This window comes from Carex rostrata, chromosome 34 (assembly GCF_964058835.1).
Source record: "Carex rostrata chromosome 34, lpCarRost1.2, whole genome shotgun sequence".
NCBI classification, from domain to species: Eukaryota; Viridiplantae; Streptophyta; class Magnoliopsida; order Poales; family Cyperaceae; genus Carex; species Carex rostrata.
Window position 1 is genome coordinate 1,344,485 of NC_135951.1, and position 124,840 is coordinate 1,469,324.

At 32.4% G+C, this 124,840-nt stretch overlaps 8 protein-coding genes and 1 pseudogene across 12 annotated transcripts; 6 read left to right on the forward strand and 3 right to left on the reverse strand.

The window, feature by feature from the left end:
- Nucleotides 1-3,260: 3,260 nt before the first annotated feature.
- Nucleotides 3,261-9,065, forward strand: LOC144549017 (putative trehalase). Its single transcript, XM_078297768.1, has 11 exons — nt 3,261-3,850; nt 4,245-4,364; nt 4,433-4,548; nt 4,626-4,726; nt 5,330-5,439; nt 5,713-5,785; nt 6,721-6,888; nt 7,166-7,253; nt 7,417-7,525; nt 7,601-7,814; nt 8,819-9,065. The coding sequence occupies exons 1-11, from the start codon at nt 3,291-3,293 to the stop codon at nt 8,900-8,902; spliced, it is 1,743 nt and encodes a 580-aa protein (XP_078153894.1). The 5' UTR covers nt 3,261-3,290; the 3' UTR covers nt 8,903-9,065.
- Nucleotides 9,066-21,364: 12,299 nt separating this feature from the next.
- Nucleotides 21,365-97,337, forward strand: LOC144548938 (Protein phosphatase 2C family protein). Of its 4 annotated transcripts, none has more exons than XM_078297676.1 (10): nt 21,365-21,555; nt 23,107-23,216; nt 94,392-94,428; nt 94,527-94,571; nt 94,683-94,735; nt 95,302-95,445; nt 95,761-95,844; nt 96,361-96,450; nt 96,546-96,593; nt 97,072-97,337. In XM_078297676.1, exons 1-10 carry the CDS (start codon nt 21,498-21,500, stop codon nt 97,177-97,179), a joined length of 777 nt encoding a protein of 258 aa, XP_078153802.1. In that variant the 5' UTR covers nt 21,365-21,497; the 3' UTR covers nt 97,180-97,337. The 4 variants fall into 4 exon arrangements, with proteins under 4 accessions (XP_078153802.1, XP_078153801.1, XP_078153800.1 ...); XM_078297675.1 differs by lacking the exons at nt 21,365-21,555; nt 23,107-23,216 and adding exons at nt 76,176-76,415; nt 93,614-93,722; XM_078297673.1 differs by lacking the exons at nt 21,365-21,555; nt 23,107-23,216 and adding exons at nt 92,445-92,742; nt 93,614-93,722.
- On the forward strand, nt 30,445-31,973 carry LOC144548769 (UDP-glycosyltransferase 72B1 pseudogene; annotated as a pseudogene).
- On the reverse strand, nt 44,926-51,146 carry LOC144549153 (disease resistance protein RPP13-like). Its single transcript, XM_078297890.1, has 4 exons — nt 50,455-51,146; nt 49,868-50,155; nt 48,578-49,072; nt 44,926-46,394 (listed from the first exon to the last, which is right to left on the reverse strand). Exons 1-4 carry the CDS (start codon nt 51,078-51,080, stop codon nt 45,065-45,067), a joined length of 2,739 nt encoding a protein of 912 aa, XP_078154016.1. The 5' UTR covers nt 51,081-51,146; the 3' UTR covers nt 44,926-45,064.
- On the reverse strand, nt 58,929-60,260 carry LOC144549154 (uncharacterized). The gene is made up of 2 exons (XM_078297891.1): nt 59,553-60,260; nt 58,929-59,275 (listed from the first exon to the last, which is right to left on the reverse strand). Exons 1-2 carry the CDS (start codon nt 60,198-60,200, stop codon nt 59,183-59,185), a joined length of 741 nt encoding a protein of 246 aa, XP_078154017.1. The 5' UTR covers nt 60,201-60,260; the 3' UTR covers nt 58,929-59,182.
- On the forward strand, nt 63,042-65,525 carry LOC144548939 (disease resistance protein RPP13-like). Its single transcript, XM_078297677.1, has 3 exons — nt 63,042-64,042; nt 64,645-64,927; nt 65,387-65,525. The coding sequence occupies exons 1-2, from the start codon at nt 63,417-63,419 to the stop codon at nt 64,838-64,840; spliced, it is 822 nt and encodes a 273-aa protein (XP_078153803.1). The 5' UTR covers nt 63,042-63,416; the 3' UTR covers nt 64,841-64,927; nt 65,387-65,525.
- LOC144548937 (disease resistance protein RPP8-like) lies at nt 79,583-87,846 on the forward strand. The gene is made up of 4 exons (XM_078297672.1): nt 79,583-80,062; nt 80,300-80,572; nt 80,831-81,325; nt 86,462-87,846. The coding sequence occupies exons 2-4, from the start codon at nt 80,376-80,378 to the stop codon at nt 87,768-87,770; spliced, it is 2,001 nt and encodes a 666-aa protein (XP_078153798.1). The 5' UTR covers nt 79,583-80,062; nt 80,300-80,375; the 3' UTR covers nt 87,771-87,846.
- A 2,384-nt stretch (nt 97,338-99,721) lies between the features above and the next one.
- LOC144548946 (mediator of RNA polymerase II transcription subunit 9-like) lies at nt 99,722-102,147 on the forward strand. The gene is made up of 5 exons (XM_078297682.1): nt 99,722-99,952; nt 100,535-100,597; nt 100,988-101,068; nt 101,658-101,716; nt 101,834-102,147. The coding sequence occupies exons 1-5, from the start codon at nt 99,767-99,769 to the stop codon at nt 101,892-101,894; spliced, it is 450 nt and encodes a 149-aa protein (XP_078153808.1). The 5' UTR covers nt 99,722-99,766; the 3' UTR covers nt 101,895-102,147.
- Nucleotides 102,148-102,976: 829 nt separating this feature from the next.
- LOC144549034 (peroxisome biogenesis protein 3-1-like) lies at nt 102,977-108,301 on the reverse strand. 2 transcript variants are annotated; one of them, XM_078297794.1, is made up of 8 exons: nt 108,032-108,301; nt 107,857-107,952; nt 107,109-107,276; nt 105,948-106,147; nt 104,583-104,710; nt 104,364-104,494; nt 103,801-104,046; nt 102,977-103,399 (listed from the first exon to the last, which is right to left on the reverse strand). In XM_078297794.1, the coding sequence occupies exons 1-8, from the start codon at nt 108,199-108,201 to the stop codon at nt 103,156-103,158; spliced, it is 1,383 nt and encodes a 460-aa protein (XP_078153920.1). In that variant the 5' UTR covers nt 108,202-108,301; the 3' UTR covers nt 102,977-103,155. The 2 variants fall into 2 exon arrangements, with proteins under 2 accessions (XP_078153920.1, XP_078153921.1); XM_078297795.1 differs by lacking the exon at nt 107,857-107,952 and having other exon boundaries at nt 108,032-108,298.
- Nucleotides 108,302-124,840: the final 16,539 nt, after the last annotated feature.

A 124,840-nucleotide genomic window follows, 5' to 3' on the forward strand; every position in this document is an offset into this window, starting at 1 on the left:
CCGTACCCGTACCCTTATACCCGACCCAATAATTCAAACCCCAAATTCAAATTCCGCCCCCCCCCCCAAATTCAATTTAATTTCTGTTTTTAAAATTCTGTTTTTTAATTTCTGTTTTTAAAATTCTGTTTTTATTTCTATTTTTTAATTTCTGTTTTTTAATTTCTGTTTTTAAAATTCTGTTTTTATTTCTGTTTTTTAATTTTTATTTTTTAATTTCTGTGTTTTAATTTCTGTTTTTTAATTTCTGTTTATAAAATTCTGTTTTTATTTCTGTTTTTAAAATTCTGTTTTTAATTTCTGTTTTGTAATTTCTGTTTTTAAAATTCTGTTTTAATTTCTGTTTTTTAATTTCTGTTTTTTTATTTATATTTATATTTTATTGTTTTAAAGTTAAAAAAAAAAAAGGAAAAAAAACGGAAAAAAAAACGAAAACAAAAAAATAGCAAAAATAAATAAAAAATAAATACCCGTACCCGGACCGCCCTACCCGTCAAGGGTACACGGGTACGGGTATAGGACGGGTAGGGTATGGTTTTTGAAAAAAATACCCGACATACCCGTACCCGTCATACCCGTACCCGAGACGTACCCGTACCCGTGTCCGGGTATACCCGGGGTACCCGTACCCGCCCGACCATTAATTCACTAACCTCAGGTATCGAATAGGACCAAGTTGAATACCATTTCAAACGCACAGGCCCTTTTATATTCATGTTAAAGCAGTTTAGATGTCCGAATTAAAACTCAAAAATTGAGTTACTTTTGACTGTGCTTCAGAACCAGAGGTTGCAGAGAAAGGAGAAGGGACGGGAGGAAGAGAAACAAATAAACTTTTTCTCCGAACAATAAATCCTATACCTTAATTCAAGAGTGACAGATTTCATTAAAAATTAACACGACGCTTCTCTCCTCCCCTTCTCATCAAACAATATTCATTCTCCTCCGCTTCCTCTCTGTTTCCTCCCTTTCTGGTGCAGGTGAAGTTGCCTTGACCGTGTGGCCACTGTCACAACCCAATCGGATCTTTTGAGCACTTCGTGTAATTTTGAGTAATTAAGCAAAACTAGAGACAAAATTAGAAGAAGAGGAAGAAATGAAAAAGAAAATGAAACAACTTGAGTAATTAAGCAAAACTCTGACGAATTGTTTGATTTCAAATAGCTCAAATTCCTAGACTCAATTTGAATTCTAATGCACACGGTTCCCAAATAAAAGAAGAAGAAAAATTAAATATTCAAATTCAATATATCTTTGAAGTAGAGGCACAAATTAAAAAACAAAAAAATTAATATGAAGAGGATTCAAATGCCTCCATTTTTGTGTCTCCATCATGTCTTCATTTTTAAAAACATAAATAATTCAAAGTTTAAAACTTAAACGTCAAACTAAAACCATTAGATGTGATCTATGTTATTTTCTCTATGTATCCATAAAAAAATTATCACACTTTGATTTTGTTTTTATAAGAATCAATAAGTTAAAAAATCAACGTCTAGAAATTATCCACATTAGTATACATTTTTATAAGCTTAAGATGACAACGAAAACAAAGTTGAAATGCCATAATTTTTTACACGTGCATAGATAAAATGATATAGTTCATATCCAACAGTTTTATTTTGAATTTTAAAATTTAAATTTTGAGTTATTAAAGTTTTTAAAAATGGAGGTATGATGGAGGCATTTGAACCCTCCTCATTTAATATACATTTTTCAGAATACGAATTTGGTTCTTCTCATAGGTACAATTTTTTTTAAAAAAAAAGTGGGGCTGTAGATTTAATCTACAAACTCCAGTATAATTAAGGCTATGAACTAGCTGTATGGTCTCCAATATTTGAGTCTGCAGATCAATCTGCGGCCTAAGTAAAACTCGAATTCTCCTAAATCGAAGGTGTTTTGATTTTTTTTTTTTTTGAATTATGCTAATTAAAAAAATTCCGAAAACAACTGTTCTATCCTTTCTATTTGTATGATACGCTGGCTGGACCACTCTAACAAATGCCTTTAGTAAAAAATACATGGAACAAAGTAAAAGCTAAAGTAACTAGTAAATGGTAAAACTCAGTAGCAATTTACCGAATTTTTTATAATTAATATCAAAAAAATTAATAAATTTCAAATTCTACCCACTTTTTTTTGCAGAGTTTCAAAAATTGCCAAACCGGTCAAAAACTTCACTGGTTTTCCAAATTAGGACCGGTGAGATTTTGACTGGTTTCAAGAAAAGAAACCGGTGAGATTCTCACCGGTTTTGTGTTTTTTTTTAAAACAATATTTTTTTAATTTATTATTTTTTGTATTGAAATATTAGAAATGTTTAATATATTTATTTGAAAATAGATGTAATACAATATACTTTGATTTATTAGAAAAATTGCGACAAATAACCCGGATCAATATTTTTTAGGCTGGATTTTTCGCGATTGTAAGAAAAATTAATATATTTTTTGATGTGTTATTGAAAAAAAAAAAAATGCTTTCAATTTTTGTTATTGATCGCGGTATAAAAGTCACTTCCAGATAATACATAAAATATTGTGATCCTTCTATTACATTTAATTTCTAAAAAGTTGTATTTATTTTGAAATTTCTTTTTGAATAACAATCATTAAATAATTTAAAGTTTTTATTTTTTCAAGAATAGATACAACTTTTTAGAAATTAAATGTACTAGAAGGATCACAATATTTTTTGTATTTACTTAGAAGTGACTTTTGAACCGGAATCAATAACTCAGTATCAAAGTATTTTTATTTTTTCTAATAACACATAAATAAATATATTAATTTTTCTTACAATCACGAAAAATTCGGCCTGAAAAAAGTTATTCTTTGTCGCAGTCTTTCCAATAAATCAAATTATATTATATTCCATCTATTTTCAAAGAAATATATTAAACATTTCTAATATTTCAATCAAAAAATAAATAAATTAAAAATTTTCTGTTTTGTAAAAACAAAAAACACATGCACAAAACCAGTGAGAATCTCACAGATTTCTTTTCTTGAAACCAGTCAAAATTTCACCGGTCTCAATTCTTAAATCGGTGAGAAAATAACAAGAAAGAAGTTGAAAAGTCGGTGAGATTTTGACTGATTTGGACAATTTTCGAAATGCAGTGCAAAAGTGAATCGGGTAGAACGTGATTTTTGTTTTTTTTGGATATTAATCAAAATTTCGGAGCAATTTATGTAATGCGTTGGCCCATCAATAATTCTTCTCAATGCCATTTCTCTCTCATTTAATCCTTATTTACTCCCTTCGTCAGAGCTGTGACAGGACATATGGCGTTGCTGCCTTCTTCGTTTCTCACTCTCTCTGTCCTCTCCGTTTTTCTCTTTCTCCCTGTTTCCATGGCAACAGACGACCCTCTCCTCTCCTTCCTTCAGCGCGTTCAATCCGCCGCACTCCGTTCAATGGGCCTCAATGCCACCGACTTCGACCCCAAGCTCTACGTCGACCTCCCTCTCAAAACCGACCTCCCCGCTGCCATCTCCGCCTTCAATTCCCTCCCTCGCCAATCACAATCAGGCACCATCTCCATCTCTGATTTCAATCAATTCCTCAAAAAGTTCTTTGACGAAGCCGGTTCCGATTTGGTATATGCCAAACCGGTCGATTTTAAACCTGAGCCTGAGGGGTTTTTGGTGAAAGTGGAGAATGAGGTGATGAGGGGATGGGCTTTAGAGGTGCATGGTATTTGGAAGAACTTGTCGAAACGGGTTTCGGATGCAGTTAAGACACGGCCCGAAAGGCATACATTACTGTACTTACCTGGTACTGTTATTGTGCCAGGGTCGCGGTTTCGTGAGGTTTATTACTGGGACTCCTATTGGGTTATCAGGTGACTATTGTTAAAGATATACCTATACTGGTAAAAGTGTGCTTGCTTTTATTGCACGGAACTGATTAGTTTATACCAATACTGGTAAAACTGTAAAAGTGTGCTCGTTCTTATTGCACGGAACTGATTAGTTTATACCAATACTGGTAAAACTGTAAAAGTGTGCTCGCTCTTATTGCACGGAACTGATTAGTTTATACCTATACTGGTAAAACTGTAAAAGTGTGCTCGAGCTTACTACCTGATCTAAAAAAATCAATTGCTGTCTCACAACTCCAAAATGAACTCAATAAAAAAAATACAGGCATTTAACAAAAGCACTATTAGTATGTACTATTGTTGTTTATGCTGTAATAATGGAATACTAACCTTCAAATCTACTACTATATTGCAGGGGCTTGTTGACCAGCAAAATGTATGACACAGCAAAGGGAATAGTATTTAACCTTGTATCTTTACTTGAAACCTATGGGCATGTACTAAATGGTGCGAGAACCTACTATATTAACAGGAGGTGAGGACATTGATGTCATTTCAATTATGTATTTATATTGGCAAAACTAACTGATCGCTTTCATGTAGTCAGCCGCCTCTACTAAGTTCTATGGTTATGGAAATATATAAGAGAACAGGAGACGTAGAGCTTGTTAAAAGGGTACTTCCTGCCCTGCTGAAAGAACACAGCTTTTGGGTCTCAGGTTTTTATTACTATATTTTCTAGTTTTATTATCTAGTTTTATCTTGATGCGTCATTATATCTAAAGACATTGTGTAGATATTCATCAAGTGACAATTCAAGACCAAGGAGGACGTAAGCATTGTTTGAGCCGGTACCAAGCCAGGTGGTACCAACCTCGGCCAGAAAGTGGAACCACTGTAAATATCTCATCCCCTAAAATAAAATAAAGAAGCAGAATTTCATGGATAATATTGCAAACTTCAATATATTTGTCCTTCAGAAAAAAAAAAAAAAATCATGATTACCCTTGCAAACTCAGAAGCTCTCACATTTACCCAATTTGAATGCTTTTTACTTTTTACTCTGACATCCAATGGATGAACATATAGAGCTCCTGAGTTTTGGATGGGTAAATATGATATTTTCAATTTTTTGGAATGGTAACTATGTAATTTTGGAATCACGGAGGGGTATAAATGTAATGATGTTGGTGGACCAATGTCGTAACTATAAGAACCCAGATGGACATAAAGTTTGTTAATTGATTGAAAGAAAATCAACAGGACATCTTACCCGTCTAGACCGTTACAAGTCTCAAAATAACTCTTGTTATGTACTGCGTACATACTGGCACCTGACCTGACTTTACCATTATAGAGATTGAAATATATTGTTGCATAGGTTGGAGTGCCATGTTATCCTGACAAAATAAGTCTGACACTGAATGGATTTTGCACTACTGGATCTGATCAGTCGATTCCAAAAAACACAATTTTTATATTGTATTTTTTTTGTACTAGGATGAGGAGTCGAGTCTCAAGCTTAAAACCCCTTCTGAGAAGGCTGCTTTTTACCATGAGATTGCATCAACAGCAGAATCTGGTTGGGATTTTAGTTCTCGTTGGATGAGGTTCTAAATTTTTTATCAAAATATAGAAGTTTGCATTAGAGATGCTATCGCCATATTCCTTTTAAATTACATAGAAGTACCTCTTTTATTTTAAAACATTTGAAAAATGAAGCCTCCTACAATAGTTGCAAACAATACCTAGAGTCCAAGGTATTATTCTAAAATGACAAAAAGTTAAAAGATTTAAAATATTACCTTTTGTTCTACTCTAGAAAAGTTACCTTTGGTGTGGTACTAATTTATGTTCTTCTAAATTTGTTTATATAATAATAGGAATTCATCTGATCTGACAACAACGGCTACTACGTCGATCATCCCTGTTGATTTGAACACATTCATATTCAAGGTATATTTTAAAATTTGAACGATACCATAACCAATACTTAGCAACTGCCTAGAGGTGACAATTCCTGATCTTACTCGACCCAATAATTTTGAAAAAGTCAAATTGACCCGAACCCGACATCAAAATGACCCAAATCGGTGGCTATTCAAAAATGAAAGATCTAAAATTCAACCCTAGCTGAACCGAACAACCTAGAATTTGAAAATAATCCAAAATTGGATGATCCCAGACTATAAAGGATTTTGAGAAAGAGATAGAAATGGAATTGTATTTCCTTGATTATGTTTAGTACAAATTACCTATACTTATAAGCTAGCTTTACAACCATAACCACCTAACTAACATCCATTGATTTGCACTAACAACCTAACTAACTTTCTATCATCCTCTACTACAAACCTGACTCAATGCCAAATGACCTGTAACTCAACCCGACCGGATGAACCAGATTGCTACCTCTAGGTATTCTGTAGGTGGCAGATCTTAATAGAATTTGAGGAACCTGTCTTGGCCCATGCCTAAATCCGATATGACCCAATCTGATAAAGTTTGATGTGTCAAACTGGCTAGATCTGAGATGGCTTAAAACTTGTGTATCCAAATTTGGATGACCCAAAACCCAACTAGGCCCAAACACAATGAACCTGAAACCCAGAAATGATACAAAGACAGTTGACCCTAAATTCTACCTCAGACCCACCTCAGCATGACCAAATCCCGACCCTCCTGACCCAAACCAAGTTGACCTGCCCGATTGCCAATGCTATCAACTGGTATCCAATTTTATATAAGTATGATCATTAGATTTTCTATCAACTGGTATCCAATTTTATATAAGTATGATCATTAGATTTTCTATCGGCAGCATCTATGCATAAACATCAATTATGAGTGATAGTACTAACACAATGATGGGCGTTCTTTATGTACTGCAGCTGGAGCTAGACATATCAACATTTGCAAAAATCATTGGAGATAATACAACAACACAGAAATTCATTGAGGTTTCTAAATCTAGAAAAGAGGCAATCAGATCCCTTTTATGGAACCCTAATCTAGGCCAGTGGGTCGATTATTGGCTTAACAAACATGATGCTTATCAGGTACTTGTTTTAATGTTTGCTTATATTTCTATATTCTCTACTGGTACCAAGGTTTTTATTTTCAGATATGGCTACAATACCAGACAAACATTTATTATGGGTTCCTTGCCCCAGTCATTCACCAATGAGGCATTTTATCTATGTAATGTAACTCGATGTGCCCATATGATACTGGTATAGTCTGGCCGTTATATTAAGCCTTGATAGCAAATTTAATGCAAATCAACCCTTTTTTTTTCACATGGCTTTTCTATCTGTTACTATCTGATTATGCTAGGGTGTTTATAGATGGAATCCTGGCTCTCAAAATTGCAAAATATTCGCATCAAATTTTGTGCCTCTGTGGCTTTTGGCACATTATCCAGGTTTTGCCCTCAGTTCATAATATTATTTCAAAGATATCCAAATGCCAGAAAATCTTTTAGCACGATCAACTGAACCATTCTTGTTGTCAAGGATTTATTGCTCATGTTGAAATGTTATACAATTTTCTGAATTCTTACTAAAATCATGCTTTCGTATATTCAGATCAACTTACAGAGTACAATGAAGAGGTGATTATAAACAGCCTAAAGAAATCAGGGTTAATTCGTCAATACGGGATTGCTACTTCCCTGTCAAATACTGGGCAACAATGGTTGGTCATTCCTTTATTATAAAAAGAATAAAATACTATAAACTGATAATTGCAATGCTAACATCTTTTCTACAGGGATTTCCCAAATGGATGGGCCCCGTTACAGCACATGATAATTGAAGGGCTGGTCAGTGCCCATTCGAAAGAAGCAATACAATTGGCAGAGAGTATCACCATAAATTGGATCAAAACAAACTTTGCTGCTTATAAGAAGACAGGTGCACTCCATGAGAAGTGCAATGTAGAGTTGTGTGGAGAATTTGGGGGTGGCGGCGAATATAAGCCTCAGGTGAGTGTAACAATTAATCCTCATTTCCTTGTGCTACAGCTGTACCAGTTGACATTCATTTATTAAGAAATAACAGGCCTGTTCCGACCCAATGCACAGATCAACAAAAAACTGATTTAGCGAGAAACCAACAATTTTGCATTGCAGAATTTGTTTTCTTTTTATATAACATATACATATATTGCTTTTTGAGTAAAGCTAGGTGTGATGTGCTCACCAAGTGAGTTTGGTGAGCACAACTCTAAAAGTATATCGAATCGGCTTCAAACGACAAATCTAAACCGTTGAAATCCACGTACTTCATGAGTGATGCATGTACATGTAAAATTTTGAAAGTTTCGAATTCATTTGCTACAAGGTCAAGCGGTCAAAAAAATTAATCTTATAAGTTATTTTATAAGTTGTTTTATATATTCATTTTTTTCCATTTCTCTGACCGCTTGACCTTGTAGCAAATAAATTCGAAACTTTCAAAATTTTGCATGTACATGCATCACTCATGAAATACATGGATTTTAACGGTTTGAATTCGTCGTTTGAAGCCGATTTGATATATTTTTGGAGTTGTGCTCACCAAATTCTCTTGGTGAGCACATCACACCCTAGCTTTGCTCTTGGTTTTTTTTTTTTTTTAATTTACTTTTGTCACTACATATTGGGTTAATTGGAAGGTCAGCCTTGTAGAGTCCGTATCGTCTCAGGTGCTGCTTAGGTGGGGCCCGCAACTTTGCGGTCCACTTTAAGATTTGTGCCAGGTTAAAAGAACGGTCTAAATAAGTCCAAGCGGGTCCCAAGACTGCTGGTCTTAAAAGTCAGGTTGGTACCTACCAGTTGCACTAGTACTAGTAATCAGTGTGTGCTTGTAGGTAGTTCATTCAAAAAAGCGCGAAATTTTATATGATTGATGCAAAACTTTAGTTTTTTTTTTAATTTTGATATTCAAGTTTATCGATTAATTTTCCTTGTTTAGTCCCTCACAGTTGAAATTTTTTTTTTTGGTGCAGACTGGTTTTGGATGGACAAATGGTGTGATTTTGGCATTATTGGAAGAGTTTGGATGGCCTCGTGATAGAAATATAACCTGCTAAATTAAATTGTCATTTTTAATTCAAATATATATTTATATACAATTAATGTATAATCCGTCTAAGAAAATAAAAAGACTATTATCTCTGGTCTGTATCTATGTACAAGGAGGATGCAATCAATCATCTTAATTATTTATCACATTATAGAAAATTCAAGAAGCAATTAAGTAGTTTATATGTTTCCAGCTATAATTCATGACATCAAAAGTTTGTTAGAAATATCGGTTGTGGCTAGGCCTGTAAATTGAATTCGGATCCCCTAAAATAACCCAAATTTTAAGTTTTTTTAATTTACCCCCAGATTTTTTTTATAAAAAACATGAAGAATATATAAGTCAGTTCATATTCAATGATTATAATAAACGAAGACAATTAATTAGAACGTAATATACTTATCAACTAAGTGAAATTGAAGTTTTAACAATATATTATAAAGATCTGGACATATATAACTAGTAGTTTAGTATCATGAGTTTATACCATAGAAGAAAAATTAGAATTAGGATCGGTCTTTTGATCGTGGAATCAGAATTGGGTGAATTGGTTGGAATTGGTCGAATCAGATTGGAAACTCGAATTTTTTTGCTAGAAACTTGTTTTATACTAAAAAAGAGAATATATTTTAGCAACAAAAGATAGCATGCTGTAGTTATGAGTTAGGCTAATATGACATTGGTGTTATTTGAAACTAAATAACACCATATCTTAAACCCTTAGATCTGTTTTAAGATTCGTACAAAATAAAGTGCTTGAACAGTAAAAGCGGATATTACGAATCTTAAAGCAAATCTAAGAGTTTAAGATGTGGTGTTATTTGGTTTCAAATAACACCAATGTCATATTAGCCTAACTCTGTAGTGATAGTTGGTTTGGTTGATAATCAAGAGGTTCTTGGTTTGATTCACGTTGGAGGGGAAAATTTTTGGAGATTGATATTTGTGTTTCGACAGAAATTTGACTAGAATATGACCATTTCATCCGAAATTTGAATGCAATTGGACCATTTTAGTCAAAATTGAACGAAAAATTCACATACTGTGTATCTCATTTTGAAATCGAATAAGTACAGCTCGATTCCGATCTGAATCGGCTGATTCCTGTCCGGAACAGCGGATTTTTCCTTCTATGGTTTACACTAGAGGAAGTTGGAATATTATTTTGGATCAGGACTTTTCCACAGTTACTTTTATTATGACAATGAACTAAAAACATAATATCGACTTCGATTACTTTGTCAACAAAATACCAGGACAAATTGCTACAAGTGTTGAAATGATTTAAAACACAAATGCACGGTAGAGACTTCAAGAGGCAAAGAAACATATTGAGAATATATTTGAATTAAACGGTCAACTTAGAACAAAACAAGGTCCAGTGCTACATTTATTGATCGACTCTAGCTCCAATTGTGACCCAAAACACACTTTAGAAGACGCAAAAGCATAAACAGAATATATATATATATATAGAGAGAGAGAGAAGTTGGTCAAGAAATTTTCATTTGGTTCAAAAGAAAATTAGGACTTAGTTGTAATTGAAAGACTGAATATTTTTTTAAGTATGTAACACATTTTTTTTTTAACAAAGGATACAATGGGTACTTCAGAAATTTAAAATGAAATTCTAATAAAAAAGTAATAAATTAAGTAAATCTGTCAGTTTTTTTTTTTAATTTTGAGGGACAAATATGATATTCTGAATATTTTAGGGGGAATACGTGATTTCGAGATTTTTTAGAAACAAATGTTCACTCTAAAAGTTTGTAATCATAAAAGAAAGAAAATATTCTATCATAAAAAAGGAGTATCAGAAAAGCTCTGACGATCCGAGCAGTGCATTTAACATAGCAGCCACCCCTACATTTGCTCTTTTCCAAATAGTCCAGCTGCTCTAGCGGAAACTTTTAATCCGTAGAAATTAAGTAAAAGAAAGATAGAGAAACAGAAAGAGTACATCATATTTTTTTATTGGTAAAAAGATTAGTAGATTTTTTTACTGATTTTAAAAATAAAAAAGTTTAGATCGGTAGGAATTTTAATGATCAAAACTTAGAAATTCTTATATTAGATCTCTAGTAAAATGTAAAAAGTTTTTCAAAAAATGGATGAAATATTTCTAATATATATATATATATATATATACATTTTAAGATACTCTATCTATTGTAAAAAAATTTATATTTTACTAGAAAAATTTAAAGGAAAAAAAAATACAAAGTGGTTTAGATTGGTAGAATTCCTACCGATTCAAACTTTTTTATTTTTAGAATAGGTAGAAATCTTATCGATCTTTCTACCAATCAAAAATATGTACTCTTTATGTTTCTCTCTCTCTTTTTATTTCTACAAATAAAAAATTTCCTGCTATAGCGGAAGAAAAGTTTTCACTTTTACCAAAAAAGTAATTCAATGAAAAAAATTGTGATCGACGAAATTTTATATTTTCGCTTTTGATCTCTGCCATGCATTTGCTATTTTCGAATTGTTATCATGAAGTATGAACAAACTAAAATTCGAATTGTTAGAGCTAATTATAATATTGTCCTACTTAATCAATTGTTAGAGCCGAATTGGGCCTTACATGGGCCTTATTCGCAGGTTGGATCCATTTGCAACCTCTAGAGATTCCAAAAGTACCAAAACTAATCATCCCATGGAATGGAAATTCAGCCCTTTTCTTTTCCAAATTGAACATTAATTAACAAATTTAAAACTTGAATATTGATTTAAATAATCCGATGGAATAAAAAAATTTCTCCCATGGTATGGTTCTTCATAAAGAAACTACTATTGTATAATTAAATTTATCATATCAAAGAAGTACACTTGTTAATTTTGATATTGATTAAATCAATTCTTACCATAAAATTTTAGTTATTGTGGTCTTTTAAGAATGATGAGAACAAAAAAATTAATTAGTAATGAAATTTATTATTCTTTAACCATAATAATACAAAGTTATTTTGCATCTCCCTAATAAACATTGTCGGCAAACTAATTATGCAATTTTTTTTTAAAAAAAAAAGGCAAAAGTCCATTTCATTGCCATGAAACTTAAAAAGCAACTAATTATGCAAATATATAGAAGGATTTGTAATCTTAAAAACCGTGCGTGGCAGCTCAGAGCACATGATGTGGGGACTTGAGCATTTCTTTTCTTTTGATATATATGTCATCATTAAAGATGAGTCCATATTCTCTTTTTGAGGAGATTTCGTTGGTATTACTTGCAAATAATTGTTATAGGTACCTTGCAAATAATTGTTCAGAAGCTCGTTTGTGGAAGGCCTTTTGGCTTGTAACAATTTTGGTTGACATGAAATACCAGTTTAGCTGGGTATGCATTCCAATTAAATCTAAAATCATGATATCAACTTTATATTTATTGGCATTAAACAAATGTCTAAACGCAGGCGTTGGAACAAATGCATTATATATGTATCTTACATTTAGATTGTTTATTTTGATATTTCGAAAAAAGAATTCAGCATTTTTTAGCAGGATGACCGCATGAAGACACTAATATTATTCCATCATAGCTGCCAGATTAATCTATTTATGGGCTCTTATTCAAAATAAAATCTAATAATATTACATGATGAATCACTCTGGAATAAAGTAAAGTAGGTAAAAGGAAATTGTGATATGTGGCACTAAAATTCTCCTTTTTTCAAATGTAGGCCTTTTAGTTTGCAATAATTATTAAAGCAGAAACAAATGGTCGTATACATCGTCACCAATAATTGTGTGTTTCCCACTATTTCCTCAAATCTTACAAGTTTTTTGAAGCATTCAGTCAAATCTGAAGAAGTTATTAAATCCCCAAGTACATACACATTGAATCAAATTATACAACTACTACAAAAGAATATGAATAAGACAAGGCTATTAAATTTTGAATCAATGTTTTATTATAAAAAAAGAAAGAAAAGGAATAGATGCTGTTCACTGGATTATCCAATTGTCATAATCAAAGTAATTGCAATAATAGTTTGGATCTAGTATTGATAGCAAATTCAATCATTTTTCATTTGTTGGTCAACAGTAGAAAAATTATTTGGGGAAAAGAGACTATGCAAATAAAAGACTAGGAAAGCACAGTCTCACGCGACAGGTGCCTGGTGGTAGGGTATCCAGTATCCTTCTTTCCTAAAGAAAATATCTATTAGAGAAATGAATCTTTCACCCAATTGCTAATTTAGTGTAATATATTTTGACAATAACCCAAACTCATCCTTCCCTGTAATTTTAAATCTTTCATTTCCTCCATTCACTTAGCATACAATTTAAATTCTACATTAGCCTTTTTTCATTTCTTTTCATTCTTTTATGTTCTATGTGTTTTTTTTTTCATTTATTCAAAATTGCACTTGATGAAGATTTATCTTCAACTTATTTTAAGATATACATTCAGCAAAACTTGTGACAAGTGTTGTTTCTATTAAGAAACTCTAATGTAAATTCAAATTCAATAAATCAAGTCATGGTATGTGGATATTAAGTATGCCTTGTTTTTTTATATTCATGGCGTGTGGTGTGTTTTAGATATTCATGAAAAGTTGATACTTTGTTTAAGGTGTTGCAAACACTAGTGAACGAAAAGATTGATATTCTTTTTTTTAGGTTGTTGTTGATGCCTTACTTCCTACTTTATTTATTTATTTTTATATTCATCTCTCTTTTATCTTTGTTTTCATATTCCCTCTCAACCTTTACACCCTAAACATACTTCTCCACCACTTCTGCATCCAAAAAAAAAAAGAAAAAGAAAAAAAAAAACATTGCGTATAAGATTGAGAGGGGAATATAAAAAGACTGATTAAGATGAGAGGAATATATAAAGATTAAGGAGAAAGCTGGGCATTCTCCTATCAACCTTTAGTCAACCCTAGTACTGTTTTAAATACATACATTTCAATAAAACTTGTGACAAGTGATGTTTTTGTTAAAAACTCGAATGTCAATTCAAATTCAATTGATCAAGTTCATGACGTGTAGAAATTAAGCATACGTTGCTTCCTTCTCTAGAAGGTTGATTCTTTTTTTAATGTGTTGGAAACACTATTCCATGAAAGATTGATTCTTTAATTAACCAACACAAAAGGTTGATTTTCCAACAGTTCTGCGCCAAAAAAAATTAAAGAAAATATTAGACATGGGGTATAAAGGTTGATAGGAGAATAAATAAAAAGAAAAGAAGAAGGAGAGCTGGGGACTCAAAAAGAGATATCAAGATAGAACCACCTAAGAAAAGAATCTATCTCTTTAATTTGTATAAAAGCATACTGAGTAATGTACGATAATTACTCATTCTTTTGTTCTCATACCTGTTCCATTGTCATTCTCATACTGGTCAAAATTAGAAGGTTAATAAATTAATTTTAATGCATTCATTTTTTGAACTTTTTTTGACTGCTTGACTTTATACTAAATTAATTCGAATGTTTAAAATTTTCACGGGTAGACGCATCACTCATAAGGTAGACGGGCTTCAATGGTTTGGATTCGTCATTTAAAACCGATTTGATGAGTTTTAGACTTGAGTTCACCAAGTAGTTTAGTGAACTTAAGAACACCCTAGTTCTACTCCTATCTCTATATTACTTTTGATAAATTATAAATTTTGCAACCAAAGCAACATGCAAATACAATAACCTCTTATTTATAATAATGGTTTGAAAAGCATATCAATAACTTCGTGAATTAGTTAATCACAGTAATGTCAAATAAAAATTCTATAGATATATATATCATCCTTTATTTTTCTTTTTTTCTCATGTCACCAATGATACAAGAATATTAATATATTTCAATGAACATATTCATCCTCCACAATTTTTTTATGTTTGTGAAACGATCAAATTTCTTTCATTTTGCAATTAATCACAATAATTACAAGGTCTTAAATTAAATTCCTTTTACCAAATCAAAATTTGATATTACCGCTCTCCAAAACAAGATTCCCTTGTTACTAATGATTTCTATATTCCTTTTATTTTTTATATTTCAAGCTTTTTTTTATTTTCTATGTTCAAGCAGTCTAATTCATTATCCAATTGCTTTCTGTCTATATGACTCAAATTCAAATTTTTTTTGTGATTCGTGTTTTTTTTTTCTCGTAATCTTACTAACCTAGTTTTAATAATTCTTTGAGTTTTTTTTTTGTAAGTATATCAAACGATACAATTAATTGATAACATAGTAAATTCAAACTTATTTTCTTGTTTTGACATAAGTCATATCTAAACTATTATCACAAACTTCAATTAGTATTTTTTATTTATTTATCTCTGTACAGGGCCAAGTCCAAAATTTTCTTTTAGAAACTTTCTAATGTATCATTGAGATTAGTTTGATTTCACATTTAATTTCGAAGGCATTGATTTTAACCCTTTGCAAATAAAGATATTAATAAATCCAATATTAATATTTATTAAGGATTACATAAAATTTAAAACACAATATTCAAACGATACTATATATAAATACTAGATATATACCAGTACCATTTTTTGTAATTCAGTTCACTGGGTAAAATTTGAGAATTGATATTAATTATTATCTCAGCTTTAAATATATACTAACATTTGATGATCAGGATTGTAAAATTTAAATTGAGTATTGCATGGAATATATTTTGACTTAACAATGTGAATGGACGCCTTGCAAAAAAAAAAATGTGAATGGACTGTTTTGGTCAATTTCAATTTTAATTATCATATTAGTTAGTTAAAAGAAAATAGAAAGAACGAATTGAATGAAATTAAAATAATGTTTCGATATTTAATAAGCTTGATAATAGTTCAAGAACCAATAGCTTGATCATAGTAGATTTTTTTAATTTCTTATGTATTAATTTTTCTAGACTATTTTGATAATAGTTCAAGAACAAATATCTCCTAATGGATGTAGCTGCTGGTTAATTAATCTTAATCATCAATCTTTATTAAAATAATTCCACATCTTAAAATTGCAGATTAAATTTTAAATTGCATAATGATGGAATAGTAATTTCTAATTCAATTTTAATTAATTAATCTGGAATAATCATTTAGAAATCAGATTCCAATTTTTCTTTAAAGAAATCATTAAAATCTAAAATCAATTAAATACCAAAATACTATTGCATTATTTTTCTTTCTCAGTGATAAAAAGGAAGTAATCATTATTTTTCTTTCTCGGCCATTAATGGAGTTTGTTTGATTTTTATGCTTTCATAAATTATACTAGCTTATTTAATGGTTATTTTTGCCCGAAGATCCTAGGAATTTTTTGCTAATAGTCCAAATTTTTTTTTATTAGAAAGAAGTCCAATTACTAAATTACTAGTATTTTCATTCTTCTTTTCCATCAATGAAATCCTTTAAACTGATGAAGTTAAAAATAAATTTATAACCTTTAAATAAAATATAGCTTACTAGGTAATAATTGAGTAATTTATTTACACAATGCTTCCCATGTTATATTAATTTGCAATTCGTGCTGAAATTTTTTGTTTGACTTGCTCATTGTGAAAACCAATGGCAACTTCAACACTATATTGTTGGAATTAATTTCAATTAATTACAACATATGTGGGCTTATATGTAATATAAATATATATTCAATAATAGACTGTCAAAACTAGACCCGTTATGAAGTGATCAAATTAAGTATTATTTATCGGGTTCAATATGTGTTATGAAAAGTGGGGCCTTTAATGTGTAGAATGCTTATTAATAACTTTATGATTTAGTGATGGTCTAAATTATATAAAGTTTGGTAATAATACAATTATGTTATTGGTCCCTGGAGAACACAATCAAATATGACAATGTTCCGTAAATAAGGAAATACCCAATAAGACAAGTTTTGAATTCAGACACACTAAGGATCCAATAAGAAAACAAGATTAATTAATTAATTAATTAAAAGGAGAAGGCACCTATTCAAAGGGCCGATTTACTCCCTGATAGATACAGAATATGCATCATCTTTGATGATTAATTAAAGGTGCTTATATGGATCTGTACCAATTTTGATAAGATACGGTTCTTGATATCTCAGTTTTTCTGATTCTCTCTCTACCAAAAATAAAAGAGAATAGAGATTGATAAATTGTAATTAAGAAGGAGATTTTTGGTAAAGAACTTGTGATTCGGGTATCTCTCCTTGTGAAGAACGGAGTGTTGCCGTTACCGCCTCTCTCGCTCTCTACATCGGATTTGAGAGGGATTACTTGAAAATTTAAAGGCTTCCGGTAATCAACGGTGCTTGTGTCTCTTTGGAAGACCATGGCTATGGATCAAGGTAAATTTATATTTCAGATTAGGGTTCACTGGAGGATCATGGCAATCTAGGGTTTATATATGCAATACGGTTCTGTATAAAATAAATCCAACACATATATCATTAAAATAATAATTATTAGCTAATTATTATTACAATATTATGTACTCTTGTATTCCTAGAATTAATTTGGTCATATATATATTTCTTTCTTAGTTCCGCATTGAATATATTAATAATTAATATCCAACTTTTGTGAAAACTAACAGGTGCATGGTGCAAGTCTCAGAGAGATATTGCATACGTAAAATTAAGTACTGTCATATCCATGATCTCCTATGGGATCTAGCCGTTCAAAAAGCCAAGGAGTCTAATTTTCTAACGGTAGTCTCAAAGAATGACACCAACTTGAGTTGTAGCACTTGTGCACGTCGTTGCACTTCACGGTTATGGCGATAAGATGATAGAACATGCTTGCAAAAAAAATATTCCTTCATTGATAAATTATGAAGATGTACCAAATTTCAATAGGTTTGGAATGCTACGAGTTTTACACATGAGTACAGTGCCGCCCGAATATTTATATGGGACAAACTGTTTGAAGGGCTTGAACGCCTTGACGGCCTTGAAGTACTTCGGGCTTGAAGGTCATTTTTATGGATATTGCAGCTTTCTCAATGTTAAGTTTTTTAAGAGATCTCCTTTAACTTATATGAAGAATCTTCAAACAGTGCATACTTGGTTTTGTAAAAGTTACGGTGAGTTGCCCACATCCTTTTGGGGTAACAAACAGTTGAGGCATATCAACCTCTTCAGTTATTGGCAGTGTAAAGCAACTCCAGAGGGACCACCATCAGCAGCAGACTTGCAAAGTTTACTGACCTTGAAAAGGGTGAGAGCTAGGCAAGACTGGGTGACAGAACTGCCTAAGTTTCCCTATCTTCGTAAGTTGGGGATTGATATACCTGAAGATGTTGCAGGGGAACCATTGATGAATTCGTTAAGCAACCTAAATCATCTGGGTTCTCTGTATTTATTTTTGGAAGGCGGCAATTGCCGAATGGCATTTCCGGATTGCATCTCAGCCTTTAGAAACCACAACCATTTGTACTCATTCAGCCTGGTGGAGGGCAGATGGCCTAGGAAAGAAATTGGTGACTGTACCCTGTTCCCACCCCATCTCGTTAAACTAAAACTTTTGATGTTTAGCTTTGAGGAAGACCCGATGCCCCAACTAGAGAAGTTGCCAAACCTCAGGGTACTCCCAACTACTTTGGTCAAAGATGGAAGCAGCTGGTGGAAAACAGATGATCTGCTCCAGGGGAGGGTTTGGTCGCTTGCAACGATTGGAACTTGAGGTAGAGTATTGGGAGGAATGAAAATCTTGTAGGTGCTTGTATTAATTGAACATAAGATCTATTCTTTAGATTACATTTTAATACAAGAATTTAAAGCCGTAAACTACTTATATCCCATCCCTTCATCTATAGCTAGCCTAATTAAATGCCTCTTGGGTAGGGGTGTCAATGACACTCGTTTACCCTACTTGTATCGTATTCGATAAGACGAGTATGGATAATATATTTTTTTTCATTAACATATTGGGTATATATGGGTATGTGTAAGAATTTTTTTTCGTTAGATAAACGGATATGGGTATGAGTAAAGGTTATTTCGTACCCGTTGGGTAACAGGTAATTATATAAAATAAATTATATCATAAGAAGAATATTATGTTAAATATTTTACTTTTTTATTTGAATGTTTTATTATTTAGTTAAGGAATTGAATTTGTTAGAAGAGATATCTGTGATTTTGATTTTTTTTGCTAAGTAAAAAACTATTACTTAGAATTAATTGCATATTTATATTTTAATTTTATATTAGTAATTGTGATTGCATATGTATGACATGATAAGTTTTGATGGTTTATTTCAAAAATTAATAAAATTATTATATTTGTATTATTTGTTAGTCGCCCACTACTGTTTCGTTATCCACCAATCTTAACGGGTATGGATAGGGTAGGATAAAGCAAATTCTTAATAAGTATGAGTAGGGTATGGATAATAATTAAGGTCAATTCTTAGTGGGTATGGGTGTGAAAATGGTTCCACCCTACCCGTATCGTACCCATTGACACCCCTACTCTTAGGTTCTGCCCCTTTTATTTTGTAAATACTGAACAGATCAGGGTTCTAACTGAAACTTTCCATCTCTCGTGTGACAACTCTCCTCCACCTTACTAGTATCCGCGAAAATGGCTAGAAATCACTGGTACGGGGCTGCTCTTCTACCCGTCTCCCTTCGCTCCACCTATTGCATTGTTCTTCAATCAGAAATACCTCCTTGCTCAGCCTTTCCTCAAGCCTCCATATGGTCCAAGTCACCCTACAACATCAAAGCCAGCTGAGACTCGGTCGAGGTTAGTGGGAATCTGTCATTTCTTCTTTCAATCAGCTCAACTTGGAGTAAAACTCGGTTGACTCGGCTTGACTCGGTGTAACTCGACTTGACTCGGCCGGAAAATCGGATAACTCGGCCGAGTCAAGCACTGTTCATCCGAGTTTTGCTGAAAAACTTGCACGGGCACGAGACTCGAGTGAAACTCAGCCCGGTCCCGTCCGATACCGAGTTGACTCCAAACTTTTCAAGCGAGTGCCCTGAAATTTCATAAATATTATAAAATTAATAAGAGAGGAAAAGAGAAAGAGTGCCCTGAAATTTCGATTGGGAAAATTTTTGGCTCCAAACTTTTCAGGCGAAATGTACCACCTTAGCAAACAGCATGAAAGGCTACATCGAAATGTACCACCTTAGCAAAAAATTAAACCATGATTTGAAATTGGTCAACTAATGAATGAAGAAGTTTTTTTTAGGGAGAAGAAGAATTTGGTTTTGGCGGAACCGCTGAAGGAAGAAGAGAGGACCGAGGAAGAGATACAAGGACGGCGAGTTGGCGGCTTGGCCGGCGCTGTATTTAAAAAAAAAAAAAAAATTGAATCTGCGAAATTTAACTGGCTTCAAAGTATTGGATTGCAAACGAAATTGTTTGTGGTCTGCATCCTGTGAATTTGTTTGCATCAGTAAAAAAATAAAACTTTGGGTTAGGAAATTTTGTTCAGCTCCAAGGTTTAAAACTGAAATAAAAAGTTCTGATCCATTTACACCTACACCATCAAAATTTCAGAGCACTCTTTATCTTTTTTCTCTCTTATTTTATAGGCCTAAGCAAAGGCCCATAAAAAGGGAATCAAGCCCAAATTCCTTACAAGGTCCACAACCAAGGACTCCTAAATCCATTTTTGAGATGGGCAGCAGATGGCAACTGAAATTGGATCCGCATCCCACAGAACAATTCTAGCTTCATACAGTGATGAACTGTACGCACCTCTGTTTTAAGTCTATCCTCAGTGCGCTGCATGAAGCCAAACATGTTCCGTTAAAATCTCAACCCTACCTTTATTTCTCTCTCCGATCGTGAACCAATCAGGTGAGAAAAAGAACTGCCCTTTTGCGCAATTATGACTCCTCTTAAATGCGAAGCTGAAGCAACCCATGATTTTGTTTCTTTTTCTTAGTTTAAGAACTTGTAGCTAAGAAAAAAAAAATCAATATTATTTTGGGCCGGTGCAATACAACACTTGCCGTATGAATCAAGCCCAAATTCTTATAAGGCCCACGACAAGGGACTAAAGCCCAAATTCCTTACAAGGCCCACAACATAGTAAATTATTTAAACAAAGCAAGTTTAGCTTCATACAGCGCACGAACAATACATACGTCTGCTTTAATTCTATACTCAGTGCACTGCATGAAGCCAAACCTACTCTGTTAAATTCTCAACCCTACCAATATCTGAAAATATATCCTCTCCAATACCTGATAAGGGAATCTTTTACAATTACTAGATCTGAACCGTACTTTTTAACTTGGCACGAATCTCAAAGCCCAAAAATGGAGCCCCCTACAGTGACCCGAATCCCAAGCCGGTTGAGATTTAATCTCAAACCGTTAAGTAAGTCATCCTCTGCAATAATTGTGCAATACCTGAGAGGATACGGGTTCACCAATATCTTCCCCCCACCCCCCCGATCATAAAGCAATCGGGTGAGAAAAAGAACTCACCTTTTGTGCTATTTCTAGTGCGACTCCTCGTAAGCGCGAACTGAAGTAACCCATGAAAAGTTGAAAACCCATCTCCCAAAAGGTCAAAATTGGATGTAACTGGAGTGTCAAGCAAATCAGAAGAGGCTGTAGGTGGGGATGCGAGTAAAGTGACATGCTTTGAAGCTGATGCGAGTGAAGATAAATGATTTAGGCAGAAAATGGAGGATACCTGGGTTTTGCTTCCTGATGCCAGTTTCGAACATTCTAGAAATTTAGGTACCTTTTTGTAGAAATTTCAAGCAAATCATGGGGAAATTTCATGTATACCCCTCAAAAACCTTAAAAAATTATGGGGATATATTTTTTTTAATAAAGCGTAAATTGGGTGTTTTATAAATTTAAAATTAGTTTTAATAGAAAAGACAATAAATTGGGTAAATTTGTGAGTTTTTGAAATTTAGAGGGGTAAATATGATGTAATGACTTTAAGAAGAGATGTAATTTTAAGGTTTTTGAGGGGCATTTATGAAATCACCCCTGAAATCCGAAAAAAGTACTTCATGAAACCACAAAATCATAGGGATATTTTTTAATAAATGGTACGATTGGTTGCTTTATGAAGTTAAAATTAGTTTTAATAGAAAAGACAATAAATTGGATAAATTTGTGAGTTTATGAAATATAGAGGGGTTAATATAATATGGCAAAGGCTTCTATGGACACAAGGATCTATTTGTAAAATGAACATATTTTTATTTTCAAAGTTCAAACAGTTGATCTGAACCGTTCATCTTGTTCTCCATATTAATATGTGCTTGGAGACCAAATTTTACATTTTTCTGAATTTTTTTACTATTTATTAAGATGGATACAAAAAATATCAAATTCAGACCATTGAATTTTGTACCCATCTTAATAAATAGTAAAAAAATTCAGAAAAATATAAAATTTGGTCTCCAAGCACATATTAATATGGAGAACAAGATGAACGGTTCGGATCGACTGTTTGAACTTTGAAAATAAAAATATATTCATTTGACAAATAGGTCCTTATGTCCATAGAAGCATCACTCTTGGTTGGTCTATTAAGATGTCCACATTTTTGTAAATGGTTCAAATAAAACCAATTAATAAACCAATAGAAAACTAAAATTGGTTGAATGTTTTTATGGGAAGTACATAATTTTGAGATTTTTGAGGGGCATATATGAAATCTGCCCTAAAATCGTAATAAAAGGTACTTACATAAATAATAGAACTGTAAACAATAGTAGTTTGATACCTTTTTGTGAGAAATATGATTTCAGTTTCGAAAAATTGTTAGTTGTTCTTACATTGATAAGAACTCTCTTTGGTGATAAGATGGTAAGTTGGTAACTGAAAGTACTTCATAAAAATAGAATTGTAAACTGTTGATTCTAGTTTGGAACATTCTGGAAATTTGCGGTACCTTTTTGTGAAATTTATGATTTTAGTTTAAAAAAAAAATAATGTTTAGATGTTCTTATATTGATAATAACTCTCTTTAGTGATAAAAATTGTAATAAAAGGTACTTAAATAAAAAAAAATAGAACTGTAAACTATTGATTCTAGTTTGGTACCTTTTTTTGAGATCTATAATTTTAGTTCGAAAAATTGTTGTTAGCTTTCTTACATTGATAAGAACTCTCTTTGGTGATAAAATCGTAAAATATAAAGGGTACTTGCATAAAACATAGTACTGTAAACTATTGATTCTAGTTTTTTGCTATATTAATAAAACCAAGAGAAAACTTAAATTGGTTGAATATTTCTAAATATTTCTTCTTTATAATTGTTGAATTTAGGATGTGCACATTTTGCAATACATGATGGACATGGGGGCCGCTTGGCAGCAGAGTTCGTGCAAAAGAACTTCCATGCAAATGTACTTGCTGCAGGATTACCTCGTGAGTTGGTCTGTTGCCCATTTTTTTTAACTTTTTGTTTCCTTTAAAATTTAAATAGCATCAACTCATAATGCATAAAGAAACGAGAAAGCGACAATAGTATCTGAAAAGCATATGCACGCACAGTAGGGGACTTGATCTGTCCATATCACATGCTGTGGGGACTAATAATTTCCTGCTATTGGAGAGGAGCGTAATCCTAAATGGGAAATAAATCTGTTATTATTACCAATAACAGGAACCTGTTATTACAATCTCGATGTTCAAACTTTTTCATGCATGGATCATAACGAGTGAGTTTTTCATATGCGAATCTCAACTAAAATTAACAGTTGAAGTCGGAATAACAGATTCTTATTACTCCTCATAAATAACAGCAGATTTATTTCTTTCTGTATGAGAAGTTCATATTCTCCTACTTATAGTGACACAAATTTTAGTTTTGAATTTCAACACATCTGGACCGAACAAATAATTAAGTATGGAGGAATTTTCTTTGCCTATGATCTCTTTTTGTCATACTTTTTTTTTTTTCTTTTTATACTCCCTCCTCATTTTAATATACCTTTTTTTATATTGCCCTCTCAACCTTTATATCAATAACATATCAAAAAAAAATGTTTTTTTTCACCCACTTTTACTTCAAAAAAGAAAAATAAAATAAGACATTGACTCAAGAACTAAGATTGCTCACTAGAATTTCAGCAACGTGACATCTGTCAATTAATCATTAAAATGGTACAAAATTCGTAATATTTTTGTATAAATAAATTATATTCTCTAAAAACTAGATTTCCATACCTTTAATTTTGTATAAAAACACAAAAATCTATATCGCCATTTTCTCTAAATCGAATTTGGAATCTAATAAAAAACTGGAACTGCTCACTAGAATTTCAGCAACATGACCTCTATCAATTTATCACTAAAACTGTAGAAATTTGTAATATTTTCGTATAGAGAAATTATGTTCTCTAAAACTATGTAGTTATTTTCTCTCAATCGAACTTTGAATTTGGTCAGAAATTCCAGCATGTGTGGGGGTATGTTTTGTTGGTTTGAGAATATAATATTCTTGAGGTTAGGCTATTTAGAATAGCCTATGTAGTGTTTGGTTGAGTTAAAATAGCTAGAATAGAGAATTCAAACATTTTGTCTTATTAGAATAGGCATATAAGGATTTTGAGATTTGGCAATTCTAATAAGGTAAACAATAGCTATTCTTGTTTTGCATTCAAACATATTGCAATGTTTTGATGTTTTCATTTTGTAAATAATTGGTAATAGAAATTATTTGGACCAGACCACACGGAACCTTAGCACAGGTTTGGGCCCTCTAAACTTGGACCGCTTAACTCGAATTGTGCGGACCCATGAATCGGGGAGACCCATGGACCGAAGAGACCCATGGACCAGGGAGTTTTGAATCGGACATGACCGTTTTCATAACACTAACATTGAGTGCAAAGGTCTAGAGAATAATATAAAAGCATAAATTAAGGAGAGAAGGAAATATATATATTGAAAAAAAGTAGAGCTGGACACAACAAGTGATATTAACAATGACCTCAAAAACGAATCCACTTGTATTAATTGCACTAGTGTTTTTCCAACATTTTGAAAAATGTATTATACTTCCACTTGCCTCAAAAAATAAAATATAATCAGATACGCTAATCTGTCTGTCTTGCTGAGACAGAGGCCTAGCATGCACATCTTTCTTATGACATGTAGATTTAGTATGCATTTATCTAGAAAAAAAAAAACGTTATCGAAGTAGATGCTATGTTTCGAATTTTTTTTAAAATGATTTATTATTTTTTTAATATTTTTTTCATGAAATGCTAAGAATAAAAAAATTGGGATTTTTTTCGAGTACATAATAAGTCACCTCAAGTCACGCGGATCCGAGATGTATTCGTATTCTTTTGAGATCTAGTTAATTTATTTGTTTAATTTGGTTGATTTAATGAAGTTCAGATAGCATATGTACATTGAGCAGCTCATGTGGAGTACTTGTTGAAATATCTACCATAGCGGGAGGCGGTGCTCCTTTAATTTATTTACTTAGTTGGCTTGAGTTTATTTCCTATTTTGTATAGATAGAAATTTGTATTATATATAGAAATGAAAAGAAGACAACAAATAATATTGTACTAGAAAAGGCCTTAGGCCACGTGGACATTTTTTTATATATAACCATGTTATTGGTATTGTAAGATGATGTAAGATTATCATTACAAAAGAGAGTGTTGGTGGGAGTAGGGGTGATTAATGAGCGAGCATGAGCGAGTTAGGGTATGCTCATGCTCGCTCATTAAGTAAATGAGCGAGTTGTTAATGAGCGAGTTTAAATGAGCGGATAAATGAGCGAGTTGTAAATGAGCGAGCTTTTAATGAGCGAGTTATGAGCGGCTCACGAGTTATGACTTATGACTCATAACAAAATTATATAGTATGCCCACGCATAACAAAATTTGTTAAAAGTCATCATAACAAAATCCAACAAATTGTCATAATTCATTTAAATGAACGAGTTGTTAAGTAAATGAGCGAGTTGTTATGACTATTACTTGTTTTGGGCTTTAGGCGGAGGTTTTGGTTCTGCTGATTTACAAAAAAAAAAAAATGAATATGAAACTAAGAATATTAGTATATTACACAGGATTAAATGTTACATTGTGCTCACTATATTACACAGGATTAAATATGAAACTATCCTCACTATCTATCAATCTTAATGAGGCAAAGGTTGATGTTACACAGAATTACATATGATTAAATGTGGCAGGGATTAGATGTGGCAAATTCTTAATGAGCGAGTTATGAGCGAGTTGGGTCATGCTCATGCTCGCTCATTAAGTAAATGAGCGAGTTGTTAATGAGCGAGTTTAAATGAGCGGATAAATCAGCGAGTTTAGGCGAGCTTTTAATGAGCGAGTTATGAGCGGCTCACGAGTTATGAACGATTTACTCACCCCTAGGTGGGAGTGCTGTATTAATCTGTTGGATGTGAAAATAATATTTCCCCCCTTCTTAATAATTAATTAGTTATACTACTTTATAATTTTTCTTTATTCTTGAAAAATATTTGTAATGCCTAAGCAAGAATCATTATTGACTTTGTTACATCTCGGTCTCGTATATAAACATGTTGCCCGGACTTTAAAGTCATGCATGATGCTTTCAAATAGTCTCGCTTTCTTCCGTTCTTGTTGGTTGGTTGGTTGGTTGGTACATCCTCGTAAATCTGAACCAAGTCTTGTTTATTTTTAAACCTACATTTTTATTTTTGCAATGCAAAATACTTAACTCTGATAAATGTAAACCAAATATGATATTTTTAAAATCTACATTTTGATATATGGAAGATAAAATACCTATGTCCAGTAAAGCTGAACCAAGTATGGTATTTTTAAAACCTACATTTTGGTGTTTGAAACACAAAATACCTATGTCCAGTAACTCTGAACCAAATCTGGTATTTTTAAAACTTATATTTTGATAACTAAATCCTCAACTCTAGATTTCTACAAATTGTAATAATTTATACTATTAAATTACTAATAGAAAAATAAATGAATAAACTAAATACTAAGAACTTACTTTGCACAATTGCTCAGAAAGGACTTGGGAGAAAAGAGAGAAAAAGAGAAGTAAAAAGTGAAATTTTGAAATTAGGTAATTTAAAAAATATAGAAATTCCTACAGCTTTCATTGTCAGTAGTACCGTCACGGTATGCTACTGCTGGCTATGCTAGTGGTAGTAGCATGAATCGAAATTTTGAAAATTTGATGTTATGCATGTTTGAATTTTTAAATTATTTTTTGTTATAGATAAAGAAATTGGCAATTCCAAGGCTGCTATGAGATATTATATGTCCAGTTAAAAATGATTTGGAGATGAAGTAAAATACGACAACCCCCATATGCAGTGAGGCTTTTGTTGGATCGCGGTCTATTATATTTGTCTCAAATCGGGCATGTTCTTTTCCTTAATTAATTCTTAAATTCCATTTTTTGTTATATTGAGTAACTTAATTAAAAAGCAAAAAAGTTATAGAAATGCTATAAGAGCCCCATAATTGTATAGTTTTATAAATTATAAGTATAGTTTTATTTGGAATGAGATCATGAGCCCATAATTGTATGAATCTAGCAGCTATGATGACTTAATGTTAGTGTATTCATTTTTTTTACTTCTTTGTATCCCGTTTAAAAAAAAATAATCTTTAAATGGTTTAACATGAGCTAGGGTGAGGGTTTTGTCCAAATGGTTTGGGAAAAAGTCTCATCTAAACCGGACCTAAATCATTTAATCTGTATGAAAATTCGTGCAGACATTTAGATTAGAATGCTATTTAAATTTATTAAGTTTTAAATATATATGCTTGCATGATTCTCCATGCAAATCAGACGTTTAAGTTTAGTTTTGGATAAAACTTGTCCAAAATAAACATTTTTTTGTTTTGTTCAAGTACCAAAATTAACAATCGATATATGTAGGATAAGATACTAATTAAATGCATGCGTTCAGAAACCTTGCATTAATTTAGTTAGTTGTTTTGGTATTTAGAAAAGATGAGGTTCAAATGCCTCATTTTTATCATATCTCATCATACTTCATATTTTATATTTTTATTTTTGAAGTTCAAATTGTCGATCTGAACCGTTCAACATGATATATATACTAAAATATGGTTAGGGATGAAATTTTGTAATTTTTGGAAATTTTTTACTATTTTTTAAGATGGGTAGAAAATCACTGTTTTTTGAACGGTTAAAAAACAGTGATTTTTGTACCGGTCTTAAAAAATAGTAAAAAAATTTCAAAAAATATAAAATTTCATCTTCATCTATATTTTAGTATAAATATTATATTGAACGATTCAGATCGACAATTTAGACTTCGAAAATAAAGATATAAGAGGAGGGTTCAAATGCACCATCATTTTGGTACTTCAATATGCTGCATATGGACTATATCCTTTATCTCTATTTTCAAACTCTGAACAGTCGATTCGAACCGCTCAACATGATATTCATAATAAAATATGTTTGGAGACCAAATTTTATACTTTTTGAGAATTTTTTTTACTATTTTTTAAGAAAGACATAAAATTAATTTTTAAGGAGATCTTGGACCATCCGATAAAGTCATATTATACTTATCTAAAAAATTAGTAAAAAAATTCTAAAAAATATAAAATTTGGTCTCCAAGCATATTTTGTTATGAAAATCATATTGAGCAGTTTGAATTAACTGTTCGAAATTAAAAAAATAAAATTAAGTATATAAAACATATTGAAGCACCCAAATGACGGTGGATTTGAACCCTCCTCATCTTTTAGCATTACGCACCTCGGCAATTGCATTGAATTATTAGTCCCCACGGCATATGATTTGGACAGGGCAAAAGAAAAAAAAAAAAATGCTCTAGTCAAGTCTTCTACTGTGTGCGTACGTCCTATACACGATGGTTTCACATGCAATGCCCCTTTCTTTGTTGGTGGATATATGATATGTCGCTTTCTCTCTGTCTTATTGAGATATTGGCGGGAAACATGTACTGCCTTGTTAAATGCTGTGAAGACTATCCACCATTTTCCTCAACAGAAAAAAGAAAAACGAAAACTATCCACCATTTATTCATCAATGTTCGTACAAAGAGCAGCTGCAAATATTAAAAGAGCCCTCCATCATGGAAATATTAAATTTTTGTGCAGATCATGGGACATTTGTTTAGGGAGCACCTATTTGTTCTTCCGGAACAATTCTTCATTGTGTCTCTAAATAATTAACAACTTGAAAAACCAAGGAAGCACTAACTGCTTAGGAAATCACCTAATTAATATTTGAAAGATTTTACAACTAGTGCGTGCAATTATAAATACATATGCGCGTAAATATTAATATATAATATATCAAGTTATCATACCTAAGATACCATGTATTTCGAAAAAAAATTGAACAGATGAGCTTTCTTTTCTCTCTCATCACGTATCTGTCTTTTACACGTTTTTAGAGGTTACTAAAATATAATTTTTTTTTTCTCCGTTCAATTTTGCCAATATTTCTGATAATCTGTGATACATTTTACGAATGTAAAATCACAAACATCTTCTATCCATTTTTTTTTAATAAAATTCATGATGACATATTTTCGAATTGTCCGTCGTGCAAATGTAATACATGAAAATAATAATAATATTACATATAATACATGAAATATACTATTATATTTATTAATCTAATATATTCGAATATCTAGCCATTAAAAATTTCAAACTTAATTTTCCCCGGTCTTCAAATTTAAAAGTATACAAACTGGAAAGTTCATAATTTTGTGAGATACAAATGAAATCTTGGGGGTTGCGCTGCTACGGACCGTTTGATCGTTTTAAAATTCTCGGTGCTCAAATTTGTAATTATCCTTTTTACAAAAACAAACATTTGTACACTATACTGATTAATGCATGCATGCTGCGCAACAAAAGTAGCAATTAATTCATGGCAGATCCGAAGGGCAAGAAGACAAAATTCACATGGAGGAAATCAATTCATTCCAGATCTGTATCCAGGTCCAGCTGCTCATGAGTACTAAACATGAATATATATAAACATTGACTAATAAGCAGAGTTGTTGGATGGAAAAATAAATAGCTTCCCCTTCTTACGAATTATTACTAAACATGAATATATATAAAAAAATTGACTAATAAGAAGAGTTGTTGGCTGGAAAAATAAATAGCTTCCCCTTCTTATGAATTATTGAGAATTTTTTATCCATAGGAAGTTATAAAATAAGACCTACAAAAATAGAAATATCTGGATAGACGGTTCTGATTCAATGTTTGTTATATCGGGAATCCAAAGTTTTAATATATATTTTTTTTCTTTAAATGGTCTCAAGTTGTGCTGAATGAATAAAAAAAAAATATATATATATATATATACACGTTGGATGGGAACCAATAATCACAATATAAAAAGTTTAAATCGGAACAGTTGATTTTGATCTTTCTTAAAATGTTGCAAACTAACCACTCTTTCTATTTTTGTTCTTCTTATTTTATTAATTTATGTTGATAAATTTCTCGAACTTTTTAAGCTACTTGAGAACTTTTATCTTGTTCTTGCAACAAAAAAGGTTTCGCAATACAAAAGTAAGAACCATTAAATTTGTCATATCTGCCTCCCATAAATGTTCTGCCCCAATTTTAAATAACACGAGAAGAACAGAGCCAGACACCACCTCTGATCCCTTAATTTCTCACACCTTCCGATGGAGAACGGTACGGAAACAAAACCACACCTAGTGCTCCTGGCGACACCTGGCATGGGCCACCTCATCCCCTTGGTCGAGTTTGCCAAGCTCCTGGTCACAAAACATGGTTTCACGGCCACGCTCATGACCTTTTCAAGCACCGCATCCAACACTCATCAAACCTTTCTTTCTTCTCTTCCTTCCTCAATTTCCCCCCTCTCTCTACCAGCTGTGTCTCTCTCTGACCTCCCCCCTGACTCGGCCAGAGAAACCCTCATCTCGGTCGAGTCCGTCCGATCAATCCCAGCCATTACTTCGGCACTTAATGAGCTAAAGACTCGCCATACTGTTGTAAGTTTCGTCGCTGATTTGTTTACCGCAGACACTTTTGATGCGGCACATGATGCTGGATTACACGCATATTTGTTCTTCCCTTCTAATCTGTTGGCGCTCTCTCTTCTGCTACACTTGCCTGAAATTGATGTCAATCTCACATGTGACTTTAAGGAGCTAACAGAACCGGTACAATTACCTGGCTGTGTGCCGATACCAGGCACAGAAATACTCTCGCCGCTCCAAGACCGGTCAAAGGATAGATACAAATGGATGGTGCATCATGGCAAGAAGTACCGCGAGGCAGAGGCGATCTTGGTGAATTCATTTGATGAGATTGAACCACATGCAGCCAAAATTTTAAAGCAGCACGAACCAGGCCGGCCACCAATTTACACAATTGGGCCATTGATTCATACAGGCTCAATGGCAAATAAGGCAGGCGGGTCGGAGTGTCTTGATTGGCTCGACAAACAACCGGCCAATTCAGTTCTATATGTTCAATTTGGAAGTCGCGGAACTCTAACAAAGGAACAGATGGATGAGCTGGCGTTTGGCCTCGAATCGAGTGGCCAGAGATTTCTCTGGGTGGTACGAAGCCCGAGTGATGCAGGTGATTTCAGCAGCGACTATTACGATGCCGAGAGCAAGAAGGATCCTTATGCATTCCTGCCGGAAGGATTTCGTGAGAGAACAAAAGAAAAAGGCATGGTGGTGTCATCATGGGCCCCACAAACAAAGGTACTAGCCCACAAGGCCACAGGCGGGTACGTGTGCCATTGCGGGTGGAACTCGACCTTGGAGACGGTGGTGCATGGGGTGCCGATCATTGCATGGCCGTTGTACGCTGAACAGAAACAGAATGCAGTGATGTTGTCGGAAGGAGCAGGGATTGCGCTGCAGCTGGAGAGGAGAGGGGATGGTGTGGTGGAGAGGGAGGAGATAGCGAGAAAGGTGAGAGCGCTCATAAAAGGAGAGGAGAGGAAGAGGCTCAGGAGGAAGGTTGATGAGTTGAAGGAGGCGGCAGCTGAGAGGATGAAGGAAAGTGGGGCCGCATATCAGGCGCTGGCTGAGGTGGTGGCGATGTGGAAGAAAAACGGTGATTACTGTCAAGGATGCTGATGAGGTGATGATTTGGAGTGAAGAACTATTGGTATATTTGTATATGTTACATATTGGATAATTGATCAATATTAAATTATACTAGAGTTCGGCGGTGGCAGTTAAGAAGGAAGCATCTTTAAACCTTCTAAATATTGGACTATGACATTTTGTCCGTTTCACATTTATATTTGATCTGAGACAATATTCAGATGTAGTTCTTGCAATTTCTGAAGACTATAAAAATTACATAATCTACTTTTAATCTAATCCCATTTTCAAAACAAAAAATATATTATTGTTAAAAAATAAAAATAGAGATCATAGGCAATGAATTCCGAAACAGTGAATTCTTTACTCGGTCAAGATTTGATCAAAATCAAAATCAAAATTTATGTTACTATATATGTAAGAGAATATGGATTCATCTTTTAGCATTAGGCACCTCGGCAATTGCATTAAGTTATTAGGTCACCACAGCATGTGATTTGGACTGAGCAAAAGAAAAAAAACATGCTCTAGTCAAGTCTTTCTACTGTGTGTGTCTGTCCGATACATGATGGCTTTCTCTCTGTCTTATTGAGATATTGGGAATATTGGTCAACATGTACTGCCTTGTTAAATGCTGTGAAAGCTATCGAACATATATCAATGTTCGTACAAATAGCACCTGCAAATATTAAAAGAGCCATCCATCATGGAAATATTAATTTTTTTTGCAGATCACGGAACATTTATTTTAGAGAGCGCCTGACTGTTTCTAAGCAACACTTCTCTATTCTCTCTCTCAGAAATTAACTACGTATTTGAGAGACCACTAACTACTTGAAAATCACTAACTACTTAGAGGACCATTTGATATTTAAAATATTTTACAACTAGCACGCATAGATATGGATGCATATGCGTAAATATTAATATATAATATATCAGTTGATCATACATAAGATCCCAAGTATTTCAAAAAAAAAAAAAAAAAACTGAACATATCAGCATTATTTTATCTCTCATCACACATTTTTTATAGATTTTTAGAGGTGAATTTTTTTTCTTCGTTCAATATCATCAATATTTCTGACAATCTGTAAGAAATTTTGCGAATATAAAATCACAAACATCTTCTATCCAATTTCTTTTCAAATAAGATTTATGGTTACATACTTTTGAGTTGTCCGTCGTGCAAGTGTAATACATGAAAATAATAATAATATTATATATAATACATGAAATATACTATTATATTTATTCATCTAATATATTCGAATATCTAGCCATTAAAAATTTCAAACTTAATTTTCCCCAGCCTTCAAATTTAAAAATATACAAACTGGAAAGTTCATAATTTTGTGAGATACAAATGAAATCTTGGGGGTTGCGCTGCTACGGACCGTTTGATCGTTTTAAAATTCTCGGTGCTCAAATTTTAATTATCCTTCTTAGAAATCCAAACATTTGTACACTATACTGATTACTGCATGCATGCTGCGCAACAAAAGTAGCAATTAATTTATGGCAGATCCGAAGGGCAAGAAGACAAAATTCACATGGAGGAAATTAATTCATGCCAGATCTGTATCCAGGTCCAGCTGCTCATGAGTACTAAACATTAATATATATATATATATATATATATATAAATTGACTAATAATCCGAGTTGTTGGATGGAAAAATAAATAGCTTCCCGTTCTTATGAATTATTGAGAATTTTTTATCCATAGGAAGTTATAAAATAAGACCTACAGAGATAGAAATATCTGGATTAAACGGTTCTGATTCAATGTTTGTTTTATCGGGAATACAAAGTTTTAATATTTTTTTTTCTTTAAATGATCTCAAGTTGTGCTGAATGAATAAAAAAAAAATATACTTTGGATCGGAACCAATAATCACAACACAAAAACTTTAGATCGGAACAGTTGATTTTTATCTTTCTTAAAATGTTGCAAAGTAACAACTCTTTCTATTTTCGTTCTTCTTATTTTATTAATTTATGTCGATAAAAAATTCTCAAATTATTTAAGCTACTTCATAACTTCTATCTTGTTCTTGCAAAAAAGGTTTAGCAATACAAAAGCAAGAACCATTAAATTTGTCATATCTGCCTCCCATAAATGTTCTGCCCCAATTTTAAATAACATATCATGTGAAACCATGCATGATACTTATTGAGTTATGATCCTTTTTATCATGTACTTGAGGTTAATTAGAGGTATATTTACTTAAAAAAATATACATAAGAAATAGAATTTTACTACGGGCTTTTTGTAATTATGTGAACAACTGTATATTTAAAACATAATGAATACTAAATTTAGTGTTTAGAACTGTATATTTAAAACATAAATATTAGTTATTATTTTTTCATTTTATAAATTTGGTTGCAATGTTAATATATAGCACCAACGTACTTGTAAAAAAAAATGTTGTCTATTTTGACTAATTTGTCATGATTTTGGATAAAAGAAATCATTTGCAATGATGGTAGAGTGGATAAAAGAAATCATTAACCATGATGGTAGAGAATATCAGAAGAATATATTTGACCATTTTGTCAATTAAAACAAAAAAAGTTGCATCGGCAAAGCATATCCCGTTTGTATGAGCCATTAGTTTATTTCTAGATTAACTAAAGACTAAATGTCTAGGAGATCATATCCCGTTTCTATGAGCCATTAGTTTATTACAAATGAGTAACTAAATATTGTTTGGGGAAAAAAAATCAATGTGATTATGACCACAAATTCAAAATTAACTCATTTGTGGATATACGTAAGAATTGATTTAATATTGAAATTAAAATAATTTTGTTTTATATCATAAATTATGAAAATAGTACTTTATTTATTAATATTCAACATGATAATAGTTAATCAATATTCAATTTGAAAATTAGAAGGGCTTACATTCTATAATTCCCTGTGTAGGCCCAATACGGCCTTTCAATGGACTTGTCCAAAATCCAGTCAGGGGCGGATGTAGTGTGGGATATAGAGGACTAAACCATATATAAATTAAAAGTTTGTAATTTTATCTATTAAATTTTGTAAACTTCATGTATTAATTATAATTTTTAGTCATTTTTATAAATGTAATTACATTACATTAGATTTTTTGACCTCTAATTTCAATTTTCTAGTTTCGTTGATGCGTCAATAATTAATGCTTCCAATAGCAGACATCGCCATTAATTATTCCATTGCATCAAGAGAAACCATTTTGGAGCTTTTAAAGACATCACTCTATGGTCAAACATTGTACTCACCGATTGTTTTTCCTCTACTTCTGTCTCCTAAGAATTAACAAACTTTTTTATTATTTCCTTCTGGTTTTTTTTTAGTGCAGTATGAGTGTGTGTGTGACGAGGGGACGGCACTCCAAAGGTTGCATTTGTAATTAAGTGCTAATTAAGTTCCAATAAGAAGGTAACCAAACCGTCATATGGATTCTCTTTCTCTATCAGATCAAACAGCAATGGTTCGTCTTCAATAAAAGATCTTGACCATTTTGCGGTGAAAAGGAACAAATATAGGAAAAGAAAAAAAAAAAAGTAATATTCTTTATTGATTGTAAAATGCAAAATGCAGTTTCAAACTATGTTGTTTTTTACACTAATAATTAAGCTGAAAAAATGGATAATGTATTATTTTCAATGCATAATCGTATCAATTGAGTTATGGGTCTCAAAAACCTAAACAATGTTTTTTTATTTTAAATAAGATTAGAATATACAAGTGAGTTATATGCATAACAAAACTCCATCCAAAGAATTGAGTCCTAAAGCACAACGCCTAGGAATTAATTTCCATTTATTATTTCCTTGTGACTCAGTCTCACTAGGTGGTGGCAGTCCAAAGGTTGCATTGCTAATTAAGTTCCAATAATAACGAGTTAACCAAACCGTCCATATATTCTAAAATCTGTACCGCCGTATAGATTCTCTTAAAAAAAAAAAAGAGGATCCTAATCATCATTTACTTAATTAAAAGATATTGATTGCACAATTACTACTGTTTCCTATAAATATCCCTCAAATTGTAATTCATTTGACCAGTACTACTAGAACCCATTTATACAACAATGGTAGTCACCAATGACAGTAAGTTTGAACTGAACCTTCTAGTCGAGAAAAAAACCAATAAAGTGTTGTTTGCCGAAGTGAGGAAAGAAGTGGTTGATTTTCTCTTCCGTCTGTTGTCCCTACCTATTGGATCACTGACAAAATTAATTACCGAAGAATCAGCATACGGTGCCTTACGAAACACATACTGCAGCTGGGAGCAGCTGGATCATAGCTTCCTTTCTTCAACTCCAATGACAGCAAAAAGTCTCATTCCTGTTATTTCGCTTACATCTAATTCCTCCAATTTTGTTAATATCCTATCTTCTGCAATTCCAGCTACTGTGAAAGATTACGTCTACTTACCCGATTGCAAATGTAATAAGAACTTCACTGATGTGAACCCCAATTACACGCAGCTCTTTTACTGCAAAAGCTGCAGCAGTAAAAGGTGGTGTTCGCAATTATCATATGTAGGGTCAAACGTCACGATAGAGGCAATCGAAAGAGAAGGATATGTCAAAGATGGCTTTACTTATGCTGTAATGGATGATCTATCGATGGTGCCTATGATGCCTTTATCATTTATTGAGCTTCTCCACAAAATGGGGCACAAAGATTTAAGCCTGATGGACAAAAAAACAGTCAGCCTGGATGTACAACAGGTCAGCATGATGAGAGTACATTCTCCAAGTGATTAGCATTTGGATTATTAGCATTCGGAGTATTAGCATTCGGAGTACATTCTCCAAGTCATTAGCCTGGATTTTCCAAATGCATTAATATTATCTTTTCACCAATTTTGCATTTGGAATTTTACATTCGGAGTATTAGCATTCTCTACTAAACTTGATGCGTAAAAATGAACATTTATATATGATAATTGATAAACTATCAAAGTGACATGATTATCATTCATTCTCCTAATTATTAAGTAGTTTAATTCTTTTTTCTCTTCAAGTGTTTTAGATCATCATATACTAAAATAATTTATGCGTATTTAGTAGTGATTTTTTTGTTTAATTTTTCCTTTTCCAAGTATAGTACATTATTTTTTTTGGGGTTTATCTAGCTTTTTTATCTGTCTTACTAGGGCCTGGAGCTTCTAAAGACATCATCCAGGTCAAAGAATGTACTTACCGATATGTTTCTGTCAGAGAAGAAAGAAGGCCAGGCAGAAGAAGCCAACTGATCTGATCAGACGTTTTGATTAGGAAATTAATTAGAATTAGGTAAATGGTTATATTATCTATGAAGTTTGGATTATATTATGATGAAATACTTTGTGTTACTAATGTTTTGGACCTTATAATAATATTTGTATCTATCATTGACGAAGGCCTTAAATATATCTTTGAACGTTGTGCATAGTTGTTGTTAATCTCAAAACTTTCGAATTTCAAATGTAAATTGGTGGAAAGATAGTCTTTTTTTTAACAATTTTTTTTAGAATATTTTACTTTTTTATGGTCCATAATCGGTTTTCTACCTATCTAAAAACATACTTAAAAATTTGGTCTCCAAACACATTTTAATATGAATATCATGTTGAGCGGTTCGGACCAATTATTTGGTCTTTGAAAACGAAGAAATGAGTGAAGTAAAACAAAATACTTAATAATTGTGAAATATTATTTGGTTAAGTTATTTAAACTGAGGTCCTTTCCAGCTCTAAATGTGTTAATTTTGAACTATGCAATATACAGAAGGCCTACAAGATGAAAGAGCAAGACCTAAATTTCAAAATAGAAACTAACTAAAAAGATGGGACAATTTCAGTATATATATTTCCAAAATTTTAAATTACGTACGTATTTCTGTTTCTAGAATACATAATCTTATATTTATCAAATTAAAATATAAAACTTCTAATATTTTCCTTTTTAATATTTAAAAATATAAAAATAACTCTCACGATTTTGTGTGATGCAATTGAAAGCTTGGGTGTTGCGCCGGCTCCAGACCGTTTAAAAATATGAAAATATATAGAGCCTCCTTGATAAGCCTCCCAGAGCGAGTTCAACACGAGCTCGGGATGGTCCCCGCTTCTATGCGGGCATCAACGCTCTTATATACGATCTATTAAACTATGAAGTCGCGATCCTGTCACCGCTCCTATATTTGCAACGGTTACGGAATGACCTATATATATAAGACCTCAAACTCAGTTGAGTCAGAGGTTAGCAATTTCATTGTTACCGGTGTCTATAGAGAATACTCGAACACCTTATATACTAACTTTCTTTCTCGCAACCCAGAAAATAGAACGTATCACCTTTACTTCTCCCTCCCTTTCTATATATATCCAGGTTACTCTCCCTTCCCCGATCTTTCTCCAGATTTATGCAAATCAAAATCTTGTTACTTGTTCTGGTCTTTGGCAACAAAATCTTGATTGAACGGCAACTACGTACACAGTATGACCATTAGAATTTATCATTTGATATTCAGTATTCTTTTCTTTTTTTTTGCATTTTTTTTTTGCGTTCTATTTTCAGACGGTCTCTGACACTTTTATTGATAACTTCTTTAGCTCATAAATTTTTATTTATTTTTGATGTAACACTTGGTAACATTGCTTGGTGACTCTGTGCACATCATCGCCAACATCGATCAAGTCTAAAGAGGTCGCGGTAAATAATATCATTTGCAATTAATGACGTAAGCGCTGATGTTATTTGGCAATGCATTCCCATTAAATTTTTAAGAATTAATTAATTAAGTAATTTCACAAAGAAAGAGGAAGGGCCATCATTATTTGAGTTGCGGGAAACGGCATTAATTAAGTCATTGCATAATAAAATCTTACTCTACTTATCTTTCTAAACAATTTATCGATCGATTATATATTTCTGTACAGCCCGTTGAGTTAGTATTAGCATAAATTAATTTACTGTAATACAGGTTGGCCCAAGTATCTCCTGGAAAGTGGCCCAATGGGCCAGTAATCTTGCCCATTTGTGTTTTGCTTGATTCCAATTTTATGATTAGCAGATTGAGACTTGCTGGACAATGAATTTTGTTGCTTTTATATAAAACAAAATGTTGTTCTTCTAATTGATATTTTTACAAAATAATATCCAATTATTTGTTTCAATCATATTACGTGACGTTGTTTCCAAACAATGGATATGGGAAAAGAAATTAACCCGAAATTGTACTTATAGCATTTTAAATACCGGAAAACATATTTGCTATTAATTATTCACCCCTGCAGAGTTTTTTCTGATACTAGATTTTCATTGTCTTTTATTTGTGTTAATTGTTTCACTTATTTGCTATTAATTATTTTGTAATCTTGACTACTGATTTCATATGACTCATTAGGAACAAAATCAGTTGTGTCAACAAATCACTCCAAAACTGTATTCTGCGTTTCACTCCATGAGTGCAACATTTAGGGCCTTTTCAGTGAAACAATTTCGTTTCCTTCTCAGTATTACTTTACCTCATAACATGATATCCACACTAAAATATGCTTGGGAATCAAACTTTATAATTTTTGAAATTTCTTTTTTACTATTTTCTTGTAATGCCTATTAAATTGCCTGCTAAAAAGTTGTTGTTGGATTTATTGCCAACCTCGTTGGATTTAATGCCAACATTGAGCATATATGTAATCTAATTATGCATTGTTTACTGTCATATATGATTGTCAATTAAAGTGATCAAATAAAGAAATAGACAATCAATATATTCATTAGGATGTGGTCCACAAATGTGTAGAACAATTTAGGCAAAAATCAAATCATTGATGGACTGATTTTGAGATTTGCAATTAAGGAAACAGATTTTTCAGCAGCTGCACGGATTTTGATGCGACTGCACGGTTTTTGATGCAATAGCACAAAATACCTTTTTTAAGTTGGCATAAGGCCAGAAAATCTGTTTAGGGTTAGGGTTTGGCAATATGCCAACTCCTCCTCTCTATAAATAGGTTGGTCCCCAAAGCACAAGGATATACGAAAAGTTGCAGAATTTTCTAGCCGTCATCTAGTCAATTCTGTAGCCTTCTCTACTTCTCCCCATTAAAGAATAGAGAGGTGAGATCATTAAGGAATTGTGAACACGATCTCACAAGGGCAGTCTTGTAGCTTTGGAAGGCTTTATCCTACCACTACGGAGGCTACCGACGCTTCAGCCTCTACATCGGCTCGAAGTTTTTCTTGCCGCTGTCTTACAAGTTCATCAACCGCTTTTGAGAGAAGTTTTGCATAAATACGCTAATGGAGTCAGGTATTGCGTCTGCTCCCTAAGAATTGATGAATTTTGCATGATGGCCATTTTGGCATAGGTAGATCAATAGTGGCATATAGAATTGAATTGTTTATGTGTAACAATAAGGTTCCAACAAGTGGTATCAGAGCCACTCTATGCCAATTTGGATTATTTGTTTAGAATTGATCTAGAGAATAAGCAATTGATTGTTGATTTTTCAATTGCTTTGAATTGCTTTCTAGAATAAACTCTGTTATGGATTTTTTGGAAATTACGTATTACTCTGTTTTGAATTTTGTTACTGTATTTTTTTTTCGGAAATTATATGTGATCAATTGATCTGTCTCATGCCTATAGTTTTGATTTTATCAAGGTCAATGGTTAATATTTTATTATAAAATTTTTGGTATTATTCAGATATTGCGCCTCCAGATTTGTATTTTAGCATAGTTTAATTTTTATATGCCATTAACTATTGACCATCGAAAGGAATTAATTTCTGAATAACTGAGTAACAAAATTCATAACAGAGTAATGCAATTATGTTGAGCCAATTTATTTTTAAGTATTCCGCTGCTATTTTGGTAAAGTCAAATTTTGGAAACTGTAAATTATTGTAAAGCAATTAAATTTTTCCTTTTGCGTTAGTTTGATTGCACATTTAGATTATATAATTAGGGTATAAATTATTGTTCTTTTAAAGGCAAAGGGATATGTAATTTGGATTTGAATTAATTGATTCCTAATTGTACCCGAAGGTACCTCTTTTGATGAGGTTAATTCAAATACATTTTATGAAGGAAGTTAAGGTGCAATTAATGGATGTAATCATTATCGGCCCAAGGGAAGGTAATGGTTACAAAAATTATTTGTGCAAGTGAGTAATAATAAAGTATAGTGATGATCAAAAATTTTACACATATGTCAACATTGTCGGCCCAAAGGAAGGCATGTTGTTCGATATGTTCTAGGTTATCAGTACTTTATTATTGCGCCAAAGTATCATAAGAAATTGACCCGTTACCCAAAGGTAGCCGCTTAATGGAAAACGATACTTTGGTTTTATGATGATATTAAGACTCATAAAATATTTGGTGATTTATTGAGATAAGTTACGATACTATGAATGTAACAATGTCGAGGAAAGTTCTGTTTAGGCAAGTCGGAATTCGAAGTGTATCCTTAGGGATCCCTGACTTACCTGGGAATTTACCTGGTTGTGAAATTCGTGTGTATAGTAATAAAAGGGAAAATCATCTCATATATTTTGAGCAAGTTGGGCCTTTATTTGAATGTAATTTATAAATTCAGATTTTTTATTCGTGTTGTTCTTTGCGATTTTTAGTTCGCGATTTTTCAGTTAGCATTGTTAAAGGCCTAAACAACATTTTTTTGTTGAATAGAACCAACTTCAAATTTTGACATGAGAACATAGTAATAGTTCTCAGTGTCATGGATCTGGACCGTGCGTTTAGAGAAACTTGTCCCACTATTACGGATACAAGTACTTCTGATCAAAAGAAGGAAAAGGAAAAGTGAAACAGGTCTAATCGGATGTGTCTTATGATAATAAAGAGGTTCATGAAGAGGCATTAATGAGCACTCAAGGGGTTATAAATTTTATAATTCTATAGAACATAATGTATTTGAGAACCAAAAAAAAAAAAAAAAAAATGCAAAAATTTTGGAGGATGTTGAGTTTGTGGGGGTGAGAAAATAATTGATTTCGAATAGGAATATACAAATATTCCATTAGGTATTGCGAGTTTTGTGGATATAGATCCGAGTTTTACTCAAAACACCTGTACGGACGAAATCATTATTGAAACTCAAACTCAACAAGATGAAACAACATAAAATAAAAATCCAAAGACGAGTGCAGGCCACTCAAGGTTGCATGAAGTTTTGGAAGATGTTGTTGTACGCCAGATTGTTTCAGACAATGCTGGAAATCCTCAAGAAAATTTAGAAGTATCAATAAAAAAATATAATCATTAATTGACAATGACATTAGGAAATTACTCCATTACCTAAAGATGTGAAACTCATTAGTAATGAGGAGTAATATAAAGCTCGTCTTGTCTCCAAAGATTTAAGATATTTTATATTTGATTTTATTTAATGAATACAAGCATTAACCGGCCCAAAAGAAGGTTAATGATTGTTAAAATTATGTGCACATAGAGTATAGTGATGATTATTATGTTTACATATAATCAATATTGTCAGCCCAAAGGAAGGCATATTGATTGATATGTTATTTAAATCATCAATACTCTATTTTTGAAAGTCTCTTTAAAGATCATATTGGCATTGGTTATGCATTTTAATTTGGAGATTTAGTATATGGATATTAAGACATCGTTTCTAAATTGTGACATTAATGAAACAATCTATATGGTGCAACTAGAAACCTATGTGTCAAGAGATGCAAAGTCTATAGTGTGCAAACTTAAGAAATCCATCTATGAATTAAAGAAAGTGTCTCAACAATGGTATTACAAAATCATAGTGAGATTATCTCGTTTGGTTTTGAGATAAATTTATTGAATGATTTTGTATACTTTAAGTTCTGTGGGAGTGAGTTTGTATTTCTGGTTTTATATGTGGATATCATATTGCTTGCCGATAACGATATAAATATGTTGCAATAAACTAAAAACTTTATGATAAAGAATTTAGAGTTGGAAGGTTTTAGTGATGCATCATTTAGCATAGGGATTGAAATACTAAGGGATAAAATCCAAAAGTATTCTAAGTTTATCCCAAGGTTATCCTTAAGTATGACAAGCAAAACAATAAACCAGAAAATAAATCTCAATAGGGAAATGAGACAAATCTAGTCTCAACAAGTGCTCAAGTATTATTCAGTTAATGGAACAATGCTAAAATAAAGGAAAGAGTACAGAATGGTGAATTGAAAATAGAACATGTAGAAACAGACTCTATGTTAGAATATCCTCTTACTAAGAGATTGACACCTTCTAAGTTTGAAGAGCATGTTGCTCATATGGATGTATCTCTATCGAGAATATTCAGTTTTAGTGGGAGTCTATTATTTGATATTTAATGTTCTATTTTTCATTGTAATTTTGGATATATAACTTGTGACATGTAACAAGTGTTATATATATTATGAAGTTTTGACATTCTGTTTCTCATTTATGTTTGAATATTCAGTTAATTTATGAAATTCAGTTTCAAGATTTAAGTAGGAGACCAAGTTAGAAATAGGCATGTAAGATCACAATTGCATGTAATTTCTATGCTACACATCCACATCATGATTCATGTCATTCAGCTGTATTAGTGATGTGATTATTGAGGGTTTAGTTGCGAATAAATGCGACGAATGCCGCTTTAGTCCTTTACTGATATAGTTGATGGACCGAATTGGTTTGGGAATATATAAGGAAGACAGTAAAGAAATGTGCGCACATAAGGAACACAATGCATAATTAAAAAGTCATGACATATTGCTCAAGTGGGAGATTGTTGGATTTATTGCCAACCTCGTTGGATTTAATGCCAACATTGAGCATATATGTAATCTAATTATGCATTGTTTACTGTCATATATGATTGTCAATTAAAGTGATCAAATAAAGAAATAGACAATCAATATATTCATTAGGATGTGGTCCACAAATGTGTAGAACAATTTAGGCAAAAATCAAATCATTGATGGACTGATTTTGAGATTTGCAATTAAGGAAACAGATTTTTCAGCAGCTGCACGGATTTTGATGCGACTGCACGGTTTTTGATGCAATAGCACAAAATACCTTTTTTAAGTTGGCATAAGGCCAGAAAATCTGTTTAGGGTTAGGGTTTGGCAATATGTCAACTCCTCCTCTCTATAAATAGGTTGGTCCCCAAAGCACAAGGATATACGAAAAGTTGCAGAATTTTCTAGCCGTCATCTAGTCAATTCTGTAGCCTTCTCTACTTCTCCCCATTAAAGAATAGAGAGGTGAGATCATTAAGGAATTGTGAACACGATCTCACAAGGGCAGTCTTGTAGCTTTGGAAGGCTTTATCCTACCACTACGGAGGCTACCGACGCTTCAGCCTCTACATCGGCTCGAAGTTTTTCTTGCCGCTGTCTTACAAGTTCATCAACCGCTTTTGAGAGAAGTTTTGCATAAATACGCTAATGGAGTCAGGTATTGCGTCTGCTCCCTAAGAATTGATGAATTTTGCATGATGGCCATTTTGGCATAGGTAGATCAATAGTGGCATATAGAATTGAATTGTTTATGTGTAACAATAAGGTTCCAACAGTTGTAGCCAAAATATGCTACTTGGGATTCTTTTTAAAAAAAAAATGTAGACTTTGTACTGCAAAATTCTTTTGAAAACAAGAAGTCTCAAATCTGCATGCACCCTGTTCATATTGATTGATGTCTCTTATTTTTTGTTGTTAGGATTGCCTGTTTTGGTGTCTTTCTTATAAGCGGGGTAGTTACAATTTTGGGATTGTACCGAAAATAAAAATAAAATGTTTGATATACTCCGCACAAATACTCATAAAAGGGAGGGAAAAGAACGTAAAAAAGTGGCATCGACAGGTCAGGTACATAGTCAAATATATGTTTTCACTTGTGTGACGTCAAATTACTAATATATATATGTAGTCCATATAAAAGTCAAATTATTAATATCCTGTAAAATTCTGCCAAAGTTCCTGAATAATTCTTAGGGTGGAAATTATAAAAGAACAACATACGCATGGAACATGTCGTATATTAGCTGAAATGATAGTACGTATAAATTGAAACAGTACATAACACCATAAAGTATACAAGTCCAAATAAAATATTATAAGAACGAAGCCAACTACAACGAATAAATAAATGAACTGGGATCAAGGAAGTTTCAATGTATTTTTACAGATATTTTTACAGAGGGAATATGCTTTATTTTCCATTGGTCTTCTCCTTCCAGCCTTGCTTTGAACTCATCCAAACAATCTACAGTCAACTCTTGAAGGTTGACCAGATATTGTAAGTCAGGCACTATCTGCATCCAGTTGCTAGCCATCTGGAGTTGGTTGAGCATGGGCATAGCACCCTCCTCTATTTTCCATTCCTCCAAATACCGTACATAAAGTTGCAATCGTTGCAAGCGATCAAAACCTCCCCTGGAGCAGATCATCTGTTTTCCATCAGTTGCATCAATTTTGCCATATAGATTGAGTACCTTGAGGTTTGGCAACTTCTCTAGTTGGGGCATCGGGTCTTCCTCAAAACTAAACCTCCAAAGTGTTAGTTTAACGAGATGGGGTGGGAACAAGGTACAATCACCAATTTCTTTCCTAGGCCATCTGCCCCACTCCAGGCTGAATGAGTACAAATGGTTGTGGTTTCTGAAGGCTGAGATGCAATCTGGAAATGTCATTCGGCAATTGCCGCCTTCCATATATAAATACAGAGAACCCAGATGATTTAGGTTGCTTAACGAATTAATCAATGGTTCCCCGGCAACATCTTCAGGTATATCAATCCCCAACTTACGAAGATAGGGAAACTTAGGCAGTTCTATCACCCAGTCTTGCCTAGCTCTCACCCCTTTTAAGGTCAGCAAACTTTGCAAGTCTGCTGCTGATGGCGGTCCCTCTGGAGTCTGCTGCTGATGGTGGTTCCAACAGCAGGAGAGGTTGATATGCCTCAACTGTTTGTTACCCCAAAATGATGGTGGTAACTCACCGTGACTTTTACAAAACCAAGTATGCACTGTTTGAAGATTCTTCATATAAGTTAAAGGAGATCTCTTAAAAAACCTAACAGTGGGAAAATTGCACTTTATTGAAAACCAATTATGATCACCTTCAAGCCCGTAGTACTTCAAAGCCGTCAGGGCGTTCAAGCCCTTCAAACAATTTGTCCCATTAAAATATTCTCTCGACACCGTACCCATGTGTAATACTCGTAGTGTTCCAAACTTATTGAAATTTGGTACATCTTCGAAATTTATCAAAGAACGAATGTTTTTTTTGCAAGCTTGTTCTATCATCTTATTGCCATAGCCGTGAAGAGCAACCCGACGTGCACAAGTGCTACAACTCAAGTTGGTGTCATTTTTCGAGACTACCGTTAGAAAATTAGACTCCTTGGCTTTTTGAACGGCTAGATCCCGTAGGAGATCATGGATATGACAGTACTTAATTTTACCAATGTAAGATCTCTTTGAGACTTGCACCATGCACCTGTAAGTTTTCACAAAAGTTGGATATTAATTATTAATATATTCAATGCGGAACTAAGAAAGAAATATATGACCAAATTAATTCTAATAATACAAGTACATAATATTGTAATAATAATTAGCTAATTATTTATTTTAATGATATATAGTGTTGAAATTGCCATTGGTTTTGACAATGTGCAAGTCAAACAAAAAATTTCATAACGAATTGCAAATTAATATAACATGGGAAGCATTGTGTAAATAAATTACTCAATTATTACCTAGTAAGCTATATTTTATTTAAAGGTTATAAATTTATTTTAACTTCATCAGTTTAAAGGATTTCATTGATGGAGAAGAAGAATGAAAATACTAGTAAATATTTAGTAATTGGACTTCTTTGTAATAAAAAAAAATTTGACTATCGGCAAAAAATTCTCAGGATCTTCGACAGAAAATAACCATTAAATAAGCTAATATAATTTATGAAAGCATAAAAATCAAACAAACTCCATTAATGGCCAAGAAAGAAAAATAATGCAAAAGTATTTTGGTATTTAATTGATTTTAGATTTTAATGATTTCTTTAAAGAAAAATTGGAATCTGATTTCTAAACGAATATTCCAGGATTAATTATTTAAAATTGAATTAGAAATTACTATTCCATCATTATGCAATTTAAAATTTAATCTCCAATTTTAACATGTGGAATTATTTTAATAAAGATTGATGACCAAGATTAATTAACCAGTAGCTACATCCATTAGGACTAGATATTTTTTCTTGAACAATTATCAAAATAGTATAGAAAAATTAATATATAAGAAATTAAAAAAAATCTACCCCAATCTTATTAAATATGGAAACATTATTTCAATTTCATTCAATTCGTTCTTTCTATTGTCTTTTAACTAACTAATATGATAAAATTGAAGTTGACCAAAACAGTCCATTCACATTGTTTTTTTTTATTTTTTATTTTTAACGGCATCATCCACATTGTTAAGTCAGAATATATTCCATGCAATACTCAATTTAATTTTTACAATCCTCATCAAATGCTAGTATATATTGAAAGCTGAGATAATAAAATCAATTCTCAAATTTTACCCAGTGAACCGAATTACAATAATTGGTACTGGTATATATCTAGTATTTATTATCTTTGAATATTTTGTTTTAAATTTGATGTAATCCTTAATAAATATTAATATTGGATTTATTAATATCTTTATTTGAAATGGTTAAAATCAATGCCTTCGAAATTAAATGTGAAATCAAACTCATCTCCATGATACGTTGAAAAGATTTTAAAAGAAAAATTTGGACTTCGGCCCTGTACAGAGATAAATAAAAAAAAAAATACTAATTGAAGTATGTGATAATAGTTAAGATATGACTTATGTCAAAACAAGAAAATAAGTTTGAATTTACTATGTTATAAGTTATTTATATCGTTTGATATACTTATACCAAAAAAAATCTGAAAGAATTATTAAAACTAGGTTAGTAAGATTACGAGAAAAAAAAAACACGAATCACAAAAATTAATTGAATTTGAATCAAATAGACAGAAACCAATTGGATAATGAATTAGACTGCTTGAACATACAAAATAAAAAAGCTTGAAATATAAAAACAAAAGGAATCGGAAATGATTAGTAACATGGGGAATCTTGTTTTGGAGAGCGGTAATATAAAATTTTAATTTGGTAAAAGTAATTTAATTTAAGGCCTTGTAATTATTGTGATTAATTGCAAAATGAAAGAAATTTGATCATTTCACAAACATAAAAAAAGTGTCGGGGATGAATATGTTAATTGAACTATATTAATATTCTTGTATCATTGGTGACATGAGAAAAAAAGAAAAATAAAGGATGATATATATATATATTGAGTTTTTATTTGACATTACTGTGATTAACTAATTCACGAAGTTATTGATATGCTTTTCAAAGCATTATTATAAATAAGAGGATATTGTATTTGCATGTTGCTTTGGTTGCAAAATTTACAATTTATCAAAAGTAATATAGATATAGACATGAAAATTGTTTGACAAAATTGCATTTCCAATATCATAATTTGGATTTGATATTGCTTAGAATGAAAAACAAACCCATGTCTATTAAAAAGAAACTGGAAAGACTATATGTCTATTTTGACAAGATAATTTAATGATAATAAATATAAAGTACCTTTGCACAAGTTCATCCAAATAGCCTTCAGCAATGTCCTCCAATGATTTTGACCCCTCTTGTCGTATGAATCCTTCTGCAATCCATAATTGAATTAGAGTTGTTGCTTTAATTTGATAGTCCTCAGGAAAAACACCAAAATACATGAAGCAAGGTTTGAGAGCAATTGGCAGATCCTCATAACTAGTGGATATAACACCCATGAAGATTCTACCATCAGTCTGCCAATCCATTTTTTGCATCACCTCATCCCATGTAATATGATCGGGATTTTTTCTTGATAAGATTCCGCCAAGCACCACCAATGGTAGAGGCCATCCACGACAGATTTTGGTAAATTCAGTAGTCAGAGGAAGTAAATTATTGGGGCATTCATTTGCAAATTGATTAGGAAAAACCTTCTTCAGCAATAGTTGTTTGCTTTCTTCTTCATTTAAGGGTTGTATCACATGTGGCTTAGATATTCTATCGATCTCTTCCGGAATATTAATGAACCTGATAATAATCAATACACAAAATATAGGAAGCATATTTTATTAGAATGAATCACTTGTCAATGGTTATTTTGAAAATCTTAAAATACGTTTTTTTCGAAAACTAAAGCCAAATTTAAAAATTTAAAACAAATTAATAGATATATTATTGGATACAAAGATAGTCTAACAATCGGATTTTATGTAATTCAAATATTGTTTGAAGATTCATCAACAACCATTAATTTAATATATCTTGACATTTCAAAGTATTTGATGTACGGTAAAACATGTATCAAATCGTACCATATTTATAGGCATTATGTGGATAATATTGATCATGTCTTTATTGTTTGATTTGAAATTTAAGTTTTATCTTTGAAGATTGTTAATATTGTCAAAATAATGAATTATCAAATCATCCCATCATTAATTAATGTAACATTTTTTACACTGTACAAGGTACGTTTGGATCGTGCAAGGAATAGCTCAAGAATAGCGATTTTTGGATTAGTGATTGAGAATAGTGCTAACCCAAGAGATTCAAGAATAGCACTAACTTTGGCTATTCCGGATTTGTAGAAATGTTGTTTGGATTGTATGTTAGGAATAGCAAAGGCCAGCGGGTGCTAAATCGCTATTCTTGCGGGTGCTAAATCGCTAACCCAACGTTTTCACGGAATAGCGGAATAGAGCTAATCCGGAGCTATTCTTAATCTTCGTTTCACGTTTGGATGACCCTCTTCTAAGAATAGCTCCGCTATTCTGAGAATAGCTCTATTCTTTGAGCATCCAAACGCACAGCAAACTAATTAACCTGGTAGTAATTAACACTCGACTTCCATTATTAGCATTAGGAAGAGCAGCCTGAAGTTGATCAGTCCAGACATTGATTGACCAAACATCATCCAATACAATCAGATATTTTCTCTCTTTCATGGATTTGTTAAGCTCTGTAATGAAATACTCTTCTTCTTTATTTTGCCTCTCCGAGTCATGTACCTTTCGAATCTTCTCTAGCATCTTTATCAAAATATCCATCAACTTGTATTCTTGCGAAATAGTTAACCACATGGAGATATCGAAGTGGCGTTTAACTTCAGCACTATGAAAATGCATCAAATAAATTAATTAGATGATTTGTATACAAGTCACAAACATGTATATGCATGTTGAAAGTAAACACAAATTAAGATGCTCTAATGATTGAATTTGCGATGATTTGTTTCTCCCTAAACAACTATTAGTAGAGTAAACAATCTTTTTAATTTATAATATTATTCTCTTCAGGGGAAAGTTAACAAATTAAAAACTAAACTATTTATATTATTTAGTATGTCTTATTTATACATATAACACATCTTTTAAAATAATGAACTTGCTATGTTGTTCAACAGTAATTACCTTTTGTACACCTCTTTTGCAAGTGTAGTTTTTCCTGAACCACCGGCCCCAACAATTGAGATCACATCTCGCCTCATTTTATTTGTATCAATGAGCTGGTCGACAATTGTTTTCTTGTCAACTTCGAAGCCGACAACCTCCGTTTCATCAATATCAGGATGAAAGAACGGCCTTATAGGCAGCATGACAGACGCCCCAGTGCTACTTGTTTCCTTAAGTTCTTCTATGCCATATTTTTTTCTGTTTTCTGTTATTTCACAGATCCTCTGGTTGATCTTGTCTATCTCACTACCTAGTTTGTGTTTGGAAAACAATTTCATGGGCATCTTGCCTATCCCTTTGAGTACGTTGGCAAGGCCCTCCGGTTTACCTCCACCAACCTCCTCCAAAAACTTGTCTAGTACATCTTCGATCAAATCTCCGACTTCCCGAACCTCTTTCACCCATTGTTTTACCCTCTCATCTTTGTGGCGCTTTGTATCTGCATCTTTCAAGAAAGCTTGGATCCATTTGAGCTGGCGTTCAATCTGCCCGACCTTCTCACGAACCCCATAAAGGGAGAGTGCTTCCTGAACAACCGCATCAGCCAGCTTGCCAAGAACAAGGTTCACGGTAATCTCAGCCATCTGTTTAATTTGTATGAAAGTGTACTGGAAAATTAACGATAAGGTGAATAGTTGGTTTGTCTCAGTGTATTATTTAGGAGTTGTGGTGGCTTTAAGAACTACAATGGAATATATATATATGTACGAGAACAAAACAAAGAGTGCGTCATTTCTTGAAAAAAAATGAATTCGCCATCAAATATTTCTTTAATTGACAACTGGATAATAAAGTCAACAAAAGGCCACCACAGGGTATTAATGGAGGCTAGCCTCTAATATAGGCATATATAGTTAACATATAAATCATACCAACGGTGGGTGGCTTGAACTTCAAGCTTTACTCGAAAAAACGAATTTTGGTCATTTATTGTTTGAAGTATTTGTTTTGCAATTTTTTTTGTACACATTCTTTCTATTAGATGCTTGACAGAATGACAGGTGCTTTAAATTTTTTAATTTGTTCACAGAAGTTCATTTTATATAGGTATGAAAACACAAGTTCATTTTATGTGTTCACAAAAGAGAGTTGATTCATTGCCAAAATACTTAAATAATCAATTATATAGGTGTGAGTTGAATTCTTGATCAATACGTACTAGATCCAAACTATAGCAATATTAGATAATTAAGTCAACAACATTTTTTTTCGTCTTTTTGCAATAATAAACGTGATGCCATGTACTTCTTCATATTTGACTGCTTCAAAATACTCGTAATAAAATTTGAGGAAAGTGGGAGACATTATTGGCGAAGAGGTATACGACCATATTATTTTAAATTTTCTGCATAATATCGTGCTAAAAGTTAACAAAACATGTTGTCACGTATATTACATATATCGTGCTAAATAAAAAAACATAACAATATGTTGAACAATAAGAAAGAAAAATATACCAGCTGTTATTTATATTTAATTAGATATTTTGTTCTAAAAAGTAATACAGGTCAGTTGTCATTTTCATCTTAACAATTCAGATAATGTATAATATTAATTATAAAATACAAGGTCAATGTCAGAAAAAAAATTAAGAAACTAATTATATTTAGTTGGATACACGCAATTCATATCACGTCAAAACAAAAGGAACCGAAACATTAAAAAAAAAATAGTGAAGTCAACTGCCAACTAAGAATGATTGGAAATGATTCTACAAAAATATCATTAATTAATGTTAGAATTGAGCTATGTCGAGTTGAAGTAAGGATTTTGTTTGACTTCATAAATATTTTCTATATTTAAAGCTTAAAAGAGACGATCCAAACCGCTCAATATGATTTTCATATTTAAATGTGCTAGGACGCCAAATTTTACAGTTTTTGGAATTTTTTTACTATTTTTTAGAATATCTCAAAATCATTGTTTTTTGGTCCATAATCCGTCCAAAAACAACGGTTTTCTACCAATCTAAAAACATACTTCAAATTTCAAAAAATATAAAATTTGGTCTCCAAACACATTTTAATATGGATATCATGTTGAGCGTTTCGGACTGATTATTTGGTCTTTGAAAACGGAGATATGAGCGTGAAGTAAAACAAGATACTTAGTAATTGTGAAATATTATTTTGTTATGTTATTTAAACTAAGGTCCTTAATTTCCAGCTCTAAATGTGTTAATTTTGAACTATGCAATAGACAGAAGGCCTGCATGTAAGATGAAAGAGCACCTAAATTTCAAAATAGAAACTAACTAAAAAAATGGGACAATTTCAGTATATTTCCAAAATTTTAAAATTACGTATTTTAGTTTCTAGAATACATAATCTTATATTTATCAAATTAAAATATAAAACTTATAATATCTTCATTTTTTATTTTGTGTGATGCAATTGAAAGGTTGGGTGTTGCGCGGCTCCATACCGTTTGATCGTTTTAAAAATCCACTCACTGGTACACTCTGGTACACGTACGCGTGCTGCGCAATATTCAAAAGATTTGCTATTATCAAGGTTGGCCCATGTATCTTCTGGAAAGTGGCCCAATGGACCTGTAATCTTGCCCCATTTGTGTTTTGCTTAATTCCAGTTTTATGCTTATGCTAGCAGATTGATACTTGTTGGACAATGAATTTTGCTACTTCTATATAAAACATTTTTTTTTACAAAATGTGTTGGTGGACACCATGTTTCCTTTCCTTTATCCTCCCTTTCTATGCGGTTACTCTCCCTCCCTAATTAATTTATCTCTGTCAGGATTTATCTCACTGGTAATGCAGTTTCATTAAATTCATGGCAATTAATTAATTAATTAATTGCAGAAACAAAGAGAGGCACTAGATTTTGAGTTGCGGATTTCGGATAAGGCGTCGCGCATTAATTAAGTAATTGCACAGCCGCAGAGTTGTTCTTATACTTGATTTGTTTTATCTTTTATTCGTGTTAATTGTTAGGTATAATCTTTCTTAGACCGTTAGTTGTTAGTCATTATTATTCTTTCTTAAATCATTAGTTTTTTCATATTTATATTTTAAATCATGTACCGATTTCATATGACTCATTACGAACAAAATAAGTTATGTCAACACATCAACTCCAAAACTGTATTCTGCGTTTCAATCCATGAGTGCAAAATTTAGGGCCTTTTCAGTGAAACAATTTTGTCTCCTTCTCAGTATTACTTTTATTGATGAAACAAAAAATATCACAAAAAATAACCCATTTTATCCTTTATTAAAAAAATATATATGCCCATAATTTTGAGGTTTTTGCGGGGTATACATGAAATGTTCCCATAATTTGGGGAGATGGGTTTTCATGGGTTGCTTCAGCTTCGCGCTTAGCGCAAAAAGGGGAGTTATTATTCTCACCTGATTTCTTTACCATCGGAGAAAGAGAGAGATATTGGTCGGGTTGATATTTTAACAGAACATGTTTGCCTTCATCCAGCGCACTGAGTATAGAATTGTTATGTAGGATGCGGATCCAATTTTAGTTGCTATCTGCTGCCCATCTCAGAAGCGGATTTAGGAGTCCCTTGTTGTAGGCCTTGTAAGGAATTTGGGCTAGATTCCCTTGTTATGGGCCTTTTCTTAGGCCCATAAAAGAAGAGAAAAAGATAAAAGAGTGCTCTGAAATTTTGATGGTGCAAGTGTAGATGGATCGGAATTTTTTTTTTTAGGTTTAAACTTTGGAGCTGAACAAAATTTCCGAATCCAAAGTTTTCTTTCTTTTACTGATGCAAACAAATTCACAGGATGGAGGCTACAAACAATTTCGCTTGTAATCCAATACTTTGGAGCCGTTTAAATTTTTCCAGATCCAAATGGGGTAGTTTCTTTTTTAAACACAACGCTGCCTTCTAGCTCTCCCTATGTCCTCTCTTCTTCCTTCCCCCAAAATCAAATCCTTCTTCACCAGTAGAACTAGCTCCCTAAAACAAACATTTGTTGACCAATTTCAAACTCGTTTGCTGAAATAAGCTTCAATTTGAGAGGAGAAGTTCGTAGCCTCGCAGATCTATTTTTCTCCTAGGTGGTACATTTCAGTGTAGCCTATTGTGTTGCTGAGTCCGTATAAAAAAAAAAAAAAAAAAAAATTTCGATCTGTCAAAATATATTTTTGTCGGAACCTATTCGAAATGCAGTGGGTCAGTATTATTTTGTGCTTTGAAATTTTGTAATTTTAACACCAGAAGTAGAAGCAGGGCCAAATCAAAGAAAATGACTAAATTACCTCTGTTAAAACTTCTTCTGGCGAAGTCAAATTAGTTTTACTAAAACGGACTTGGCTACGGTGCTATGGGTAGCTACGAGGCCTCCTGTGCTACGGCTCAATATTCGACTTTTCAAAGTTCTAACGGTCGATCTGAACCGTTCATCTTATTCTCCATATTAATATGTGCTTGGAGACAAAATTTTACATTTTTTGGAAATTTTTTACTATTTTTTTAGATTTATTGAAATTTGTTGTTTTTCAGACAAATCTGGACCATAAAAAACAGCGATATTCAATAAATCTAAAAAAATAGTAAAAAATTTCCAAAAAATGTAAAATTTGGTCTCCAAACACATATTAATATGAAGAACAAGATGAACGGTTCGGATCGACCGTTAGGATTTTGAAAAGTCTAATATTGAGCCGTAGCACGGGAGGCCTCTTAGCTACCCATAGCATATTAGCCAAATCCTTACTAAAACATCTGATTAATTTGGTAATTTTGAAACCTCTGGTCTGTTTGATAAATAGTTTTTGTAATACATGATATGGGATCTGTATAGCATAGCCAAGATTGGAAGGGAAGGGAAGGGAAGCACTAATGAACAGTGATATTGATTGACGAGCTAGGTTGCATAATGCGTGATCGAGACCTACTGTTGCGGTTACAAGCTGCATGATGTTGAATGATGAGCTATGCATTGCTTCTTGCCAAGGATCTCGAAAACACACTGGTATTAAGATGTGGTCTGAAAGAATGCATGCATATATTTTATTTTGTTGTTGAGGTGTATAATATAATGTAATATAATTGGAGCATTAATTAATACTTAATTCCATGTAAAATTGTGGATCTCATGGACTTGTATGCTTTTACATTTTTTTTACGAGTTAGTTATGGTTGTTGTTTTATTTGTTGTAAAATACGAATAAATGAAATACAATAACATAGGCTATAGTATGTTGCCAATGCTATGCACAAATGAATCTCCTTTTATTTATTTTTATTTATTTTGCTTCAGTGATTGCATTGTGTTTGGTAAAGTTAAATTATATATATCAATGCTATCCACGATACTAATTACTTCTTGTAAACACTGTTACTTGAAGAATCTTTATTGTCAAGTACTGCTACAATTATTTTATTATCAATAGTGATGATATTACTAAATCACTATCTTAAGTAAGTGTTTTTTTTTATATAATAGGATGTGTTATATAAATTATTTTGTTTTATTAATTACTGCCTGTTATTTTGGAATTATATTCTATGTTAATTGAATGTTCAACATTCAAAGGAAGATCTCAATAAATGGAAATGCTTCTGTCTCCAGGAGCTAAACATTGCAATGGTAGCCTCATGGAAATAGTTAGTATAGCTATAAAATAATATTAACTGTATCAATGAAACATTTCCAAGAATATAGTAGCCAAGTATTTCCGTGAGCCTTCATTATAAAATAATATAAACATAATAACCAAAACATTTTCAAGGGTAGCTCATGGAAATAATGTGTTATAACTTTCAAAACATTTTTAAGGGCATGGAGTCAACTATTTTCAAGAGCTATCAATAAAAAATAGTATTTGATTTGTTTGACGGGTCATAGGTCATCCAGGAGTATTTCCAAGGGCAGACAGAGATTTCTATGCGCAACTATTTCCGACGGCCTACCGTTGGAAATGTTTAAGTGTGTTAGAAAACACAATTTTATTTCTAACGGCCTCTCCTATCCTTGGAAAAAGCCAAATCTGCGCACGGAAAAAATGTAGATTCTAGTAGTGTCAATTGTCGTCTTTGGGATTGAGTGTCTCCCGCGCGCAAAACCAGTGGTTGGTCTGGTTTGCGGCACTGCCTGGTCTAATTATGCCCGGTTCGGCCATCGTTGCTTTGTCGTTACCCCAACGGTGCCGTCCGATTCAATGGAGGATAGCACACGCTACGTACGTGCAAGAATTTGAAGGAGCAGTTTAATGATGTGCATAATTTTATTCTTACACAAAATTGTTTCGGAAATAACAAATAAGTATTTATTTATCGGTATTGACATGTAGCCCCTTAAATATTTTTACACATAATCCGCTACTAGAAATTTTGTTAGAGAAAATAAAAAATCTGAACGCTTGAACAAGATAAATTTATTCACATGTACTACTATATTTTGATTCATTTCCAATCTCCATTTTAATTGAATTTTTGTCTTACCCGAAGTAGACCGTACTGAAATGTGTAAATAGGGGGGGGGGGGGGGGGGGGGGATGTTGTGATAACTTAATTAAGTTTTAATTTTGGGTTAATATGCAAATAACAGTTTATGCCATCCCTTGGGCATGATCGCATAATGGAGTTTATCATGTACAGAAACTGACACTTGGTCTATTTCTTTTTATACCAGTTTGAATTTACTTGTCCCGCTTTTCTGTTTCTTAATTAAAATAAGAGGAGGGTTCAAATGCCTCCATGTTTTTGTGCCTCTATCATGCCTCTATCTCTTTTCATCATTTTCAAAGTTCAAACAGTCGATCCGAACCGTTCAACCTAAACTCCATACTAAAATATGTTTGGAGACCAAATTTTATATTTTTAGGAATTTTTTTACTATTTTTTAGATAGGTAGAAAAATATTATTTTTAGATGGTTCAGATTTACTGATTTTGTATCTATCTAAAAAAATAGTAAAAAAATTCCTAAAAATATAAAATTGGGTCTCCGAACATATTTTAGTATGGAGGTTAGGTTGAGCGGTTCGGATCGACTGTTTGAACTCTGTTTGAACTTTGAAAATAATGGAGGGAGATGGAGGCATGATGGAGGCACAAAAACATGGAGGCATTTGAACCCTCCTCTTAAAATAATAACGTCGATTATTTAGACATCTATTTTGATTTGGTCCATTGGATACATCTTCATTTAGAACTTACTATTTCAACAGCCCAGTATAAGCCCATTATAACTTTCCCCAAATCAAATCATCCAGTTAAAAGCAATAGGAAAAAGTCAATTTCACTGAAGATCATTTGATAAATTTACCTTTTCAGTTCAATTTTATGGTAAATGACTATTTAAAATTTAAGGTTGTTATTTCTATCGGGGGTATCATTTTCTATTTATTTTTATTTCATCAAAATCCATAAATGTTTTGAGTGTCAGTAGGGTCTATAATTTGATTCTTGACCTATTGTGATATTATTCTAATTTGTGCAATTGACAATTACACATTTTGATAAATTTTATCAGAATTTTGTTGGACTTTGCATATTAGTTATCGACCTTCTATTCTACTATTAAATTAGTTCATCTTAAGGGGGTTGAAAAGTTTATTAGAAAAAAAGAAAAATGGTGTTCGATAGAACATATATGTTACGCGGCTGTTACATCCAATTTATCAATTCAGAGATATTTTGTATATTGAAACAAATTATGCTAAACATGGAAGCCTATCTTTTAGAATGACAAATAAGAAAACAACTATCTATTGTTGATTTCGCAGATGCATATATGACTGATATCCTTGAATTCTTTCAGGGGCGAAACCAAGATTTAAATATAACGGGGACTAGACATCATTTAAAAAAAAAAATTAAAAATTATAACACAAAATCTTTCACTATTTGATTTCATAAAAAGATACAATAGATAACTATCATCAGTAAAATGTCATGTCTATCATAACTAAATTAAAAACATGGAAATTTGTATATTATTTAAATTTCGATTTATGATTTACAAAATCCTAAGAATTACTAGGCTTGATTGGTAATAAATAGTTTCTTACAAATTCCTAAGAATTACTAGGCACAAATCAGAAGAAAACAAAGAAAATTACTAGCACCTTAAAGAAAAGCATCCTACCAGTGGCTTGAAGGTAAAAGACTTCCTACAAGTACTTCCATAAGGCCCTGTTTGACGGATGGAGGGGAAAGAGAATGGAAATAGAATTGCAAAATTTTTGAACTGATTTTTATTGTTTATGTGGAAAAATATAAATTCATTGTGAATAAATTTTTTTCCTCACGTGAACAATAAAATGTTAACTGTAGCCGAACAGAGTCTAAAAGAAAAAGACATCCTACCTATACATTCGTAAAAGAAAAATTACTCAATAAAAAACAGTAAATCTTAAGATTTCACATACAGATAGTGGGTTGACAACTTTTCAAATTCCAAAAGCAAAAAATTTCTCTATTTTTTATTATAGATGGTGCGGAAAACGAAGAGTACATATGGAAATGAAAAAGGCGGTCATAACTTTTCCTTTAAGACCTTATAAATTTCTAATATTACATAAGGGGGGCTTCTATGTATAAAAAGTAAAATTCACTTGAACGTATGCATACTTGATAAACAATTTTTTAAATGATAGGGTGGCTTAGCACCTCCCAGGTTGTACTATGTTCCGTCTGATTTTTTCTTTCCTCTTTTTGAGTAGATACAGATCTTCTAGTGTATCGATTTGGTCCCCAAGTTGTCAGGAACCGAGTGCAATCTTAACATTCGCTGTCATAAAAACATCAGTCAGCGCAGTCTTCGATTGCAGCGAAGCTTTTAGTAGCTCTAAACCCTAGTTAGATATATAAACAAAAACAATAATTAATGGAAAATTAGAAAGCATTTACAAGCACAGTTGAAAACAATAATTTAATAATGCAAATGGCTATAAATTGGTTAAGGAATGAATTAAATAAAATGATCAATGTTTAGCGCTTATGCTATGGTCTGTGATTTTCATCACTTAGCGAAAATTGATATATGAAAATAAATTATTTTTGAGGTACGAATCGGGATAAAATCTCTTCCTAGTGACAAAGAAATATATTCACATGCATACACATACATACCTCTGTGAGGCCGAGGCCGACAGTTTTTTCTTGAAGAGTACTGAGGTCTTTGATGTTGAAGCTGTTGAGAATAGCAACACTTGATATGGTCGACATCGGCATTACCGATAGATCATCCATAATGGTGTACGTTACAACACCCTTGACGAAACCCTTTTTCCCACTCTCTTCCTCTTTCTTAACATTTGACCCCGCCACAAACTCAAGTTTCTTGGTCATCATCTTTTGGCATTCTGGGCAAGCGGTATCATTTGCATCAGTGACATAGTTGTGGGTCTTATAGTATGAAGTGTCACTGTCACGACACGTATAGTACTCATTTAGTTTGTCACAACTGGAAGGAGCATCAGAGCTTGAGAGAAGCAAGAAATTGGTTGAGGCAGCAATTGAAATGGTGGGATTGAGGAGGATGGATTTGGTTTTGGTGGAGAGCAGATAGGTGTCGTCTAGTTGCTCCAGGCTACCGTATGTTGCACCTAGGCAACCAGTCATGGATTCCGTAGTTATTAATTTGATAACAGATCCGATCGGCAAGGCGAAGAGGCTGAAGAGGAAATCAACCACATCTTTGCCTGCCTCTGCAAATAGTACCTTCTGGGATTCCTTCTCTATCAGAAGCTTCACTGTGAGTTTGTTGTTGCTGGCCATGATCGTATATTAATATTTGTTGCTCTTTACTTATTTGAGAAATTAAGGATAAGGTGGATAGTTGGATTGTCTCAGTATATTATATAGGTGTTATTGTGGCCTTTAAGAATTAATGACAATAGAATATATATAGGTATGAGAACAAAAGAATGAGTAATTATCGTTCATTACTCATTCTTTGCTTAGGTTCTTCCATGTTGATATCTCTTTTTGTGTGCGCAACCCTACTTTTTTTTTCTTTTGATATTCCTCTCTCCTTAATCTTTCTTTTTATATTTCCCTTTAAACCTTTATACCTAATAGAATTTAAATGGTATGAAAAGAAATTGAAATGCTCCAGCTTCCAGGCCCATTTAATGGCACGTTGAAATCTCCAATTAGTAGTATTTAACAATACCAATGTATTGAGGTAGTACTAGCATCAAGTAATTTTCAACTGAATGCATTTAGTTGTTTGAACAGATGAGTCTAGAATGACTTGGGAACGCATGCATTCATAAAATATTGCTAAATTTTTAAAAACAAAAATATATTATTAATTGTTAACATTTATTTAAAATGGAGATAGAACAAAAATGATTCAGCAGACCTGAATTCTTCAGTCAGTCCAAATTTGATTAATCTCAGAATTTCTGTTCATACCGAATACATATAATTTTAAGGATTATGCTCCTCCACAAATGTCGTTTTTCATTATAGACGACATAATTTGTAATTTTAAGGATTATGCTCCTCCACAAATGTCATTTTTCATTATAGACGACATAATTTGTAATTTTAAGGATTATGCTCCTCCACAAATGTCATTTTTCATTATAGACGACATAATTTGTAATTTTAAGGATTATTCAGCATAAAGTATTAAGTTAGAAAAATAATAAAGCATGAAATCTTAAACCTAAAGTAATTGTCAACATATAAGGAAGTTCTGTTATAAAAATATTTCAGGGTCTGATATGTAAATTCAGAAGCAGGAGAGAGGAAGAGGGAGAGAGAGAGGCCGACAGTTTGTCCCAAAACACAAATAGCTGTTGCACCATCTTGCCAGTTTCTTGAAATTTATACAATAAATTATTTCAAAAATTTAACAAATTTGTGCATTAAAATTGCAATTAATATCCTTGTATGAAATTATGTATGAACGAAAAAGAAATATTAGTAACCTCTTTCACTCTATTTAAGTATAATCTCATCCGTTCTCCGAAATCCTACATAATATATTTAATTTCAATTGTGTACAATTCATGACTAAAATGAAAATACAAAAAATGAAGGGGGCAAAAGAGAAAGTTGTCTCTTCAAATACCTTCAAGAATAGCCTTCTTTGCCGCTTTTAGGTCCATCTAAATAGTAATTAGAACAAAATTAGTCAAATCATTAGTAAATTATATTTTCACATTCAAATAAATTCTATGCTATTGATTGATTTTACATACTTTGATTAGTCATGCATCTGATTTGATGGATTTTCATGTATACCACTCAAAAACCATAAAATTATATATTTCCCCCTCTAATATTCCTAATAAATACCACTCAAAAACCATAAAATTATATATTTCCCCCTCTAATATTCCTAATATCATATTTATTCGTCTATATTTAAAAAATTCACATATTTACACAATTTATTAACTTTTCTACTAAAACTCCTTTTAAATTTAAAAATACCCATTGTATCATTTTGTCTTTCAACATTCAGACTTTGACGATTTCTTATTTTTCTTCGTCCTGTCCTAATTTAGTGAAAGAAGAGTCACAATGAAATGATAACACTATATATATAAACATATCAGACAAAGTGAAATGCTTAAAATTTACAGGGTTTGTTATGTAAATTTTGAGATCAGACATGATCTCTACTGTAGGGCTGCAAACGAACCGAACCGAATCGAGTCAGACCTAGTTTGAATTCGAATTCGAAATTATTTCGAACCGAACCCAATTCGATATTGAAATAGATTTCAAACCTAAAAGGTCAATTCGAATTCGATTCGGTATAATTCGAACTAGTTCGATTTGATTCGAAATTAGTTCTAAATTGAAAGCTTAAAAGAAAAGAAAAAACTTAAATTGAAAGCTTAAAGCTTAAAGGGAAATAAATCTGCTGCGATTTCATGAAAGAATAGCGATTTTAAAACTTAAATTGAGCACGCTTAAATGAATTGAGCTGTGATTTCATGAAAGCAGGGAGGGGAGAAGACGAAGGGCCACGCCCACGCGTAAACGAATTGGGCACGCAGGGAATTTGGCCACGCATAAACAAAGGGAGGGTGAGTACAGCGTGCCCCTTCTCTCTCCTTGACAGCTGTTCCGCAATAACGCCAATTTAATGCGAATCTGAAGAAATCAGTGAATTTAATGGGCCAGTAAGAAAAATGGGCTACATGCCTACATATCCGCAAAATAGAGAAAAAAGCATGTTAACGAATCGAACTGAGCCAGATTCGCGAACCACACGAATCGAATTGGGTCTGGTTCAAATTAATTTCGAACCGAATACTTTCGAATCAAATTTTTTTCAAACTTTTTCGAATCGAACTCGAATCGAATCACGAATCTCGAATTTTTTGTGCACCCCTAATTATGAGATCAAAAAATAAATCTACTATCCGGTTTTCAAAAAAAAAAAAAAGAGATCAAAAAATAAATCAAATGAGGTAACAAAAACAAAAAAAGTCTCTGTGCATATGATTTGGACAGATTAAATCATCAATGCTCCTGTCCCCTACTGTGCGTGCATGTGATTTCAGATGCCATGTCGCTTTGTCACGTTTTTGTTTATATCAAAACAAAAGAAATGTTTTTCAACAGTGTATACCCAGCACCCACAGTCCCACTGCAAAGACTACACACAGATAGCAAAAAAAAAAAAAAGAGAAACAGAGAGCGACGGAGCGCAAGAAAGGAGAAACCGAGAAAGCAACAAGGAGAAAGGAGTCGTTCGGTGGCTGAGAAGCAACAACTCGACGGAGAGGCGTGATTGGGTGACGGGCAGCAGAAGGAGAGAGAAGGGCACGCAAAAACAAGCTGATTCACGATTTCCCGTACAAGACTCAGACGACAAATCTGATTTAGTACCTATTCCACCGAGTTTTAGCGCAAAAACCGTCCAACAATATAAATCGGCTAAAAATCTGATTGCCACCGCCCGATTGCGGTCTGATTTGGCCAATTCGTTAGCTACTCAGTACACTTTTTATACAAATTAAAGAGATGGCTGAGACTATTGTGAACATTGTTCTTCGCAAGCTGGCGGATGAGGTTGTTCAGGAAGCAGTCTTTCTTTACGGGGTACGTGATAAGGTCGAGCGGGTTCAACGGGACCTCACTTGGATCCAATCTTTCTTGAAAGATGCAGTTACAAAGCATCACAAAAATGAAACGGTAAAAAAATGGGTGAATGAGGTTCAGGAGGTTGGGTTTTTAATTGAAGATGTATTAGAGAAAATTTTAGCAGAGGTTGGTGGAGGAAGTAGACCGGAAGGCCTTCGTAACACACTGAAAAGGATTGGCAAGATGCCCATGAAACCGATTGCCAAACACAAACTAAGTAAGGAGATAGACAAAATCCACCAAAGGCTCCATGAAATCAACGAAAACAAAAAAATGTTCGGAATAGAGGGTCTTGAAGCAACTAGTAGTGGGGCCTCTGTGGAACAGCCTATAAGGTTGTCCATTCATCCTGACATAGACGATCTGGAGGTTGTCGGCTTCGAAGTTGAAAGGAAAACAATTGTCGACCAGCTCATTGATACAAATATTACAAGACGATCTGTGATCTCAATTGTCGGGACTGGTGGATCAGGAAAAACTACACTCGCAAAAATGGTGTACAAAAGGTAATTACTGCTGAACAAAATAGCGAGTTCATTGTTTTAGAAAATATGTGTATAAAGAAGATATACTAAACAAATATCAATAGTTTAGTTTTTAATTTAGTAACTTTCCTCTGAAAAGAATAATGTATAAACTAAAAATGGTATGAAGCTTCATCACTTGCAACACAAATTAATTATGGATCAGTTTAATTATGACTGAAACTAGTATATTATCTTTGTAAATTCTTCTAATGAGAAAATTCATAAGACCAATGCAGTCAAATAAAGGCAATCAAAGGCATTGAGTGTGATTTTCAGTCAACTGAATTGCATTTTAGAGAACACGTACAATGGAATAGACAAGTGAGGAGAAAGTGATGAATAAATATATAGCGTCAAGTGATCAGGGAATACGAGCACATATATGCTCTTTGAATACTAAACAATTCAATTGTTAGAGCATCTAGCATAAAACAATAAATTTAATCATTGCACAGTCTGTGTCGTAATCCATATATAGTTTGGTAAAATCTTAATTTCTGTTTACTTCCAACATGCATGTATAATTAACTATGTTACATGTATACAAATCAACTAATTAATTTATTTGATGCATTTTATAGTGTTGAAGTCAAACGTCACTTCAATATGTCCATCTGGTTAACTATCTCGCAAGAATACAAACTGATTGATATTTTGATGAAGATACTAAAGGAGATTGGAGGAGAAAACTCAGAGATGCGGAATGAGGGAGAAGAGTATTTAATTATTGAAATTAACAAATGCATGAGAGAGAAAATATCTGATTGTATTGGATGATGTTTGGTCAAGCAGCAATATATGGACTCAACTACAGGCTGCTATTCCTAATGCTAATAACGGAAGTCGGGTGTTGATTACTACCAGGTTTTCTCGCATTTCTTTTATTGTAAATTAGTGTTACAATAATTAATGAGGGGATGACTTCACAATTCTTTATTTTGACAATATCAATAATCTTAAACAATAAAACTGAAATTTGAAATTCAACATTAAGGACATAATCTATATTATCCACATATAATGCTTATAAATATGGTAAGATTTGATATTTGTTTTACCATCTTTGATACAATCATCACAATTGTTGAGGTCCGAAATTAATGGTTCTTGATGAATCTTTAAACAATATTTGAATTACATAAAACCCAATTTTTAGACTATCTATATAGCAAATAATATTTATACAATTTTTTTTTATTTTTAATTTGCTTTGATTTTTGTACAAAAAAAAAAAAACTTTTTTAAGATTATTAAATTAACCATTTTCATGTGATTCATTCTAAATAAATATGCTTCTTATGTTTTGCATACGGATTATTTCAGGTTCATTGAGATCGCTGAAGTGGCTGATAAAATATCTAAGCCATATCATATAAAGCCTTTAAAAGAAGAAGAAAGCAAACAACTATTTATGAAGAAGATTTTTCCTAATCAATTTGCAAATGAATGCCCCAATGATTTGCTTCCCCTAGTAACTCTATTTACCAAAAAATGTGGTGGATGGCCTCTGCCATTGGTAGTGATTGGAGGTATTTTATCAAGAAAAAATCCCGATTACATTACTTGGGATGAGGTGATGCGAAAAATTGATTGGCATATTGATAGTAGCAGCTTCATGAGTATTATATCCACCAGTTATGAGGATTTTCCAACTACTCTTAAGCCCTGCTTTATGTATTTTGGTGTTTTTCCTGAGGACTATCAAATCAAGGCAACAACTCTAGTTCAGTTATGGATTGCAGAAGGATTCATACAACAAGATGGAAATCGATTACTGGAGGACATTGCTGAAAGCTATTTAGAGGAACTTGTGCAAAGGTACTTTATTTTTATTATCATTAAAATATCTTGTCAACTCCAGTTACATATAGTCATTCCAGATTTCTTATAATAAACATGGTTGATTTTTTATTCTATGTATCAAATCCACATTATAATACCTGAAATAAAATTATGCCCAACAATTCTTGGGTCTCTCTTTAATTACTTTTAGTAAATTATAAATTCTGCAAAGACATTTAACCTATATGTTTCAAAATCTTGATGGAATTTCGGCTCCTCTCCAATTGCATCAAAACAATACTAGTAATAACAACCATGCTATGTCCATAACGTAACACATGGTAATTTTTAATTAACCCATGCTATCGCAATGCAAACCCAACATTGCCCGACGACAGCCCTAGTTTGAAGTATCTTGTTGACTTTGATACCAAAACTAATATGAGCAGTATTGAAAGTTAAAGAGGTCTAAGTTGATGATAGTTATTTTTCAGACATGTACCCCTCTCTATTTTCTCAAAACTTTGGCAGCCTCTGTTAAAACCTCTTCCTTTATAGCTAAGACCAGAACAAATTGTTGGGCTAAATTTTCAGGAAAGTCGGATAGTTAAATAAACTAATCAAAATAAATCAAACTGAAACACAATTACTCGGATCGTGTAGGAAACAATATCCTTAAGCATAATCTGTATCTATTGTGCAAGATTTGGAATCATCACTAAAATAATCAGGGAGTGTCATTTCTTAGAGCATAATCATAGACGCGACTGACGCTAATTCTCAAATATCCAGCAAATAATCAATTGGAGGATTCATAAAATATGAATAAGAGAAATACTCAAAACGTTATGATTTAGTTTATTTTTATCAATGGAGAGAGTACGAAAAGTGGATTGAATAAATAATTATGGTCAATTATTAAATATGTTATTTTCAATAACCAAAATAACAATAAAAGCAAGTTCAATTTAATTTCTCCAATTATGATTTAATTAATATAATGATCCAATTATGATTTGAAAAATACTAGGATGATATTCCTTTTCTTTACTGGAGATTCAAAACAGAGGGATACTCTTTCTTTTTTATATATAGAAATGATTATTTACTTCTCATTTTTCTTACGATAATAAAAGTGAGAGGAGAGATATACTTTCAATAAGAATTTGAAAACCAGAGAAAACGCATCAGAAAGATATCTTTTAAGGGGTGCAACGTTAAAAGGATTATTCATGAATACTGAACGGTCATTAGCAAGTTAACTAGTAATAATTAAGGAAATATAATTTCAACATAACTCTCAAAATTCTTAATATGACAAATGGAGATTTTAAGCAAATGTATTGAATTGTAAATTTTGAATTTTTCTAATAAATTTCAACAATCCTCCACAAAACTCAAAATTTATGAATACCAAATGGTGAATTAAATGGAAACAAAATTGGTGGATATTAATATTGTGTATCGATAAAGTAGTTTATAGTTTTTGAATTTCATCTAGTATTGATAGTTTTAAATTTAAGGAAACATAGTGAACTATATCTTGCATTTGTTCCATTCATCCAAATTCAGTCACCACAAACACAATATGGACATTATCGTTGTAGTTAGCTCATTAATTAATGCCCGTACCCAAATACCTTCATTTTTTTCATATGAGTCTTAGAGCCTGTTTGGTTGTCAATTCCCATTAGAAATTTTGATGGATTTAGGCCAGATTGGATTATAAACCCATTTTGACGTTCGGTTGTCAATTTTTTTCCCAAAGTATTTTCTTAGGTTGTATTCACTCATTTCATTTTCAACACAATTTAGTGGGATAAAAAACCAGAGCTTAGACTTCATTTTTTGGATTTTTTTTATAAACCATAATTAAACAAAAGATTTTTACCAAACAAATATGATTAATTTTTTTTTATAAAAACCATAAGAACCGAAATGTCATTTTGGTCCAATTTTTTTTTTTTTTTTTGGACCAAAATAATATTTCGGTCCCTAGTGATTTAACATTTTTTCAGACCTACGACCACAAAAAATCATAAACTAAGGGCTCCAGGCTAAAACTGAGCCAAAATAGAGGCGCAAAAAAAGGATAAAAAATAAATGGAACCAAATTGCCAATTTGGTCTCAGCTAAAAAAACAGTGAACTGAAATGGCATCTCAGTTCAAGGTGTTATACTAACGACTACACTATTTTTTCATAAAAAAATGTAAAATCACTAGAGACCGAAATGTTTCAGTTCTTATGATTTTTATAAAAGAAAAGTTATCATGTTAGGTTAATAAAAATCTTTCTTTTTTATTTATGGTTTATAAAAACCAAGTTCTCACTTTTTTCTACTCAATCTTCTCTCTCCTACTGGAACCCACTCTCTCTTTTTTTCTTTTTCTGCCTCCACCCCACGTGGCTCACTTTCATTTCTTTTTAATTTTCTCCATTGTGTATGTACTAACCACCCACCCATTTGATTTTGAGTTGTGGAACTAATTCTCTATTCGGAATCCAGATTTTTTTTTTTGGTAATTACACTATATTTTAATGTCAACTATTTAATAACCAAGAAGCACAATATATATGCCCCGGTACAATTTATTATGTAGAAACAATAAGATCCAAGAAATATACATGCGTAATTATTATTCTTTGGTCCAGTGCTTTAATAATTTTCATGATGTCAAGCAAGAAATTGTATGCTATATATTAGATTAAATGTTTGTTTTTTTGTAAATGTTTCTATTTTTTTTTTTTTGCAAATGTTTGTAACTGTTTTTTTTTGTTGTAATTATATATTTTAAATGTTTATTTTTTTAAATGTTTTTTCTTATTTTGTTATATAAGAATTATTCCATTATAATTATTTTATTGATATCAACTTTTTTATAAAGAAAATAGAATATTTCATAATTATTCTCACGATTCAATTGAACACTTATTCATTATATTCCCATAATTATTCCCATACATAATTATGAGTGTGAGTTCCCGAACTCGTCAAATCCCATCCTGCACGATCCCATGACAAACAAACAAGTCCTTCAAGATTTACCCATGCCCTGCATTGCAACCATATACAAACACTCTCATATAGGTGAGTTTCCTACCAAGGATATATGTAGAGGCATATCCTGTGGAAAAATACCGTCTCGGTCCTCATTAAGAGCTAATATGCTCATTCTACTATCGACATAAAGCACACTCACTATAGGGATGGAGTTGGGGCCAATGCTCCTAAAAGAGTGTGCTATTTTGGCCAACTTATCGGTTTGTTATTACACATTGAATCTCATTAAAGGAATTGTCTATTAGAGATTGAGTTGCCACCGTAAGAAAAACCATTATGGCAAAATCCACCCCTTCGAAGAAATTTATATAAGAACTTTAATTTTACGTTATAATCAACATTTTCATGTCAACACATCATCATTCGTTGCTCAAGCTTAGTATATTCTATTTATAAAAGAAACTTGCAAATACAATTTCCACCAAATAATTGTGATTAGTAATAATGCTTTCAAAATCATATCAATAACTTCATCAATTAGTTAATCACAGTATTGTCAAATAAAAATTCAATATATATCATCCTTTATTTATTTATTTTCTCATGTCACCAATAATATAAAGATATTAATATATTTCAATGAGCATGTTGATCCCCCACAATTTTTTAATGTTGTGAAATGATCAAACTTTTTTCATTCTACAATTCAACACAATAATCACGAGGGATTAAATAAAATTATTTTTACCAAACTTAAATTTAAAATTATCACTACTCAATTTGTTTATCTCCGTGGAGCTTGTCTCTCTAAAACAAGATTCCACATGTTACTAATTGTTGAAAGTATTGATCTCAGTCACACATTATTGATCAAGCGGTCAAGGATCGATCAAGAATAAAGCATATGTTCTTTCATTATTGATCAAGTGGTCAAGGATCGATCTAAAAATTATGTACCATTCAGATCAAGCAATTTACTACCTATCTAAAAGAATAGTAAAAAAAATTCTAAAAAATGTAAAATTTGATTTGCAAGTACATATTCATATGGAGATCATGTTGAACGGTTCGGATCGACCGTTAGGATTTTGAAAACTCAAATATTGAACTGTTGCACGGAGGCCCTCTATGCTACGCGTAGCACCATAACCAACTCCTTTATATATATATATAGAGATGGGCTATGGTGCATTGCAATGCATGAACCCTTTTATGCATTGCACTCTAAATCATGGATTTAAAGTCCAAACGACCGATCCGAACCGTTCATCTTGTTCTTCATATTAATATGTGCTTGGGAACCAAATTTTACATTTTTTGGAATTTTTTTACTATTTATTAAACAATTTTGAAAGTCGCTGATCTGATGGTCCAGAAAATTTTACTGTTTTTTACTGTTCACAGCGAAACAACAATTTTCAAAAATGCTTAATAAATAGTACAAAAATTTCAAAAAATGTAAAATTTGGTCTCCAAGCACATTTCTATATGGATTAAACATCTAACGGTTCGGATCGGTCGTTTGGACTTTAAATCCGTGATTATAGTGCAATGCATAAGGGAGTTCATGCATTGCAATGCACCATAGCCCATCTCTCTCTCTCTCTATATATATATACATATATATATATTACTGTCATTTATTTTTCCTTTTTTTTTCTCATGTCACCAATGATACAAGAATATTAATATATTTCAATGAACATATTCATCCCCCACAATTTTTTATGTTTGTGAAACGATCAAATTTCTTTCATTTTGCAATTAATCACAATAATTACAAGGTCTTAAATTAAATTCCTTTTACCAAATTAAAATTTCAAATTACCGCTCTCCAAAACAAGATTCCCCATGTTACTAATGATTTCTAATTCCTTTTGTTTTTATATTTTCAAGCTTTTTCTTATTTTCTAAATTCAAGCAGTCCAATTCGATACCAATCGCTTTCTGTCTATATGACTCAAATTCAATTATTTTTTGTGATTCGTGTTTTTTTTTCTCGTAATCTTACTAACCTAGTTTTAATAATTCGTTAAGATTTTTTTTTTGTAAGTATATCAAACGATACAATTAATTTATAACATAGTAAATTCAAACTTTTTTCTTGTTTTGACATAATAAGTCCTATCGTAACTATTATCACATACTTCAATTAGTATTTATTTATTTATTTATCTCTGTACAGGGCCAAAGTCCAAATTTTTCTTTCTAACGTATCATTGAGATGAGTTTGATTTCACATTTAATTTCGAAGGCATCGATTTTAACCCTTTGCAAATAAAGATATTAATAAATCCAATATTAATATTTATTAAGGATTACAAAAAATTTAAAATAAAATATTCAAATGATACTAAATACTACATATATACCAGTACCATTTCTTGTAATTCGATTCACTGGGTAAATTTTGAGAATTGATATTATTATCTTAGCTTTAAATGTATACTAACATTTGATGAGGATTGTAAAAATTAAATTGAGTATTGCATGGAATAGATTCTGACTTAAGAATGTGAATGACGCCTTTAAAAAAAAAAATGTGAATGGACTGTTTTGGTCAACTTCAATTTTATCATATATATTAGTTAGTTAAAACACAATAGAAAGAACGAAATGAATGAAATTGAAATAATGTTTCGATATTTAATAAGCTTGGGGTAGATTTTTTTAATTTCTTATATATTAATTTTTCTAGACTATTTTGATAATAGTTCAGGAACAAATATCTCCTAATGGATGTAGCTACTGGTTAATTAATATTGATCATCAATCTTTAAAATAATTCCACATGTTAAAATTGCAGATTAAATTTGAATTTCTAATTCAATTTTAATTAATTAATCTGGAATATTCGTTCAGAAATCAGATTCCTTTTTTTATTACAAAGAAGTCCAATTACTAATTATTTACTAGTATTTTCATTTTTCTTTTCCATCAATGAAATCCTTTAAACTGATGAAGTTAAAAATAAATTGATAACCATTAAATAAAATGTATCTTACTAGGTAATAATTGAGTAATTTATTTAGATAATGCTTCCCATGTTATATTAATTTTCAATTCGTTCTGAAATTTTTTGTTTGACATACTCATTGTGAAAACCAATGGCAATTCCAGCATTATATCATTAAAAAATAATAATTATTTAATTATTATTACAATATTATGTACTTGTATTCTTAGAATTAATTTGGTCATATATTTCTTTCTTAGTTCCGCATTGAATATATTAATAATTAATATCCAACTTTTGTGAAAACTAACAGGTGCATGGTGCAAGTCTTGCATAGGTAAAATCAAGTACTGTCATATCCATGATCTCCTACGGGATCTAGCCGTTCAAAAAGCCAAGGAGAATAATTTTTTAATGATAGCCTCGAAAAATGACACCAATTTGAGTTGTAGCACTTGTGCACGTCGGGTTGCTGTTCATGGTTATGGCGATAAGAGGATAGAATATGCTTGCAAAAAAAACATTCGTTCTTTGATAAATTTCGAAGATGTACCAAATTTCAGTAAGTTTGGAACACTACGAGTTTTACACATGAGTGAAGTGCCAGGCGAATATTTATATGAGGCAAACTGTTTGAAGGGCTTGAATGCCCTGACGGCCTTAAAGTACTTCGGGCTTGAAGGTTATTATGGTTTGTTTTGCAACTTCCCCACTGTTAGGTTTTTTAAGAGATCTCCTTTAACTTATATGAAGAATCTTCAAACAGTGCATACATGTTTTTGTAAAAGTCACGGTGAGTTGCCCCAGTCCTTTTGGGGTAACAAACAGTTGAGGCATATCAACCTCACCTACTGTTATAAATGTAAAGCAACTCTAGAGGGACCACCTTCAGCAGCAGACTTGCAAAGTTTACTGACCTTAAAAGGGGTGAGAGCTAGGCAAGACTGGATGACAGAACTGCCTAAGTTTCCCTATCTTCATAAGTTGAGGATTCGTATACCTAAAGATGTTGCAGGGGAACTATTGATGAATTCGTTAAGCAACCTAAATCATCTGGGTTCTCTGTATTTAAAAATGGATTATAAGAGGCCAACATTAATGGCGTTTCAAGATTGCACTCATTTGTACTCATTCACCCTGCAGGAGGGCAGATGGCCTAGGAAAGAAGGTGGTGATTGTACCCTGTTCCCACCCCATCTCGTTAAACTAGAACTTTTGATGTTTAGTTTTGAGGAAGACCCGATGCGTATTAAGTTGCCAAACCTCAAGGTACTCAATCTACGAGATTCATCCATGGAAGTAGCTGAGGGAAAACAGATGATCTGCTCCAGGGGAGGTTTTGGTCGCTTGCAACGATTGTACCTTTGGGTATATTATTTGGAGGAATGGAAAATAGAGGAGGGTGCTATGCCCATGCTCAACCAACTCTTCCTGCCATGCAACCAGCTGAAGATAGTTCCTGACTTGCAATATCTGGTCAACCTTCAAGAGTTGACTTTATATTATACGAATAAGATCAAATCAAGGCTGGAAGGAGAAGACCAATGGAAAATAAACCATATTCCCTCTGTAAATAAAAGATGGATACTTTATTGATCCCAGTTCATTTATTTATTCGTTGTAGTTGGCTAGCTTCCTTCTTATAATATTTTATTTGGACTTGTATACTTTATGGTGTTATGTACTGTTTCAATTTATACGTACTATCATTTCAGCTAATATACGACATGTTCCATACGTATGTTCTTCTTTTTCAGGAACTTCTTGTTTTCAAAAGAATTTTGCAGTACAAAGTCTACATTTAAAAAAAAAAAAAAGAATCTCAAGCAGCATATTTTGGCTACAACTTTTTAGCAGACAATTTAATACGCATAGCAAGAAAAACAAAAGAGAAATTAATGTCCTTGTAGTTCTCTGAAAAAAGAATTGACTTAGTAAGTAGACCAGAAAAAAAAAACTTTGGACTTGGAATTTTTTTTTTCAGCTCCGAAGTTTAAAATTAGAAAATTTTCCCGATCCATTTACACCATTAAGATTTCACAGTACTCTTTCTCTTTTTATCTCTTATTTTATAATAATTTCTGGATATAAAAATTCTCCTGAGCCAAAGCAAACTAAGATGCAATTTTTATATTAATTATATTGTAACGGACTTATTCTTATATGAAAATGCAACTAATTTTTATATTAATTAATAACAGATGACCCTTGACTCTGCTACAATTATTGAGTACTCAATCATAAAAATCTAGCTAATTAGATGAGGAGGGTTGCAATATATACCTCTTGTTTTTCATACCTCATCATGTCTTATATTTTATATTTCTTTTCAAAGTCCAAATTATTGATTTAATTAAACCACTCAGCATGATATCCATACTAACATATTTTCGGAGACCAAATCTTATAATTTTTAGGAACTTTTTATTTATTTTTAGATAGGTACAACATCACTGTTTCTGGACTATTCATTTTTAGTGATGTTGTACCTATCTAAAAATAAATAAAAAGTTCCTAAAAATTATAAGATTTGGTCTCCGAAAATATGTTAGTATGAAACAGTGATGTTGTACCTATCTTAAGAAATAGTAAACTATTTTCACAAATTATAAAATTTAATTCTCAAATATATTTTAGTGTGGATATCATACTATGATGTTCGGATCGTTATTTTAGACTTTGAAAAAAATATATGAAATATGATAAGATATGAAAGGCAAGAGATATTGTAACCCTCATATGATTCCCAATCGTTTTAATTATACACTAGTGGAGAACATATAATTAGTGTCGCCTTAAAAAACCGACACTAATACTTTAGTATCGGTCGTTTACAAAAAACCGACACTAATAATATTAGTGTCGGCTATTTATATGTAGGCGACACTAATAACTGAGAATTAGTGTCGGCTGTTTATAAAAAGGCAACACTAATGTATTAGTGTCGGCTATTTATAAACAACCGACACTAATACTTAACAATTAGTGTCGCCTTTTTATAAACAGCCGACACTAATTCTCAGTTATTAGTGTCGCCTATTTATAAACAGCTGACACTAAAACTAAAAAAATTTCATTTTAAGTCCCGCGCACTAATTCATTTTAAGTGCACCTCTTTCAAATGCACGCCTAGGTTTTAAAACATAGCCTTCACTTTGCTTCACGCTTCTCTCCGATCTGATCTTCTCAAACCTAGCCGCTTCTTCTAGGCGAATACCAGAAGATGTGATGCAATATGGTCATGCGCATGCTTCATGAAAAGGGGCGTAACTTTTGATCCGTCCGTCGGATCAGGCTGAAATTTTGACAGGAACTCCACAGCCCAAAACCGGATCTGAAACCAATCTATGATTCGTTTTGCCATTTTGCGGGCTCATATTCGCGATCCGAGTCTTTCTTCATGGACTTTTGGACCTTTCTTTATAATTTTAGAGTTTTTAGGGTCTTTTATGTATCTTTTATGTATTTTCTGTTTTAGAGTTTGTATTTAAACAGACGTCATGTCTTTTATGCATTTTCTGTTTTAGGGTTTGCACAAACCATTTATAAGAATAACAATAAATGAGCAATTTGGATGATATTTTATTTTCTGTTTTAGTGTTATTTGTAAATTATGATGAATTATTTGATATCTTTGTTTTATATATAGTTCAGCAAAAATATATGAGCATTTTAGAACAAAAATTTTCATTTTTAGAATTTTCTATGATTTATAGTGAATTTTTGAAATTTATTTATTTTTTAAATAAAAAAAACATTAGTGTCGGCTATTTATTAAATGGCCGACACTAATAAGTATTAGTGTCGGCGTTTTAATAAACAGCCGATACTAATACTTATTAGTGTCGGTTTTTTAATAAATAGCCGACACTAATGTCTTACTTTTAGTGTCGGCTATTTACAAAGTATTAGTATCAGCCCGATTAGTGTCGCTTAATGTCCGACACTAATTCCAAGTTCTCCACTAGTGATACTTTAATTTTTGTTTTCCATAAAGTATATACAAGTTGTGAAAAACCTCTTTCAGTCAAAAATAATTTCGTTTCTTTTTCGTAGTTTTAAAATTTAAAAGTAAGAAAAAGAAACAAAATTATTTTGGTCTCAGGGCAATATAACACTTGCCGTATGAATCAATCTCAAATTCCTTACAAGACCCAAAACAAGGGTCACTTAAAGCCCAAATTCCTTACAAGGCCCAGAACAAGGTAAAATTATTTAAACACAGCAATATTAGCTTCATACAGCGCACGAACCATACGTAACCCTGCTTCGATTCTATACTCAGTGCTCTGCATGACTCCAAGCCTATTCTGTTAAATTCTCAACCCTACCTTTATTTCTCTCCTCTGATCGAAAAGCAATCTGGTGAGAAAAAGAATACGACTCCTCATAAGCGCGAAGCTGAAGCAACCCATGAAAATCAATCTCCCAAAAGGTCAAAATCGGATGTAACTGGAGTTTCAAGCAAATCAGAAGAGGCAGTAAGTGGGATGCGAGTAAAGTGACTTGCATTGAAGCTGATGCGAGTGAAGATAAAGGATGTAGGCAGAGAATGGAGGATGCTTGGGTTTTGCTTCCTGATTCCAGTTTGGAAAATTCTGAAAATTTAAGGTGCCTTTTTGTGAAATTTATGGTTGATAAGAACTCTCTTTGGTGATAAAATAACGGGGAAATTTCATGTATACCCATCAAAAACCTCAAAATCTTGGGGATATTTTTAATTTTTTAATAAAGGGTAAAATGTGATTTTTATACATTTAAAATGAGTGTTAATAGAAAAGACAGTCAATTAGGTAAATTTGTGAGTTTTTGAAATTTAGAGGGGTAGATATGAAATCACCCCTGGAATCAGAAAAAAGTACATCACAAAACCTCAAAATCATGGGGATATTTTTTATTTTTTAATAAAGGGTAAAATGGTTGCGTTATGAGGTTAAAATGAGTTTTAATAGAAAAGACAATAAATTGGGTAAAATTTGTGAGTTTTTGAAATTTTGAGGGTTAATATGGTATTATGACTTTTAGAAAGGGAAATATGTAATTTTGATGTTTTTGAGGGGTATATATTAAATTCCCCCAAATTGGTTGGTTTATTAAGATGTGCACATTTTTATAAATGGTTGAAATAAAACCAATTAATAAACCAATAGAAAACTAAAATTGGTTGAATGTTTCTAATGTTTTTATGACTGGGAAATATGTAAATTTGAGGTTTTTGAGGGGAATATTTAAAATCCCCCTTAAAATCATAATTAAAAGTACTTCATGAAATATAAAACTGTGAACTTAACTCTAGTTTGGTACTTTATGTTTTCCATATTAATAAATCCAAGAGAAAACTTTCAATTGGTTGAATATTTCTAATACTTTTTTTCCTTTTTAATAATTTTAGTACTCCAGCTGGAGCCTGTGGCTGTGTAAGAGAGAGTACCAGGACCTGTGAATCAGAGTAAAAAGAACATCACATCATGTGATGCCTTGTGCTGAAACCTCTTGGATTGCTCTGAGTAGACTGAGGCACTATAAATTGTAACCTATACTGAAACTGATCTTGGGGGGTACCTATGACTGGTACTGATCTAGATACCAGTTTTGGTAGAGATGACATAGTTAGAGAGAGCATTGTAGGGAGTTGACATGTGCCCAGACACATTGTACTGTGGTATCAGGTGATATTTGTGTACCAGAAAACACAAAAAGAACACCTGGATTTCCAGATTTCCCACATAATGATCATAGATGGTGCAATTTGGTTATGGTCTAGTGAATGCCACATTTGTTGTAAGAAAATAGGAACCGATACTATCTGGAAATCATCAGTTCTGATACCAAGTGGAGACATAAACCAAGTGACCCGAGAATGTGTACATTGAAACAACATATGACTAATGGATTCCATGTGACTACCACAGATTGAACATTGCAGTTCTGTATGGTCTATTCGTCTATGTTTACCTGACCAACAGGGAGGCACCTTGTTTACTGCCAGATCTTCTTCCAAAAAACCTGGTCAGGAACTGTACCAGTATGATTTCGTACCTGATCGAGCCACAGCCAGTAACCGTTCTTGAGGGTGAATTTGCCAGAAGCAGAGTAGGTGAAAACCAGATTATCCGGTATGTTGGCTGCTAGGTGGCTGATATCAACTTCCCTGAAACCATTTTGTGAATTTTATGATTTTAATTTAAAAAAAAATAATGTTTAGTTGTTCTTATATTCTTTTTGGTGAAATTTTTTTAATAGAACTGTAAAATGTTAAACCGAGAGAAAACTTAAATTGGTTGAATATTTCTATTCACTAACTACAATTGAAAAACCTTCAATTCATTCTTTTCTTTTCCATTACATCACCTTCAGTTCGCGTGCTTTCATGATTCGACCTTACTAGATGTTTCGCATACTTAAGAGGTGATATCGAATTGTTAGAGCTAATAAAGTAATAATAATTCCATACAATTGTTAGAGCCTTATTGGGCCTACACGGGCCTCATTCCCAACTTGATAGATCTGTAACCTTTAGAGATTCAAAAAATACCAAAACTAATGCTCACATGGAATGGAATGTCAGGCCTTTTCCTTTTCAAATTGAATAATAATTAACAGATTTAAAAATTGAACATTGATTTAACTAATCCGATGGAATAAAAGTATTTCTCGCATGATATGGTGTTTTTTTTGAATTTTAGATCTATCATATCATATCAAACAAGTACCCTTGTTAATTTTGATATTAGATCAATTCTTACCTTAAAATTTTAGTTATTGTGGCCTTTTAAGAATGATAATGGAATACATATAGTTACGAGAATAAAAGAATTAGTAATGAAATTTATTATTCTTTAACCATAAAAATACGAAGTTATTTTGCATCTCCCTAATAAAAATTGTCAGAAAACTAATTGTGCAATTTTTTTTTTTTTTTGAAAAAAAGCAAAAGCCCATTTCATTGCCATGAAACTTAAGAAGTAACTAATTATGCAAATATATATATATATATATATATATATATATATATATATATATATATAGAGAGAGAGAGAGAGAGAGAGAGAGAGAGATAGGCTACGGTGAGTTGCGAAGTAAAATGCGTTTCTACTTCACACCGTATTTTTATTTTGAAAGTCCAAACGACCAATCCGAACCGTTAGATGTTTAATCCATATTGAAATGTGCTTGGAGACCAAATTTTACATTTTTTGGAATTTTTTTACTATTTATTAAGCATTTTTGAAAATTGATGTTTTGCTGTGAACAGTGAAAAACAGTAAAATTTTCTGGACCATCAGATCAGCGACTTTCAAAATTGCTTAATAAATAGTAAAAAAATTCCAAAAAATATAAAATTTGGTCTCCAAGCACATTTCAATATGGAGAACAAGATGAACGGTTCGGATCGACGTTTTGAACTTTAAAATCGCAAAATATTAGCGTGAAGTAAAATAGTCGCTTTACTTCGCAACTCACCGTAGCCCAGCTCTATATATATATATATATATATATATGAGTTAGGCTGGGGTGCTATGGATAGCATAGTGGCCTCCCGTGCTACGGCTCAATATTCAAGTTTTCAAAATCCAAACGGTCGATCCGAACCGTTCATCTTATTCTCCATATTAATATCTGCTTGGAGACCAAATTTTATAATTTTCTGAATTTTTTTACTATTTATTAAGCCACTTTGAAAATCGCTAATCCAACGGTTTTACTGTTTTGTGCAGCCACCGTTGGATCAACAATTTTGTAAAATACTTAATAAATAGTAAAAAAATTCAGAAAAATGCAGATGCAAAGCGTCATAAAAATGAAAGGGTACAAAAATGGGTGAATGAGATTCAAGAGGTTGGTTATTTAATTGAAGATGTACTAGAGAAGTTTTTGGTGGAGGTTGGTGGAGGTAGACGGAAAGGCCTTTGCAACAAACTCAAAAGGATAGGCAAGATGCCCATGAAACAGATTTCCAAACACAAAATTGGTAGCGAGATAGAGAAGATCCAGAAGAGGCTCATTGAAATCAAAGAAAACAAAGAAATGTTCGGAATAGACGGTCTTGAAGAAACCAGTAGTGGGTCCTCTGTCGAGCAGCCTATAAGGCCGTTTGTTAATCCTGACATAGATGAAACGAAGGTCATTGGCTTTGAAGTTGACAAGAAAATAACTGTCGACCAGCTCATTGATACAAATAATACGAGGTGTGTGATCTCACTTGTTGGGGCCGGTGGTTCAGGAAAAACTACACTCGCAAAAGAGGTGTACAAAAGGTAACTACTGTTGAACAACATAGCAAGTTCATTACTTTAGAAAATGTTTTATACGTATAAATAAGACATACTAAATAATATAAAGACTTTAGTTTCTAACTTGGTAACTTTCCTCCGATAAGAATAATGTTATTGACTAAAATGGTTGTTTAGGTGAGGGATAAATAATTGCAAATTAAATATATGACCTTACTTGTATACAAATCATCTAATTAATTTATTTGATGTATTTTACAGTGTTGAAGTTAAACGTCACTTTGATATCTCCACGTGGTTAACTATTTCGTAAGAATACAAGTTGATTGATATTTTGATGAAGATGCTAAAGGAGATTGGATCAGAGAGGCAGAATGAGGGAGAGGAGTATTTAATTACTGAGCTTAACAAATGCATGAGAGAGAGAAAATATCTAGTTGTATTGGATGATATTTGGTCAAGTAATGTCTGGACTGTACTTCAGGTTGCTCTTCCTGATACTAATAATGGAAGTCGAGTGTTAATTACTACCAGGTTTGTTTGCATTTTCATTTTTTTTATTGTAAATTAGTGTTAATTACAACCAAGTTTACTCAATATTTTTTTTTTTTATTGTAAATTAGTTTTATATCAAATAATTTAAATTGTCAAGGTCCAAAATAAACTGTCCTTAATTACATGAAGATGCCTAATAAATACATCCATAAATTTTTTTTAACATTTTAAAATTTGGCATGATTTTTATAAATATTGTTAAAATTGGCTTAAGTTTTGCGTGTTGATTATTATCAGGTTCATTCATATCGCTGAAGAGGCTGATATTATATCTACCCCATATAAGATAAATCCATTGAATGAAGAAGAAGGGAGACAACTGTTATTAAATAAAGTTTTTCCTAATCGGTTTGCAAATGAATGCCCCAATGAAGTACTTCCCCTAGCAACTCAATTTGCCAAGAAATGTGGTGGATGGCCTCTACCATTGGTGGTGCTTGGAGAAATCTTATCAAGAAAAAATCCCGATTACATTACATGGGATGAGGTTTTGCAAAATATGAATTGGCAGATTGATGGTAGCGGCTTCATGGGTGTTATATCCACTAGTTATGAGGATTTGCCAACTTCCCTAAAGCCATGCTTCATGTATTTCGGTGTTTTTCCTGAGGACCATCAAATCAAAGCAACAACTCTGATTCATTTATGGATTGCAGAAGGATTCATACGACAAGAGGGGACAAAAGTACTAGAAGACATTGCTGAAAGCTATTTGGAGGAACTTGTGCAAAGGTACTTTAATTTTATTATCATTAAATTATCTTATCAACTGCAGTTACGTACATATAGTCTTTGCAAAGGTTTTTTATTTTATGTATAAAATCCACATTATGATATAGGAAATAGTATTATGCCAAACAATGCTCGTGTCTATTACTTTAATTACTTTTACAAATTATAAATTTTCCAAAAAAAATTAACTTATATATATGTTTCAAAATCTTCTCCACTTGCATCAAAACAGTAACCACCATGCTACAGCTAGAACGTAACACTTTGCCAGGTGGCAGCCCTATTTTGAAGTAACCACCAATTGCATCAAAACAATTTCAAATCCATGCCACTGCAATGCAAACCCAAATTGCAAGGTGCCAACCCTAGTTTAATTATAGTGGTAATGTGATATGGTTGGAGCATATGTATATGCTTATTTTTCAGAAATGTACACCTTAATGTTTTTCCGAACGGCCTTGTATATCTAGAAGTTATTTATACAATGCTTCCCATGTTAAATTATGTAGAAATTTTTGATTCACCGATTTATTGTAATATAAATAATTTCTATTACCTTTTTATTATATTAAAATACTATTTCAATGTACCTAATTGCGACAAAGTGTTACATATATATTAGTCATGTGAATAATGTTCAATAAAAAATAAAATAAAAATTTGATGTCACGGATTGTTCCGTCACATTATTTCTACTCAATTTTATTATCTCCGTGGAGCTTGTCTCTAAAAAAAGATTCCACATATTACTAATAATTTTTATTTCCTTTCATTTTAATATTTTCAACTTTTTCTTATTCTCTAAGTTCCAATTTATTTCATTTTTCAATTGCTTTCCATATGACTCATATCCAATTTCAGTTATGTGTGATTCTTTTTTCTCGTAATTTTCCTAACCTGGTTTAAATAATTCTTTGAGATTCTTGTTTTTAAGTATATCAAACGTTGCAATTAATATATAACATAGTAAATTCAAACTTGTTTTCTATTTTTGACATAAGTCATATCTTTACTGCATGTTGTGGCATACTTCAATTAGTATTTTCTTTTTTTTTATTTATATCTGTACAGGGCTGAATCTTTCTAACGACATTTTTAATAATACCCAATTAGCAAAATATTTTAATAATAATAATAATCAGGTTTGAGTCAGAATTATAAAAATATCCAGAATTATAAAAATATTCAAACCGTGAAATTTTTTCACAGCTTGAAATTTTAATTCCAAACTGTAGAAAATTTCCACTTTTTTTTTCAGTTCCAAACTCAGCCACGTGGCTTGAATGCCATAGTTTTGCATTCCAAACTCAGCCACGTACTTTTTTGATATAGTTTTGCATTTTTACAATTTAGACCTTCATATTATTCAATATCATAAATAAGTCCAAATAAATTTCATATAATAAATAATATTATCGGGTATTACAGAAATGGTACAAATCGCAGGAGAGATTATTGCCAGAGATCATAGAATATATTGTGCTCTTCTGAATTTGGGTATATCCGAATTTCCAACAAGGTTTGATAACTAATTAACTGTGCCCAAGAGGTGCATCTTTGATCAGCAGCGCTGGTCTAAAATAAAGAGTGAGTCTATGGTACTATGCATATTACGATTTGGCACTGTGCTACGGCTCTATATTCGAGTTTTCAAATCCTAATAGTCGATCCGAATCGTTCATCTTGTTCTCCATATTAATATGTGTTTGGAGACCAAATTTTACATTTTTTGAAATTGTTTTACTATTTTTTTAGATTTATTGAAAATCACTGTTTTTGAATGGTCCAGAATTTTCAGATCAAGTGATTTTCTAAATATCTAAAAAAATAGTAAAAAAATTTCAAAAAATGTAAAATTTGGTCTCCAAACACATATTAATATGGAGAACAATATGAACGGTTCGGATCGATCGTTAAGATTTGAAAACTCGAATATAGAGCCGTAGCACTGTAACAACCCGTGATATGCATAGTACCATAGACTCACTCCTAAAATAAATTATTCCAATTCCAAATCATCAAATGGAATCAACTTCACTAAATTTGAATCAATTTGAAAATAATGATAAACCTATTTAAGATATTTGAAATAAATTAGAGTAATTTGGTTAGAAAGAAATTATTCCAAAATTATCAAATTGAATCATTGTTCCCTTTAAAACTCTCAAAATAAAATTATCAAATTGATTCAGGTAATTTGGAATAATTTTTCTATATAATAAATTTTTTGATAATTTTTGTTCAGATCCTAACCGTCCGATCAAAATCCGCACGAATATTAAAAGGCTTCATGCGTTTCATCTCATGCTGGAATGGTCCGAATTTTGATCGGACGGTCCATATTTAGACAAAATTAATTTATTATACTAGTGAGACTCCTAGTGCCTTTCCAATATCCTCTGAGGTAACATAATATTTCTGTTTAAATATGGACCGTCCGATCAAAATCCCAATGCATTGCTTTTGACCCTTTGCAAATAAAGATATTAATAAATCCTATATTTAATATTTATTAAGGATTACTTAATATTTAATGCAAAATATTCAAACGAATACTAAATAGTTGATACCAGTACAACAATTTTTTTTAATTCGGATCACTGGGTATAATTTGAGAATTGATATTATTGTCTCTGCTTTAAATTAATGTATACTAACATTTGATGAGGTTTATAGAATTTAAATTGAATATTGCATGGAAGATATTTTGACATAACAATGTGAATGGACTGTTATGATCAACTTCAATTTTATCATATTAATTAGTTAAAACTTAAAAGACAACAGAAGCGAATTGAATAAATTGAAGTGATATATTCTTCAATATTTAATAAGCTTGAGGTAGATTTTTTTTATATATTAATTTTTCTAGACTTTTTTATAAAATAGTTCAAGAACAAATATTTCCTAATGAATTTACGTAGTTACTGGTTAATTAATCTTAATCATCAATCTTTTTTTAAATAATTCTTCACGTTAAAATTGCAGATTAAATTTTTAAATTGCATCATGATGGAATAGTAATTTTTAATTCAGTTTTAGTTAATTAATCTGGAATATCCATTTAGAAATCAGATTTCAATTTCCCTTCAAAGCAAAGCATTGAAATATAAAATCAATTAAATACCAAAATGCTATTGCACTATTGTTCTTTCTCGGTGATAAAAGAGGAAGTAATCTTGGGCCAATAACTTCGTGAATTAGTTAATCACAGTAATGTCAAATAAAAATTCAATATATATATATAACCCTTTATTTTTCTTTTTTTTTTCTCATGTCACCAATGATACAAGAATATTAATATATTTCAATGAACATATTCATCCCCCACAATTTTATTATGTTTGTGAAATGATCAAATTTCTTTCATTTTGCAATAATCACAATAGTTACAAGGCCTTAAATTAAATTCCTTTTACCAAATTAAAATTTTATATTACCGCTCTCCAAAACAAGATTGCCCGTGTTTCTAATGATTTCTAGTTCCTTTTGTTTTTATATTTCAAACTTTTTTTATTTGCTATGTTCAAGCAGTCTAATTCATTATCCAATTGCTTTCTGTCTATATGACTCACATTCAATTAATTTTTGTGATTCGTGTTTCTTTTTCTCGTAATCTTACTAAACTAGTTTTAATAATTCTTTAAGATTTTTTTGGTATAAGTATATAAAACGATACAATTAATTTATAACATAGTAAATTCAAACTTATTTTCTTGTTTTGGCATAAGTCATATTTTAACTATTATCACATACTTCAATTAGTATTTTTTTTTTATTTATCTCTGTACAGGGTCGACGTCCAAAATTTTCTTTTAGAATCTTTCTAACGTATCATTGAGATGAGTTTGATTTCACATTTAATTTCGAAGACATTGATTTTAACCCTTTGCAAATAAAGATATTAATAAATCCAATATTAATATTTATTAAGGATTACTTAAAATTTAAAACAAAATATTCAAACGATACTAAATACTAGATATATATATATATACCAGTACCAATTTTTGTAATTCGGTTCACTGGGTAAAATTTGAGAATTGATATTATTATCTCAGCTTTAAATGTATACTAACATTTGATGAGGATTGTAAAATTTAAATTGAGTATTGCATGGAATATATTTTGACTTAACAATGTGAATGGACAATATTAAAAAAAAAAAAAAGTGTGAATGCATGGACTGTTTTGGTCAACTTCAATTTTATCATATTAGTTAGTTAGAAGGCAATAGAAAGAATGAATTAAATGAAATTGAAATAATGTTTCGATATTTAATAAGCTTGGGGTAGATTTTTTTTCTAATTTCTTATATATTAATTTTTCTACACTATTTTGATATCTCTGGATGTAGCTACTGGTTAATTAATCTTGATCATCAATTTTTATTAAAATAATTCCACATGTTAAAATTGTAGATTAAATTTTAAATTGCATAATTAATGATGGAATAGTAATTTCTAATTCAATTTTAATTTATTAATCTGGAATATTCGTTTAGAAATCAGATTCAAATTTTTCTTTAAAGCAATCATTGAAATCTAAAATCAATTAAATACAAAAATACTATTACATTATTTTTCTTTCTCGGTGATAAAAGAGGAAGTAATCATTATTTTTCTTTCTCGGACATTAATGTAGTTTGTTTGATTTTTATGCTTTCATATATAAATTATATTAGCTTATTTAATGGTTATTTTCTGTTGAAGATCTCGAGAATTTTTTACCGATAGTCAAATTTTTTTTTATTAGAAAGAAGTACAATTACTAAATATTTACTAGTATTTTCATTCTTCTTTTCCATCAATAAAATCCTTTAAACAGATGAATTCAAAAATAAATTTATAACCTTTAAATAAAATATAGCTTACTTGGTAATAATTGAGTAATTTATTTACACAATGCTTCCATGTTATATTAATTTGCAATTCGTTCTGAAATTTTTTTGTTTGACTTGCTCATTGTGAAAACCAATGGCAATTTCAACACTATATATCATTAAAAAAAATTAGCTAATTATTATTACAATATTATGTACTTGTATTCTTAGAATTAATTTGGTCATATATTTCTTTCTTAGTTCCACATTGAATATATTAATAATTAATATCCAACTTTTGTGAAAACTAACAGGTGCATGGTGAAAGTCTCAAAGAGATCTTGCATAGGTAAAATTAAGTACTGTCATATCCATGATCTCCTACGGGATCTAGCCATTCAAAAAGCCAAGGAGTCTAATTTTCTAACGGTAGTCTCGAAAAATGACACCAACTTGAGTTGTAGCACTTGTACACGTCGGATTGCTCTTCACGGTTATGGCGATAAGATGATAGAACATGCTGGCAAAAAAAATATTCGTTCATTGATAAATTATGAAGATGTACCAAATTTAAATAGGTTTGGAATGCTACGAGTTTTACACATGAGTGAAGCGCAGGGAGAACAAGAGACAAATTGTTTGAAGGTCTTGAACACCCTGATGGCGTTGAAGTACTTCAGGCTTGATAGTGAATTTTATGGATCTGATTGCCGCTTCCCCACTGTTAGGTTTTTTAAGAGATCTCCTTTAACTAATATGAAGAATCTTCAAACAGTGCGTACATGGTTTTGTAAAAGTCACGGTGAGTTGCCCCAGTCCTTTTGGGGTAACAAACAGTTGAGGCATATCAACCTCTCCTGCTGTTGGGAGTGTGAAGCAACTCCAGAGGGACCACCTTCAGCAGCAGACTTGCAAAGTTTACTGACCTTAGAAGGGGTGAGAGCTAGGCAAGACTGGGTGACAGAACTGCCTAAGTTTCCCTATCTTCGTAAGTTGGGGATTGATATACCTGAAGATGTTGCAGGGGAACCATTGATGAATTCGTTAAGCAACCTAAATCATCTGGGTTCTCTGGATTTAAATATGGCAGGCGACAATTGCCGAATGACATTTTCAGATTGCATCTCAGCCTTCAGAAACCTCAACCATTTGTACTCATTCACCCTGCAGAAGGGCAGATGGCCTAGGAAAGAAATTGGTGATTGTACCCTGTTCCCACCCCATCTCGTTAAACTAACACTTCGGGAGTTTAGTTTTGAGGAAGACCCGATGCCCCAACTAGAGAAGTTGCCAAACCTCAAGGTACTCGATCTGTGGTATTCATCCATGGAAGCAGTTGATGGAAAATGTATGATCTGCTCCAGGGGAGGTTTTGGTCGCTTGCAACGATTGTTCCTTTGGGTAGAGGATTTGGAGGAATGGAAAATAGAGGACGGTGCTATGCCCATGCTCAACCAACTCAAGCTGGAATACTGCAAGCTGCAGATAGTTCCTCACTTGCAATATCTGGTCAACCTTCAAGAGTTGACTGTAGATTGTTTGGATGAGTTCAAATCAAGGCTGGAAGGAGAAGACCAATGGAAAATAAACCATATTCCCTCTGTAAAAATATATTTGTATTGAAACTTCCCTGATCCCAGTTCAATTATTTATTCGTTGTAGTTGGCTTCCTTCTTATAATATTTTATTTGGACTTGTATACTTTATGGTGTTATGTACTGTTTCAATTTATACGTACTATCATTTCAGCTAATATACGACATGTTCCATACGTATGTTGTTCTTTTTCAGGAACTTCTTTTTTTCAAAAGAATTTTGCAGTACAAAGTCTACATTAAAGAAAAAAAAGAATCCCAAGCAGCATATTTTGGCTACAACCTTTTAGCATGCAATTTAATACGCATAGCAAGAAAAATAAAAGACAAATGTCCTTCTAGTTCTCTGAAAAAAGAATTGACGTAGTAAGTAGGCCAGGAAAAAAAAATTTGGACTTGGAATTTTTTTTTTCAGCTCCGAAGTTTAAAATTAGAAAATTTTCCCGATCCATTTACACCATTAAAATTTCACAGCACTCTTTCTCTTTTTATCTCTTATTTTATAATAATTTCTAGATATAAAAATTCTCCTGAGCCAAAGCAAACGAAGATGCAATTTGTATATTAATTATATTGTAACGGACTTATTCTTATATGAAAATGCAACTAATTTTTATATTAATTAATAACAGATGACCCTTGACTCTGCTACAATTATTGAATACTTGTAACGTTTTGTCACGTCAACTTTTTAGTTTTATATTTGAATTTTTGCGGACAAAATTATTTTTAAGAGGGGAGGAATGTAGCATTTAGTAACAGATAGTAAAAGTAATTACAATTTAATATTTGAATTTTGAGGACAAAATTTCTTTTTCAAGAGGGGAGGAATGTAGCATTTAGTAATAGTTAGTAAAAGTAATTACAATTTAGTGTTTGAATTTTGAGGAAAAAATTTCTTTTTAAGAGGAGAAGGATGTAACGTTCCGTCACATCAACTTTTTAATTTTATATATGAATTTTGCGTACAAAATTATTTTTAAGGGGTGAAGGATGTAACGTCCCGTCACGTTAACGTTTTAGTTATTAACATAAATCATTACGAGAGAACATAAAGATTATTATAATATATATATGTAACACTTCATCATGACTAGGTACATTTTAGAATGTAAAGAAAGTTTAAGCACTTTGTAAAATAAGAGTCCAAATGAGAAACCAATATAATATACACACACCTTGAGTTAGGATTGCACACATAGTTATCTATATAAAAAATATCGTAATAAATCTTGTAGAAAAATACAAACATTTCTAAAATAAATGTTTTCTTACCTGACCGCAATAATTAGGACATAAATACTAATCAAACCTATAATTAAAACCTAGATTTGAACTATCCTATTTTTGATAACCTTCTAAATTTAACTTCAGCTGGATTTTTCAGACAGAAAGTCGTTAGTATTCTAATCGCAGCTCACTCATATTAATTCGGAATTAAATGAAATTTAATACCTGAAAATTTAACTTCAGTATCTACAAGTTTTGTTTAGAAACCTACCCCAAATTCCGAACGTAGAATTCTCCATAAAATTCGAAAATCAGTAAACAGTGCTGTTCGGAAATTGCAGACCTATGTTGACTAATTTAACAATTCCTACTCACTGGAAATTCCGATTAAGTTAAAATCAGTCTGGTTGAAACCGTAACAGAAAATTCTACGACTATTGTGTAGTAAATTTTCCCAAATTACGAACCTATAAGTCTAGGTAACTTTATCTTTAAGGATGAAAATTAAAACTGCAGAAAACATAATTTGTCATTAGCCCAAGTCGGTAAGATTGATTTATTATGGTCCATTAAAGTCCAATCCAACAAACCAAAATCTGTAGACAACCCTAGTCTGATCTCTATATAAACACACTCACCACCCCCCACCCCACCCCTCCCCCCCCCCCCCCCCCCCCCCCCCCCCCCTCCCCGTCAAACCCTAGCCGCCACGGCCTCTAATTCCCCCCAATTCGGATCCAAACCCTGCTGGACTCAAACCAGCCAGCCGATTTCCGCAGAGAACTGCTGCCCCTACGTTCAGATTTTGAAGAAGTGTTCAACACGAGAGTGGTAGTGCTCGAAGATACGGACGACTGAGCGCTGGATTCACCTCGATCCGAGTTTCCACCACCGAGATATGGCCAGAACAGTGACTGCTGTCTGTACTCAAAACAGAAAATCTGGAAGTTCTTTTTATTAGTAAGTATTCTCTCTAGATATATTATAATCTGAAACTTTAATCTATTATTAAGTATTTCTTCATGTAGACAATTAATCATCTAGAATTTATTAGTATATTGTAAATGTTAATAATTGAATATTGATATCAAGAATGTTTTCTTTATATAGATTTTAGTTAATTTTCAACAAGCATATTATATAGATACTCCGTTATTTAAATTTAGAAATAAATGTTTGATTTTCATATTTACTCACAATTATTATATTTTTATATATAGATTTAAAAATAAATCTCAGCAGTTATAAAGATTATAAATTCCTTTCTAAATTACGGATAATAATTGAACCAATGTAACCAAGAGAATTTTGTAATTAATTCCACACTAAATTATATTTTGTCTAACTTTGTTGTACACAATATTAAGAATTAGGATTATAGTATATGAATATAAAACAACGAGTAGTGTAGGATTTTAGAAAAGGACAACAAATGAATGTAAATAATTCTGATTAGAAGTATGTTTAATTATTAGGTGTGACTTCTAAAGATTTAGGAGATGTAAGAGACGATCAAGAATTTATTCAAATATGATCAGGTGCGGGTTTCCTAGACTTTATAAAACTATTTTACTTTCCTATTGTCATTAAACTGTTTATTATTATTGCATTAGTCGGATTTATTTATGTTGTTGTCGAACCATTCGTATGACTTGAGTAGACACAAATAACTTGCATGAAATGATAGGATTCATATATTGACCAATGAACTTGCATGAATAGGATGTGTTGAGCATGACATGAACTGTGTGATTGAATAAATGTGTTTTTGAAAAAGAACGAATATTGTAATTGAACAGGGGCCAATATGCTTGCATATTGGGATGTATACATTGGGTCTAGTGTTCGACTGGACCCCTCGATAACGTGACTGTAGGCGAAAGCGGTCCTGTCACGGGTCTAACCCTAGCGTCTGGCGGGAGTTCCGCAGTTAGGGTGACAGCCCCCAGCGTTAGGCGGGAGTTCCGCGGTTGGGTTTGCGGTTTCTTTCGGCGTCGGGCGGAAGTTCCGCGGTCGAAGAAACAAGGAAATTAAGTGGTTTCTTCCGGCGTCGGGCGGGAGTTCCGCGGTCGGAGAAACAAGGAAAATAAGAAAACGAACAGGATTAACAGATTTTTCTCTAAATAAATGAAAGTAGTAAGTAATGCTAGGACATGCATTGCATTAGAAGAAGCATACACATTTTATTTATTTTCTTATCATATTTGTGAATATAAGTAAAAGTTTTATAAGCTCTGGGCTGGAATTAAATCCCGCACTGAGAGAAGGTTCGATCTCTCACCCGTTCCACTTTTACGTGTGTTCCAGGTAACGAAGAGGAAGGATTCGAGCAAGGACAGGAGTGAGACTAAGCGGGAAGACATATTATTGATAAATTGTCACATGTTGTTTAGTTTTTGTTTCCATAATTCTATATTGATACATTGAGCCGACATGGCAGTGTTGTGTTACTAGCCATGTCGGCCGTGATCGTTTGTGAAAACTCTTTTGCTTATGAAATAAATGTGGCTTTATTTATATTGTTATTGATAATGTATGTGATGTGTACACGCTTTACGTATTAATACGTGGCAGGTTGTCTCGGGGTGTGACAATACTCAATCATAAAAATCTAGTTAATTAGATGAGGAGGGTTGCAATATATACCTCTTGTTTATCATACCTCATCATGTCTTACATTTTATATATTTTTTTAAAGTCCAAATTATTGATTTAAACCGCTCAGCATGGTATCCATACTAACATATTCTTGGAGACCAAATCTTATAATTTTTAGGAACTTTTAATTTATTTTTAGATAGGTACAACATCACTAAAAATGAATAGTCCAGAAACAGTGATGTTGTACCTATCTAAAAATAAATTAAAAGTTCCTAAAAATTATAAGATTTGGTCTCCAAGAATATGTTAGTACGAAACAGTGATGTTGTACCTATCTTAAGAAATAGTAAATTTTTTTCAAAAATTATAAAATTTAATTCCCAAATATATTTAAGTGTGGATATCATACTATGAGGTTCGGATCGGCATTTTAGATTTTGAAAAAAAATATGAAATATGATAAGATATGAAAGACGAGATATTATAACCCTCATATGATTCCCAATCGTTTTAATTATACTTTAATTTTTGTTTTTCATAAAGTATATACAAGTGATGAAAAACCTCTTTCAGTCAAAAATAATTTCATTTCTTTTTCGTAGTTTTAAAATTTAAAAGTAAGAAAAAGAAACAAAATTATTTTGGTGCAATATAACACTTGCCGTATGAACCAATCTCAAATTCCTTACAAGGCCCAAAACAAGGGTCACTCAAAGCCCAAATTCCTTACAAGGCCCAGAACAAGGTAAAATTATTTAAACACAGCAATATTAGCTTCATACAGCGCACGAACCAGACGTAGCCCTGCTTCGATTCTATACTCAGTGCGCTGCATGACACCAAACCTATTCTGTTAAATTCTCAACCCTACCTTTATTTCTCCTCTCCGATTGTAAAGCAATCTGGTGAGAAAAAGAACTGCCCTTTTGCGCTATTATGACTCCTCATAAGCGCGAAGCTGAAGCAACCCATGAAAATCAATCTCCCAAAAGGTCAAAATCGGATGTAACTGGAGTTTCAAGCAAATCAGAAGAGGCAGTAAGTGCGGATGCGAGTAAAGTGACTTGCATTGAAGCTGATGCGAGTGAAGATAAAGGATGTAGGCAGAGAATGGAGGATGCTTGGGTTTTGCTTCCTCATTCCAGTTTGGAAAATTCTGAAAATTTAAGGTGCCTTTTTGTGAAATTTATGGTTGATAAGAACTCTCTTTGGTGATAATCACGGGGAAATTTCATGTATACCCCTCAAAACCTCAAAATTATGGGGATATTTTTTTTCTTTTTTTAATAAAGGGTAAGATGGGTGCTTTATAAAGTTAAAATGAGTTTGAATAGAAAAGACAATAAATTGGGTAAATTTGTGAGTTTTTGAAATATAGAGGGGTAAATGTGATATTATGACTTTTAGAGAGGGAAATATGTAATTTTGATGTTTTTGAGGGGTATATATTTAATTCCCCCTAATTGGTTGGTCTATTAAGATGTGCACATTTTTGTAAATTGTTCAAATAAAACCAATTAATAAACCAATAGAAAAGTAAAATTGGTTGAATGTTTGTAATGTTTTTTATGACTGGGAAATACGTAATTTTGAGGTTTTTGAGGGGGATATATGAAATCCCCCCTAAAATCGTAATAAAAGGTACTTACATTGATTTTAGTTTGGTACCTGTTTGTGAGATTTATGATTTCAATTTCGAAAAACTGTTAGTTGTTCTTACATTGATAAGAACTCTCTTTTGGTGATAAAATTGTAACTGAAAGTACTTTATAAAGAACTGTAAATTGTTGATTCTAGTTTGGTACCTTTTTTTGAGATATATGATTTCAGTTCGAAAAATTGTTAGCTTTTCTTACATTGATAAGAACTCTCTTTGGTGATAAAATCGTAATAAAAGGTACTTCCATAAAAAATAGAACTGTAAACTGTTGATTCTAGTTTTGTACCTGTTGTTTGCTATATTATTAAAACCAAGAGAAAACTTAAATTGGTTGAATGTTTCTAATGCTTTTTTCTTCCTTTATAATTGTTGAATTTAAGATGTGCACATTTTGCTATCTATGATGGACATGGGGGTCGCTTGGCTGCCGAGTTCGCGCAAAAGAACTTACATGCAAATGTACTTGCGGCAGGATTACCACGTGAGTTGGTCTGTCACCCTGTTTTTTACTTTTTGTTTCCTTCTTTAAATAGCATGTTGTGGAGATCATACTTGATCTTTAATTTACATAAAAAAAAAACCCTGAAATTTTAAAGCATTTCAATCTGTCTGATATGTATAGTGTTATCAGTGCAGTTGTAACACAAAAATGTGCTAATATATTAGGACAGGAAGAATTTGAAAGTTGCATATAGAACCCCGTAATTTGAAAGCATTTCAACTAAGTCTTATATATCTGATATATGTGTACTATTGCATTTGTTACTCTTCTTTCACTAAATTAGGATATGAGAAAGAAAAATAAAAAAATTGTATAAGTTTGAGTGAAAGACAAGAGGGTACTATGGGTATTTTATAAATTTAAAATGAGTTTTAATAGAAAAGCCAATAAATTAGGTAAATTTGTGAGTTTTTGAAATTTAGATGATAAATATGATATTATGAATTTTAGAGGGGAAGTCTGTAATTTTGTAAATTTTTGAGGGGTATACATGAATTTCCCCCAAGTTTTGGGGACATTCCTTAATTCAATCTGTAATTTTCGTCAGATACATAACTAGTCAGAGTTTGTAAAATCATCAGTACCATAGAATTTCTTTGAATTTGAAAATATAGTTTCCTCATGATTTTACTAATTTTGTTCTAATTACTGTTTAGATGGACTTAAAAGCAGCAAAGAAGGCTATTCTTGAAGGTACTTGAAGAGAACCTTCTCTTTTGCCCCATTTGATTTTTTTGTATTTTCATTTTAGTCATAATTTGTAAACAAGTTAAATTAAATTTATTATGTAGGATTCCGGAGAACGGATGAGATTATACTTCAAGAGAGTGAAAGAGGTTACTCATATTTCTTTTCCGTTCATACATAATTTCATACAAGGATATTAATTGCAATTTTAATGCACAAATTTGTTAAATTTTTGAAATAATTTATTGTATAAATTTTAGGAAACTGGCAAGATGGTGCAACAGCTGTTTGTGTCTGGGTTTTGGGACAAACTGTCAGCCTCTCTCTCTCTCCTTCTCTCTCTTTCTCCTGCTTCCGAATTTTCATTTTAGACCCTGAAATATTTTTTCATAACAGAACTGCCTTATGTGCTGATGAATAATGTAGGTTTAAGATTTTTAATATTTAACATTTTTTCTATATTTTATCCTTACCAGAATGCCAAAAATGGTTGCCCTCTACCAAATAGTCTATGTATTATTTTTGAGTGAGGCTATGGTAATATGCATATTACAGATTGACCCGTGCTACGGACTCATATTTCTATTTTCAACCATTAAATATGATTTCCATATGAAAATGTACTTGAAGATCAATTTTTACATTTTTTAGAAATTTTTTTACTATTGGTTTAGAGAGGTTGAAAACCACTGCTTTTGGATGATTACCTACCTAAAATAATAAAAATTTATAAATAATGTAAAATTGGTCTGCAAGTACATTTTACATTTCCGTAGTACAAACCAATCCGCGCTATGCATAGTACCATAGCCTTATTCTATTTTTTTTTTTTTAAATTTCAGTTATTGAATTCCATGTTCTTGGTCTCATTAAATGCAGGTAGTGGTTGCAAATATTGGAGATGCAAAAGCAGTATTGGCACGTTCCTCTACTACTACCGAAGGAGAAACCACGCTGAAATCTATTGTTCTGACAAGAGAACACAAGGCTATCTTTCCCCAAGAACGCACCCGCATTCAAAAGGTTGATTATTTCATTATTTAAAAAAAAAAAATGCAACTAACTTGCATATGTATTTTTTAAGGGCTTAATCTTCTCTTTTGTAGTAAACATAAAATTTTATATTTATTTCATTACTTATTATAAATAAAAGACTGGAGGTACTGTGCACATGCATTCAAAAGGTCAATTTTTTCATTAATTTTAAATAATCTGGTGTGTGTGTGTATATATATATTTTAAATAATGTGGTGAGCAATGTATATTTTCAGAGCTTATTTATTTCCTTTTGTTTTACACAATTTTTTTGTTTATTGTATTATTATTGTAAAATAAAAGGCTGGAGGTACTGTGGGCCCAAATGGAAGGCTACAAGGACGACTTGAAGTTTCTAGAGCCTTCGGAGATCGCCAATTTAAAAAGGTTCTCTCTTTCATTGTACTTACTAGTTTGTCTTCTGATGGGCAGTAAACCAAAATCGGTTCGATACTTGGTCGGAGCCGTCCGATTTGCTTCACGATTCATATATGTGAATCAAGTGAACACACATCTTAATGCGAATCGGATGGTTCCAACCGATTTTGTTCCAATGCCCCCTCCCCCCCGGGTCCAGGTTCCATTTGTCTTACCTTTCAGGCTTTATATGTTGTAGTTTGAAAAGTTCTATATGAGTACTGTACCACTCCTGGTCAGTTATGAAACAATTTGAATCTCTATTTGTAACCTTTTTCTTTTTGTATTTCATTATATCTAGTGTTATTCATGTATGTGGTTTAGCATAATTAGGCTTGAAAGAAATAAGAACTAGAAGCCAATGAGGCGATCTTTTATCTTACCAGTTCCATACAGAACTATTCTATCAGAATCAATATTTGATGAACTTATTTGATTTTTTTTTTTTTTTCAAAGCATTAAAGCATATTTGACAAACTTGCGCAGGTTGGAGTTATTTCTACTCCTGATATTCACTCCTTTGAACTAACCGAGAGGGACCAATTTGTAATACTCGGTTGTGATGGCTTGTGGGGGGTATTTTCTTAATTTCTAAATGTTTTTTTTATTAATTTAGGTAATTAGTAAGGCCTATTTTGAAACTTAACTCTCTATTTTCACTTATTATTCAGGTATTTGGACCAAGTGATGCAGTTGAGTTTGTTCAGAAACAGTTAAAGGTAACACAATTGAGACATCCACAAATTTTTTGGGGGGGAATTTCATTTATACCCCTCAAAAACTTGGGAATTACGTATTTTCCCCTCTAAAATTCATAATATCATATTTATCCTTCTAAACTTCAAAAACTCACAATTTATCCATTTTATTGTCTTTTCTATTAAAACTCACTTTCAATTTATAAAATGCTCATTTTACCTTTTATTAAAAAAGGTATATATGTTTAAAAAAAAAAATGTGAGTCTTCAAATTGCTCGGTTTATGAGGGTAAATGGGTCATTTCTCTACTTATGACGCTGACACAATCATATATCTAAATGGTACCATGTAAGCGTCAGAAATGTAGAGAAATTACCATTTGCTCTCAAAAACCAAAGTTTTTAAGGGATGTACATCAAATTCCACTATTTTTTTTTATTTTGTTATTTTTCCATTATAATATTATCAAATTAAAAAATATATTATTTGTTTTGTCAGGAAACATCATCAGCCACAACAGCCGTGCGGCGTCTTGTGCGAGAAGCAATCCGAGAAAGGCGATGCAAAGATAATTGCACAGCTATTGTTATTGTATTCAAGCACTAATTCTGGCATTTATTTTTCTCATTTTTGTTGTATGATTCAGGGTTTTGAATTATTTTTCTTCTGAATCTAACTAGCTGAATTTGCAAATTTAGAGTTCTAAGTTGGTGAATTTGTGCAGAATTTGATATCCAGCAAATATGCAGTTTGGCCCCATTTTTTTTTCTCTGAAATAAATATTTTAAAATTGTAACTTTTAAGTGTTGAAGAAATAACAAAAGTAGCTAATTGTTTAAAACAAAAAAATTTATAATAATATTAGAATGACAGTTATAAGGTTATATTTTTAATGATTGTATGTTAAAAGTAACTAACCTTGTAGTAAAATTAATTAAACAAGTGCTTAGAAGTATAACACACACATTAAATATATTAGTTACTAAAGTACTAAACACAATGGGTCCGCTTGGGTGACAAATGAATAGCGCATAAATAGCTGTTATTGGCGAGTTATTCTCAATACAATACGTTTGGATGAAAAAAAAAAATACTATTCTCAACAAAGAAATAACTCGGGTTAACTGCTATTTTGCTATTTCCTTAGAGATATCAGGTTAGCTGCTATTTCGAATTTAGGAATAGTTGCTATTCCGAGCTATTCTTTGTTTCATCCAAAGACACCCATTGAGAATAAAGAAAAAATAGATATATTAAGAAAGGGACTCAAAATATCATGAAAAATATTATAAAAGATTATAAAATAATATAGAAAAAGTGAATGAGTAGTTTTAATTTTCGATGCATAGGATCCGTAGCATTTATTCATGTTCAATTTTGAACCTGTGCATGGTAAAATGTTTGAACTGGAATAAATGCTACAGTTATTTCAATGTAAAAAATTCTATTACTTTCTTTCTCTAATTATAGATATATTGTTGCTAATTTACATAAGCATATAACAATATTTTCTAATAACATTCATATTATATCTAAATTATTTTTATTTCGGTACCTCTCAAATTATTAAAGCATAATCTTTTAACTAATAAAAAATACAATATAATTTTAAAATTTTAAAGAAAATGAGACACTGACATGTGTGGCCCATATAACAGTCCCATGTGACACCAAAGGCCACACGGCCTCCCCTCCCTCCATTTTTGCTTTTGTGCTTTCTCTCTCTCTTCTCTCTCTCTCTCCTTCGTGTACGGTACACCCACATCCCTATTAAATTCCTTCTCACCAGTCTCCACAATGAAGTAGTGACTTGGCATGCACGCCATAAATAAAATACACACAACACGTGATATGATGTTTTGACCGGCTTGTTTGACAAGGCACAAGGACTTGGTTAGTCCCACACTTGATGCTATCATCGCATGCACTCTATAAGGTCCAAGCTAGGCTATAAATAAGGAGGATCAGCACCGTTACAATTCATACCTTTCTCTCTCTTTTTTTTTTCATGAATATTTTTTCTTTCCCTCTTTTGTCTGTCCATTTGAAATTTTTTTTGTTGATTTTGGAGCTGACAACTCCACCAAAAAAATGTTTTTTTTTTTTTTTACTAAAACTTTAAGAGACCAATTAATAATCTTGGTCACCTGGCTTTTGATTTCTTTTTTTTTTTTTTTTTTAAGAAAAATAATTTTTAGTGACCGACAACAGCAGCGATCGCTGATGCCTAAATTTGTTGTAGTTAAATAGCCATACTTTTTATGGAGAATCATAGCCAATACCACATCCTGCATGCATTGTTGTTAGTATTTATATTTTACATATTTCAGGTACAAATTTTATGTTGAGGGATTTGAGCGAATGGTCTGTTGAATTGAAACTTTCCATTTTTTATTTTTATTTTTATATTTGAGGATGACAATGAAGAAAAATCAATGTTCGCTCGTCGTACATAGTGGCAATTAATTGCACTTGATGATAATTTATGTCTGAGTCTCCCTTCTCTTAAACTTTTGGAAATTAATTACCCTGTTTTAAAGTAATATTATGTTACATTTAATATTTAAATTAACATATTATAATTAATATTTAAATTAATATATATTATATATAATATTTAAACTAATATTATATTATATTTATCTAATATTTTATTTTATACTAATCTAATATTTAAAGTAATATTATAATACATTTAGTGTAACATTTTATTTAATATTAATCTAATTTATATTATATTTATTTAATACTAATATAATAATTAAATTAATACTATATTACATTTAATATTTTATTTAGTACTAATATAATTTTATATTATATTTAATACTAATTAAATATTTAAACTAATATTATAGTACATTTAATTTAAACTAATATTATATTATATTTAATAATAATGTCATCAGATATTTATATTTATTTAATACTAATTTAATATTGAAACTAATATTATGTTACACTTAATATTATATTATATTTAATCTAACGTTTTATTTAATATTATATTTATTTAATATTAATTTAGAATAAGAACAGCACTGCATAATGTTCGTGCGCTGTATGAAGTTATAACTGCTCTGTTCAAATATTTACCCAACACAGACCTTGCGCTTTTTATTGGTCTCCTCTTCTCCGTTTTCGCTCTTCTCCATTCAAAATTAGCCTCTCTTTCTCTCTACAATCGCGATAAATGGAGCAGCAGTACGGAGGAGGGAAGTGGACGGTGGTCCCCACACCGGGAAACTCCGCCGGACTTGAGTTCCAGCAACAGCACTTCCAGCAACCCCACTTACAGCAATCTCAGTTGCCGCTGCAGCAGCAGCAGCAACCCCACCCTCAGCATCCTTCCCTTGCTTCGCACTTCCACCTCCTTCCTGTATTCTTCTCTAATCAACCTTGTATTTTTTCATTATTTCTATTATGCTCTTAAACTTCTCTAAATTTGTTTTTCCCAAGCACAGATTATTATACTTTGTATTTCTCATGAATTGAATCTAAGCCCCAATTATTGAATTGTAATAGTTACATTTATGCCCTTGGGATTTCTCTAAATTTTGTATCTACCAAGCACAGATTAAGAATGACCATAATGCAATTAGAAATATGAAATCTTTTGCATATGTCCTGAAGTGAATTTAAAGCCTCAATATTAAATTGTCAAACTGGTACAGGGTCTGTACTTTTCTCTAATCAACCCTGTGTTTTATATAGTATTTTGCCCTCCTGTAATAGTTACATGTATGCCCTGGACTGATCTAGATTTTAAATTCACCAAGCATACTGCTACTAAACTGCATGTTATAAGGTTGAATTTTAAGCCTCAATTATTCAATTGTAAAACTGGTACAGGTTCTGTACTGACTGGTATGCAATCAGCATCCTGCATTTTATATCCTGGTTAATAGGCAATGTGGTTTTTTGTTGTTGTTCATTATTTGATTAATATGTTATTTTGTAGCTAGTGGAGAAATTAGCGAATGGGATAGAAGCAGGAACAAGGGATCAACACTTTGATGCATTGGTTTGTTTCTCATAGACCCTTCTTTTTATCAATAATTGTGATCGCATTTCAACCCTTATTTTTGTCAATACTGTCCATGTACTGTTAACCACGTATAATTTGCTTATTTGCATTTGGCGAAGTTAGATCACCTTATCTCTGAGATCTAATATCTAGGGGCATAATAGTCATTCTTTGTTTTTCGGTGCTGGTGGAAGTATGGTAGATATAGTGTGTAACATTTTTACTGTATCTTCACTATTCAGTGAACCTTTCCTTAATTAAAATTTCACACAAGCTTTTACTTTTATATTCAGATAGGTTTTTTATATACTGGATCTCACTTTCTCATTTCCTTGCATTTTTGTATATCAATATTCTAATTTAAATTTTACATTTTTTCTAACTTAGGTCGAGGAACTATCAAGTCAATTTGCAAGATGCCAACAGTTACTGAACTCAATATCTGGCACTATCAGCAATAAATCCATGGTAAGTTAGATTTTGTTCTCCTCATCTAGTTTGTTTTTCTTTCAATTTACATGGCTAAAGAGTAAAGAGTAAAGAGCATATCTTAATTGGGATAAGAAGGAAGGAGGCTTCAAAAGTTTATCCCGTGTCCTTTTTTTATTTTTTAGGGGGCATTTCATGTCTGCCCCTCTAAAATTCATAATATCAGATTAACCCTTTTCAATTTCAAAAAATTACAAATTTACCCATTTTATTGTCTTTTCTATTAAACTCATTTTAAATTTATAAAATACCCATTTTACCCTCTATTAAGAAAAATAAAAAAATGTAGCGTGTTTAAGAAAAATGGTAGGCTTCTAATTGGTCCGTTTTTGAGGGCAAATTGGTCATTTCTCTACTTTTGATGCTTACACAAGCACATACCTAAATGTCACTGGTTTGTGATGAGAAGGAAACAGGCTTCGAAATTTATCATGGGTCCTTTTTTTTATTATTTGTTACAAATAGTGCTGGTTATGCAAGTAATAAACAGATATTATAATTTTTATTCTTCCAAAGAATAGTGCCAACTTTCATTTTTTAACTTAGATGAGCATTTATTCATATCTAGACTGTTGAAGGACAAAAGAGAGTACTTGAGGAAACCATGCAACAACTGAACCAACGAAGGTTTGTATTTTTTTTTTTTAATCATTTTAATAACTGTAACAAAACTGTTATTTTTACCAGTACTCGCTAACAGAATTATAGTGATTTTAACCAAATGATTATTATCGCTTATTACAGAGATCTCATGAACAAGTACAGAAGCAGCATCGAAGAGGTCATGAATTCGAGTAACGTATGAATTCCTTGTAACATTTTGCTAAATTAAATTTATTAATCTTTCCTTTGGTTCATGTGTGTCTAAAACTACTGTTAAGTATTTAGTTTTTGTTCTCTGAGACTCTGATACTTCTCATGCTGTCAAGTTTAGATTTTTTTTTTTTTGAGTTGACTAAAACAATATTTCAGATATTGTTCTAGGAATATGAATTTAGGAAACTAATGGCTTGAATTTTATATATTGTTATGTAAATATGAATCTGAATCGTTCAACATGATCTCTATATGAAAATGTACTTGCAGACTAAATTTTATGTTGTTGAGAATTTTTTTAATATTTGTTTAGATAGGTAAACTTTTGAATGGTCTCGAAATTTTTAGATCAAATGATTTTCTACATATCTAAAAGAGGGTTAAAATGCCTCCATTTTTGTACCTCTATTATGCCTCCATTTTTTAAAACTTCAATAGCTCAAAATTTAAATTATAAATATCAAAATAAAACCGTTGGATATGATCTACATCATTCTATCTATGCACATGTAAAATTTTACGGCATTTCAACTTTGTTTTGGTTGTCATCAAAAGATTGTAAAAAAATGTAATAATGTAAATAATTTTTAGATGTTGATTTTTTAACTTATTATTTACATAAAAATAAAATTAAAATATGATAATATTTTATGAGTATATAGAGAAAATAAAATAGATCACAACTAACGGTTTTATTTTGATATTTATAATTTAAATTTTGAGTTATTGAATTTTTTAAAATAGAGGTATGATGGAGGCATTTCAACCCTCCTAAAAAATAGTGAAAAATTCTAAAAAACGTAAAATTTTGATCTACAAGTACATTTTCATATGATCATGTCGGTACAACATGCATATAATGTGACACTGACAATCCTATATAGGTTTGAAAAAAAATATCAATAAGTTAATTAATTACAAGTAAAAATAAATAATCTATGAACAAATTCAACCAATTTTTCCCCTTACCTCACCAGCATTTCTCACACTTTTTCTCTCTCAAAACACAAAACCATACATTACAAAAAATATATCTCAAAATGAAAAGCACAAAAAAAAATTTGCTCATATATCCCACAAATTAAATCATATATATATCTATGAGGCATTTCAACCAAAACCATGAGCTGTTGTTTCCTTACAATTCAATCTTAAAACTGACACAACGTTAAACACATCTTTCTATAATTTTCCCACAAAATTGCCAAACAAACACACACAAATCACTGGGTTTAATTTCCATTTTATATCTAAACACGAGGGATATCAGCATAGAGGAAAGTGTAGAAAAGTTGCACTTCAGGTGCATTCTTTAGTAATTGAATGAACTTGTTACTAGTAGGTTCTTCTAGAAGCGGTGTGCTTAGCTGTGCGACATGTGGCAACAGCTTGGCCAATGGGATTGCTTCACTCCCGTGAGCAACTTTCATTTCTTCTACCAGCAAATCAACCCCTTTTCTTAGAGAAATCTCCACAACTGTACTGAAATCCGAGCTGAAAGGGTATAATGGTAAATAAGTGAGCAACTTTATGGTACTATTGTAAAATAATATTTGCATCAAAATGATAGATATAATGCACACTTCTAAACTATATCAAATATCATCTAAAAATTCACTTTTAGAACAAATTTTACATTTTTTAGAATTTTTTTATTATTTTTTTTATATAGGTAGAAAATCACTTTGATCTAAACAATTTAGACCATTCAAAATTAGTGATATTCTACATATCTAAAAATATTGTAACTTTTTTTTTAAAATATGTAAAACTTAGTCTGCAAATACATTTTCATATGGAAATATGGGAGATAATGTTGAACGGTTGAGATCGAGATCGACTATTTGAACTTTAAAAATACAAAAGTTTTTGGAATAAATGAGATAAGAGAAAACCTCGAAAGAACTTCACGTGTTTCAGAAATCAATTGTTCGAGCTTGGTGAAGTCCATGAGAAGAGTCGAAGAGTCATCAGCATTCGCTGCTGACATCAATTCTCTATATTGGGATGCAGTTTCGGGTAAGATATAGTCGACCCAATTGATCAGAACCAGATCTGACCCGATGCCCATGAACAAGTCGAGTATTTCCATCATTGTTTCTTGAACAGTTTCCATGCTGAATTGACTGTTTAGCTGCTTCCTGAAATTATTGTCAGTTATTTAGTGTAGTTCACTAAGTTAATCTTCTCTTTTCAAGTGAGGCTATGGTACTATGCATAGAGCAGATTGGTCCGTACTATGCATAGCGTAGATCTGAACTGTTCAATGTAATCTCCTTATGAATATATATTTTGGTGCTTCAGTTTTATTTAGTTTTACTGGTACCGGTACCGGTTTTGGATGTGCTGGTACTGTCTACTGGTAAATGGATATACTACTTTTTATTTCAATACATGGTTTGACAGTGACAGCTGCTGTCAGCATTTCAAGAGAGAGAGAGAGAGAGAGCGAGCATACGTTTTCATAACCTGAGAAACGGCATTACGCATGTTCATAATTAAAGAGTTAAGCCCATAAGTAGATAGGAAATCTGCTGTTGCAAGATACTCCTGTTTCTCTATCTTGCTAAGTGCATCAGATTCTTCACCCTATATATATCAGTATACAAAACAAGTAAATACAAACATAATTTACCAGAAATTGGTTCAGAAGGAGAGGTGTGTGTATATATATTACCAGTAACTGAGAGCCGTCGGATCGTGTCATCTCGAAATAGAGATGCCGACCCAAAATGTTAACTTGAATTCTTGCATATAATGTGAGCATTGTCATAGTCCATAGTGAAGTTGCTGCTCTTGTAAAACCTATATGCCATTGTCGTACTAAAGTGAGGCTATGGTTTTGCAAACTTCAAGTCGGTTCAGATTCATATATTTTCTTTCAAAATTCAATCAATCGACCTGAACTACTCAACATGATCTTTATACGAAAATATACTTGGAGACCAAATTTTATACTTTTAAGAATTTTTTTTATTTTTTGTTTAGTTAGAAAATCACCTCATTTGAAGATTTTAGACCATTCAGAAATGTTAATTTTCTACCTATCTTAAAAAATAGTACAAAATTTCTAAAAAATATAAAATGTGGTCTACTAGCAGGGGCAAATTCAGGATTTTGTTAGGAGGGGCAAAAGAAATAGCAAATAGGATTTAAATAGCTAATCAGGTTCAAATTCATTACCTAATTTCTAATACTAGATATAAAAACTCAACAAGAGTAAAGCTAGGGTGTGACATGCTCACCAACAAAGTTTGGTGAGCATAACTCCAAAAATATATTAGATCGACGTCAAATGCCGAATCAAAACCGTTGAAATCCATGTACTTTATGAGTGATGCATATACATGCAAAATTTTGAAAGTTTCGAGTTTATTTGCTACATGGTCAAGTGGTCAAACAAATAAACATTTTATTATAAGTTATTTTATATATTCAATATTTATTATTTCTTTGACCACTTGACCGTGTAGCAAATAAACTCGAAACTTTCAAAATTTTGCATGTTTATGCATCACTCATGAAGTACATGGATTTCAACGGTTTGGATTCGGCATTTGACGTCGATCCGATATATTTTTGGAGTTATGCTCACCAAACTTTGTTGGTGAGCATGTCACACCCTAGCTTTACTCATAAAAAAACAATGCTACGACTTTTAATTCTAGTGCCCCAACTTATGATTTTCAATGCTCTAGTTTCTAATCCTAATCATCAATCAAAAGTCAAAGAATTTTTTCTAATTTTAATTACAAATTTAACTCAAATTACAAATCAGGATTTCAGAGGAGGGCAAAAAAATTCCAAGGGAGAGGCGAACTCGGTCCGGACCTATATATTTCTATAAAAATTCAAAATTCAGGGAGGGACAACTGCCCCTGGATACATGTGGGTCCGCCTGTCTCCTAGTAATAATTTCATTTTATAAGGGGCTACTAGTAATAATTTTTGAAAAAATATAAAATTTCAAAGGATAAAAGCCATATTCTTTTTTCCCTCATAACCTTGATAGTCTAATTAAGTAAAATTTTGAAGGGCTTACTTAGAACTTTGACTTTCTCCCACAATTCAAATCTCTCTCTAGTAGCCAGAAAACTTGACTCTCCTTTAGTTTGCATTAGTTTCTCCATGAAATAGGTAAGATCTAGTTTCTCTGACACACGGTCCCGCAAGGAGTGCATTGCATAAGGAAGTGTTATTGTGTCTGATATCCTCTGTATATTGTCAAAAAGTGTCTCTAGCCTATTTTTTTTTTTAAGAAAAAAAAAACAAAGAAACAAAATTAACCAGATGCAATTGTAAATAAAAATTGGTCCATTTAATTAAAAAATGTAATTATGATATCACTAACATAATTTTTGTAAGATAATGCAAGGTACCTTTTCATAATAAAACAAGAGATGACCTCTTTATAATAAAACAAATGCGAAATTATTAATCCCTCTATTTCCTTTCTCACTACAAAATTTCCTTCAATTGAATATATGTTCCCCATTGTGTTTTTTTTTGGGTGGAATTTCATGTATACCCCTCAAAATTCTCAAAATTATGTATTTCTCCCTCTAAAATTCATAATATCATATTACCATTCTAAATTTCAAAAACTCATAAATTTACCCAATTTATTGATTTTTGTACTAAATCTTATTTTAAATTTACCCTTTATTAGAAAAAAATGTAACATGTTTAAAAGAAATGTTCAGTCTTCTAACTGGTTGTGAATACACAATCAGATAAACTTTCAAGGAACAAAATCACATAAATGAATCCGGCTAGTATGATATCAATGTCATATGACACTAACTCCAAAACTTATTGAATATATTTTAAATGACTAATGCAAACCGTTGAAACTAATTTACTTTATGAGTGATGCATTTATATATAGAAAAATATTTTTTCTAGTTATGAGTATCAAATCAAGCGGTAAAAAATGTTAAAAAATAATGCATTAAAATCAACTTAAAAACTCTCATATTTGACTGCTTGACTTGATACTAAATAAATTAAAATAATTATAAATTTTGCATGTAAACACAACTAATATGAAGTAGATCGATTTGAACGATTTAGATTCACTTCTTGAAATTGATTCGATAAGTTTTTGAGTTGATTTTATATAAGCTGAAATGACACTAATATCATATTAGCCACACTCCCATATCATATAGATTTCTAATAAATCATAATTGAATTTCCTTACTGGGATCGAATGGCCTCATCAACAGCTTTATCATCATCAAATGGTACAATCTCCTTATTACTGATAACTTTCCTTCTATACCCTTCATAAATCTTGTAAACAAAGTAACCACTTCCCAAAACACCAAGGCTAATCATGACTTTTCTCTTCTGGTTGCCCCACACAGCCCTGTATTTTCATTCACATTTCATCAAACAATTACAAGCTACTACTACATAATACATTAAAATTGCACAAATAATAACGTGTAAATACAAAAATTACAGATATACAACCTCTGATGAAATAAAATAGGCAAACTAAAATATTATTCAGTTTTCAAAAATATAACCAAACTAACCGAAATAAACTTATCAACCGTATTAAAACCGAATTGAACAAATCAAACTAAATTTCAATTTGTTTGATTGAACTGAAATAAGAAGATTAATCATAAGAATAAATATTTTTTTGTTATTTTTTATTTTTTTAAGATGGATTTACAATTTTTGTTTTGTTTGATGATCTAACTAGTTTTAAACCAAACCAATCAATACACATTATGTCGTAATATTTGAATTTATTTTTAAATGTTTGGTTCAGAAAGGAGATGGGTATAAAAATTTCAATCATTCGGTCTAACCAGTTTTAGAATTGAACCAAACCGATCCATTTTATAACTCTCTCGGTTCGGTTTAAAACCGATTAAACCGGACCCGATGAACATCCCTGCCCAAAAGTAAGAAAAATATTATACTATTTGAAACACCTGTTTAAAAAAATGTTCCCATTTTGGAAGTTCTTCCCTTGTGTTAATTTCAATTCAAGCTTTGGAGAGGCGGAAATGCTGTTTTCAGAGATTCCCCTGTAAATTTAAGAGTATATATATTGAAACAAAAACAAATTAAAAAAGGAAAACAAAAGAAGAGATGAAAGAATTATACATCATAGTTTGCCTAGCTTTTGCCCAATCGAATTCCCGGAAAGGATGCTCGAATTGCCGATAGTTTATGTCGATGTGCCATTTCGGAACCTGTTGCATCAAAATTGGTATTGTATGAAGAATATTTGGTATTTCAATTGTAAACTTGGTCTTGTCTAGAAGAGATAACATTATGATCAATCTTTTTTTATCTCCCTTTGAGGCCTTGATTTAGGCTAAAGAAAAGAGAGAGAGAGATCAAAATGAAATGAAAATGTAATGAGCTGAGAAAGGAGACTACAAAGGCATCATTTGAAGTGTAAATATTTTAACAGAGTAGTTTTCACTTCATACAGCGCACTGACTGTAGAATCGCAACAGCGTTGTATATGGTATATAGCAAAACCTACTGTGTTAATATATTTACTCAACTTTGAACGAGGAGAAGAAATCAGTATTAGTGGGGGAGATCAACGATTTGTGTGGATCTTTTGTGGATACATTTATGTAATTGGATCATAATATCTCTGTTCTTATTAAATCCTTTCCACAGAAAATATTGTACGATAATATCAGAGTCTTCTAGCTAGAATAACTTGTCACAAACCCGGTCCAGTGGTCCGAGTATTCAAATGAACATAAACTGACAACGGATTAAACTGAACATTGAAAGTATATAAATTGTACTCTGTGAACCAGGTGTAGGAAAAAGTTGAAATATAACACGTGGGCTCCACCGCATGGCCCCAGAGGCGTACATGTAAATATGTAATGAGTCCATATCCTCTGAAGTAACTCAAATTTTATATTTGAACCGGGACCGTCTGATCAAGATCCAGAACAATCCGGTCCGAAATGTTTGTACGGATATCTTTTAATATTCGTGCCAAACAGATCGGAAGTCGGACTTAATCTCAAAATTTGAGTTACCTTAGGTAATATTAATTTAGATAGTGAACCTCGGTCCTCGGACCCTAGCACAATATCATTTGTTCATATATTTATTAATTTGTTTCTGTAAAAAAAAAAGAAAAAGAAATTACAGATTTAAATTTTGATAAATAATATGTCAGAGTAAACAAAATCTCTTATATAGAAAAGAACAATAATAATTAGCAAGTAACACAAAATAGAGATTTTTTTGTCTATAAAATTATTAAAAAAAAGAAAGAAATAGAAAGAGTATATGTGATTCTTTATGAGCAGAAATATAAATAGGGGAGACATCAATAAAAAAAAAATTCAATAATGAAATCGATATAGGATACATCGATTCTAACCCAATTCTGTTATCTATTTTTTATTCTCTATTAAAATATAAAACTTTTGTAAGAAAAAATATATAATCTTTCTATTATATCTAAATTTAAGATTTTTTTACCTATTTTCTTAAAAACTTTTTATATTTAATAGAAAAAATAAAAAACAGAAAACAGAACTGAGTTAAGATCGGTGTCTTCCTTACAAATCTTTCTAGTGATAAAAAATTATAGGTACTCTTTCTATTTTTTCTCTTATTTTTTTTATTATTTTCTATAAGAAAAAAAATCTCCTCAAAATATGCGAGGAATGTTTGAGAATAAAAATGTTGAAAGTAAAGCGGCCATTTTTATTAATAACCCAAAAAAAAAAGTTTTTTACAAAAATAACCTCAAAATCTAATTTTTTTCAAATATAACCAAACCGCCAGGGTTGCTGGCGGTCCACTTCTATAGCGGACCGCCACTATTCCTGGCGGTCCACTTTTTTTTTTTTTTTTTTTTTTTTTTTTTTTTTTTTTTTTTTTTTTTTAGAGATCTGATTTTTTTTCTTAATATTTTCATTTGTGAAGTTTTAGTTTTTTTTTTTGTTTAGGGTATTTGTCAAAAAATTAAAGACTTGGTCTTTATTAAAATTTTAAATTTCAAGTTCTGACAGCTTGTTGGTCTTTTTTTTTCGGTTTTTATAATATATGTATAATATATACATATATACAAACATACATACATACATACATATATACATACATACATATACACATACACATACACATACATATATACATATACAGTTTTTTTATGATGTATTTATTATGATTGCAGTTTTTTTATGATGTATTTTGGACTGTAGCTCTTTATTATGATTGCAGTTTTATTTTATATTTCATGTTGGTTTTTATGTTTTTTCTGCTTTACATCGAAATGGTCTTCTGAAATTACAACGTATCTTTCACGACGTCGGAATAATAAGTTCACAAATACAATTAAAGTTCAACGATACAACTGAAGTTCACAAATATTCATAACTTAGTTCACCTAAGCAAAATAATAAGTTCATCTTTCACGACGTCGGAATAGACCCAATAGACGAGAAGATTTTCTGGTGTCAGCTGCAGGAGCAGCAGTACTTGTAGACCCTTGGCTACTAGATGATTGGGTCGCAAGAGGTGGTTGTGTTCTACCAGTTGCTTCAGCAACAACTCTCGCATTTTCTCTTTCATTGTGTTCGTTTATGGCATCTGAACATAACAACAGAATTCAGTTATTAATATAATAAAATCATAAATTAATTCCGAAAAATGCTACATACCTGCCCTGCGCCTGTCAGAAACGGAACGGCGAGCCTGATTTCCCGATGGCCTCCTACCACCCATCTCGTCCATGGTCATTATAGCACGTTTGTGTCTCCTCCTCCCCTTCCTTATCCATCCTTCTGAAGGGAGTATTCTATCACCGACATACGCAGGCCACTCATGCTGGTTAGGATAAGAATGGAAAGATCCACCCCAAGTAGAAGCAAGGTAATCGGTACGATACATGTCAGCGACATAGTGATCCTCGCAGAAGTTTCTCACTCGGCATACCGCCATCACGTGACTACAAGGAATTCCAGTTAGTTGGGGTCCTTGGCATGTACATGTCACCTCTCTTGCCTCTCGGAATTGCACTACGTACTTGAAAGCCCTCTTCACAAACTCCATAGTGCCATCTGCTCTACGGCTGGAAGGAACGTACTCATTTGGATTGTGCACTTCGAATTCTGTACCATCATTACCCATCGGGATCACGGTCATAGTTGCACCTTTGTTCCTGTGTTTTCTTAGTTTCTCCTCCACCCTTATTGAAAATGACTGGTTCATCCTTATTAATTCTGCGGCCTTAGCACGCCGTTCCTGAAACCAGGTATTTAACTTGTAGAAAGTGTCTTCTACAACTGCAGCCACAGGCAACGTCCGGCTCTCCTTGAAGACTGCATTCAGCGATTCAGAACCGTTGGTGGTCATAATTCCCCAACGGTAACCTCCATCACGTGCTTGAAATATTTTCTCGTATGCTGGTGGCTCTTCGACATCTCTGGGGTTATTTTTGCCCACCTTCATTAAGTAGAGATTTGCTTTCGGCATATACTACATATAAATAAGGAAATAAAATAATATAAGTAAACAATTAAAATAAAAATATGTTAACAAAGTACAGAGAAAAACTTTGTTGGCCCAACCACCCGTCTTCTTAAAAACTGCATAAAGAATCCCCAGTTCTCACCATCCTCTTTCCGAACAATTGCAAACGCCAAAGGCAACAACTGGTTCTCAGCATCATATGCACATGCTATCAGTAGCCTCCCCTCGTAACGGCCAGACATGAAGCATGCATCAATGCTGATAACGGGTCTGATGAATGGCACAGCTTGGATACAAGGACCAAAAGCCCATGCTATGCCCTTGAATTGTTGAACTCCCTCTATTAGTACTCCATTCTTGTCATAAATGGGGCCATGCCACCGCTGAAATACGGTGCCAGGATTTGTACTTGCCATAGCCTGGAGCAATGGTGTCAGATAGTTGTATGAATCCTTCCAACTACCGAATACTCTGCAAATCGCAAGTTCACGACCTCTCCACAACCTGTTATATTTTGGGATTACATGTATGTATTTGTGTCTGACGGCCATAGCCACCGCCTTGATGCTCATCGATGGATCCAACTTAATGTCTGCCTCAATTGCATCGGCAATTAGTGATGCTGTCAGGTTTGAATGGTCTGTCCTTGTGGACGCAGACTTGCATGTATGAGGTGGTTCACACTTTTTAATTATCCATGCTTCCCCCGAACCCGCAGGGGTTGCATAAAGGCGAAACTCGCAACAAGGGGCATTTTTGCATATCACAACCAATCTTTTTGATTCCCTTTTTTCTAATATACATTCCCAGTTGCCGTGAACGTGAGTCTCGTGAATTTTCTTTACAAGTTCATCTATGTTGGTATAGACTTGCCCTGGGGCAAGTTCACGATTGTATACAACACGAGGACCAAAGAAACTAATGTCAGCCTCTTCAAAAGCTGTGGTATCGTTGAATGTGGCGACAGGATGCCTATTCCCCCGACCCCTGATTGGGAATTTTTCTTCCCTGGACAAACCTGGTACATTTGCATCACCATCTGATAAGTCATCAGATTCCCAAATTCCTTGGTATTCATCTCCAGTTTCCATTTCTCTTTCCGGTATGGCATCAATAGCATCAACATCAATATTAGTATCATTTCGATTAACGGATAACTGTATCGGTACTGACTCTGGTATAGCTGGAAATGTAGGGATTATGGGTGCCTGTCTGGGTGGTGGTGGTGGTGGTACAACTTCAGTAAACTCACAGGAGTTTTGGTACCCCGGGTTGTCATAACAGGGACTGTGGTACCCCTGGTTGTCATGAGGGGAGTGGTGGTACCCCTGGCTGTCATGAGGGGAGTGGTGGTACCCCTGGCTGTCATAAGCCGAATTGTCATAACCTGAAGGTCCAACAGGGGGAGCCCTAGAAGGTCCAGCCCCAGCCGCACTAAAAGGTCTAGCCCCGGCCTGGGGAACCCTCCTGGAATATAAGTCTATCATCGCGACCCCCCTAGACTCAAATTGTTGGTACACAGCCTTCCACAACTCCTCATCTGTTATAGGAAAACTCACAAAGTAAGGTTTACCCGCCCCAGCCCGTTGTGTGTCAATTCGGGTAGCCAATTCTAAGTCATACCGGTTGGGGTTTACACCAGTCTTTTCGTATACTAGTTGCTTAAGTTCAATAAATGTGGTTCTTTCATTAACCTGCAAGCCGAATGAGGCATCTTTCGAGTAATACACGCCCTCTACACCCTTAGTTAGCTTACCGCCCACGTACAGTGCAACCAGCATTTTTTCCTTAACAAACTACATTTAAAAAAAAAATTCATAAGAATTACAGTATAATAGATTCATTATTTTTTGCAATTTAAAAGTTAATTATAATATTAATTAAAGACTAATTTATAGTATTTACATACTGCGGGTATAATAATTATTAATTAAAAATTAAACAGAAAATAATTAAATAAAAAATAAAATACCTGTAGCAATCGCCTCTAAATCGCCTAAAATCGCTTCAAAATCGCCAAAATCGTTCTCTCTTTCTTCTCTGTGGTTTAACAAATGAGACTGTGTGATGGAGAGAGAGAGAAAACGTGCTTATAAGACAGCTAGCGGACCGCCAGGGATACTGGCGGTCTGGTCCCTAGTGGACCGCCCAAGCTGTCAGAACTTGAAATTTAAAATTTTAATAAATGCCAAGTCCTTAATTTTTTGACAAATACCCTAAACAAAAAAAAACTAAAATTTCACAAATGAAAATATTAAGAAAAAAAATCAGATCTCTAAAAAAAAAAAAAAAAAAAAAAAAAAAAAAAAAAAAAAAAAAGTGGACCGCCAGGAATAGTGGCGGTCCGCTATAGAAGTGGACCGCCAGCAACCCTGGCGGTTTGGTTATATTTGAAAAAAATTAGATTTTGAGGTTATTTTTGTAAAAAACTTTTTTTTGTGGGTTATTAATAAAAATGGCCGAAAGTAAAGTAACACTATATTTCAATTCTTAAATAAGCAAGTTTAACACCGGAGCCGGTCACCCGGGTAAGCAATATCGGATACGGATCCATTTTACTATTTGCATATCTCAGGCTCTCAGTAGGCCTTGTAAAATATTTGGGCTTTGATGGTAACAGAGAAGGGTCATCCATATTATACAAATATAAAAACAATTAAGAATCATATCTAATTAACTAGATTAATTATGTGTGAAGGTGTTGTACCATATGATGGTAGCAGGGTTAAGGATCATCTGTTATTAATTCATCTCCATTTATCGGGAGAATTTCATGTATACCCCTGGAAAACATTAAAATATATTTCCTCTTCTAAAATTCACAATAATATCCTATTTATCATTCAAAAATTCAAAAATTCATCCATTTTATTGCTTTTTATTTTTTAAAACTCATTTTAAATAATTTACTTAATTGGTACAGGGAATAACGGATGAGGATCCAATTTTGATTGTTATCTGCTGCACATCTTGCAAGGAATTTGGGCTTGATTCATACGACCAGTGGTATATTGCACTAGACCCAATATATCACTGGAATTGTGTTTGGTTTAAAGGATTAAGGACAAATTTTATCAAAAGTCATTCTTAAATCATTCGATATGCATTGTGATTCGTGCGAACAATTTAAAACTTAAAAAATTTGTACAACATGCGAATTTAAATTGTTCGCGCGAATTTGAAAGCTAATTAGACAGTTTAGATTCTACTTTAGATAAGACTTCGTTCAAAATGAAAAGAGTGGGGATAACTTTTAAACTGTCTGATTTTTTGACCCAACGGTTTACAAAAGATGTTTTTATATTAGTAGGAAAAATATGATGATTCATCCCTAGAAAAGTTTAATATATATATACTCAGATCGAGGAGGGATTGGATGACACTGTGCATTTTCAAAGTCCAAGTAGTCAATCCAAATCGTTCAACTTGATGGATATGTTAAAATGTGCTTGCAGATCAAATTTTACATTTGTCTGCATTTTTTTACTATTTATTAAGATGAGTAAAAAAATTTAACGGTCTGAATATAGCGATTTTATTAAATACTTAATAAATAGTAAAAAAATTCAGAAAAATATAAAATTTGATCTGCAAGCACATTTTAACATATCCATCAAGTTGAACGGTTTGGATCGACTGTTTGGACTTTGAAAACTTTGAAAATGCACAATGTTATTCAATGTCACCAAAAAAGGGTGTCATCTGATCACTCCTCTACTCAGATCATCTATATGTGTCCACAAATATACAAGTGATGTAGAAATCGGAATTAAAGAATCATATCTAAATGACGATAGCACTATAGCAGAGTCAAGGGTCATGTGTTCTTAATTCATATACAAATAGCATCTTGATATAATATTCTTTGCTTAGCCTCTACTCTCTGATTTGACTTCTCAAGTCCTTAGTTACAATATAATTTGGTTTTCTTTGCCTAAGTTGGTGCCTGGTCAACTTACCAACCAATTCTTTTTGCAAAGATGGTATATACAACCCTTTCACTGGTAATTTTGTAAACCTGCTCAGCATTAGTTTCCTGTAAATTTCTAGATCATTATATAGGAAATTTCATACCTTATTAGTTAATTCAACCCTTTCACAGTGTCACTGTCTCAATTAGTTTTCTATATATATGGAGTAAGCAACAGTACTAGCTTTCTAACTTCAAGCAATATTGTCTCAGTTACGCATACTTTCGCTGCTCCTGCCCCTGCTCTTCCTAGTAATAATTTCAATTAATGTGTGTCTCTCTACTCTCCTCTTTGCCCATTTCCTTTTGATTTCCCTAATTTGCTCCTGGTGTTTCTATCAGTATGGTTTTGGTGCATATGTAGTAAATTACCTTAATTTGCTATGCATGTTTCTATTAGCATGGTTCTAGCCAAAATCTGTTGCTATACATAGTTGTATCCGTACTATCTATATTATTTTGGCTTTGTACCAAAATTCTTTTAAGATAAGGTGTCTCAAATCTCCAATCCTGTTTTTATTTTGTTGTGATTGCCAGTTTAGGTGTCTTTAAATTTCTTATTAAATTGAGTTCTTCAATAATATGCTGGCATCATGTCTGTGAAATTTCTCAAGTGTTCTCTTGACCGCGTCTTTTTGTTTGTGAATAGAAACAGTAGCTCTGCTACTATGTTTCATACTTTCATTTTAACAAAAAAATCATACATCTTAGTATTATAGAATGGGGTAGTTATTATTGGATCATATATAAGATGTGTAACTTTTTAAAACATTTAATTTATTCATTATAGTTTTCTTTTTCAAGCATAATACTCGAAAAATTTCGTTTGACGCAAAAATCAATTAGCAGTAATTTTGTGATTGTACCCCTCCAAAAAAAATGACTGACCAAGTTGGCTCGGCAGTCGTTAGTGAGGTTGTTTGCAGAGCAACCTCTTTCGTCACTGGCAAATGCAGCGAATACAAGAGTGTCGACGAAAGGATATACCGTCTGGAGATGCTGCTCAGAAAGATCAAAAGTGCTGTTGAGGTCTCGGAGGAATTTGATATTAATATCAAACCGCTCCATGAATGGCAGGAGAAGTTAAAGGAGGCTCTATCCGAAGCAGACGAGACACTCAACAACTTCAAGGCCAGAATCCTTCGTGATAAGATGAACCGAACAAGTGAAGAAGGATATGACGATCCAACATTCGTGCATCCTGCCTCAAATCTCAGGGAAGCCGTCACTCATCGAGTTGGCCTAGAAGCAAAATTACAAGTTGCAACAACCTTGAAGCACCTTTTTTATCGTGTAATTGGTCTTTTGCACCAAACAACAGATAGCCCATGGCCTGCGATTATAGAGCGTTTATCTGCATTCGCTCGGGTACTTGATCCGAGAACTTTTAGTTTACAGAACCCTCGAATGATGGTTAATGAATACTTAGAGAATGATGAAAAAGTGAACAAGCTGATAAAAACCGTGGAGAAGCTTGAGAAAACAGCTGGGGATATAGGTGACTTCATTGAATTGCTAAAGTTGCAATCGAAACGCAGAATGAGTAGGAAGAGGAAGAGAAATGCTCGGCCTCGCCCAGGTCGAGGCTTCTTTCTGGTTGTCTCTCTCAAATTCCAAACCTACACTTTATTTTGCTATGGGAAGGATCCTCATCTACTTGTTATCCACCTGTTTTCCGCAACGTACCTGCAATATACTACTGGAATCACCAGTGATGATTTCGTGATCGGATTCATCATGCGAAGATGATCTTCAAGTTATTTATATTTTTTCCGAGCTCGATCATCTTGCATCATTCTGATCAACCTATATGTAATATATGTTTATTGAAGTGAACATTGTAATGTTTGTTGCTTAATTTACATTATGTCACTATCGGCGAGGATAAAAAGTGATTATTGTTGAGGATACACTGACAAAAATTACTATTTCGGAGTGTATTGCTATAACCGACAGGACCATCTGCAACTATACTATCAGTAAAAATCACTTTTACCCTCATGGATAATGCAGTTGATTGTAGCTTAATTTATATTGTACATCAAGGCATAAGCACTCTATATGTCATGGATACCAATTGAATTTCTTCATTGTTTAATGCAGAGAGATTTACTACTATATCCAGTCTGTCAAAAATATTAACATTTGAAAATATAAAAATTATAACAAATTATGTTGGGTCCTTGATATTTTTCCTGATATTGATATTTTTTTCTATTTTTTTAAAATTTCTAGTAAGAAAAAAATTCGACAGCATTAGTCCCTGAAAGTTTCCTACCCAACATTAATTGCCTGGAAATTTCAACTGGATTGGCTCGGATCCTCATTGGATGGTCGAGATATGCATCAACTCAAAATCTGAGTTAATGCAGAGAAGACGGATTCAACGTTAGTTTTGCTGGAAATTTCCAAAGCATGATGCAGGAAATTTCTTACCTTATTTCAAACCTTGCACTGTTCCAAGTTTTCCATATATAGTAATGCTATATATATAGGGGTGCATGGCACCGACTTTTAGTGAATTGATAGCAGGCGTCCACTTTAATTTGTTGGTCACGACCACAGTCACAGTGGAGACTCTCTTATCCTAATTTGTCTCTACATTTTGCAAGTCATGTCTAGAGTGGGAAAAATAGCACGGCAGAGCCGATTTCATTATGGAACGGTACGCTATGGTATAGAACGTTATGGACAACACAGTACGTTTGTTGGTAACACGTCATGATTCGCGTGTCGTGACTATCTTTTGAAAAATTGACACAACACGATACATCACGCGAAAGATCTAGTCGCGGCACAGCATAATGTAATTAGGACTGTTAGATCTTGATAAAATGCTAAATCTCGAATAAACTAACATAAATTATGATCAAATGGTCAAGCGAGTCACATTTAAGCACAACACGTTTGGGCACAGCGTGACCATTCACGTACTGTGACCATCCCTTGACATTTTAGTCACAACACAACATGGTACCTGAAAAATTGACTTCATCATGACAAAACGCGATTTAAAAATCATAACTTATTAGTCACAACCCAATATAGCACGATATGTTTTTTCCACTCTAGTCATGTCCCCTGAGAGTTGTTTATTTCCATATTAGCCTTTATATATGCTTCGTTTTGAAAGTTTGATATATACTCTGATTTGGTTTAGAGAAAAATTTGATACACTGTTTAAACGAATTTTTTATTTGTAATATTCAAATCAATCAAATTAAAAAAGAGAAAATTTCTGGTGTACCCATCTAAACTTTTAAAATAGCCAATTTACTCATCAAAACATCATAATATCCAAAATCCTCATAAAAATTTGATATACTTTCTTCTCTCCCCATTTTTTCATTTAACATTTTATTTAATTATTTTAAAATTATATTGACAAATTTACCCTTCTATTTGAAATGGAGTGTCCTGTTCTTCTCTAATGTCTCCTTTCCGTTAACCATGCTTAATATCTCCTTTCTCCTGCTTTTATTTGCGGAATGCGGTTCAGAATGGAATGGCCTCTACTATGCATGTTTCAACTCAAAAAAAAAGAAAAAAAAGAAAAAAAGGAGAAGAACACGTGAAAATAATCCCAGTTTCCTTCGTGTATCTCTCTTGCTCCCGGCTGTTCCAATGGCATCAGCGGTTCCAGTTGTCTACCCCTAACTTGTTCATGTCATTTACTCTTCCAGAGAAGCAAAGAGAAGACAAAGAGGCAGAGATTGAGAAGATCAAAAGGAATTCTTTAATATGTCTCCATTTGAGGAAGTTCTCAACTTACCAACCAATCTAATCATTAGAAACTATCAAGGATTTTTCGAATAGAATGGACCATGGGATAATTTTTAAGAAAATTCAAAGTTACATGGTCTACTGGTACTGGACACTCACGTGCCTACCAGTGTCGCCGGGAATGAGGCATTGAGTCGAAGGATCGCTTATGTGCGTGCGATAGGATGTAGCGGCGTCAGAGAGTGAGGTCGCTTCGGTGCACGAGATGAGGGGTTTGCCGGAAGAACGGCGGCACGGCCTCACAAGAATTGCTTTCTGCCGATTAAGAGAGACATGGTCGAGCGGATGAAGAAGGTAGAAGAAAAATTCAATGAACTGGATACCTCTGTTTAAAGATGCAAAGGGTACATAGGTCAATTTATTTTTTAAAATAATTAAATTAAAGATTATATTATTAAAAGGGTACAGAGTAAAGAATTTTAAGTTTTGATGGATATATTGGATATTATGATGTTTTAATGGGGAAATTGGCTATTTTAAAAGTTTTGATGGGTATAGCAGAAATTTTCCCTTAAAAAGTAACTTTATTATTTAGAAAATTTCAAATATGATATTTTCACTACATTATTCAGCGGAGTTTATGATCAATTTTACTGAATTACTCAATGGAAATATATGGACCCAATTCCACTAATTTATTTAGCGGAGTTAGTTTTTCTTTTTCAATTCCTAATTCCTCTGAATCCAGCGGAATTAGTGTCCTTTTAAAAAAAAAAAAACTAATGCTGCTGAATTTCTACCCTTCAGAAAATACCTAGTTTGCTGAATAATCAAGTGGATTCCAACGAAATTGGCCTGCGGAATAGTTCCACTGGATTATCCAGCAAGCTGATGTCATTTTCTATTTTAATGTTATTAATACAAATTTTGAGGTTTAACCAATGGTTTTACATTAACAAAAAGTATTCTGGCATGTGTAAGAAAAACAATATAGGTAAAACATTTGTATAAATTTTGACCTAAATAGTCATATTTTTTTTTATAATATTTAAATTTGAAAACTCAAATAACAAAATCAGATTGTAGATCTTCAATTTTGTTCACAAAATATGGATCTATGTAATATTTGATAGCAGCCGTCCATTTTTGTTGGTCATAACCACAGTCACAGTGGGGACTCTTTATCCAAATTTGTCTCTCTATTTTTGCTAGTCATGCCCCCCAAGAGTTGTTTATTTCTATATAAAACCCTTATGATTCCTTTTGAAAGTTTGATTATTTAGTTTAGAGGAAAGTTTGATACTGATCTGGTTAACCGAAATTTTTATGAATAATATTAAAATCAATCAAATTAAACAAAATAACATCACTATTTGGAATTCAAATATATCCACTGAATTATCCAGCAAAATTTATAGCCAATTCCGCTGACTTATCCAGTGGAATTAGTTTTTTTTTTTTTTTTTTTTTTGCCCAATTCAGCTGAATTATTGAGCGGAATTAGGTTTTGTTTTTACTAATGCCGCTAGATTCTACTTTAAAAAAAAAATCCACTTCTACTGAATAATCCAGCAGACTGGGAAAAAAGTAAAAAAAACTAGTTCTGCTAAATAATCCAGTTGAATTAGGCCAATTTTGCTGAATAAATCAGCAGAATTGGCCCCCAATTTTGATCGATTATCCAGCGGAAATGTTGCTTCTGAAAATTGACCCCCTATTCCTACTCAGCATTAATTGGCCGTAAATTTGCTACTTAGTACAAATTTCCTGGAAATTTCGTACCCTATTTGAAACCTTGCACTGTCCCAATTTTTCTATATATATATATATATGGAGTAAGCTACGGTAACTGCAAACTACCGTATTTCCAATTAACGTGTGTCTTTGTTCTCCTCTTTCCCATTTCCTTCGGATCAATTTCCCAAATTTGCTCGTGGTGTTTCTATAAGCATGTTTTTGGGACATTTCTTTTGTTTTTCTTGCTATATATGCGTATTAAGTTGCCTCCTAAAATGTTCTAGCCAAAATATGCTGCTTGCCATTTTTTTTTGAAGAAATTGTACTCTTTGCACCCAAATTCTTCTCAAATACCCATCCTTTTTCATCGATCGATGTCTCTTCTTTTTTGTTAGGATTACCTCTTTTGGTGTCTTTCTTATAAGCGGGGTAGTTACAATTTCTCAAGTGCTCTCTTGACCGGTCTTGTTGTTTCTGAAAAGAAACAGTAGCTCTGCTCCTATGTTTCATCCTTTCATTAAAGAAAAAAAAAATATCATATATGTTTAGTATTCTGGAATGAGGTAGTTATTATTTAGCAGTAATTTTGTGATTGTACCAGAAAAAAAAAAAAAAATGAGTGGCCCAGTCAGCTCGGCTGTCATTAGTGAGGCTGTCAGCAGAATAACCTCTCTCCTCACTGGCAAATACAACGAACACATCAACGTCCAGGAATGGATAGACCGTCTGGTGATGGCACAGATACAGATCGAAAGTGCCCTTCTGGAATCAGAGGAGTTTGATATCAATAATGATGAACCGCTCCATAAATGGCAGGAGAAGTTGAAGGAGGCTCTGTGTGAAGCAGAAGAGGTGCTCAGCAACTTCCAGGCCAAAATCCTTCATGAAGAGCCAAACCAAACCATTAAAGGCGGGCATACTGCCTCCAATCTCGGGGAGGCCGTCACTCGTCAAGTCGACCTAGAAGCAAACTTACCCCATGATCCATTTATGCAAGAAGAAGGATCTGATGATGCAACTTTTGTGCAAACTGCCTCAAATCTCACGGAGGCTGTCACTCATCAAGTCGACCTAGAAGCAAACTTACCCCATGATCCATTAATGCAGGAAGAAGGATCTGATGATGCAACTTTGGTGCATACTGCCTCAAATCTCACGGAGGCTGTCACTCGTCAAGTCGACCTAGAAGCAAACTTACCCCATGATCCATTTATGCAAGAAGAAGGATCTGATGATGCAACTTTTGTGCATCCTGCCTCAAATCTCATGGAGGCCGTCACTCGTCAAGTTGACCTACAAGCAAACTTACCCCATGATCAACCGATGCAGGAAGAAGGATCTGATGATGCAACTTTGGTGCATCCTGCCTCAAATCTCATGGAGGCCGTCACTCGTCAAGTCGACCTACAAGCAAACTTACCCCATGATCAACCGATGCAAGAAGAAGGATCTGATGGTGCAACTTTGGTGCATCCTTCCCTAAATCTCTTGAAGGCCGTCATTCGTCGAATCATACTAGATACATTGCAGCCGGTTATTTTAAAACTGTATGAATTCGTCCTTGGTCTAATAAAAAATTTCATCCTTAGTCTAATAGAAGAACCCTCACGGGCAATTGTTCAAGCACTGAAATCTTGTTCGATTTTTCGGACTTACTCTCTCAGGTCAAGGTCAAGGTCAAGGTCAAGGTCAAGGTCAAGGTCAAGGTCTTTTCTAAACTTGATATATGATAAAAATGTGAGAAACCTGAAAAATACTGTAGTGAAGCATGAGAGAATGGCCGGAAATATAGGTAACTTCATTAAATTGCTAGAGTTGCAGAAGAAACGCAAGATGAGTAGGAAGAGGAAGAGAAGTGGTGTGGCTTTACAAGGCTTTTCTCTGGTTGTCTCTCTCAAATTACAAACCTATGCTTTATTTTGCTACAGGGAAGATCTTTATCTCCTTGTTATCATGCTGTTTCGTGCAAACTGCGATATACCTACTGGAATCACCAGTGATATTTTCATCGGATTCGTCATGTGAAGTTCTTGGATTAGTTTCTATTTACTGCAAGCTCGATTGTCTAGCAGCTTTCTCAATCTATGTAATATATGTTTAATATTGAAGTGAACATTGTAATGTTGTTGTTTAAATAATATTAATCCTATTGTACCTTAAGGCATAAGCTCCTTATATGACATGGATATCAATTGAATTCATCCATGAGTTCGTGTTGATTGTTTCATATATTCTCAAGTTTGGAGTTTCAACCACTACTCTCCATTACTAACTATTTTTTAATTCCTTACAGCACAAACAGCCCAACCAAACAGCTTTCTAAAAGTGAAAATAAAATAAAAATAAAATGAGGACATGGCCCAAAAGCCCAACTAAGCAGCTGTCAATTGCTTGTATTTGGGTTGAGACAGCAAAATGGATTATGATTTAGGGTGAGTTGACAATTCCATTAAATTACTTTTAGAATATAGGGAATTTTTTTATTTGATGGAATATATACAATATATGTTTTCATTGGTTATTTTTTTTAGTATTATCTAACCAACGCCCAATAGAGAAATTAAAGTATTCTGAGTTGCTTTCCTTTTCTACCCCAAATTACATAATGTTTACCCATCTAAATCATTCCAATTGAGGAATTTTAAACGGAACTTGTTACACAAATATCCGTGCAAAAGTAAAAGTTTTTTTTTATGGTTTGGTTTATGTAGGTAAATGTGAAAAGCATTGTGAATCATACATAGTACGTGTGTTTAATTTGGAAGTTTTTAGTATGTATGTGGAATTGTGGATACAAGAGTTTTAGAAGCACTTGTGATTGATAAGTGACGTCAGATTGTGAGCTTCGTATGGAAGCTATTTTCGATTATATTATATCTATCAAATTCTTTTATGGTTTTCCAGACTCTATATCTTGTGCTTTTGATGTCACGGGTTTATGATTGACCCGGCATAAACAATTGGCCGGGTCAGTCTCCATGAGGCCCTCTTGATAGTGATTTCAGGGTCAATCGCAAAGGAATAACAATGCTGCAAACCTATAGATTAGCCATATTCGATGCCAGGCGAGATATATACTAACACTAATTTTTAAAATCTGAATGTGCCTCATCTCCGGATTAACGAAGAATAAGGTGCCATTAGCGTATAGCTAGGAGGCACGATATCGATCATACCTAAGTGTGATATTTGGATTACTCCATTGTATAATTACTGTGCTTAAATATATAAAGAGAGAGAAATTTAATGGATAAAATATTTTTAATTCCATTTTATTTTAGACAAATTTAATTTATTAGTAATTATCGAGGATGTAAATATAAAAAAAAATGTTATTCTCTGCCATGAGGCATGCAACATGTCAACATAGGGGCGGATCCAATGTACTAGAAATCTAAAATGAGTATACAAGTACTGGATTTTAGGCCCTTGCTCCACTTACGAAAAAAAATGCCTTGCCCTATACGTGACCGCATAATTTACAAACAAGTAACGCAGAGTCTAGAGTTTAGAGCCCAGAGAAAAATAAAATTAATTAGTGACATAGCTTATTGTTGAGCTAAATAGAAAAATGAAATCAATTTTATGGCTTAATCTCCACTCTCTCTAATTCTCTGACTCTCTCCGAGACACAGGAAAGAAAAGAAAAGAAAAAAAGCTCTCGCTAACTCTATCCGCGACACAAAAAAGAAAAAGAAAAACAAAACATGACACTGCTCTTTGACTCCGCGCGGCACAGAGAGACTACGCTCTCTTAAAAAAAGTCTCCACTTTCCGACCCTTTCTGTGATGCAGATGCTCACCTCGTCGCCTCTCTCTCTCTCTGTGGTAAGTTAGAATTATCATATTATTTATTTATTGGTCTTATAAAATTGCAATTTAGGGTATAAAATTTTAGATTGAATTTTTAGGTCTTAGCACCCTAAATATTTGTAGATTGAGTTTGTGATTGGTATATTAATTGAACCCTAATTGGTACATGAATTATTAATGAGTTTAAATTCAATAAATTATCTAAATCC

What these genes read in the sequence shown, in the direction of transcription:
- LOC144549017 (XM_078297768.1), top strand. Translation starts at nt 3,291, where the DNA reads ATGGCGTTGCTGCCTTCTTCGTTTCTCACTCTCTCTGTCCTCTCCGTT. An exon ending in GACTCCTATTGGGTTATCAG is followed by an intron (nt 3,851 to 4,244) that starts GTGACTATTGTT and finishes ACTATATTGCAG; the next exon opens with GGGCTTGTTGACCAGCAAAA. An exon ending in TTTAGTTCTCGTTGGATGAG is followed by an intron (nt 5,440 to 5,712) that starts GTTCTAAATTTT and finishes ATATAATAATAG; the next exon opens with GAATTCATCTGATCTGACAA.
- LOC144549153 (XM_078297890.1), bottom strand. Translation starts at nt 51,080, where the DNA reads ATGGCTGAGATTACCGTGAACCTTGTTCTTGGCAAGCTGGCTGATGCG. An exon ending in CGAGTGTTAATTACTACCAG is followed by an intron (nt 49,073 to 49,867) that starts GTTAATTAGTTT and finishes GATTATTATCAG; the next exon opens with GTTCATTAATATTCCGGAAG. An exon ending in TTGGATGAACTTGTGCAAAG is followed by an intron (nt 46,395 to 48,577) that starts GTACTTTATATT and finishes GAAAACTTACAG; the next exon opens with GTGCATGGTGCAAGTCTCAA.
- LOC144549154 (XM_078297891.1), bottom strand. Translation starts at nt 60,200, where the DNA reads ATGGCCAGCAACAACAAACTCACAGTGAAGCTTCTGATAGAGAAGGAA. An exon ending in TCGGCCTCGGCCTCACAGAG is followed by an intron (nt 59,276 to 59,552) that starts GTATGTATGTGT and finishes ATATCTAACTAG; the next exon opens with GGTTTAGAGCTACTAAAAGC.
- LOC144548939 (XM_078297677.1), top strand. Translation starts at nt 63,417, where the DNA reads ATGGCTGAGACTATTGTGAACATTGTTCTTCGCAAGCTGGCGGATGAG. An exon ending in GCAAAAATGGTGTACAAAAG is followed by an intron (nt 64,043 to 64,644) that starts GTAATTACTGCT and finishes TGCATTTTATAG; the next exon opens with TGTTGAAGTCAAACGTCACT.
- LOC144548937 (XM_078297672.1), top strand. Translation starts at nt 80,376, where the DNA reads ATGAAGATGCTAAAGGAGATTGGATCAGAGAGGCAGAATGAGGGAGAG. An exon ending in CGAGTGTTAATTACTACCAG is followed by an intron (nt 80,573 to 80,830) that starts GTTTGTTTGCAT and finishes GATTATTATCAG; the next exon opens with GTTCATTCATATCGCTGAAG. An exon ending in TTGGAGGAACTTGTGCAAAG is followed by an intron (nt 81,326 to 86,461) that starts GTACTTTAATTT and finishes GAAAACTAACAG; the next exon opens with GTGCATGGTGAAAGTCTCAA.
- LOC144548938 (XM_078297673.1), top strand. Translation starts at nt 92,510, where the DNA reads ATGACTCCTCATAAGCGCGAAGCTGAAGCAACCCATGAAAATCAATCT. An exon ending in AAAGAAGGCTATTCTTGAAG is followed by an intron (nt 94,429 to 94,526) that starts GTACTTGAAGAG and finishes TTTATTATGTAG; the next exon opens with GATTCCGGAGAACGGATGAG. An exon ending in ACTTCAAGAGAGTGAAAGAG is followed by an intron (nt 94,572 to 94,682) that starts GTTACTCATATT and finishes TATAAATTTTAG; the next exon opens with GAAACTGGCAAGATGGTGCA.
- LOC144548946 (XM_078297682.1), top strand. Translation starts at nt 99,767, where the DNA reads ATGGAGCAGCAGTACGGAGGAGGGAAGTGGACGGTGGTCCCCACACCG. An exon ending in ATCAACACTTTGATGCATTG is followed by an intron (nt 100,598 to 100,987) that starts GTTTGTTTCTCA and finishes TTTCTAACTTAG; the next exon opens with GTCGAGGAACTATCAAGTCA. An exon ending in CTATCAGCAATAAATCCATG is followed by an intron (nt 101,069 to 101,657) that starts GTAAGTTAGATT and finishes ATTCATATCTAG; the next exon opens with ACTGTTGAAGGACAAAAGAG.
- LOC144549034 (XM_078297794.1), bottom strand. Translation starts at nt 108,201, where the DNA reads ATGTTATCTCTTCTAGACAAGACCAAGTTTACAATTGAAATACCAAAT. An exon ending in GGGAACATTTTTTTAAACAG is followed by an intron (nt 107,277 to 107,856) that starts GTGTTTCAAATA and finishes ATGAAAATACAG; the next exon opens with GGCTGTGTGGGGCAACCAGA. An exon ending in ACACGTGAAGTTCTTTCGAG is followed by an intron (nt 103,400 to 103,800) that starts GTTTTCTCTTAT and finishes ATACCCTTTCAG; the next exon opens with CTCGGATTTCAGTACAGTTG.